We start from the raw sequence: 121942 nt of genomic DNA, 5'->3' as shown, positions 1-121942 counted from the left end.
GTCAAATTATTTTTTCCACAAGACGGAGCGATAATTTTACTGATTTCACGAACTGGAACGGCCCTCCGGTCATTTCGAGCCCTGTATATTATGAGAAATATTTATCTACATAATTATTATACCTGTGGAAACAGTGACGTTCCTAGACAAAATGCCGCCATATTTTTTTATACAGTACTTTTTATCATCGTTTCATGACTCCAATATCTAAGAATTGTGTTGTATGGATACATTACTAACAAGATATAGGTATCTATACTACTAAATCTAACTTAAATGCCATCTCTGCTTCAATAGACAATATTGCGAGTCTACGTATTCAGATAGGTACATTTAAAAATACAGCTGACAACTTCAATAACTCGCGAGTGACTGTGAAGAACGAGACGTCCAAGGACAACAAAAGTAAACTAGACATCGCAAACCCGACAAAAAAATAAAGTCCTGTTGAAAATTGTATAGTACTTATCTAATTAATAGATATATTTTGTTTCCAACCAGTGAGCTGATTTTTTTAATGGAAAGATATTTCCATTATTACTAAGTTTATGTAGCTTTCTATATATACCTAATGATTCTCCTCGATTTGCCGCCCTTTGAGTAACTGCCGCCCCCAAGCAACGCTCAATCAGCCTACCCCCACGGGACGACACTGTGTGGAAAACAACATAAAAAATATGTGCCGCTAAAAGATAAGATACTTAGCACTGGTTGTTTACCTTATTTTTATTTGATTTCTGCTTTATAATAATCAAAAATATGAATCAATCCAATTTCTATAATCCTTATCAGTAATCCACTGAGGGCCTCAAATGATAACATTTTATAATAATAATTATACTTGCTCAGTAAAAAGGTGTTGTACCCTTTAAACATAAATAATATAGATATGTATAAAGTTCATTTTTAAACAAGTTTCGCTAGATTATTATAAGTTATAAGGTATGTAAATTACATGTGTCTAAGATTTGATGATAACTTAGCAGAGAATAAAATAGCCCATTAATTTAAATTTAAATCAATCTTCATTTGTGGTACTGCAGTCTCCATTTTACTCTTTTCTTCTTTCCTCTCCTTTTTCTTCTCTATACCAACAAGCCATTGATGTCATGGACTTCTAGCAAAATTAAATTATTAAAACCCGTTACATTAAGAACCCGGCAGAAATGTAAAATGGCTATACATTTTGTAGATTGACACACAATTTAAGATATAAGTTTCTTCAAAAAGTCATAGAGACTAAGATTTGTGTAATACTTCGAAAAGCATATGTATGAAATATAATTTTCATGATTATAGTCAGGTCAGTAGCTCAGGGGATAGAGCAGTCATCCAGGCAGTGAAAAAATATGCGGTTCAACTCCTCACTTGGCTTAACTTTTTATCTATAATTTTTTTCTATTATGTATATTTTCCAAATTTCAAAATGTTTTATAATATTTCTTAACCTTTTCTATGCCTCACGATATTACTATGGCAGTATCTGACAGGCTGCAGATTTTTAACGACACACGTTAAATGTAGAGCGAAGCTCTTACTACAATCGCTGTAATACCCATAATTTGTGGTTTAGTATTTCATAATTATTATTCAAGCAGATGTCACTGTGTTTATTTTTTTACATTATGCAAATCAATCGACAATGGCTAGTAATTTGAGTTTAAAGTTGGACGAGATAACTCGCGAAATTTGTATGGGCGGCCTGTCGATCACGGCCTCATAGAGTTATCTTGAGATAATTTGCTGAAGGCATAGAACTGGTTAATTGATACACATTTATTTTCGGAGTTATGAGTATATACACACAATATGGTGGTAACAAAAATCTAGGTCAATCACAAGTTTTCTCTATTCTTTTCTGGTCATGTTACTCTACTTCCAAACTCCTCAATACTCAACTGCCAAACAAACAATTGTTTGGTAATAGCTCTCCGAGATGAATTAAGAGATCAGAGTCAGGGTATTGTTAGTATTTACTTTTTTGAGTCATCTGTAACACATGTTCGAATCAGACTCAACGTTACATCTTCCTTTTTGATGTGAAAATAGACTGCACATAGCTCCTTCTGCATTATCTTTTTCCATACAAACCCCATAACATTGTGATACTAATTCTTAAATATGGTTACTCTGAATATTTGTTTGCTGACATGATTCACTACTACATTTCTACTGATGAAATAAATTGTGGAACGTCATTCATTTTGTTACAGGAGACACTCACAAGATGGCTGTCTATGATATCAAAGCGGAGGAAGATTTCCAAACTCGGTTAACAGAGGCGGAGGGTATCCTAGTAGTTGTGGGGTTCTTTGCAAAATGGTGTCAGCCTTGCAACGTCGTCGCTCCCAGACTACGGCAATTGGCTCAGGAGCATTATGGAGAAGTAGTGGTGCTTAAGGTAACCTAAACATGAAACTTGATTACCTCATATATATCTGTCTTAATTTATCTGTAACGCATGAGAGAAAACATGAAAATGTGTAAAAGGGAGCGAGATAGGGAGAAGACGTATTAAACGTACATGTAAACATAATCGCAAATTCTAAATTTGAAATATAAACTGACACTCAAATTAAGGAATCTTTTATTTTAATCGGGTCGTAATTATATACCATTAGCCTGGATAATCGGGAGTCTACTGCATACTTTAACATAATTACATAATGATGACTTATTTGGATTTTTGTAGATGTAAGGGTAATTCTGCCTAAATATTGTGTTATACTTTTAAAATATTTATATTTATTAGTATTTTCTATTTAGAATAACCGTAGTAATTGTATACAACCAATTAAACCATCTTACAATCGATCTGTAATCCAAAAAGAACGCAAAAAACATAAACTTATAACACATCATAGTAAAAATAGACAGAATAATCTCATCGGCAGTATTGTTAATCTCTACAACTCGCAAGGGTGAAGTACAATTTTGATGATGATGAAGTGTGTTTTTTCAATGTAGATTGAAGCCGATTTTTGTCCCAGTCTCACCAAACGATTTCACATCACGACCGTGCCAACCTTCTTCATGATGAGAGACGGAGTAGAGTTGGAGTACATAAGCGGTTCCAATTATCAGGCCCTCAAGAAATGTATTCTCAGAAACATGTGAATATTATAACATTATTTTTCACCTTAAAAAAGATTTTAGGGAAAAAAATATTCATTTCTTATACATAATGTAAACAATACTCTTTTTATGTAGGTTGCATAGTTGTTATTCATTCTGTAGATTTTAGATCCTTATGATGAACTGAATGCTATTTATAAGAGCGTCTCAATGAACGCAGTGAAACAGTTCAAACCTCATTAGCTCAACCTCTATTCCTAGGTCTGCAAAAGATAACAGATTATAAACATGGCACGTGTTTCAATAAAATGTGTTTTTTGTTTCATTTCTGATTTAAATCAACCGCTTCAAATATACCAGTGATGACAATAAAAGCCCTGAATGTAAAGCCAATGATGATCTGTCAGATTTATCACAACAAATGTGAGTACGAACCCTCATCCTGTTATACAAATAGTTTGAAATATGAACAAATTATTGTCTTTTTATTTTCTTCTAGACTCTTAATTACGAACATTTCTTACTGATGGTAAAATTATAGTAGATATTATAAAGATAGCCCATAAAGGAAGACTTGTAGCTAGCATCCGTTGTTACACATGTTTATTTTACATTTCAGATCCGAGATACCAATCATTACTGATAATACAAAGAATAAAGAAAGGTAAATATTGAAAAAAAATATTGGTCCATAAGTTATTTATTATTTTCAGTTATAATAACATTTTTAACATAGTTGGACAGGGTGGGTGCCACGGACGAGTTAACTCGCCAAAACATGTATGTCGCGTCAGGCCACAGACGAGTTAACTCGCGGGTTCTTGTAAACATCATAACTTCTGAATAAACATTCTGTGTATATTTTCTAAACAATATTTATCATTTTAGTGTGAAAATATTCACGATAAACGCGAGAAACATGTTGTGTTGGTAAGTTTTCACAAATATTTATGATTCTGTTCCTATTTCATATTTTTACGGGATTTATTTTATTCCGAAAATAGCTGGCCTACAAGTGTCCACCTAGTTAAAATTGGCTGGCAGTGATAAGGTTAAAAAGGCACACTGGTTACTAAAATTGACATAACTCATTTTTAAATATTTATAATGGAGGTACTGCCAAAGGAAGAATAAGAAGTAATATTCAATTCACATTAATAACCTGTATTTTTTCATTCCTGGGGGACTCCGAACCAAACCCCCCCCCCCCCCCCCCCCTCGTGTACTCGCCTGGATGTTGACAATATATACATTACTTTTATTTTATTACTTATTGTATTATTAACCTTTTAGCAGCCCAGCTGATAATACTAGGTATAACTCCAGGGCCCAAGAATTAAATAATATATAAAAAAATAAATTACCAGTGGAAAATTTTATATCAAGCACTTACATATGATGAGACATCATTTGAAGTTCGTCGAAAGGATTTTTCATTCATAATTTCATGAAAATGTCGGAAAATTTGCACCAAGGTTAGGGTTATCACAACACTGTGAATTTACAAGAAATAGTTCAAAAATATTTTTAAAAAATTCAAAAAAAAAAATTATAAAATTTATAAATTTTACAAGTACACATTTTTTTGCAATATCGGTATTATTTTCGATATTATATTTTTGATAGACCAGTGTTCAGTAATTTTGTTGCGAGAATTACGTGACATGAGCATGCACACTCCCAAAAATGTGTATATATCATCGGTTGTGCAGTCTACCCACTCAGAACCGTGATATTTTTTGTAGCAAATTTAAATTGTTTATTTGTCTCTCGCACTATCATTTCAATAAAGGAAATGTGGATAAAACACTTGAAATAATCCATTTCAAGTGCATCCGAAGCTAAACTATCTGCTTTGCATCCCGATTCAGTATCATCGAATGAAAATGCGCGCGGGTCAAATAAATCCGATTTCCACTCAAATGTCGGCCTTTCAGTAGCTTCGGATGTAGTTGGTTCATTTTCTTCAACTTCCAAAGTATCGTCAACTTCATCAACTTCGGAATCATCACTATCGTCTTCAGATTCAATCGTTTCTAAAAGGTTGTCAATTTCACCATCTTCACAATATTCATCCATTTTGAATTGGAAAAATTGGTAAACTAAACTCGTAAATATAACACTTTTGTTTGTCCAAATTGAATGCAAAATATAAATAAAAATAGTCACAGTACTTAGTCACTCGACACAAATAAAATTTTCAATCTGAAAATATCGAAAATGTTTCAATTCAATCTAAAAGTAAACTCGTAAATATAACACTTGTATACGCAAATCATACGCAAAATATAAATATAAATACTCACAACACTTCGTAACTCAACACAAATTAAATTTCAATAAGAAAAAATGCAAAATCTTTCAATTAGAACGCAAATCAGACTATCATCCCGACGACCAAGTATTACGCGATCGCGGGGCGAACTAATGAGTCAACAATTTCTCAGTACATGGGAAGAAATCGGTAACCCTGAATGGGCCTCTCGGGAATCCCCTTTATTCTCGCGATGTATTTGACTTTTCAAACGTTTCTGCCTGCAGAGCTTGCCCATAGATGTCAATACACGTATTAAAATTGAAAAAATAAATATATGACTCATATTAGGCGCAAAAACGGCGCGACGAGTTTCGCTCGTCACGGGCGCACGAAAGTAGATGCCCATGACGAGAACCACTCGTCAGTGGCTGTTAAAGGGTTAACTCACACTTCTCTGTATTTTTATTTTTTTTAATTATTAACACTTATTTTTTTATGTCATGTTGTGAGCGCTTTGAATTTATAATTTGTTATGTTCATTATATGTAAAATAAATAAATTTGATTTGATAAAAAAAATACTTATCAACCATAGGAAATTTAAGGAATTTCACAAACTTAAAATAATTTATAAAATTCGGCATTATTGGAACCATCAAATAGGTCAACAACATATACATTATACAGAATAAGGTCTACCCTGTGACCAGGTACTTTAAAGACATTTCAAATGAGAAAGTCATATTGGTGGAAACATAAAAATTAATTTATAAATTGAGTCTATCACTATACTTATAACTTTCACTTTGGGCTCATCTTCACCTTAAGCCGCATTGACACGGTCCAAGTACGATCCATGTAGACTTGGATAGGAATAATTAGTATGAAGACGTCTCATCCAAGTGACAGCTTCATACTATTTATTCCTATCCAAGTTAACTTAGATGAGTAGGACGCGGTCCAAGTAGCTTGGATAGGAATAATTAGTATGTAGATGTCACATACGAGTGCACTTGGATAGGAATAAATAGTATGAACCTGTCACTTGGATGAGACATCTTCATACTAATTATTCCTATCCAAGTCTACTTGGATCGTAGTTGGACCGTGTCAACGCGGCTTTAGTGATATAAAATTTCATTGGCTACACGCTGTTCCGAGCCAATCAGCCAACACCTCATTGGCTGCATCCGCCTGATACTAATAGACTGACCAATGAATGACCCAGATTGTTTTACGAAATGTCAATAATCAATATATTATTGACCATATATAAAAATTGCTTTACGACCGTCAACTTTATCATGAATTACCATTAAGTAAATGCTGAACCTTTTGAAAAGGTAAACATTAATATTGTATTGTAGATAAATACAATTTTAATACGCTCTTTGTTCTTTCCAGACCCAAAACACCAGAAATTCAACAACTGCCAGAAGTGATAATTGTCAAAGAAATCAAAAAGTGAGTTATGGTTAGCATTCATTGCAATATTTTTTAGAATTACAAGAGCATTGTGTATACATTGATATATAAAGATTAATAAAGTAACCATTAAATATTGATTTTTTCTGTTAGCTGAGAATTATAGTGACTCATACTTATTATTTTTAGTTAGTGCCTTGAAAAAATATTGAAATTTTCTTCTTTTCTTTCTCGGTGCTACATCCTGGGGTGCGATTTCTTCCACTGGTTCATATCCCTTGCTAATCTTCTCCAGTGTTCAAACCTTCTCATCTTGCTCCACATATTCAATCAACCTCTTTCTTGGTCTCCTACTGGCCTTACAGAATTTATCAATGGTTTCATATTCTATTAGGATGTCAAGCTCATGGTGAATTTTTCTTTTGTGTAAAGTGTTGGTCTCATTCATCGGGATATTTTTTTTCAAAGACTGCTAACTAACTTGTTTTCTTCAGTCTGGGAATTAAGTCATTGAATTATTGTTCTTTTATTTCAGATCTGAGACACCTGAAATTCAACAGATGCCACCAATAATTGTGGAAGAATTGGAGAAGTGAGTGTTTTGATTTACTCCCTGCCTGTATTTGATTACTCTCCATCATGAGGATTTAATTTTAACACCCATACACAATGTGCTGCGCTGAAGTACTTTTGGCCGTTTGAATAATGTATTCAAAAGTGACCTTCCATTGTGCCTAAAACACAAGGTGTTCATCATCCATTGGATCAATGGGTTAGTTAAGTTTTAAGGAAGTACGTGACAACACAAATGAAGACGCCTCCATCCAGCAGTGGATTGATCCAGGCTGATAATGATGACATATTATGTGTCGCTGAGTTTCAAAACTCGCTATAATACTTTTTTGAAATAATTAAGATATATATAATATCGTTGGATTCGTTATTAAAATCTCTACATGAAAATTTTATCGCCTCTTTCAAAAGCCGCTACGATTAACTGTCATTTATGAAACAAATTCAATGTGTCTATCAAACCCCGCTATAACACTACTGAAACATTCAAAAACCTTTTTAGTTCAAAAAGTTTTCGTTGATTTTCTCAACATAATGAAAAAGTGTTATAGCGGGTTTTGAAACTCAGCGACACATATATTGTTAATAAAACAAACAATTCTGTTCCATTTCAGACTTAAAGAACCAACCACAGCGGCTATTTATATTGTAAAGAATACGACGGAGTTACATGAGCGGTTGGTTGCTGCCGGAGACACCCTTGTAATAATTGCCTGTACCACCAAGTGGTGTAATCCATGTAAAATGATCCGACCCGTATTGGACAAACTGGCTGAGGAAAACATTGGATCCCTCATCATTCTAAAAGTGAGTATTTTACATGAGCTGTATAGAATTAAACGAAGAACTATCCATTATTTTTAGATCAGGTATATTTTCAAAAAGTCTAAATTAGTAATACAGTTGAATCAGGATTTTATTTGCCCTGAATTCACATTTTTTCGCTACTTGCGTGTAGTTTACCAGTCCTGTTTCACTTTAATACGTTTAATACCGGGTTTTACACTTTTAATTACCACAATTTATGTATATTCAATTAAAATTATGTGTTAAAAATAAAAATCCAATTTATTTGAACACATTCAATTCGAGGCATGACATCATTGAAACGAATTCCGGACGGATGGGTGTATTCTATTTTAGACGTTATGTTTGCAGTGCAGGTTACAGAACACAATTCCAAATAATGTCTCAGTGAAGAAAAACATTCAGTTCACGAAGGAAAAGGAATATCCTCGAAATTGTGAAAGAACACATTTGCATATGCTCCAAACCAATTTACATTTTCCCTTTATTTTTTGTCAGTCCATTCAAAAACATAAAATACAGGGTTTTACTGTAGTTAATTTGTAAAAATATAAAAAATTCAACATACAAAGTGTTTTTTATCAACAGTTCTATTTATATTTTTATTATTTACAGAACAAATTAATCATGAATATGTTGCAGAGATGCGATTTCTTCTAATTCAGCAGGGTTAATATTGTTATGGTTGCTTTTGTATTTTATTTACATTATGTCTTTTACAATGCTTTTTCTCACTATGTCTTGTTTCAAGCTAAAACTATTGAAACCCCCCCCATGGATACTTGTGTTTTTGATTCTGGATAACTAACAAACAATAGAATCTCTAATATCCAGAATTGGCAGATATTTCAATATATTTTTAATGTAATCAGGTCGATATGGATGATTGCGTTGACGTGCGGAATCAATTCAACATTACATCATATCCCACCTTCATTATGATGAAGAAAGTGAACAGCGAATTGAACCGCTTCAGTGGAGGTGACGAGGGCAGGCTGAGGCATTGCGTGCAGCAATACAAATAATATTATTTTACTTAACTTGACTTGATTTTCAATATTCCTTTTTTGGGGTTTGTGTCTATGGACGTTTAATTTTAATGGTATTTATTTGGTTCCTAAATATTTCAAATGTTCAGTTTCGAGTTTGTTCTAATTTTTCCAAGATAATTAAGGGCGGACGTGCTCAGCGTAGGTCAAAATGGAACTTTTATTGCGCGCGCGTTAACATCATTTTACTCCCTACTTCAATTATAGTTTGTCAATTTCTGGCTACTACGGCTGTATGTTGTAGCTTAACCACTGGGGAATGCCAAAAGAAATGGCGTATTTCAAAAACACACTACTTTATTCTTAGGTCAATAATTATTATAAAGCAATCATTATTCGTAGAATGTTTGTCACACTTGAATGGTCAAAGACATTGCTTATAATTAGTATCTTTAGAATTATCTTCAAATGTGTTAATCTTGCCCATTTTTTGTATAATAAAATGCCTAATTCTTGCCAAATTTGGGATCATCATGACATTATCTTAATTGAATACAGTTTTTTCAAGTAGTTCCCCAAATTGTACTATGGTATCCATTTGCTTAAATAGATTCACTTGGAGTTACTAAATATTGGTGATCATTTGTAACTTTTTTCTTATGTATGTAAATTAAAAAAAATAAATATATTTAAAATGAACAGTTGGAATTATCATTTGATTAATTTTACACCTCACATAAATAACTAATGAGAAGATATTTGATAAAATAATACAATATAGTAGTACCACAGTAAGAATAAGGTGCACAGACAACGTATTACCTTCCCGTGCAAAAGTAGACGAGGTTATTGTCTATGGTCGCTATTGCCAACAGTGTTTATGTTGTATTTTGTCTCGTTGGCACCCCCTTCCATTCTTGTTTCTCGCCCAAACTACCAAAGATTACCTTCAATGTCATACATTTAGAATATTTTGTTTTACTGCGGTATTAAAACAATTAAGTACATACATAATATCGAGTGCTTAAAGTCAGACAACGTTATCTACAAAAAAGTGTTTTTTTTTTTTTTTGAGATAACGTTATTTAACATTTACGGCTACATGATAGTCAAACAACGTTATGTCAATCTTTTCTAATTTCTTATTAAATCGTCAGTAAAGTTTAACGCTAATTACATAAGTTACCCTTGTTTTCATATTTTTTTAAAACTATCCCTATAAATTTTAACGTCATCATAAGCAAGATAAATGTACAATAAAATTACATAAAATAAGTACATAAAATATTAACATTAGGTTTTAAATAAACATTTCCCTTGTTGAGTTACAAGAATCTAAAATAACGATTTTAGCTCTCCTGTAAAGTTGCACTTTTGTAGATAGTGTTGTTTGACACTAAGCCCTCGATATCTAAACTGTTGTTGCATCTTCAAAATTGGCTGTTTTTTTGAATTGAGAAAATACAGTTGAACTTGGTTATTACGATCATGGAAATAGCGAGGTCTCAGATGTAATGAGGAAACATTCGTTGACATTTTAGTTTATGATTTTCTCCATACATTTATAATGAGCTACTTCTCGGGTATACCGATCCTTTAAAAACAATAATACCAGCGCTTCATTACAATAAACAACTTCTTTTATAGTTTATGAATGCCATGCTTGTTTCAGGAATTTTTACGATGGTTTTCAGATTTTTTTTATGTTCTATGCTTAAATAGAATGTGGCACGAAAAATGTTATATAACGAGCAAATTCAGTCAGTCCCATTTTTCTCGTAGTAACCAAGTTCGACTGTATGTATGAAAAGATGTCAATTTCATGAATATTGACATACCTACCTACCTAACTTATCTTTCGATACATTATAAATATTAATACTTTAGATTCTTAACCCAATGCTTACGGGCCCTTTTAATTAATTTTGTAATTAACGTGTTAATTTGCATTTGAAAAGCAATTAGCAAAAACACAATTTTGTGCGGCCCGTAAGCATTGGGTTAATTATAATTTTTGTTAGGACCCAAAAAAATCTCTATACATACATAAATGTATATGATATTTATAAGTTTTTAATTTGAATGTACACAGTATGAATTAGGTATATAATATGTAGCTCTCTATGAGGTGATCTCTTTAGATTGTAATATGAGTAATTAAATAATACCAAGTTACTTACCACAATAGATAAATATTGTTTTTATTTCATCAAGCATGTTCGTAGTGAAATAACATAGTGATTATGAAAAAAATATTTCATAACTTAAAACTAGGAATATTGAATAAAATTAATTTCTTTTCCTTTTTCCGGCATGGCCACCCTGTGAAGCACCAGGGAACGGTCGTTTCCTATTATTTGCAGGACCTCCTTTATTACTTTTGCTAAAGTTGCCACCCTTTTTAAATTGTGGTTTTTTATCATTTCCTGGTGTTCTATGTTCGAATTTCCCACTGTTTTTTCTGTCATTTGAATTCTTGTTATTTTTGTAGCCTTTGACCCACCGATTCCGTTTGTCTTCCCAATTTAGTTGTTTTACATTGGCATTTTCAGTATTAGAAACAGCCTGACTTGTACCCTGGCCCTTGTTGGTACCGGTTTCTTCCAGAATTGTTGCGAATTCTTCAGCAGAAGCGAACATTGATTCAATTCCTGTAACCAAAAAATTACAATACACATAAATATATGAAGGACAGATTGCGTACATGCAGGTAAATTATACTTCAGTTTATTATTAAGACTATTTAAAAGTAATACAAAAAATGTCATACTATGTATGTACCAGTGGCATGTGGTCCATAGATGCTGTGAATACACACATCAATAAAATATTCCATGATTTAATATATCACCAAGATCACATATGAAGCATTAATATCAATTACACGCATCCATGCATTGTAATTGTACTAGTAGTCTTACGAAATATCTACTTTCCACATAAGAAGTAACATATATAGCAGTGGCAAGGGATGGAGGTAGGCTGTGGAGATCTGTCATAAATAGTGCAGACTAAACTTATTTGTTTTCATTGAACAAAGAATACAAACCGCAGATGATTTTTTTTTAAATTCGATTAAACCCTGTCTAAACAAACCATAATAAATTAAAAATATTTTTTTATCTATAAAATATCTAAAATGATTTTGATTTCATGGCATATTTTAGATAGACAGAAGAATATTTTTTTATTTAATATCTATTATGGTTAGGTTTTAATTGCAGGGTTAAATTGAATTTTAATAAACTAGTTAACCCTTTCGCTGCGAGCCATTTTCGCGGGAATTTATTTTCAGTCAAGTGATCTGTTAAAACGGTCACTACAGCTAAAACAGATCGATTCCAAAATTAAAAAATAGATTACTAGATGAACTATATATCAGTTATTCCAAATGCACCAAGAAATAAACTATATTCGTTACATTCTCACTAAAATAAATCGAAGAAAGTGAAGACGCTAAAAAATATCCAAGCTTTGACCGCGCGTTCAAAATGGCGGCTGTCCAGTCTTCACATACACAGTTTCAACACATACTACTGAGCAATTCGCCGCGTTTGTATTCGTTATACACAGGGCTGTGTTGAGTACATGCTGCCGTAGTTGATTACGGTCTATGACAGATATATTACTAAATCACTTGTGGAATAATCAGTGGGTTATCGCTTATCGCATTTAGTAAGTCGTAAACTCAAATTTTATTACCATTTCAAATTCTGAACCTATATTTATTTTCGTCGCCATAAAATAATGTCATCCACTTATTCATTAGGATGTTTTGGAGAATAAAACACTAAAAATAATTACCGCACTGCTAAAATACTATTATGATATAATTTATGAGGCGCCGTCGGCTTTTTCATTGTACAAAGGGCCCGTCGAATAATCGCCAGGCATAATATGAGCATGTGAACAGAGCTAACACAGTTTCGTGGCACATAAAAATAAAAATTATTACCCATTATAATAATGTAAATATCAAATATGGAACAATGAACAAAGCCAAACAAGTTTACTGGAGAGCTGTGCATCGATAAAATATTTTCCAGCATTATTTTTTCGATAATATTATGTGGTAGTGACATTTTGGCGGGTGAAATAATTATTTCACATATATTTATAATGACAAAAAATACTAAAAACAAATCTTCAAAATGTTTCTATCGAGATCACAGATCACTAAGAAAAAATACATAACACTAACGTAATCATAATAATTAATTAAAAGGTAAATAAAAATATTATCGATGCACACTTTTCGATGCATGACCAATGTTTTGTTTTGATAACCCTGGTGACGCATCTAGTACACCCGTCTTCGCAATGGCGCGCGATTCAAACGACTGAATAACGAGTGTTCTTTTCAAAAATATATTTCCTTGTGTTTTACTTGACATTTTTATGATCTGTTGCCTGATATGTCTACCTAAAGGTTTGAACTAATTTTTAAAGCATATTATCCACAAGTGTCTCTTCTAGTTTGGTCAAAAATACGAGATAAAGTCTATGGCATGTTTACATGCCATACGCAGGGATAGGGTTAACACCATCTGCAATTTGAATTCTTAATTCGATGAAAACAAAATAAGAATGACTGACAAAGTTAGTGTGCACTATGTATGTCGGATCTCAAGAGCCTACCTCCACCTTGCCACTGATATATAGTATATAATATACATAGATGGCAATGTCAAGTAAGTTTTTTTATAAATTATGTGCTTCTCGTATTACTAGGTGTTTTGATAAATAAAACCAGAAAGAAGAGCAGCCAATGCACAGAAAATAAATTTTTCTTTGCTCATTAATTTAACCACATTAAAAATGTTGAAGAATCACCATCATCAATTTTGTAATAAAAAATATTATAAGACATTCTTTCATCATCGCTGTTTGAGTTTATCACTTTTAAATCTTTAACTTCACTGATGGTTTACCTTTTTTCCCTTTCTTCTTTCCTGGGGTGAATTTAGTGGGTTTGATATCATCATCATCTTCTCCAAAGTCCAAATCAGAATCATCACCATCGTCATCTATAAATCACAATATCAACTCAATCAATTCATTTAGTAAAGAGCTATTCGATAATGTGGATTTTGTTTCACTAGCTCAGGGGACAGGATACATTTTTGGATACATGTTATCCAAAATCTATTTGAGTTAAATGATATTACCGCAGAGCACTTCAAAGTGATAAAGTAATGTCCACATTTACTAAACTAAATCGGGAGGCATAAAAGATAATCTAACACATCTGCAGTTGTTGTAAGTCTTGGAATGCCTCCGGAGAAACCAGCAAAGACTTAGTTTGCCACACATTCAATTGTGCTGATATAGATCATTAATATTCATCAAACAAACAAATATCTTAAATTTGTCATAAAATCATTATTTTGATTCTATACAGGAAATTTCTGGGTAAAATTTCATTGAGAAATGCCAAATTCACTTATTAGGATAACAATGAAAAATCGTAACATTGTCTTTAATTGTATAATATTATTCGACTATTATTAGAATTATCAAATGAAACATACCTTCTTTCTTTCCTTTCTTCTTTTTCTGTTTTGGGTGTGCGTCTTCAGTATCGGATAACTCAAGATCTGAATCATCATCTGCAGAAATGCATACATTTTTATATAACTAAATTTAAATGTCTACATTAATTAATTTACTTAACGGCCCACATGCTCAGCGTACGTCAAAATGGAGCTTTTATGCTATTTTCAAAGCATGATCCTGGACATTCCTTAAACGTTGTAGATAATCTATTTACATAATTTTGAAGCCTTATTATCCTTTATATTTATTTTAAACATTTGATGACTGCATAAGTATTTTTATTACATAAAATAGTATTCTTTTAAACCTCTCGCTCTAATGTTTTAGAATATAGTCATATTTCAGTACGTCCATGTGAAGTGGTATTAAGATTTTTTATATTTATTAATCTTTAAAAGCATTTATAAAACCATTAGTAAAATTTATGTCGACATTATTATAGTGAAATATTTACGATAAAAAATTATATTGATAATCTCTGTGATCCCAAATTTGACAAGAATTAGGCATTTTATTATTCAAAAAATGGGCCTAACCGTTTTTTTTTTTAAAACGGTACATGTTCAAACAAGCGCGTTACTATGATCTTACTCCCTACTTCATTTATCGTTTGTCAATTTATGGCTACGGCCGTATGTTGTAGCTTGGCCAATGGGAAATGCCAATAGAAATGGCGTATTTAAAAAAAATACTACCTTATTCTTAGGTCAATAATTATTATAAAGCAAACATTATTCGTAGGATGTTAATCACATTTGAATGGTCAAGACATAGCTTATAATCAGTATCTTTAAATGTGTAAATCTAGTCCATTTTTTGAATAATAAAATGCCTAATTCTTGTCAAATTTGGGATCATAGAGATTATCAATATATTTTTTTATTGTAAATATACTATAATATTGTCGACATAAATTTTACTAATAGTTTTATAAATGCTTTTAAAAATCAATAAATATAAAAAATCTTAACACCACTTCACATGGATGTACTGAAATATAACTATATTCTAAAACATTAGAGCGAAAGGTTTAAAAGAATACTATTTTATGTAATAAAAATACTTTATGCAGTCATCAAATGTTTAAAATAAATATAAAGGATAATAAGGCTTCAAAATAATGTAAATAGATTATCTACAACGTTTAAGGAATGTTCAGGATCATGCTTTGAACATAGCATAAAAGCTTCATTTTGACGTACGCTGAGCATGTCCCCCCTTAAGAAACTAAAAAGAATCCCACGGATTTAGATTAAGACGTTTCGTACATTCATTGTATCGCATGTAAAATTCATTTAGTTCAGTTTTACCTCAGTAGATTTATTCCAAAGTAACACTCAACTCTGAAATAATTAATTAAAAGAGTAGGTATAAATAAAAATGTTATGTTAATTATGTAGCCCAAGAAATATGCCATCTTAAAATCATATCAGTAACGCATTATCAATAAAAATATACTTTTAGAAAAATACTACAATCACATGTGAAAAGAATGTGTATTTGTTTTAAAATTTTTGTTTATCGGTATTTTAATGAATGAAACAAAAATCTAATTCAAAATATTACAGTGTGGTCATAGTCCAACAAGAATACCATAATCTAATGTAAACGAATGCCACAATCCATAACTGTAATCCAGCAAATGTTGCCTGTTCTTGGTTTCATAATTGTTTTTGCTGGATACTGTGTAATGAATTTGTAAACCAGCGGCAAGGCGTAGTTACTAGGTTTTTTAATGTTGAATATCCAAAAATTTGTGGTATTTTATAGGTTAAGTTTCGTACAATTTTAAACTGACAGGAGCATTTGCATGACTTCTCACAAATTTTGAAACATGGATACCTATTAAAAAATGTCATGCTACAGACCTACAAATTTATCTGAAGAATGGAATGGGGGAGCCACTGTCGAAAACTACCCAATCAAGACTCGTAACTGGACAAAATCTGACATTTGAATGACATTTTGAAAATGTCGTCCTATGGTAGTTCATTGTTTCATTTTTGGCCATTCTTTAGATAAGTTTGTAGGTCTGTACCTGTTACTTTAGATAACCATCTTGCAAACAGAATAAAACTGAAACACAGTACATATCCAGAAATATTATAACGAAACGGTGTTACGTAGTTAAAATTTATCTGCTGATGAGGATATGGTGTCGCTGTTTATGCACAAGTCACTGCAAAGTGATCGTTGAATTTTTGAAATGGCTCATGAATAAACCGCTGACATGAATGACAAAATGAGTTATCAATGACAAATAGTAAATTCAAAAAAAAAAAATCGCAAGAATGTAGATGATTGTAAAAATCAGTTCAAATGGCATAGACACAGAACTAAACAGAAAAGCACATAAATAGTAGTTTTCTTACCGATATCACTCATCATGCTCTCTCTGTCATCTTCTTCCCCATCAAAATCATCATCGTCCCCGCCGGACATACTCCAATCCGACATGTCTTCACCGTCATCACCATCATTTTCGAGGTCACTTTCTTGATCATCATCTGCCGCCTTTTTGGATTCCTTTGTCTTTTTGCCACCCTTCTTGTCCAATTTGGAGTGTTCCACCATTTCCTTCATGTAGTCAATGTCTTCTTCTTTATCTGAGCCATCAGAACCTATGATTGGTAATTGAATAAATAGTACAACATAAGAGACGTTTACAGATTTCAGATAATTTTGACATCAGAAATAATAGAAATATATAAAAAAATAAGCCACAAGTTGTTTTATTAGTCGATATCTATTTCAGTTGTAAGTCAGAGATATTATTGAAAATGCTAACTTGATTAATAATCAGGTAAAATTGACCATCTTTCAATATGGTGTGGTTTGACAGTGAGCGATGGAATTTATTAACAGCAGCCCGGTGTGGACCCCGGCCGTTTTCCAGATTGTTCTCTAGCATGACGTCGTCTCTCTTGCTCCTGAGCGCAAGTTGGATGCATCAAGAGTCTAGCTAGAGGTCCTACTTTGTTCAGCCACAGAAGTCGTGGTCTCCAGCACGTTGTCATCCCTCTGGATTTCAGTGCTTCGGTACTGATATGCTGCTTATTCTTTCTACAGTCTTTGGATTTTTATAAGTTACACAGTTTCTAGCTCATCGTTGACACCATACAGTTTGTGATAAAACTGTTGCTGCCAGTAGTCGAACTGTTTAAGTTATCATTGTTGGGCTCTTTTATCCAAAGTGAACTTAATCGGCCTTCCGAAGAGGTTTCTCTACAGATTGGTTGTTAATCACTTGGTCGACAAATTGACTCCATGCTCTGGATCCAAAGATAAATTGAACAAAACAACTTATAAATTTCAAAGATGTGAGAGAACACTTGTCCATTGAGCGGGCTGTGAAGTGTTAAATATTATCATGAGAAGATAGAAATATTTACCGTCATCATCATTCTTGGGAGCCCCAGCTAGACCGTCAAGATACTTTTCGAATTCAACACTGTCAACAGAGCCTGCATCCGATTCGGCATCAGAATTGTCATCATTCTTTTGGCGACGCATGTGAAGGTAACTGTCATAAAAAATGATATAGAAGTTGTTGATTATGTAAGTACCCACGAAAATTCATTCTAAAAAAAGCACCAGAGAAAGTGATCTGACATGTCAAGGTACAAATCACATTTTATGTATGAAAATTATCTACCAGGATTTTTTATTCAATACAATCATATTCAAACTGTATTTTATATTGTATTGTTTGTCTCTTAAAATAAATAACCTTAAATCCATATTAAATGAATAGAAGATAATATGGGTTTAGAGATAAAAATGCTTGTATTTCTGCAGATACGCAAAATAATCAAAGGAACAATAAACTGCATGAATTTAAAAAAAATACACAGTAAGTATATATTAGACAAAATTAATAACAATCTGATTATGGAACCAAAGAATTTCATTGAAAACATTTTGGAATGATGTGGTCGGAATCCTTACCCAATTGAAAATATTGAAAACAAAACAAAACATAGTCGGAGGGGCGCTGATTGGAAGGATGCGATGCAATATTATTGATGTAAATACAGTCGACGATAACAACCATAAGAATAATTACATTAGCCCTGCATAATACCTGTGCATTAGAAGAAATCACATGTTCAGGGTTAAATTGTTCCATTCAATTTCAAACGAACTTATGTTTCGATTAACCCCTCAAATTGTTCATAAGTCAAATTTTTCAATGAGAGATAATAAACATAACAACACATTATAAACACATTCGGTATACATACTCGTATAAAAATCTCTCATCGACAGGTATCTGGGCGGAACTCTCATTCAGATAAGCAGCCGAATTGACATTCAGACTCTTGATTCCGGAGGCAGTGTAATTCTTCCGCTGCGCAAACTTAGGATGGCTCCCCTTTACTGTTTTTATTTGACCCTGATCGGCCGACTGGACAACGTCTTTTTTGGGATTTTTGAAAGCGAAACGGTCCAGGAATCGAGCTATTGAGAAGTCTTTGAGTGGGTCTCCGCTGTATTGGATGAAGGCACCTGAAAATCATAAATTTTCACCATATTCTTTGGTTTTGTGTATATAGACAAGCTGCAACACTGCCCATTGATTTATATCATTGACAAATAAAATTAAAAAGTACGTTTGATCAAAACAACAACCAAAATACAAATGTATTCGGCCCCTTAAGCACCGGCTAGACGCTCATGCTATACGACAGGCTTACCTGCGCAAACCGGTTTGTATCGGGAAGCCCGTGTGTATGACTGGGAAAACTATGCGAAAACCGAAAAGCGCTGTAAAAGTGTTCCGTACTTTTATACCGCACAGGCAAGTCGCTGCCTGTCTAGCCGGCGCATTAGGGATAAGCCACACGCAAAGTCTTTGAAAATCATTAATAATAAATTAAAATAATTATTATGTGATTATAGAATTATGTGCCGCCAAAGAAATAATTCAGGTAGATAATAAAATATTGTATTATTCCGCTATGAATGGCGAGCGGTGAATATGGATTACGAGCCGACAGAGGGAATAAAATAATAATCACGCTCCTTCCGCCACCTGCGCCTATGCCAATAAACACTATTATAGGCGAAGAGGTTTTACGAGGGTCGCGGTGTATGATGTCTGGCAAGAATGCGCTGCTTAACGCACTTTGGCCACAAGCACCACGATCCGTTTCTTTTAATGGGCTTTGTCACTTAGGGTCAAAGAAACGTATCTCGATTTTTCGCAAATCTGAGTCCAATACGGACTTGACATACAATAACATACTACGTTGTGACAAAGAGATTTACGAGGGTGGGTCAATAAGTCCTTAGAAAAGCCGACAGGTGGCGCGACTAGTACTGTAAGCGGTTTGTTTTCATGCAGCGGCACTACCGATTCAGTATGCTGCGAAGTTTCAATCAGATTGGTCGGGTTGTTGTGTGTTTCTCGTACATTTAAAAAAAAAATTTGCTTGTAGAAAATGGAAAAATGGAAAATGGAGAAAATTGAGTTTAGAGCTGTTATTAAACATTTTAATATAAAAGGGTTAACAGCAAAGGAAATAAAAAATGAGTTGGATTTAGTTCACGGCATATCTGCTCCTTCACTTGCAACTATTTATAACTGGTTAAGGCGAAGTCTTCACTGAGCCTTTTTTAAAGAGGCACCTAGCAGAAAAATACGAAGCTTGCAATTTGAGACATTTTTTTGATAATTTACAATTTCAACTGTATTAATGAATAAATATGTATCTGAAAACATTAAAAATAAAAATATTTTTTATTTTAAGTCAAAGACAAACTTACAATTGTAAAAAATGTAATAAAATGTGAATTTGTTCTATCGGTCCGCACCCTATTATTACATATATTTTATGGTCATATTTATTATTAAAATTAGGTTTATTAAGTTTTCTAAGCATCACCTAAGCGATTTTTGGCAAATTCATAGTTTTAATATTTTTTATATCTATTTTAAAAAACATCGATTTTTATAAAAAATATAAATGTGTATAACTTGAAATCCTTTTTATTTATATTAATATAAATATTTTATTTATATTAATATAAATATTTTATTTATATTTATAAAAATAATTGATTTGATATAAATAAAAAGAATTTCAAGTTATACACATTTATATTTTTTTTAAAAATCGATGTTTTTTAAAATAGATATAAAAAATATTAAAACTATGAATTTGTCAAAAATCGCTTAAGTGATGCTTAGAAAACTTAATAAACTAAATTTTAATAATAAATATGACCATAAAATATATGTAATAATAGGGTGCGGACCGATAGAACAAATTCACATTTTATTACATTTTTTACAATTGTAAGTTTGTCTTTGACTTAAAATAAAAAATATTTTTTTCTTTAGTGTTTTCAGATACATATGTATTCATTAATACAGTTGAAATTGTAAATTATCAAAAAAATTTCTCAAATTGCAAGCTTCGTATATTTCCGCTAGGTGCCTCTTTAAAAAAGGCTCAGTGAAGACTTCGCCTTAAATGAATTTAAACGTGGTCGTACATCAACAAAGGATGAACCACGCTCAGGACGTCCTGTAGAGGTGACTACACCAGAAATGATCAATAAAATCCACGATATGGTGTTAAGTGACCGAAGATTAAAGTTGAGTGAGATAATTGAGGTTACAAGGATCTCAAAAGGTAGCGTCATTTCTATTTTACATGACAAATTGGGCATGAAAAAAATTTCTGCAAGATGGGTGCCGCGTTTGCTCACAGTCGACAATAAACGCAATAGGGTGGTGGCCTCTAAAGCCCTGTTGTCGCTCATGCAACGCAATCCGGATGAATTTTTTCGTCGCTTTGTGACTGTAGATGAAACATGGATACACCACTATACTCCCGAGACGAAAGAACAGTCAAAGCAGTGGATTGCGAAAGGCGAACCATGTCCAAAGAAGGCGAAAACCGTAAAATCAGCTGGTAAGGTTATGGCTACTGTATTTTGGGATGCACGTGGAATTATTTTCGTTGACTATTTGGAAAAAGGAAAAACAATAACAGGGGATTATTATGCATCTTTATTGGACCAGCTAAAAAACAAAATTGAAGGAAAACAGGAAAAAAATCCTCTTTCATCAGGACAATGCCCGTGTTCACACATGTTTACGATCAGTGGCTAAAATTGAAGAATTGAAGTTCGAATTGGTCGACCACCCACCGTATTCGCCAGATTTAGCCCCCAGTGACTTTTTCCTTTTCCCAAACTTAAAAAAATGGCTAAGTGGACAACGTTTTTTTTCAAATGAAGAAGTCATCGATCGAACAAATGCTTATTTTGAGGACCTTCCGAAAACTTATTTTTCTGACGCTTTAAAAAAAATTGAGAAACGTCTAACCAAGTGTATTGAGCTCCAAGGAGATTATGTTGAGAAATAAAAATAAAATACAAAAATAAAAACTGTTTTAATGCTTTTTTCTAAGGAATTATTGACCCACCCTCGTATCTATCATCAACAGATAAAATATAGTTCAATAGGTATCTCCTGAAAACACTTTATTGTTAATGTCAGCGGAATGTTAATTTACTTGTGTTTGGAATTCCCTGTAAAGTAGACAAAACCTTTAAAAAGTTGACCCCAAAGTTGTGATCAAACTGAAATGCATGTCACGTCACTGTCACGCTTTCACGGCAACAAATTTAGTCTATGGTTTCGTCAATTTGCAGAATATTTTGAACGATCACCACCTCTCTAAATTCAATTAGAAAGAATGCCAACTCTAATGTATTACATAGTATTTTGAATTATTATTAATTATTCAAGCTAATTTCAATTAATTTTAACAGTTTCTACGTGTGCGTACGTTAAAATTACATGCAATATTATATCCATAGATAATGTTTTGAACAGAACCCAACCTGCAGACCATAGATAATAAACAATATTTTTATAGAAAATATATAGTGCCAACCACTAAATACAAAAACATGATTCGAAAAATGTGTAGACATGTAAAATATGACAAAAACGGTCAAAACGTCATGCAGGTGTTGATGCAGTGCGGTTCAACGTGAGGTGACCTCATTGTTGTTTTGGTGATTTCGGCAGATTTTGCCAACTGACAATATTCGTTGACAGGTTCAAAATGTGCTACGGGATGGGAGCATCAGTCTGATAACATTTTAAAGCGGCAGCTGTGACGTCACGTGATAGTCCGCAACGTGCACCATAATATATTTTGCGTTTTATGGTCTTTATTATTATGTGCAATTATGAGTAAGGCAGTAAGTCAGTAATTGAGATTGAGCGATATGTCACTTAATAGACATGTGTACTGATATCTTTGCACATAAAAATATAATTCACCAATATAAGAACTTTCAAAAGAACCTCACGAAGTCAAAGACAAAGTAAATCTTCTTTCTTTTGTAATATTACATGTCAAATTCAAAACAGATTTCATTAGCAGATAAATCCTAAATTATAAAAAGATCAAAATAAATTGATTGGGCATTTTCTGTTGTTTTCTATGTTTTAAAGATTTTTTTGTATATTTTTGATGGTATAGAAGTGATAGGTGCCTAGTCATATTGTGATATACAAAGAATCAAAACGCGTCTTTTCTCATTTGTGAGTTTTAAGTCATTTATAGTCATAAAGATCAGTTTTAGTGACCGGGCTTCAGCTAGCAATATCTTCAGGTTCGATGTATGTATAACTACTTGAACGGCATGTATCTTTTATACATGGACTTTCATTTTCAAAACTAAACGACCGAATTATCTATAATGGTTTTGAAACAGTTATTTTTGTTAATTCTACTTAAATTGGGTAATTTTTGGGCTGTTTTTAGATATAAACCCATCTTCGGAGCGGTCGACCATAGGAAGATGAGATATTTCGAAGATAGGTTTATAGCCTGAAACAGCGGTCAATGTAAATCACTCAATTAAAGTAGAATTACTAACAAAAATAACCTTCTTTCAAAAATATTAAAATAAAGGTCTACCATGTAAAGGCCAGTTCAATTAACCAATTATTATTTATATTGTATAAAAAACATGACTATCAGAAGGTTAAAGACAGAAAATAAAAACCTTTTAAGATTTTGTCGGCAAAGAGTCTCACGGTGGGATGGAAATGATTGAGAAGGGGAAGCAGCTCAGTGAAGGCAGCCAATTCCGCTCCACAATATGCAGGATTTCTGTTAAAAGGGGAGTATTCTGTGATCACCTGAAAAAGACATCTTTTCACTAGATCAACGCATCCAAACATACAAATTTATATAGTAGTAAATTATGATGATTTTTTTTTCAAAAACGATTATCTTTAATTTAATTATTAAGAACATAATAGATACAGTCGAACTTGGTTATTACGAGGAAGATGGGACCGACTAAATTTGCTCGTTATAAGCAGTACTTGTTATATCAGAGAATAGGTATTTTTAAATGAGCGGTCACATAACAAAAAAAGTCGAAAATAAAAAATCTGAAAACCATCATAAAAATCCCCGAAACAAGCATGGCCTTCATAAAATACAAAAGAAGTTGTTAATTGTAATGAACGCTGGTAGGTACCTACGGACTTCACAAACCTTGGATTTTTCAAGCATATGCGTGATACTTTTTCACTATTGACTAGCAAAAGGGCATTTTTCATAGATGATTGCAAACAGAGTTATGATTTTCCAATTTGGGCATAAGTGATAACCCTACAGAAAGCTAATAAAAATTAACGTACCTACCAAAATTGAAATGTTTATAATACACAAAAATACAAACAAAAACATGAATAAAATAATGGAAGAAAAAAACAATTCGATGTTTTCTTTATGAACTTTGTATTTTTTCTTGGACAGCCAAAAAGGAATTAAGTGATTTAAAAATTCTAATTGCAAATAAATAAATAATTTATTACTACAGTCCAAAAAAATATTATTCTACCATAGATGGAAGAAAAAAAAACTCCAATACCAAGAAAGAAGTTGTAAAGTAACGAAGTCGTTCTCATTAACATGAAGTTTTTTCACACTTTCTGCTCTCCTGCATAGTAGCGATTTATCACTAACACCCTGCCCTTTTGGCTTGGAAGAGTTGATATGTAGAAACAACACTATCCGTACCTTATCCACATTCTTGCTTTTTCTTATCAGAATCTCCAATTCCTTATTCTTCCCTACATCTTTTTTTAAAAATTTCTCAACATTAGTTTGTTGGGGGGTCTGTTCAGTAGGTTCCTCCGGTGCAGTAACATCATCATTGTTAAATTCTTCTGTAGGAGCACAGTGGAGCCAACCTTTCGATGCACCCTTTTTGTTTTTTGCAAGTTTGTTGATTTTCTTTTTGTGGTCTTCTTCATCTTCTTCAAGAGGAATGTCATGGTACACTTCTTCGTCGTCTTGTTCTAAAAAAGAAATAATAATTTAAAATACAGTAAAACCTCGTTAGTAAAAACACTGATAATTCGAAATTCGCCGTAATTCGAAATTTTCCCGAAATAAAAGTCCCTTGAACATTATTTTCATATAAAACCATACCTTTAATTCGAATTTCGTAATTCGAAATGATTTCAGAGTCCCTGGCATACAAAAATAATCAATAAATCGTAATAAAGTATACTATTTCATGAGCCAGTCATTGAAAATTGTGACAGACTTTTCTTAAAAAATCAAAAATTACTTAATTTAAGAAGGTAATAAAAACAATCCTGACATTTTATGACTCAATTCGGTAGGCACATCTATGATTGGAAACAAAATTAATGAAAATCAAAATTTATTTTTTTTCAAAATTTTAACACTATACGGTCCGCGAATTTTCGCGAAGAACCTACGCCAATATCCGGTATTTTTTAATGAAAATCAACAAATTTCGATCGCGAAGTTAAAAATGATATAACTTTTGAACCTATTGATATATTTCAATAAAATTTTCAGAAAATACTTAAAATATATCAATGCATCAAATTGTGTCATTTATTTAACACTTGTCAACCTCTGGCCCGCGTTCCATAAAGGTAAAGTATATAATTTGTAAATTTTCGTAAATTGTTTATTATATGTTATTAGATTAGTTCAATTTGTTAAATATAATGTAAAGGAAACAGCCTATTGATATAAAGCAATCACAATATATTATTTTTTAATTAAAAAATGTAATAAAATATTCAAACACAAAATGTTTTACACCGCTATAGAATACGTATCAATTCATTTTTAGCGCTACTACTCATATCTCTGATTATCAAATATAATAAAATAACAAAGACTTCACACAAACTGTGAAGTGTTTAAAAATAAATGCACATTCATTCCCGAACGAACACTAATCTGATTTATTGGTTTTATGGCTGAGGCAGTGCAGTGGCGTGCATATTTTCGAGTAAATTCAAATAAATAAAATGCACGCATATACATTCCCACCGTTTATTACAATTTGGTATTATTGTAGGAATCGAGACAATCCAATAACAGTGCAGAGGCGTGCGTAAAAAATTCATATAACAAAATCTATGAGCAATAGAATTGTAAAACAAACATCTACATTCCACAAAAATATTTGAATCAACACTCAATCTTATGGATAATACCTTTAGATAACTGGCTAGGCACGAAATAATTATTATCACACTAAAGCTGAAATTATTTGAAATAGTTTATAAAACTATGAATGTAAAATGAACTAACAACTAATACACTTTTTTTTAAATTATACGAAGAAAACCAATTACCAATATGTAGATCTAGAGGTACTTTACACTCTTTGGACATGTAAATAGTTTCTTTTCGAAGTTTATGTGAGGAACACACTTTACACTTTCTTCTTAAACGTTTATTAGTTGCGGAAATCCACGGAAATATTTGATTGTGATTGAAAATTACACTAAAATCTCCGATATCTTCAGTCACTGGGAATATCTGACATACAATCCGCATAGTTTTCCTCTGTTTAAAAACGAATGGTCCTCCATTTTAAAAAGTTTTTTTGGAGATAAAACTAATAAAAAATATATATCCTAGCTGAAATATACTTAGATTAATTATTTTTTCAATGAAATTAGTGCAATATAAATAATAATAGCTATTATTTATGCAGTTACACAAGCAATAATCTCCCGAAAAAAGCGAACGAAAATGACAACGCGATACAAGTTCACATTTATAACTATTCTCATTTTCAAGTTAAGATTTCTATCATGGATGATGAAGCATGGTGGGTGGATGTTTCATGGGTAATAAACCATTAATGACAAATTATCAAATAGGATGCAATTTCATAGCGAAAAATCGCGTTCATTTAAAAAAAAAGAATGCAGGTTCATAAATGGGTGACTACCACTGAAAAGGGTCGACAATTAAATTTCGAAGTTGAAGTGACGACACTGGAATATAACATTGAGTGTTTATTACCGTTTTTGTTTACGTCTCGTGATTCAGCCGTCTAGAAATGGGCTTGTAACTAATAAAAAAAATGGTATAGGTACAAAAAAAATACTGAATGGTATTACGTCCGCCATCTCTGTAAAAACCCCGAAATATTTTTTTTCCATCATGCTTTTACTTCTTGCACATGTCATTCAACCATCTGTCGATAGATTTTGCAACCAAATACTAAATTTCATATTTATTTTTCACAGTAAAGATATGCCTATGTGAGGACGCCACGTAGGCGTCACCGGATCGTAACGTTCGGCTTGCAAAGGACGCCAATGTGGCGTGACCGGACCGTAAAGTGTTAATATTTTTCTCCTATACATTTCATAATTCGTAATTCGAATTTTTTTTCGATTTTCGGTCCCATGGAATTCGTATTAACGAGGTTTTACTGTAGTTAACTCCGAAATCATGAAAAATTGTGATAAATGTGACATGATGTATGTATTTCAATTATTAAGTATCCCGGGGATATGGAACATTAAAAGTAACGATAGTTAACATTGTTTCTTGTGGCCGAGTTGATCTGTTATTACACAAAATATTTTCAACAACTCCGCAGGCGAGAGTTCACACGGAGAAGGCCCGAGTATGCACTAAGGGTTATCATGTGTATCAATTTACAGTTATTTATCTAACACCATGCTATATGTAAATCAGTATGCAGTGGCACCATAGGCTATTCGCGGGTGCATTGGTATTGTTTGCTGCAATGCCTGTTTTAATGCTAGCAATAAATACCACTACAACTGCAAGCCGTTTTTATAGTGCATTTTAAATAATTATCTTGCATACAGATACATCTGTAAAACAATAGGGTTATCTCGGATCAAGAAACATAACGAAAAGGTGTTAATATTGTGTTACGTAGTTGGAATAGATCTGCAGAATGTCTACATATTTTTAAATTTAAATTTGGAATGATTTTCAATAATAATTATTATAAAAAGAAAGTTGCCATTATACGAATACATATAAAAATGTTTTCCTGACCAAGTATAAATTATTACTCTATTTACATTTTACAAATGAGAATAAAATAAATTAAAAATAATCAACAAACCATTCAAGAGATCCATTTTGTCTCCAACCCACAGGTTGACTTTAGATTTTTTAACCCTTTTTACATTCTCTTCATCGTTGAATTCAACAATTCCATTTTGAGATTGAATTTCTTTATTTTTCTTCTTCTTTTTGGATTCCTTATTGTCATCTGTTTGGTTTGTGGAATTTTCATCTAGATTGTTTGTTTCATTTTTCTTTGCTATCTCATCAGCGAAAGCTTTTGAAACCTCATTTACATTGATCTGAAACAAAATGGATTTATTTACATATTTTGTTTATTTTGGGTGACAGAACCATTATAATTTTAAAAAATGTGATTTCAGTGATCAATTGTGATTATAATTAAAAAAACACATTGTGATTTCAGGGTGAAATCTGTATCCATGATGTGTAATTAAATATGGTTCACCAAGGAAAGAGGAATGTAAAACTATTTTCTTCATTGAATTGCCTAATTGTACATTAAGTGATTCTATTAATTGTGAACTATTTGCTTTAATAACAAACTGATAATATGCATATGCATTCAAAACTTTGAGCAGTACTGTAAAGGAATTCCAAAAATGGAAAGGTACATGTACAAAATGTGGCAAGGCCATAAAAACCAAAGGATAAGTAAGTAGACAAGAATAAGTGATGTGATAGAGGATGCCAAACTAATTAAATGGCAAAGGGCTAGACTGTCACTCAGTGAGAGGATAACCACATGAGAAATAGTAGTACTTGGAGGCAATAAACAACTACCAAACCACCCTACAACCCACTGAATCGTCAAACTCATCATGTTCAGCAGTAGTAAGTGGCAGCAAAAGATATAGGAACTGACAAGAGCTGATGAAGCAATGGGGAGATTTTCATCCAGCGGTATATACACAGATAATGAAAAGTAAAAGTAATTTTATAACTCTACATCAATATTGATTTAAATACACAATAAATAAACTACCTCATCGTCATCTTCTTCCTCCTCTTTAATATCTTGAGTTTCTTCAGTTTTGATGGTGGCAATCAAGCTGAGATTTATTCTCTTATTCCTGGCGAGTCGAGCTACGACCAGCAACAGAGAGCAGGCCCTGGGTGCGTCAGCAAATGTAGCCATCTGCAGCAGACGCTTAAGAAAGGCCAGTACTCGGGATTCCGACTTGTCAACTTTTATCGATCGGTAGATAAGGTTCAACAGAAGAGATGGCAAAGTTGTAGTCAGTGCTTCGGGATCGGCCAGTTTTTTGTAAAGAGCACAATAGTACCTAAAATAATAAATAAAAAAAATATGATGTAAATAATTTTTTAATACTGTTACTTCAACTTCCCAGGCACTCCTTGAAGAAGGGAAAAGGACACCGACAGTTGAAAGAGACAGTAAGAAGATTATTGTTAAATAATAACACGGAAAGTGGCTGCGCACCACACATTTATCAAAAATTACAAAGTGTAACAGTTTTTATAGCGACAAATTATTAAATTATTTCGGCGGCCAGATAAGGGATGTGTTTCAATTAATCTAAAAACAATGCCAGTACAAACACAACAGCCCAGAGTATTCAGAGCGATAAAAATGAATTATTATAATGAAAAATAATGCACGAGGCTTCAGGCATCAGGTACCCTTTGAACACACTGAAACATGGTAATAACGCCGAAAATATACTGTTTTTAGGTTTATTCCATAAAATGCAAATTATTCAGGGCACTGATATTTTCATTTGGTGATAGTACCTAAATGACGTCATGCTCCATTTTCAAATATTTAGCATTTAAGTTGCATGTTTTTCTTAAATAATTTTACTATGGAGAATTTAACAGTACAGAAACAAACGAATGTGGCCTAATTCGTTAATCAATCAAGAGTATTTTTTTTAACACAAAGCCATTTCAATCATGGACTTTGTCCATCAAGATTGACGTTGAAATGATTAATTACACGTTTTCGACGTAAGGATCGGTAGTTGACATGTCTCGAGCCTTATCACCACGAAATGCATCTGTGTACTTCACTGTACAGTTTTGTGTGGTGTTACATCAGAAAATAATATTCTGACAAATCTGCTGTTGAAATGGTTAAAACAAGGTGGCGCATTTTGCGAACCATTTTTGAAGGGCAAATAATTTCAAGAAATTCATTGGCCACAACTTGAATTGAACGCAGCAGATATTGCTTTGGGGATATTTATATTTTAAGGAACGGTTTATACAAACAAGCTAGCAATAATACAACAAATTAAAAATACGATACAAGTGATGGGAAATGTAGTCGAAAGAGCATGTTCATATATAGTGGAAAACGGAGGTGACCTACGTAACACATTTAATATTTAATTTCAAAATCGACATTTAGCTTTCTTAAATAAGAATTTATAAGGTAAACAAACTGGAGCCACTGAACTTATGGGCCACTCTGTATATTAACATTAAAATAAACGGTTGATATAAAACAGCAATCTGGCTATAGACAGCTCAGGTGAATTATATGACCACTACATATACTGGAAATGGAAACGAATCTAGCACCATAAACACATGTATCCTAAATGGAATTTGTCATGTTACGCATGCTGATTCAATGGTCTACGCTAAAATTAGCAATGCCAATCATCACCAACCTGTCACCGAGAGGCTCATCCAAAGGAGCTATCTGCAATAGCAGAGCCAGGGCGTGTAGAGCCACGTTGAACTTGGCCAAGTGGACCAACGAGTGAAGAGCGTGAGCCTGTCTTCTTAATTCGGGTAACTGCTGTTCTCTTAAAAATGGCTGACACCGCCTAGCGCCGGTTAAAATACCTGACATCAGACGAGAGTCAATTTCACCCTGAAAATTTCACTTATAGTCAATACATCTCTAAGAGTAGAAGCACAAGTTGTAAAAAGTCAATGAATTACAAACTTTGGGCCAAATACATAGTCATACTTAGGTGCCATAAGTCGAGTTCGGCAACTTAGTGAAAGTGAGTAAAATAAGTGAATGTTTTATTTTTAAGTCATATTGGAAGAAAATGGGTTGAATAGTGTAGTCTAACCTTTTTAATGCAAGCCTTGAAGAATGAAAAGTAAACCCGGATGAGATTTTCAGCGATCTTCGAGTCATCCTTCGCCAAAAAAAATTGATTCAGGAAACAGACTCCGTAGTATTGAGCTTTTGGAGATATATTCGGCCTGAAATCAATAACCCAAAATAATTAGTCTAATATAGAATACCTACACCAAATTTTTTTTTTTTTTCGACCATGTCCGATCCTGATAGGATTATATGGGCCTCCACAGAGTGGAGGTTTGTATTAACAGATTTTTGTTTTATACGAGAAATGGATGTCAGCCACTTGCTCAACCTATTAGGTCCATACCCTGACACACACATTGAAAAACAATATGTGTACTTGCCAGACCCAGGATTCGAACCTGGGACCCACGGCTTTATAGTCCAACGCTTATGCCGCGCGGCCACCGTGGGCGTGCAAATTTTTTTAGTTTTAAAATAACATAGTGTAAGGTTAAGATTCAAATTTTAGATTATCTTCAAAAGGAGGAATGTTCAGTGTCTTTGGGTAGATTTTTAGATAAGAATCACACACACACTCTATTACATCCTAAGTATGGTCTTAGGAGAATGCTCATGGTACACTACTGCTAAAACTTTGAAAGGCATTTTACATTCATTATGCACGGTACATGTCCATACAACCGGTGTGGAAAAGCTTTGAGTGAGGGAAAAGCGAGATGTATCTTCTGTAACCTTGGTACTAAGGGTTGCTTTCCAATAGGCGGAGAGCCATAAAGCAAAATTTCATTTCGAGAGAATAGTCTGATCAATAAAAACGAACATTCATACATTGACGGGTTCCCAACGAACATATTTACTTTTACAAAAGATATATCATTGAGCAAAAACAAAATACATACAATACTTATTACATATTATGCATTATATTTAATTACAGCACGGGGCCTAGGAGTATGGCATATTCCTCATTTTCCCTAAACAAAAAATTAACGTAATATAAATTCTAAATTTTATTATATCTTCCACGAGTAAATATTCCGAGATCATTGTTACATCGGCGAGTAATGAGTCAAGTATTGTAAAAACCTTCGTAATTCTAATTTCTCACCCGATTTACCGATAGCTAATTGTGGGTCAGTATTCTGTAATAATAACCAACGCGAAATATGAATAAAAAAATCAAAGGGAATATTTTGGTAAAATTTAATTATTAGGTTTGATTCCCTAGCCTCACCAATGCACTATGTCGGTAACCAATGAAGTTTGATATTTTTGCTGCGCTCATAGACATTCTTACAAACGAAAATCGAACATTCAGTTTGGGCAAACCAATTTTTAACATGTTCTCACTTTCACCATATTTGGACATAACGTAGTTTACCTTTTGCATACATAATCATTGATTGAAACATAGATGTAATACCTGAAAAGCATCTTCTCAATTTCATCAAGCACGACACCTTTCATGTTTGGATGATTGTAGAGCACTTGGCAGAGATGATAGATGACCTTTGAAGCTACTTTTTGCGATGGATCTCCCAGTTTATTTATTATACTTGAGAGAAGAACCTGAAAAACAAAAGAAAAGAATAAATAGTCTAATCACAAATAGTCTAAAAAATTCAACCTATATTGTTCAATGATGTTAGGCATGTAGTCATCACTTCTTTACTGTAAAAAATTCATGCATCAAAATGTAAGTTTGGTTTATAAAATAAAGATGTCACCAATATCCCACGTACTTTCTCTTGTTCCGGGTTGTGCATTAAAAGTTTTGACATGGCGCTGACTGCTTTTTCTTTGTGTGCTTCGATAGTATCGTGAGCAAAGTTGTTCAAGCATTTTATAAACTCTGAAAAACGAAAAAAAAATTGGTAAAATAATAATTTGGTTAAAGCCACATTTAATTATTTTCATATTGAATATTGCGATAAAAGATATATGGCAACCTGTAAGCATCTCTTGCCAATACGTATCACATTTTTGTTCAGCCATTGTCAAATACTGTGTTGCGACACATTGGTGTGTCAGTTGCTAGATGTGTCGTAAAATATTTCAAAATGTTCTAAAACACTCAAATTAAATAACGCAATCCATGAATAATCTGATAATGCTAGTATTAATTAAACTAGTGTGCTATTTATAAAAGAAACAGTATGTACTTTTTGTTATTTAAATTTCAAGACGATCCAATAGATTTCTTCTAGATTTCTCTTAAAAATGTATATTCTGCAATTACAAATATGGTTTTGACTTCCATTTTCCATATAATGCTTAAATGTGAATCATATTTCTCAACATTAAAAACAATTAAGTTAAAAGATCAGATGGGACTTTATATGAGTTAGTTTGTTCACCATTCGCCTTCGCATTGATAAATTATATGAACTATATCAGTCTCAGGTTTCCGATTATTTACGGATACATAAAATTAACCAATTTCATTGATAAAGTTTGATATAATTTTCTTTACTGTTGCTTATGCACATGAGTCGCAATGGAAGATGTCATAATATATGTGGCGTGCCGCTATTGGAAAAGAGTTGACAACCCCTGTTGTAGTTGATTATTATTATCACTGAAATAACGCATAGTGAGAGGGATAATAATTACCAGCGTAGGTTTCTTTTAGCTGATCTTCAAATATCCAATTAAGCAATATTTTCTTTCGATGATCCTTATTTCCAGAGCTCATTTTCTCCAATTCAGACGCAGCGTGGGCATCGAAAGGTCTCAATTTGGCATCAGGCAGTAGGAGATCGAAGACAAACAACTCTGACAGTGTTTCTGAAAAGTAATTACAATTTCAAATTAATATTTGATGATGTTGATTTGTGATGGCGAGAAGTTGTATGAAAGACGAAGAAATCTCCTTCTTTTCTACCCCCTGGGGATATTAGTAGGTAAGACAATTTGAATACACTTGTCAAAAGAGATGAAACAAATAAAACATACCTATAACTGTCAAGCTGTCTTTTTTCTTAGCCGGTTTTACCATCGCAACCAAATTTTGTAGCGTCGAGAGGTGATGAATTGGACTGTCCTGTTAAGAAAACAAAATGTACTTTATAATCGATGTATTTTTAGTTATAAAAAATATATATACCTATACACTTTTAATGAAGAAATTATGCACAGAATTGGTTTTTTATTTTTAATAATAAAATGAGAGAAACATGCAAATGAAAAATTTTATTCTATAAGTTTATTTATATTTACAATTAGTATGATATTGAAATTTTCGAATAAAATATGTGAGCTGTTTTTATAACACATATTTTGGTTTTCATATTAGTATAAAGTCAAGCACAAACTATTTAGTCCAGTCCGGACAATGGAAATGCACACAATGACAACAAGACATCTCATAGACAAAATTGTCCAGCAGCCATGCGAACTGCTCTTAGGCGAGTCTGACTTACTGCTGTCTGCTTTCCTTTGAAATGTATGCGAGCGTGCATATTACCACAAAACAGTATAGCGCCTTACCCCGCCTCCTTACTGTCAAAATCGTCCGAGTATCCGCAGGGAAAGACATGTTTTGTCTTGCTCCATTTGTTAAACCATGTTTACGGAAAGCAAACAGAAAATAATCTTCATTTAGGTATTACTAGGATGCTCAAGGCAACCCCCCAGTATTGTCAATTTTCATACTGACGAAGAAATTCGATTTGACTGTGTGTGCGCTGTGCTAGTCAAAACTGTTTTGTCTCAATTTCAGACAAAAACAAGTCTGACTAAAGACTGTTGTGACTATAGGCTGCGCTAGGCCTAAATACATATTTTTCTCGCCTTGTACGGCTACACCGATAGTCTAGCGAATAGAGAGCCCAGATCCAGTCTGTAAATTGTGCTTTCTGAAAGCATGGTGTTGAACACCGGCATCTGCACCATTTTTTTTTAATTTCGTAAAATAGATGTTGACAAAAAATGTGACACTGCTGCCTTACGATGTTTCGAGGTAGGTCCTCCCAATAAACGCATTCTACATTAAAAGAAAAAGATACTTATATGATATTATGGTACTATACAGAAGTCATTACACCACGAAACTCAAATTTTGGAATTAGTTCTCTGCTTCACACGTTATTCTCAACCCAGCTAAAATTAATTAGCTTGCGCCCCTTCCCAAAAATATTCTATTGGTATACCTGGATCAGAACTGTAGCCGCAGCAACTCTGTCCGCCATTGCTCCTTTGGCCAGAAGAGACTTTGCCCATTTCTGGTCGGATGAACCACTTCTGTTCATTTCTATCAAAAAAGTATGTAGTTGTTAATCATTATAAGTACTAATAAATAACATTATAATGGGTACATAAATAAAAGTCATCAAAAATTTTAAATTGTAAAAATAAATTAGTTGCTAAATCAGTTTCAAGACTAAAGAATTTTGACTCTACGATATGCATATTAGGAATTTGGAAGGTAGTTTGATTTGTATTGGTAATAAGTTCAGCATATTCTTCTTTTATTGGCAGCTCTAAAAACGAAATGGGGGTTCACATTCAGGTTTGAAGTCTGTTGCTTTGTTTACATAACTAACGTGCACGTTTCTCAATGTTTTACGTGATTATTAATATTAAAATATGTAGTCAACGTATTACTTTTGGCTGCTTACATAAAATTGACAAGGGAGTATTTTTCCCTAGGTTAGAATAATCCATTAAAATCCGATTGAAATGTTCAAAATAACATTTACAATGTAGTGTGTACAATGACATTAATATGGACGAATCTGGGAAAAAAAATGACACTCACTTTATTGTCGGGTCTGCCGAATGGCATAATCTGTTCTAACGCCATTACAATAAAGGTGATATTGCTATAAATTCCTGATGCTTTTTGTTGGGTCTGCCGAATGGTTCGGTACGAACGGGTTCGCTCAAATGAACATTGACATTAGAAACACTGCTCTAACGCCATTACAATAAAGGTCATATTGCTATAAATTCCCGATGCGTGATATCGCATAATCTAAATTGCGTGACGTCTACCTATACATGCGAATTTACTTGCTAGCTACTGTATTGAGTGCATCGTCCATTAATAATGTCATTGAGTGTGTACCATGTGCAAAATAACATTTTCAATGTATAGTGCACCTTTTTGCAGTGTTTAAATATATTTTATACCCTATTTGTTTCAAAGTTGATTCTTTATCTTCTTTAATTGGACGATGTTACCATAGCATAAAGAATTGTTTTAGACATTTACCTATCTAGACAGTACCTATTTTAATAAATACAATATCATAAACTTACTTGTTTCATAAGCAAGTGATTCCCCGTGTAAGAGACTGTTGGCTTCCTTTTTGAGAGCGGCCATGACATCTGGACTTAGCGGTTTGAAATCACCTGGTTCTTCGGGAAGCTATTAGAAATAAAATTGTATGCTCAGCATAGATGTTGTGATATACATAGGTAGTGGTGTATTAAAATTACATAATGTTTTTGGATTATTATGGGTAAAGATAAGGTACTCGATCGATTTTGTGGTTGGGGTATTTTGATACCTAAAAACAATCTACTGTAACCAAAAAAGAAGTTGGTGGATTTTGGTTTATTCTTTTAATCTAATGGTTTCCGATCACAAAATGCACGATATCAAGTACTGCTTCTTTACATTATGTATCGCCCTATAAAACAAGTCTATAAAATATGAATTAGTAGAGACCTGCTGATGCCATTTCTTGGTTTCGGGTGCTTCAAAATCATCATCGTATCCACTGTCAGCAACTTTTTGGGCGAAATCCTTTTTTGGCTGTTTGTCACGCCGTGAATAGGTTTCGTCTGCGTTTATGTTCTCTTCAAACTTTATGTGCTTCATATTGAATTACTTATAGAAATGTCAAAATTAAAATTGACATGTCAAACACGCAGATTGAGGTTAGTTTATTTTGTTGACCATGTGCAATGACTTTTGACGTGGTATTGCCATTATGCCATTATTAACTAATATAAAAAAACAATTATTAATAGTTTCAATCAATCTCTTTGGTTTCAATGAAGCATTAAATTTAAAATTAAATGTTACTCCTAGGTGTGTAGATATAACATTTTATGACGTTAAATAATTACACAGAAAAGATTTATTATGCTGTAGTAGCGTAATAAACAGAATATTGTAAATAATGTACCTAACTAGCAAATCAGATACCCTTGCAATTCAAATATTATTTTGTCACAGTCATCGAAATATTATTATGAAATTCTAAATAAATGTGTTTATATCAAACCTATATAAACCTAAATATTATTGTATACTTTGTTTTAATTTAATATTCTGTGTCTATCGGTCATTTAAAATCATAGGTAAATTTATATTCTTATCTATTGGCGTTTGCTAGCGATTTTTGTGGGCAAAGAATGTACTAAAATTGTTCAATACGATACGATAGGCGTGTCAAATATAAAATACAAGCTAATATATATCTTATTAATATATGCTATAAAGGTTTTATTATTATAATAAAAAAAGGGTGCATAGGTTATTTCGGTTCTGAGCACCCGGTACGAATTTGTCATATCGCTGGTCAGTTGTCATTCGGTAAATGGCAATTTGTCATGTTAATACCCTCAAACGGCATAATAAACACAAATATGGATAGTCAAGGCAGAAAAGTAATCGTCTGCGACAATGGCACGGGGGTAAGATAACGTTCAAGTGTTAAAACCGATTAACTGGCGAAAAAATGCGACTTAAGACCACCACTGTCATTTTTTTGTGGTTATCGTAGGAAACATTTTAACCGCTCCTGCTTATCTAAAACTGTTTTTTTATGGCAATGCAGGGGGCCCTACCATAATATTTGAGATCTAAATAATTTACTTAAATACTGTATTTGGTTCACCACAATTTTTCATACACTCCATGGTACACATACCTAATCAATTATTTTATCCTAAGTCAGTTCAGTTTTCATAGATAAGCACGACTTTGATAATATGGATTGTGGGTATGGATATGACACATTCTATAAACATATTGGTAATTGTGCCACAGATGACCGGCATGACCTTTTATAACTTTCTTTTTGGACCAAACCTAACCTAACCTACCCCAACCTAATCTAACCTAACCTAACCTTAGTGTGTGATAATGATACATCGAAGTGTATGACAATATCAAACTTTAAATTAACAACTATTGGATCGAAAAGCATTTTTGCCGACGGAAAAGGTATTTAATATAATTCCCTAGATGGGATAAACTGTTTCCGTCAAAAAAATGATAAATGGCTAAGTTAGATTCTATTCTATCCACCATGTGCATGGAAAATTCCTTATTGAGGAATCAATAGACACTTCCTAAATAGATGATGTACTTATCTACTCTTTGACTGGTTTGGACCGAATTTGCTTTATTTGATTTATTCCTTCACACACTGTTCACAAAGGGTATATTTAATGAAACATATTTTTTTTGCAATAATACGTAGTATGGTGATTAGTGAAAATAAAAGGGGTACATACACAACTATGGTAACACTGGATATATTGAAATTTCCGCTCCAGTCGATCAACCACGCGGCCTTAAATAGATACAGGTAACCCACCATTCATTTTGGGGGACACGTTTTGGACATGGTTGCGATAAGCAAAATTTCATGATCATGGGCATATGAAAAACGCCTTTGTAATAAATTAAACTAAATTGATTACAAAATAAACATAATATATAAAACAAAAATATGTTAATTAACTATTTTTTTTATTCAAACGAATAATTAACAAGATTTAAGAATGTGTTAAGTGTTTTCAAATTATGTATGTTCAATAAAAAGAATTTTACATTCTTAAATCTTCTGAATTATTTGTTTGAATAAAAAAAATAGTTAATTTAAATTTATTAGCAAGTTCAAGTAAGTTACAACAAAATCTTGGAGTGATCTGTGAAGTCGGTTCGTAATTCAGGTAATTTAATACCTACCTTGATTTAAAATATCAAAGCCGATTGCCAATAGTAACACAATTTAGAAAGCGCTTAACAGAGTATTCTAAGAACCATTAGTTAAGATTCGTCGCAATTAGATAAGATTCCTATAGCATAGTGGGCAATGCACTTCGGCACGAATCCCGAGAGACGCAGCATCAAATCCTGCTGGGTGTTGTAATTTTTTAATAGATTAATATAATTTTGTAATAAACTGAAAAAAACACATTATTTTTGTTCCTCGTTGCAAAAGAGAATGTACTTAGTTTACTCTGCTTGGTCTGTCTGGACTTATGTGAAAATTGTCGATAACTGTCAAATAATCTGATCATATGTGCGTGATTCCACTCATGACTCCTAGCACGTGGTACAGGTCAAAATAAGTGTGGGACAAAAAGAATATTATTAAAAATCGATTGGGGTCGTAATTAACGAGGGGTTGCCTGTATTCGTAGCTACACAATATTTACCCATTGTTTTTTATTTCAGTTTGTTAAATGTGGATATGCTGGAAGCAACTTTCCGGCGCACGTGTTCCCTTCCATGGTGGGGAGGCCTATCCTCAGAGCGGAGAACAAAATCGGAGACATCGAAATCAAGGTATGCAATATTCATACGGATACAACAAACTTCAGAAGTATAACTATACTGCCCATATATCAAATAATTATGTTTAAAATATCTTATTTTCAACATGTCCAAAGGATCCACATTATCTATTGAATTTCCTTCAGTTATTCTTTTAAGACTTAAATGTTGCCGAAAATGAGAAGTATGTGTTCAAATCAAAGGCGCATTCGCACCACACTTCAACCCAAGTATCACAATTCATTATATATCTTCGGTGACATATTTTTAATCGTATCGCCAGCTAGCGTCAGCTATGTGTGTTTGCGTATCTTCTCGAAATCGTCAAATTTTTCTTGAATTTCTCGGCTACTTCTTATACATTAAAACACTTCAATTTTTCTGTTTATTGATTTCAGGACATATGCATAGGTGTAAGTTATTTCAAATCCTTGCCTGATTATCAAATATAACTTACCTATAATTGAATTTATTATACCCTTCTAAATTATTAACAATATCCTAACATCCTTAAAATATATTTTTGTAATGAAGAATGGATTTTTCAATTTGCTGACAAAAATGTTTTGAATGTTTATACTTGATCAGCGCTGTTGAATAGAAGTATAGAGAGACATACATATTTCTCTATTTTTTGTCCATTTGCTGTGTGATTAACAGCGATTTTTGTTTGGCCAACCATATAACCAAGATAATTATAATTTAATAACTAACTTGTATGAAATGATAAGGTTTTTAGTGTGCCTACTGGACTGATTTAATGCATAAATGTGTGATATTGTCTTTATAATTGTTTTTGCATGCAATCCTTTAAGGAGTGTTCATCTGAACACATTGCGGTAAGTGCTGCAGAATAGAGTATCTGATTGATAACCTGCCATAAAATTGGCAGCAGTGCATGCTGTTTGATTTGGTAATATTTAGAAACGTAAAGTTCACCAAAAGCAGTCTGTCTTTAAATGCATAAGCGTACATTTGATACTGACATGGTTGATATAAGTATATAAAAGAATTAATATAATTAAATTGTTATTATACATTAAAGGCGACTTTTATGCTATGTGAAATAATGTTAGGCTGCTAAATTATAAATACAGGTTTTTCTCTCTTAACCTCTACAAGCTCTTTGTTGAGCCTGATATCAACAGATCTGTCAACACGTATGAATGAACAGGCACTGATGAAACACCACACATTTATCTAGTAGGCCAAAAGGGAAACTTGCTAGCACTAGGAGTGAGTGACTGCAGAAAGAGTGTGTAGAACCGGACAAAGTGGAAGAATATGCCTGAGGCTATCAAGGTCCACCCCGGGCTGTAGCGCCAGAGAAGTAGAAGACAACTTTTCATGGAAATTTTAAGGAATGTTTAGTTTCGTATTATTACATATTATGTAATTATAGAAGAAAGACAGAATTTACTTGCCAGCAGAATCTGAAATTGTAGTCAATGATTTGGTTTTGGTGGTTTCAATGTGCCATCCTGATGTTCGGGAATTAATGCGACCGGCATTGAACAGGGAGATAGATTGCAATTTGGTTGCCAATAAAAATGTTGAGAAGTAAACTCCTGTGTAGATGAATGTATCTTTTAGATGAAAACGAAGGGGAAAAAGAGTTGCATTGTTTGGAATTAGCTACAAAATATTTTGCATTGTAGATTTATTTGTATATAAATTAAAACTTGAATAGTAAAGATTTTGATTAAATTATCTTGGAAGCAAGGTGACATTTTTTTCTGATGATACCAATTCCACCATAGTAAAAATCGTTTCAGAATCTCTATCAAGTGTTATTCTGTAGATTAGTTCAAGCACTTAAGTTGCTAACCTGCGACAGAAGAGTGCTCTACATTACTAATAAGAAGGTTGTTGATTTATGCTGCCTCTTTGAATTATTAATTCGTTTGTACTATAATACGATTAATATAATATTTGATTTCAGGATTTAATGGTGGGAGATGAAGCATCTAAGCTTCGCTCCATGTTGGAAGTAAACTACCCCATGGAGAATGGGGTAAATATTAATTGAATTCACAGTATTTTTGTTGAATTACGGTGACGGAAAATATCCCAGAGGCTGAAATTCCGAAAAATAAAATTTTTCGTACCTATCTAGGTAAAATGTACTCTATTACAATGTCAAATTGAGTAGGTAGTAGGGTAAATAAATTACTCATCCAATTATCTCTCCCTATCCTTTGCTTCACTACTGCGGACAGTAATCACTGAGTAAGATTTATTTATAATGCGTTCACACAATTTGACATGGTAGTTGGATGCAGTTTACTTATTTAAAGAGTCTATATCAAACTTTATTTTTTGGCATCTGGGATTTCGGTCATTTTGAATTTTGACCCAATCCTTGAATTACAAATGTTATTTTGCGCACAATAGACAAAGTTCAGGTGGCCTACCGGACAAGAAGCCCAGCTAACGAAATCGTAGACTTTTTAGCACAAGTTCATTTATAAAAAAGTAAAATATAATATTTTCTGTTCAGTAAAATACTAAAGATGAACCATAATTGAATTTCAAGTCCTGTAAATATGGCTGTCCTATGACATTACCACAGTTTACATTCCTTCAACAGGCACCCTTCGCCACTGGTGGCTACATGTGCATTGTTCTTTTCGGTTACCTTCCTCCAACAGGCAGTCTTTGTCACTGCCAAATTGAATTATAATATTATTTTTACAACAATATAAATCAAACTAATCAATTTCTTCTATAATTATTCAACTTGAATTAATAATATCACATTCGCATGTATTCTATACACAAGGCTGCTATCAAGGGTAGTGTATCGTATTTATGTATTGAGGTATTATAATTGTTACAATAAGTTAGCCATCAAAGCTGTCTATCTCGCTCTAAAAGTTAACACAGCCATGAAAGGTGCTATTAAAACATAGCACTTTTTGAAAGTTCAGACGGTTAACTTATTGTAACAATTAACCGCCTCAATAAATAAATCTGATAAACTACCCTCGATAGCAGCCTCGTGTATAGAAGAGATTCGTTGATATTATTCATTTAATTATATGGGTAATAATATAATTTATTATGTAACTAATAAAATAACTAATTTATTGTATGATTGTAGGTTGTGAGGAACTGGGATGATATGTGCCACGTGTGGGATTATACGTTTGGGCCTAGCAAGATGAACGTCAACCCTTCGGAGACCAAGATTCTTCTCACTGAACCCCCTATGAATCCCACCAAGAACAGGCAAAAGATGATAGAGGTATAAACATTTATGTTATCATTATCTCTTGATGGGAAATCGATCACTCTCATCTCAAACATCTTTCTCCTGCTGTCAATATTCTTCATATGCCTGTAAGATTTCTGGTATAGGTGATCATTATATCTACCCACTTTAATAACACATTCTTCTTACAACAGTATAATAAATTTTAAGCCTCATTCAGTCCATTACCAAGAATGGGCCCAAATCATGGACCAATATTAATGATAGAATTGGGGCTATTGAATTCCTTTTTCTTGATTCTAGTTCTCTTAAGTACTTTTTCATCATATGTAATAATATATGTATAATTAATAAACTATCAAATGCAGTTCTGCTTTTTGGTAAAATATTAAACAGGAGGTTGATCGTAAGTCAGTTATATTCATCAGCTACCATTTTTATTCCTTTCAATCAACTATAAACATGTTTTTTTTTATTAATTTCAATGTCTTACATATTGTCTGTAATTTTCTACAAACACGTATCTCAAAAATCACAACTTTTCAGGAGAGGCAAATAACAACTTTATTCTCTCAGTTTTTAATTTAAAAATAAAATTTCTTCTATGAAATATCCATTTAGTATAGTTACACATATTTTCATGAAAAAAATGTTATGTTTCTTCAATTTATCGCACTATACTTTCGACCGATCAGTCATATTGTCGGAGATACGAGAATGCGTTGCAACTTTACTGTGAATATTACTGCAGCAAACACGTATCTTGACTTACAAGAAAGAGCTTCAGTACAATTATCTGTTGGAGTTCAGTATTCTGTATACTTAAAAACACGTAACTCAAGATACGAGTTTATAATATTTATAAGTCTTTTATTGTGATACGAGTTTTTGTTATTGCTTAAATCTATTATGTTGTAAAGTATGTTTTGAGATACGTGTTAGTGGAATATGTGCGTATTCTAATTCTGAATTCATTACATCAAACAACTCAAAACTGACAAAAATTGAGATACGTGTTTGTAGAAAATTAGCGACGATATGTCATTTTATTTTACTATTTACTATTTTTCTATTTCTTTTATTCAACAAATAGAAATAGTTTATTGAAAAAATATAATAAGTGCAAGTAAGCTACAACTAAAATATGGAGTGATCCAGGTGACAGTTAGTAATTAGGGCACTCAATTGATACCTTGATTTAAGACACAAAAACCGATAGCCACCATTAACGCAATTTGATGAGCATTAAAAAAATTAAGTAGGATGCCCGTAGCTTAATTGGTAAAGCACATTGGCGTGAATCCAGTGGTTTCAGGTTCAAGTCCCGTCGGGTGCCGTATTTTTTCAAAAAAGTTCTTTTCTAGTTAGTAGGTATATAATATACCTACCACCTCAGATATTATCTGAGGTGTTTTCAAATTATCTATATTTACTAATATGTTTGCAAAAAGAAAATAATTTCTATTTGTAGTTGTAAATGTGCTTGATGGTTATTTGTGATTATCTCTAAATGACGGAATAATTCGAGGGCTTAGTGTCAAACAACACTATCTACAAAAGTGCAACTTTACAGGAGAGCCAAAAATCGTTATTTTAGATTCTTGTAACTCAACAAGGGAAATGTTTATTTAAAACCTAATGTTAATATTTTATAATTTATTGTGTATTATACATTTATCTTGCTTATGATGATGTTAAAATTTATAGGGATAGTTTTTAAAAAATATGAAAACAAGGGTAATTTATGTAGTTAGCGTTAAACTTTACTGACGATTTAATAAGAAATTAGAAACGATTGACATAACGTTGTTTGACTATCATGACCATAAATGTAAAATAACGTTATCTCAAAAAAAAAAAAAAAACACTTTTTTGTAGATAACGTTGTCTGACTTTAAGCACTCGAATTGAGACCCTTTAAATGTAAATTTGTAAGAAGAATTACGATAAAATGTTACTCCTTAAAACTTTAATAAAAACCTAGCATTAAATATGAACCCATTCCTATCTTGAAACCTATGTAACATTAAAAATAAGGCATTATCTGTTAAGTCAACTTTTCGGATGAATATTGAGGAAAGACTCCTGGACAAGTTCAAAGCCTTTGTTGAACCTTCTTTACACAATGGCCCAACTATAAGGTGTGAACGGTACGGAAAAGTACAAGAAGCCGATCTCTAAATTGATAGATTGTTGAACTTCAGTCTTGCATAAACCATAAACAAATAACAATTTTATTATAACATACATTTATTCTAAATCCATGACTTTTCTTTCCAGACTATGTTTGAAAAATATGGGTTTGACAGTGCGTATGTTGCCATACAAGCGGTTCTCACATTGTATGCACAGGGACTAATTTCCGGTGTTGTAGTAGATTCAGGTTAGTACTTTTTTTATTTAAACTTCTTAATTTCATTGATGGTAAGTAATTATTAATGGTACAGTTATTTTTGACATTGAATTATTATGATAGTTTTCAATATTGTCTGCATGTTTTCAGGCGATGGAGTGACGCACATCTGCCCCGTGTACGAAGAATTCTCTTTACCTCATTTGACACGGCGATTGGACATAGCAGGAAGGGATATTACACGTTATTTGATTAAGGTAATAAATTATCTTATCTAACTGTTTTCAATGTGTAATTGTCAGTCAGCGTTCAACTGAAATGAACAGTCAACAGGAATACTGATAATAATATTAATGATTATTTGCAAAACTATATCATTATTATTATTGATTAGAATATCTGGGATTAAAAGCTCCATTGGACCTAACTCCATGGAACCCTAAAGAGGCTGGAATCATTATCGGTAGACTCATAGAAATATGAACATCGTTGACTACGAGACAGCAATTTTCATACTTAAAATATAATTATTCATTGTTAATTTGTTTCGTATAAGCAGTGTTTTAAGACTTATTTTTTGACACTGATGTGCCACATGATCCGACTCGTTGTCGATTGGCTGCAGCGAGACGCTCTGTGTCACACTGAACACAGAGTTCGCGCGGATTTCAAGTAGGCCACAACCTTTTTGCGGCCACTCAGATCGCAGCCGTATATCTTTATAACACTCTAAAAATTCATAATGCCACCACAGTAATCTATATTCTGCAAATAAATCACGTCGTTTTCTCCACCATTTTTTTTTTATCTTCTTATCCGAAGTACACAAACAACAGATTATGCCACCCATCCTATACCAAACCAATCGAGAGTGAGTACCTTCAGCTCGCTCACCCCGCCTTCGAAGGTGATAATTAATAATGTGACATGACTCCGTCACTCTCCATTTATCTTGATCCAAAGTCTTCATTTACATTATACCTTATACAGAGATAATTTCGAATAGCAGATGTTACATACTCTTTTGATTTCAGTTGTTGCTGTTGAGAGGGTACGCATTCAATCACTCAGCTGACTTCGAGACGGTCCGCATGATGAAGGAGAAGCTTTGCTACATTGGGTACAATATCGAGCAAGAACAGAAACTGGCTCTGGAGACCACAGTACTAGTCGAACCATATGTGGTTAGTAAAAATGTCAAACATTATTCCTGCACTGTTTTCAAATTCGTATATTTCCATTATTGATGTATTATCAAAATTATCGTTATCGTAATCGATTTCACAAGGAAGGGTGAAAGCTGGTCTTCTCAAAGAGTAGATTTAACGTCTATATTATGCCTTTCTCGTATACCATCACTACATTACAGTGGTAAAACTCAATATAAAACGATTATTGAAAGTTGTTGCTCCTGGGACACTTTCGGCAGAAATTTGAAGAGCGCCTAACGTTCATTACGCCACGATATACGCCTGAATAATGGGTATGGCGGGTGGTGGAGGGAAAAGCAAGTTTACCTAACATGTGACAAATTTAATTAACAAGTAAATGTCATCATCATTATCTCAACCGCTCTCCATCTACTGCTAGATGATGGTCTCTTCTTGCTGTCTCCATTTTCTTCTCTGTCATCAGTCTTTTGTTGCCACATAATTTTTCCAATCTTGATTATCGTCACTGCCACATATTTACCAACAAGGATAGTTTGTTCAATATATGAAATTAATTTCCAGTTACCCGACGGACGCATCATAAAGGTGGGCGGGGAAAGATTCGAAGCTCCCGAAGTTCTCTTCCAGCCGCATCTCATCAACGTTGAGGGACAAGGAATTGCTGAACTCGTCTTCTCAACTATACAGGTATGGATATAAAATCTTAGATCTTCCTGTATAACTTGTCCTGTGAATGAGGGCGCTGCATGCCGACATTTGGCAATATCAATATTTTTTAAACAGTGAAGTCTCAGATTTTGCAGACTATGAATTTAATGAATAAAATTTTTGGTTGTAAACTTTTAGCACGTGATCCCACAGCATTGCATATGGTAGTAGCATGGCGTGACTTGCAATTTTATTTGCAGTTATACATCAACTTACAAAATATAATTTTTGTATGGCTACCAATTCTACCTCACTAATAATATTCTAGAAATGCCATCAATACATAATACTAATGGTTCATAAGACTATTTCTAGTTGGGTCTAAGCTATATGATTCCATCTGGAATTAACATTATGATGACTGATTCTTTTTACTTGCAGGCTGCCGACATAGATATCCGCAATGAACTGTACAAGCACATTGTCCTGTCAGGCGGTTCCACCATGTACCCAGGTCTGCCGTCCCGTCTCGAGCGAGAAATCAAACAGCTCTACCTTGAGAGGGTTCTCAAGAACGACACCGACAAGCTATCCAAGTTCAAGATCCGAATTGAAGATCCGCCGCTCCGGAAAGACATGGTCTTCATCGGTGGGGCGGTGTTGGCGGAAGTCATGAAAGACCGAGACACTTTCTGGATGTCCAAAGCTGAATACAATGAACAGGTAATGTTTATTTATTTGTTATTTGTATATTTCGTCAACATGGTGGTGAACTGACTTATTTTACGCATGTTGTTGTGCGTGCATTTGTTTATTGTATTTTTTGTTGTAATTTCTGACTAAATAGGTAGATAATGGAGTTTTTACCTACTTTATTGTATTGATTTATTATATAAGGTAGAGTTAAGGGTGTTCGTTGTCAGTGTGTGTTTGCCTTTGGTGAGTGTACACGACGCCTGAAGATGCCGAAAGGCGAAACCCGGGTCGCAAAAAACGACTTAAATGGAATAGTACAGAGCTTGAATCCATTAGAATTTAAATTCAAATTCCATCAAGTACCTTCGGTCGAAAGTATTAATATTACAAAATATGAATTTTGAAAAAAAAAAAAATTTTGGATTTTCATTAATTTCGTTTCTGATCATAGATGTGCCTACCGAATTGGGTCATAAAATTTCAGGATTATTTTTATTACCTTCATAAAATAAGTGTTTTAAGAAAAGTCTGTCACAATTTTCAATGACTGGGCTCATGAAATAATGTACTTTATTACATTTTATTGAACATTTTTATATGCCAGGACCCTGAAATCATTTCGTATTACGAATTTCGAATTAAATGTATGGTTTTTTATGAAAATGTTCAGGGGACTTTTTTTTCGGTAAAATTTCGAATTACGGCGAATTTCGAATTATCAGTGTTCTTACTAACGAGGTTTTACTGTACTATCAATCGTTAAACAGTTTGATCGATCAATATTTGAATGTTTGTTAAAATTATAAATTTATAGTTATAACATAAAATGCCTTTTTCAACATTTCAGGGTCTAAACTGTCTGCGGAAACTTGGTCCACGAGCCAGTTAATTATCAGCACGTCGATCGCCAGTGTAGAGTATTATAAATTTACAAAGACTTTTATTATATTTCAAATGAATTCTGTGAGCGAGAAAGAGAGCGTACCTATATATTACATAGCATTCAGAGTTTTACGCTTAAGTGATGATGTAATGAACGGAAAGCTGCAACCTTGTCCGTATCCTGTATTAATTATTTATTTTTGTGCTGAGTAATTTATTGATCAGTGCATTTTTATCAGGAAATCATTGGATTCAGATATCTATAATAATTATTAGTACATGTTTATGATATATAGTTTTAAATTATCAATACTATGTGTGTACCCTGCATGTCATGAAATTTTATCATCCCCACAAGACTATAATACGGTTTACTGTCGATTATCCGGACTGATGATAGGGAGAAAGCGCAGGATTAAATGGAAAACACAGATAATCCGAACCATCAATTTTTATTTCATCTTAAAATGGGTAACTATAATATATTTACCTAAAATCGGAAAAAATGTATGACAAAAAAAGAATAAAACTTTAAAAAAAAGGTTTTTTTTGTTGAAATTTTTTGTTTCTGTTTCAAATACAATTTATTTCAGATCAATATTAGTGGTGACTATTACATATATGGTTTATTCATCGAATTAGTGGAAATTGCTATAAATCGATTTTATAAATTTAACAAATATTTCGGATTATTATATTATTTTACATATAATATGTTTATTAGAAAATCTGTGATTTTCGTTTGTTTTTAGAATTTTTTAACGATTATCCAATATCAGTCTGAAATCTTGTTTATATGCGCAGATAATCTGCAAATCGGATAATCCAGAGTTTACTGTATTTTGTTGTTTCCTAAGTTACCATTCTAGATTACTATAATCAATGATGATGAGATGCTGATAAGAGATCCAAAAGTGACCAAGCCTTGAAAATGCATAATGGAATTTTTCAATCCGAATACTCGCTTGCAATGTATGCAATTGGAATCTTCAATGACAAGTAATGAGTCGCAGGACTAATGAATACAACAAAATATAAGTCTTTTGAATAAGATATATTTATGTGTATAGTTTATAGTAGAAATTAAATGTTTTTTTCAAATTTCCATATTTTAAAAGGGATATTGAAAATATAAAAGCAGTATTCATTTAGAAACTATATTACTGGGACATTATTAATTGAAACGAGATAGGAATATTTTCTCATTTGCAAAGTGATTGCGTGATTACGCAAAGCAAGCCTGCCAGAGTGGCAATACGTCTTTATGTCAATTTTAGCTTGATAAACAAGTACATTTTAAAACATCGTAAAGATTGCGTAAATTCTTACATGTGTGCATTTGCATAGGCTAGTGGACACTTTTAACTAGATATTCACAATGCAAATATTAGAGATAGCTTTCCGTCTCTTATGACCATCTGATCACCGTCGATGATGGATTTAGCTTCGGAAAACCTGGAATATGGTAAATAATTTATAGTTCAATGACACGTCAATAACCCAGTATATAAATATGACACAGAACGCTGGAAGTATAAATACCTTCACTTTGTATGTTTGTTGGAATCTAATGATTGTCTGAATATCTATTGTTTTGTTTGATGAAACCGTGCAATTCAATATTACTTATTAATTTTATAAAAATGCATTTATGACAAACAAAAATTATGCTTTTTTATTGAACAAATTTACATTTCGATATTTTACTCAATAATTTTAAAAGGCTATTTATGGAATATGAAATAACAATGTATCTACATATTTCAAATGAATCCTTCAAAACATTTAGTTGATAAATCTCTCCCAAATTTAATTAAAAACTAAATTATTCCATTTCGGGTATGTATGTATATCAACCTATTCTAAAATAAATATCTTTCTTCTAATATTATGTTGATGTAATTATTATTTAATTACAAAGTTAATATTTCTGTGGTCTATAGCAGATATCCCGGTTCTATACAGCCACTCCATAGTGGCGATTTTCTCGTGATACACAGTAAATCAACAAGAGTATGGAAATAGTTTTTTTTATATTTCGGTTGGCCAATTCTTCACCCCAACAAATTTAGTTTACCTACATCAATTTCCCATTCTGGAGTTTATACTTCTTTAATTTGTCACTATTTACTACTTACTACCAAAGGAATTCATTCCATATTTGGATTATTGCTGTAATAATTCTTGTATATTAGATAAGCTAATGAATTTGAAAGGTTGAAAGATAACTGTATAAAATAATAATTATTAATAAATACAATTATGTTTAAATAATATTGTGGATATTTATTTACTTCTTTATATCGCACTCGGGGAATAATAGTGGCACAACTCGAAATACTTGATTTTGCAGGAGAGCAGTTTTAATAATTTATTTTGGTGTGTTAAATCAGTTTTTTTTTTTAATTTAGGCCATCCTCCCACGGCGCAATTGAAGTCCGACGGAACTGAAACTAAAATTCCAGCCGGTATCTAGCTAATGTATTTCAATGGCAATTCGCTGACGGCGAGACTGGAATCTCTCAGCTTCAAAACGGTCGCGAAGAGACGCGACATGCTAGTCGCGCGGTCTCTGAAGTTTCCAGTCACCGTAAAACAGTGCTACCAACATCATTAGATTCGGTGAAAAATCATATTTTCTTACCAAAATTGGCCGCACTGCGAACATGTGTCATGCTATAAAAATCATTAACAACCCAAAACGTAAAAAGTACAAGATAAGCAAAATTGAAATAATTTAATTCTATTCGAATAAACACAGCAGCGTGCGTGTTGTCGGTTTTTGTACAAAACAGCTGATGGTTCAGTTTGACAGTTTGAGGTTATGTGATTATTATTTCAGTAGCGCCGTGTGCGAAGCATCACATTGGCCAGTTTATGAGTTCCTTCACAAACCAGTTCTGTCAGATTTCAGTTGCGCCGTGGGAGGAGGGCCTTACGTTATAACAGCGTGAAGTTGGCACACTTGAGTCATCTCATTTTGAATGTTATCCGCAATAACTATGGCACAATGATGATTGTACCACTTTTTCTGCTTGAATTCAAGTAAAATTTTATGCAATGATAATGACAAAAATACTTGTAAGGCCACCATTATACTTTTAAGAATTATGCCGCTATTCGTTCGGATAGAAATAGTATCTTGGAACATTTCTGTGTACTGAACTCAAAAATGACATATTTGGACTTGTGCCACTATTATTCCCCGTGTGCGATATTATGTCCCTTTATGAAAAGGAAATGGTTTCTTAATAATCAAGACCTCAACCTAGATCTAAGACTGTTGTATGGTTCGCTGCCATGTCCTCCCAATCCTTTTTATCCAACCAGGAGATATTAAGCCGGGTACTCATTAACGAGCCGTATCTGTGACCGTTGTTGATACTGTAACCAACTCTAGATGTGGACACGACGTCAATGAATTCCATGTAATAAAATGGCGAGTTGTCGTATCTTGAGCTGAATCATGTCAGAGTAATTTTTGTCTTTTGGGTCCCATAGCACTCTATTATTTTTGTAAACATCAATTAAAAGTAGGCATTTCTCCTCATCCCAGTCAGCAGCCATGTTTATACAAATAGATGTACAACAATACAATTGAAGTATTTTTTCACTGTTCGAGGCGAGCAACGGGTATCACATTCAACGTCCACGAGCCTCCCTTTGATTTGTGGCAAAAACTGACAAACGACCGATCGCTGCGAGCGCGCCTCAAGCTGGTCGCAGCGAGCTCGCGAGCTAATTATTTGGCATCCATACTGGTTACTGTATCTGCAACGGTCACAGTTACTGCTCGCTAATGAGTACACCGCTTTACAGAGAGTTAAGGTTTTCTAGATATGGCTGTATAAACATATCCTCAAAATTCCTTGGGACAAACAAAGTCACAGATAATGCTGATGTTCTCAAATGAATGAGAAAGTTCTGCATAGTATCAAAATCAGAAAACTTTAGTTCCTTATGTCGAGAGAACATAAGTACAACATTATCCAGGGAAAGGTCGACGGTAAACAATGGAGGACGATGCCACATTTCATCTTAAGAACCTCTCATTGGTTTGAGTGCAACTCCACTGAAGTGTTACAGGTAGCTGATGATAAAGCAAAGACCGCTCTGATGGGGATGTCGCGGGAGGAAGATATATTTCCCGTAATCACATTTATGTCATGGACCCTCAGTAAAAGAGAAATTCAGAGAAGCACAGCATGTTATGGAGAGGTGAATGGCAGGCATAACGTGTAAGGACAAAAGACAGAATGATTAGTAAAGGGTATACAATGTAAGATGGATGAGTTTGCTATAAATCTTAAGACGGTACTTCAGTAAAACGGCAAATAATTTTCAACTATAGGTGCGACGAAATTTCGGACTGGCTGGCAATCGGAGAGCGAAAGCGAGCTGTGAACACATCAATTTGTTTTGTGATGGCGACGGGGAAATTAATTCTTAAATCGTGAAAAGATGACTAAAAAACTTTAACCATTTACTTGAAAAAGAAAACATGTCAATAAATATATTATTATTATTAGTAATAGAACAATAAACATACCATTAAATGGTCACATGTTGACTTTTTATGACAAATTATGTTTTGTTCTGCACGTGTCATTTGCACAATCTTCGCGTCGCGTAGTCACGATCGTTTTAGACCGTGCCCCAGCTGAAGTATAGCCTTAAATGCAAATAGCTTAAAGAAAGGATAATTGCTGGACAAATCTAATCATCCAGTGGTACCCAAAAGATAAAAAACGTTTTAACGTAGATTTGACCGCCTGCCTCTTTCGAATGGCCACACGGGCGCCAAGAATTAATTTTACGTTTAACCTTTTTACTGCCGGTATGTGTATGTATGGCGGTACCTTTCACACCGCGAATTTTAATGCAAAAATAAAAAATAAAATCAATTTACGTTTCAAGTGGTAAAAACGAATTCTCTTACAATTCAGAGTATGTGACGACATTCCCAATATGTCGTGTTCAACATATTTGTATGTTTAAAATAATTGATTTACCCCCGTTTCCTATTTAAAAGGTTCGCTGCCTAGTATATAATATAGAATTGACCCCATTTGCCAATCCACGAAAACGTAAAAATTAGGTCAAGGTAGATGAAACCAAGTCGTCGTCGCGCTTGCAAAATCCGCTATGTAATAAAACACAACTTTCCAGGAGAAGGAAAAAACTGATTTACTCAACAAATGCCTCACGTTTTTTACAAAGCAAATAAACTGAAAATTAGATAATTACTTCGGATTCAGTAATGATATTTTATAATACAATATTTAACACTGTAGTCGTAATAATTTTTTTTTGTGGGTAAAAGGCACATAGCTTGTTTTATTTGGGTCTTTAAATCCGTTTTGTGGTTGAGGCAGCACATAGCGGATTTAAATTAACGCGTATTTTAGACAAAGCGGATTTTGCCACGGGTAAAAAATGATAATTGCATAATTTAATGATATTAATTCTATGCGTAAAACATCTTTAACCAAGCCAATAGTCTGTATTGAACAAACCTTTATCTTCCCAGCCAAATTTTGACACATAAATAAGTAATAATTATCGAGTGAAGGGGAAATAAAAATATCCAGAGTAGGATGGATAAATAATTAAACAATTTTTTTATAGCACATCAAGAAAGTTACATTAGATTATAATAAACAGTTGTATAACCTACCTACTTACCGGGCTTTTAAAATTAACACTCTTCTTTAAGTAAACACAAATAATTGTGCAATGTAATGTGATTTTACACTTTTTTATTGCTTAAATATTATTTGTAGACAAACTTAAATAATCCGCTATGTGCACTAGCGCTGATAGTAAAAGGCGCATTCTGAAGCAAAGGTCAGTGCAAAATCTGTCATGTGTCATTAACAAGCGCAATTAATAGTAACTTTTTTTTACTTTAAAATGCGATATGTGACCGGAATATTCATAGCGTATTTTGCAAGCCATTTTTAAGTGAAAATACATAGTTTATTTTGCATTTTTCTAAACAAGCGTTGATATTAGAAAACGGGTTTTACAGGCCCGTCCGTCACATAGCGTAAAAATGTAAAAATGCAAAAAAAATGTTTGTCTGATTTTGCAGGCGCAACGACGAAGTGATGACTATACTATATTCATAATATTTTTTTAGTAGATAAACATGTCAATACGGCAGTAAAATATAATGTCACCGCTCGGAGCCAGGCGGCACCGCTCTTGAACTTGAACTGTATTATTTGTTATAAATAAGTTATGTTATAACAGTCGTAAATTATAAAATATTTCACAGTACCTACTTACACATTGAAAACATTCAAGTGGGTTTTGTGAATGAAGGCCCTTGTAAAATGCTCTAAAATATTATTATGTTACGCAATTTATTTTATGGATTTTTTATGGCCTGAGATAACGAAATTTATGGTTCCCTAATTGCTTTTATGAGATTTGGTGCTCACCATGTTATGAAAAGTATCAAATTTCAAAGCAATCCACTTTATGGCTATGGCCGTATGTTGTAGCTTAACCACTGGGGAATGCCAAAAGAAATGGCGTATTTCAAAAAAACACTACCTTATTCTTAGGTCAATAATTATTATAAAGCAATCATTATTCGTAGGATGTTTATCACATTTGAATGGTCAAAGACACATTTATGTACTGAAATATGACTATATTCTAAAACATTAGAGCGAAAGGTTTAAAAGAATACTATGTTATGTAATAAAAATACTTTATGCAGTCATCAAATGTTTAAAATAAATATAAAGGATAATAAGGCTTCAAAATTATATAAATAGATTATCTACAACGTTTAAGGAATGTCCAGGATCATGCTTTGAAAATAGAATAAAAGCTCCATTTTGACCCACGCTGAGCACGTCCGCCCTTAAGACATCATTGGCAGCCATCCGGTTAAAATATATTTTTTTTAATTTTAAGTAGGTACGTGTTTTAAAAGTTGTGAGAAAGACATTTTGTGGCAGTCATTCATCATCGTATTCGCACACTGTTTTGTAACCTCTGCTGCGACATCACATAGTTATAATTCGGCTGTTTCTGGTGCCACGTCATGTATCGCTCTTCTGAGACAATTTGCTCTTGTTTTATTTCTGCATTTTCATTCACTGTCAAAACTAGTGTTTTTAAAACAGCCTAAATCTGAAATGGAATCAGCTAAAATGTTTCACAACTGATGTTAGTCAAATATGTGTGGAAAAGTAAAAAGCTTACTGGAAACCAATATTGTATTCTAGAACCATCATATCTTGGCTGTGATTTTATAGCGCTGTATAAAAACTTTGGCTGGGGTCGAAGGAATCAATATATACTTGAAAGTGCGGGGACACATAGTTCCGCTGGTCGCCACTAAGACATCAGTGGTCATGAAAATATAATTGTTATTACTAAGTTATACTTTGGTTAATAATTTGGTAAAAACTTAATATTAAATATGTCTTCTACATAAATATCCTTGAGTTTGCCTTTATTCCATTGTACCCACCGCAAGTGGAATGTATTATGCCTGGATTATTGAGTTATTACCTTGTTAATTGCTTAAGAGTAACCAAGATAATAATTCAATAAACGAGGCATGATACATTCTACATTCATATGGGTAAAATGGAATAAAGGCGTTAGATTGACCAAATAGTTGTGTAAGTACGTGGTAACACAATTTACAGGATATATTAGTGGTGAGGGGTGGAGGTAGGCTCTTAAGATTTAGCATAAATAGTGCACACTAAACTTTGTCAATTTGCAAATAGTACTGGTTAGTTTTTAAAATTCAATTAAACTTGGCTTCAATCAAACCATAATAGTTTGATGTGTTTGGGCGATCCGACAAAAATAATGCACACTTTTTCAGTCGTACTTATTTATTTTCGATAAATAATTGTTAAGAATACATATTATTACAGATGGTGTTACTCTACTGCAACATCTTCTTGGCTACGCTTCTAGGCACTGTTGTCGACTAAATGGGAGGAGCTTGTTAGTTTATAATGGAAAAATGGGAGGAGCATGTTAGTTCACAGTTTTAACACATAGCCAAGATGTTGCTGATGAGTAGTTGGTTTTTCATAAATAAATCATATCATAAAATTCATATCTACTATGGTTTAATTGAATTTTAAAAACCAACAAACACTATCTACACATTGTAGTCTTAATTCAATGAAAATAAATACGTTTGACTGACAAAGTTTAGTGTGCACTATTTTTGTTGGATCTTAACATCCTACCTTACCACTGGGATATAATATAATAATTATGGATGGAAGCAGCTTGGAGAGGTTCATCCAGCAGTAGATAGATTGATGATGTTTTATATTCACATTGTGTCCCAACTTTTTTCAAACACACTGGAAAATACTTATCGCCCAACACATTTTACATATTTCACTTGAAAAAAATAACCAGATGAAATTAATTTGTAATAAAGGTGTTTGCAATACCATCATAGGTAGGGGAAGGGAGGGAGACATGATCCCCTGGGAGACTTGTTCACCCACCAAGAACTCGTTATTGTGTAAAAAAATTCTTTCAATATTGGTAACACTGGCTGCCCGCCATATACCATAGACGTCAGAGTATATTCAGAGCTGAAATCAATGGAGTAAAGAACACGTCTGACCGAACTCTTTTTGACAATTTAGACAAGTTTTTTCTAAATCTTTGGACTTCAATATCTGCTTTTTACATAATGGTGAGTGATTGCTGTATTTATTCAGTCTATATGTATATATTCAAGATTTGTTTGCTGTTAGTAGTTGTTTTAATTTCGTTTGTAGTTACCGTTTTAAATAAATAATTTTGATTTTACTAGTATTGGGGACACTTGATCACGTTTACTATGAGATACTAGATCCCTAGGGATCACATCTCCCATAGTTAGTTTCTATAGGCTATTGAGGCAGAATATATGGCCAGGGAACATAAAGGGGACAAAGAAAATAGAATGGAAATCAGAAAAGCCAAAATATGTTAAAAAATTTCAAACAAATTCAAAATTCTTCGAGTTCATCGGAAGATGATGTTCCCGTTCCTCCATCGCCTGATTCTCTTTACAACCTAAGTGACGAGTCCTCGAAGCTGATTTTTTAACAGAGTGCGAATCAGACGGCGATGATGACTTTGAGGTTACGGTAGATGATTGGATAATTAATTGTCAACTTTATTTCACACAAAGTCTCCCTCCCTCCCTCCCTATTGTTTTAATTTAATAAAACGCATTTTTTTTGTAGTACTTATTCCACTTTTAATCAATAAATTAGGACCGGTTTCGTCCGCCTCAGAGGGACATTTTCAACAATCATAGGTATTATATAAAAACCATGAGCATGTGTGAAAATTGCATGTTGACGAGTATTTTATTCCATAACTATTAGTATTATGGTAATGGGTGGTGTTGTATAAAATTTTGTAATTGTGATTTTTGACGTCACAATTACAAAATAAATGGGTATCTATAAAATAGTTAAAGCATGACATGAGCATGAGACATGAAACCGGGTTGTGAAGTTACCTGATCTTTTCCAAGCCGAACTCCGCTATTCCTTCAGAAATCTCACAACCGATAACGGGAATTTGAATTATAAAAGGGGATTGCACGGCTGAAGGCTCGTGCAATCCAGGGTTTAGGATGTACATAATAATTTCTGTGCGCCACACGATCTTACGACCGTGAAAGATAACAAATCGTCGTTTCCATTGCAAAATTGTATATCTGCAAAATATGCGTTTTTGACATTTTTGTATAATTAAAACCGCAAAAATCACCTTTGCATACATGCAAAATAACACAATTTACAAAAATTGCATTATCGATTAAATTATGAAAACCTTTTTTGAATTGATTCAAGTGCCATACATTTTGTAAACTGTTTTTATGCTCCCCTGAAAACTTGAGATTTTGCAGATATTCAATTTTGCAATGGAAACGACGAAACAGTGTGGAATATGGGAACAAATAAAATAAAAGAGCGATTTATCCTTGACAGAAACTATATTATCGCAAAGACAAGAATTTAAAATACATTAAATGGATATTAAGCAGTTCGATACTGAAATTTGAAATACTAACTTTAAATACAAGCGGCTAAGTTTGAAAAGAAATAAAGCAAGAATGGTGAATCAAATAAATAGTTTTAAAATACCCAAATTGGAACGATAAGAGACTCTTGACATGACAGCTTCATCGTGCTCCGTTAGGTGACGTCCATGATTAATATTGGGTAGACTCAACCGGAGCACGACTGTTCTGGCCGGCAGACAAAATCAAAAAGCCCTGTATCTACCGTCACACCACGCAACCTAACATTGTCTCCGGAAATTCCAACAGCGCCAACTTTGTCCACACGACTCGCGAAGATAGCTCGACCAAAGACAAGTCGAATTAATGAATATTGTAGGTGATGTTTATTTTAAACATAACAGTGGCCATGGGATTTTCTAAAATTAGGAACAGCATTTTGTTCCTTCTAAAAAGCTTTCCAAACATTTTCCAATTCCATGCACAATCCAGGGGTCTAGGATGATTCGGCGTCGGACAAATGGGCGCTACGCAATCGAATGAAATTCTAAAATATGAATTATAAGTACTTTTAAAATATACATATAAATATATATTTAATACTTTGTGAGAATCAAAATATGAACACATAAAAAAAATGATTTAATAAGACGTGTCAGGCAATTCTTCATCCGCAATAAAAAACATGTCAAGAGAAAAATGAATTGAAAGTATTTAGCAGACGGCGCTCGGCTAAGAGTCGGCCTATAACATCGTGGGTCCCAGGTTTTTCAAATCCTAGGTCTGACAAGTACACATATCATTTTTCAATTTGTGTATTGAGTATGGACTTTATAGATTGAGCAAGTGGCCAACATCCATTTCTCATAAAAAATCTGTTAATACGAACATCCACTCTGTGGAGACCCATATGATCTTATTAGGATCGGACATGGTCAAAAGTAGATAGAAACTCATAAAACTTCCTTGTCTACTTTCTGTACCTACCAAAACGTAATGAATGTCTATTTATTTTTCATTAATGAAGGTTATTTCATTCGACAGTATGGTGCCTACTTGTCGTGGTGCGCCCAATCCAGCTTCTCTATCACCTAACTTTTTTCCTCTAACGGTATAATTTCCCGCATCATTAAATTCACCTTTCTTTTCCTTGATTTTGCCAGGTCCTTACCTCCTTCTTTTGGAAAAATCGGTTCGATGACTGAGACGATCCGAGCTAAACAGCAACAGTTGGAAACCATAGCTATGTATGGTCGATGCTGTTTAAAATTATGACATTAGGTTCTAGAATAATAACTGGTTTGGGAGACATACATACATAAATAAAACAGTCTTGTATACAAAAGGTAAATTTAATAAACAAGTTACAATGAAATAAATATAATATACACAAAATATATTTACAACATGACCAGAAATATTGTATTAATATTTAGGATAAATGTACTTCCTTTCCGACGTACCTTCATCTTCTTTGTACAGAAAAATTGAGGAGTGTAGGAATGGAGAGGCGTAAGTGCTAACCGTTAGTTTTGAGAAAGATACATTTTGATAGTTTCATCATTGTTGCACTTTTAAAATTGGCTATGTGCAAACTAATGATTTTGCACCAATTTTTTTTTTAATAATTTGAATTTGTCTCAATACAAAATAAATGTCCATGTTGATTTTTCCTCCTTTAAATCGGCTATATGCATACACAAAAATAAATGAAAATAACATCTTTGAAAAATAAATAATCAATTCAATTACGATATTCAAGACAATATTCTGATTTAACAAAATATACACTCCTGTAAAGTTTCGCAGAGCACATAGCCAATATTTAGAGTGCACTGACAACATACAGTAAAACCTCGTTAATACAAATTCCACGGGACCGAAAATCGAAAAAAAATTTGAATTACGAAATGTATGTATGATCATAGATGTGCCTACCAAATTTCAAATTAAAATCTGTGCAAATACCATGTGTCATTAATCCATTCATTGAAGTTATCAAGTGATGTATGTACGTATTTACCACATATAATATGTTAGGATTATAAAATGTCAGGATTATTTTTACTAACTTCATAAAATAAGTAATTTATGTTTTAAGAAAAGTCTGTCACAATTTTCAATGACTGGCTCATGAAATAGTGTACTTTATTATGATTTATTGTATGCCAGGACTTCATGAGGAAATTATTTTGAATTACGAAATTCGAATTAAAGGTATGGTTTTAAATGAAAATAATGTTCAAGGGACTATTTTTTTGCGAAAATTTTGAATTACGGCGAATTTCGAATTATCCGTGTTTTTATTAATGAGGTTTTACTGTAATACATAACTATCAGCGATGGCACTTGTAATCGTCAGATCGAAATGAATTATAATTATAATTGTCAATGTAATGTAAATTGTCAAGTATAATGTCAATCATGTTTTTTCATGTGGAATATCACTTTCAATGTCTACTTTAAAAAAAGTATATTAATGCTATTCATTAATTAATAAGTATAGTACCTAGCCCTACAGGGGAATATTGCTTTTAGGAACAGATGAATTTAAAATGAAATAGTCAATTAACAGATTGACAGATTTTGTTTTTTACGAGAAATGGATGTCAGCCACTTGCTCAACCTATTAGGTCCATACCATGACACACACAAATTGAAAAATATGTGTACTTGCCAGACCCAGGATTCGAACCTGGAACCCACGGGACACTCTGTGGAGGCCCATATGATCCTATCAGAATCGGACATGGTCGGAAGTCAATTAACAATAATTCACTACCTTAACGCAAACAGAACTCGCGCAAGCGTAATTTTAACCAAAAATGTATCTAGTTTGGGGATACGAAAAATGAAAATTACTTTGATAAAATCGTTTCCATACAGATATACGAACGATGGCTCAATTGAGCTTGATCTGCATTGAAATTAACATTTCTTCATGTAGGCGATATGTATGTAAGAAAAATATCTTCACCTTTTTATCGCGTTACGAATCACCGGTTTCATACAACTACAACTAATAAATACAAATATAGTAATAAAAAAAATGTTTATAATCTTAATATTTCTAACTTTAAAAATAAACGTTTTTTGCCTAACTGATAGCCATGATAGGCAGGAGTATGCGTCGGACAAGTGTCAACGACTGGTTTATTTCGATAACTTAACACAACACCATTCATTCAATAAACACAAAAAATACACATACATAACTCAAACATACATCAAATTTTATACGTCATAATAAAAAGCACTTTCAATGTTATACACATGTTACACTCGGTACATACATATAACAATAAAATTTATGGCGCGGAAGTCGTTGCCATTATGGCAAAAATACTTCATAGTTGAGGTGGGAACAATGTGAGATGCTTCCGAGAATGTTAAATGTTTTCGAGTAAACCATTCTTTCAGCACACTTCAGCCGTTCTAAAAGAAAAAAACTTTTAAAATGCTGTACTAAATAATTAGCGAAGTTATGTATTAAGGTAATGAATTACAAAATATTACCCAATTGACAATAGCAATCGAGAGGATTTATTGGAAATTAATATTGAAGTACTTTCTTCTCATTCTAAAATGAGATAACATTTTTCAGAGTGTGATGTACCTGTATGTTTGCTCAAATTCTTAAAGCGATTGATAACATGTTATTATCCGACTACATAAATGTACTATTATACTATATTATATTTCTATTCTTTTATATTATTCTAACGCTAACTCAATATACAAACTTATTACTAAATGTATACAATATTTACAATTTGCCTAATATTTACAATTTATTTTAGAATACTGCAATGCGAATCGTTCAGGAGAATTTTACAACCAATCGCCGATAAAATTTAATTTACTCATTATTGGTAATGTCATGAAAATTTAAAAAATAGCCGGTGCCAATGTCCAATACATTACGCTGTATGATAGAGCACATTCATCTAAATTCTAAGGGCCCTATGTATACTTATTTAAATATAAGTCGGCTTATGTACTAGTTAGTCGGTTTTCGGATAACTAAGAAATAAGAATCAACGCATAACGGTGACAAACGGGTGGCTGTGAAAGATTACGTTTTGTAACCAGAAATAGTAAATACAACACCAACCAAAAAGAAGAATTTTGTGAGAGCGTGTTGCCATTTAGTCAATAGTAAACAAAAATAATGCTGGGAATACTGCATCTACTGGAATCTGCAGTGCATGCATTTACAAGTTTTTATCACCGTTCATGATGATAAATTTATATTGCGCAGTTTTCATGATTTTATCATTGTATGAAATAAGTTTAATAATCAACACTTCCAATTGCAGAAAGCAGGTTATCTGTCATTCCCCTTTATCTATTTATTGTAAATAATCGCCTAACATATTATTACGTAGACAAATGTGTTAGTATAGGTAGCAATATCGCAGACATACTCCCCGTACTAGGGTGGATTAGTGGCCTGAATGGCCTGAAACTTGCCTGGGAAATTTTATCAAATACAATTCAGAATTAAATTATTAAAACAATCAATATAAATATAGTTAAAAAAAGGTATTTCTTTCTTCTCAGACCAAAATATCAGTGTAAATAAAGAAATTTCATTAGACATGGCAACACTCAATGAATATTAATGTTAGACGGCCGATAATAATGTACCCATAAAATAAAAATTTCACTACAAGGTGCCAGAAATTGTGTATGATCTTATTTTACAATTTTAAAAATGTGTGATCACATACATATTTGGAATCTATGCAAACGTTCATAAAATAAAAATATTTATATTTGGGTTCTGCCATTGGTCTATTCTGAACAATAATCACTTTAGCACGTTTCCGTTATTTTCATTGGTCCAAATTAACACGGAAGGCATTCTATACACAAGACTACTGCTACCCACAATTGGTAAATTCATAATACGGCAAAAATTTAGGTCAGTAGACATGTTGGTCAAATTCGGGTATGTTCGTGCTGGCCGTTACGGCTGAATCCAAGCAGATATGGCCGAATCCAAGAGGATAGGCCCGAAGACAAGAATTTTGTATTGACACGTCAGACATATCAACATAACCTACAATTTTATTAGTTATGCCATTGGGATTGCAGCACAAAATGTAATTGCAGTAAAAAAAAATATTATGTTGCTGGTATTAGCCACTTGATATTTGACAGCTCGCAGGGAACTATAACGCGACAGCGGCCGTGACATAGTCGTATTTCAAAATAGTCGGATCTTGCATCTCAATTCTCAATATATAAAATTGACGTGTACTCTGTCTCACTCTACAAGTTAACACAGCCAAGAGAGGGGCTGTTAAAAGATAGCACTTTTTGACAGTACAGACGGCTGGCTAAATTATTTACATAATTAACCACCAGAATACGTAAAGTGATAAATGTGATATATTTAACACAATTAGCTCTTTTTGGATGTTAAGTGATATGTTAGAAGAATAGGTCTGCAGGAAATCTCCCGGTGTCCGACTGAGTATAGTCTTAACATAAATTAATTTTTATTACACAAGTAAAATCGCTTGAAAGCATTCGACAGCTTTGTAAAAAAGAAACACATTATAAAACACAGTTGGCAGTGGTGCCAGGTACAAAAATGTGTATTGAAATATACGGAGATCTATATCGTTTCATAACAATTATTATTCCTACCTAAACTACGCATTCGATATACGCCCTATTAATTATATTAATTACATTCGATACGGCGATATGGTAAACCATGAACAAGTATAATAAAAGTGTTTCAGATGAGTCCGCGTTTCTTTTTGTAGTCTTCTAAATTGAGCGAGCGCTTTGGCCCCGTGTCTTTCACTTTGTTCATCATGGGTTTGGGTATCACGTTCACGGCATTCACTGTAATTGAAAAAAAAATATTTTATAGATCAGGGTTCCGGAAACTATGGACAAAACATTTAGTTCACTAGCCAAAATCATAAACGGATCGAAAGCCATGTATTCACTAGAGGACAAATGGAGCAACATGACGCGGGACATGATGCTCAACATCTACGTCGACGTCTCGGGAACAATATGCTTGTATACATCAAGACTCATATCAGTAGTTGCAGAAATATTCCCCAAGGAGGTTGTGTTGGTTAAAGGCTGCATACATATGCATTTATTCTAATGACTAGTTTATCGAAATGTAAAAGAATGAAAAGGTGGTCGGTGTGGAATTACTTACTACAATATACAATGAATATTCGAGTGACTCATGTTGAGTGACATGTTGCGCACCCGTCTACACTCGCCAACATTTGACGGTTGGTCCGTGCGCTCGCTTGCAAAGCATGCAACATGTCCCGGGTCACGTAGACTCTATGTTGCGCATGGTGTTGAGTATTCGTATTTTATCCCCTAGTGAATACAAGGCTTTATCCCATAAAGAATGTGGCTGCAATTTTGTTATTAATTATTGCTTAATGTTGTTTCCATGGCATAACATTTCAATAATGATCTTATTAAAACGAATTTATATAATCGAACATAAAAAATAAAAAGATGTCATGTTGCAAATAGAAAATGGAGATTCTATGGTGTCATTTTTGATATACAACAATGAGTTTCTTCTTCTCAGAACTTTACTCTCTTTACAGAGTTTGTGTGAGAATTAGTAGACCAGACTTGTTTTATAGTTAAAATTTCATATTTTTAGGTTCAATCTCTATGGAAGGTTTTCAGCAACGTCTTTGGAAATATATACAGAACTAAATATTTTACATATTATAAAAGAAACATATCAGAAAAAGGAATGAGTGAATTGTGAAATTATTTTGAAATCTAGATTTCTCATTACGGATTACTTTCATCCCCAATCAGTCTAGAAAATTTATATTCTACTGCATAAGCAAACATACTAAATAATAATAATAGAATAATTATTCTATAAACATATCTTGGCTGTAATTTTATGGCATTGTATGCAGTGGTAAAGACCTTAGCGGAGGTCGGGGGCGTATAAATATACCTGAAAGTACGCGGAGAATCGTAGTTCCACAGATCGCCGCTAAGACGTCTGCAGCCATGATATAATGGTAAGGCTATAGAGAAGAATTGAATTAGACATAAAAGAATAATCCCTGAACGACCACACTCCATAGAAGATAATATAATGTCATTGATTACTTACTTGGTTGTGGAACTTCTAGGTCGATGTTAATTTCAAAGTCATGGAGGGAATAGAGATTGTTTTCATGACATTTCTGTTCCTTTTGACTGTCTGTCTTTTGCTACAAAATAATATAACAGTATGGTTAACATTTATATTTAAAATAACAAATTCACATATAAATCATAAATTATTTATTATTGTTAGAAAAATAGGTAATTCAGATATATGGAAATTATTTATATTGACATGTGTACATTTGTGACAGTCCTGCAGAAGGATAAACATAGCATAAGACAAGAAAAGTGATGTCTGGTATATTACCTGCAACAGCGCCGCTTCCCGGGCTATCTCCTGAATAATATTAACCTCCGTATCTGGAGCAGTGGCGTTCGCATTCTCCATTGCAGCAAAGGACTTGAAATTCATCACAGGTTTCGTGGAACGACGCGTGAACGGATCCTCAAATTTCATTCCTTTGTTCGCTTTCAGCTGACAAATAACAAATATGATTATTTATGGAGGCTATATCAAAATGATTGAGAATTAGAAGAAAAGGTTTTTCATTTATATAATGATTTGTAGTGGAAGAGCAGTAATTTGCCTGCAGGCAGACTGATGACTACACAATCAAATGGAATGAGTTTAGTCAATTGAATTGTGTACCTTCTATGCACACTCCCTCAACGGGCATTGTGCGAATGCTTAGCAATTCAGTCGTTATAAATCTATTAAGACACTACTGAGGGGGGATTGTCTGTTAGCAATCTGGGAAAATTATAAAAACGTACCTCTTCCATGATAGCCTTCTCCGCACCTTCTACATTCAATTTCCTATTTCTATTATTGATGTATGATATACTCTGGATGGATGAGGTTCGCACTTTATCCAAGCGATTAGCTCTCTCTTCCAACTCCTGTATTTTAATAGTGAGATCCGAAGCAACCTCTTCTTCCCCACGGATGGCAGCCGCGTCCCGATCCTTCATGAGCTGAGTCTTCTTCATGGCATAGTTGGTGGGATAAGCTCGGAAACGATCCTTCTCTTGGATTATTTTCTCCACATCCTCCTCTTTGAACTCGTATGCGAGTGCCTCTTTGATGTCGCGTATTTTGGATTCGACGTGTTCCAGTGTGGGCAGGACGGAGTCGGCCTGTGCACAGGTATCTTTCCATTTGACGAATTCAGCCTCAGAAAAGTCCTGATTGGAGATGAACTCCAAGCGGAAGACCCTGTCCTGCGCCCCGTGGCGCAGCTTGAGGCCCTTGTTGGTCCTGGTGCCGCCCAGCTGATAAATCTTGGCTGTCTCGCACACGTCGATGATCTCGGCCACACGGTACACAGGCCGGTTGTTGTTGTTGCCGATGGCGATGCGCACAAAGCAGCCTTGCGCCACGCGCGTGAAGAAAGGTAGGTGGACAAAGCGTTCCATTTTATACCTGTCAAACAGAAAATGCATTTATAACACAGCGTAGTACAAACATTTTTTATCATATTCAAATAATCTATGGCATGGGTGGCCAACCCACTGCCCGCGGGCCGCAAGCGGTCCACTGGGTGTCAACTTGTAGCCCGTGGAGCAGTGAGAAAATAAAAATAATATCAAATGCTGCCGCTAATTGTGCTAATTTCGCAAATTGAGATTCGATATTGGCTCAAGATTTTAAAAAGCACCGTATGCTTTTTGCTGCATTTGCACCGCCATTCTCCGTAGTCGTGAATTTATTACCGGGAAATTTACAAATGGAATATTGTGAAATATGTTGCGATGAACAGTTAAAGGAGAAATTCCATCAGGTTGGTTTGGAAGAGTTTTACAAAACATATTTGGGGAAGGAGAAATATCCTGCATTTTACAAACATGCTCTAATAATGACTTCGCTATTTGGAAACACTTACACGTGTGAACAGCTTTTTAGCCGGATGAAGCATATCAAATCCTGAGTGAGAACACGAATCACTGATGTGCATTTGGAAAATGTTTGCGTGTAGGAACAACCTCACTCGATATCGATATTAATGCACTTAGTTCTGCCACACAAAATGAAACTTCTCACTTAAATTTATCATTTTTATATTATTTTGTTTATTTTTTATTATCTAATCTAAAGTCTAATCTAATAAATATGTTTGATTCTCATTTTTGTTTTATTTTTATTAATATATATAATATATAGGTATATTTCTTTTTTGTTTTGTATAATAAAAAAAATCAGTTGTGCGGCCTGGTAGGAAATCTCATTTTTAGAATCTGGCCCGGCTGCTGAAAAGGTTGGCCACCCATGATCTAAGGTCTTATCATCTAAAGCTCTGTAAAACTGTCCAAGCAAATAAAAAATAAGAAACAAGCATATTTTTCTTTTGAATTATGTTTGATTAGTCGTTGTCGGGTAGATAAGATCAGATCATCTGAAATTAATCTAAAAAAATATGGCCTACAGCATACATAAAGCAAGGGGCGTGTGCACTGACCTGCTGAGTCTGATTTTGCTGAGCTCTTCTTTAGTGGTGATGTTGGTGGGACGGTCACGGGCGGAGGTCGCTCGCGGGCGTGGCGGCCCGCTGGACTTAGCATCACTGTCCGAGTCGCTGGCAGAGCGAGCGCTCTCTGACGATCTACCGCCGCCTCCCGACCGCGCTGACTTGCCTGACTCAGAGTCCGATGCTGAGTCGTCTGAGTATATATCTGACGCTTTCAACTTCACGCTTTGTTTGTTTGTTATTCCGTCACCGTCCTGTAATGCAATATCATATTAGATACTCTTTTGATTTTAAGTAATCGAATTTAAACGTTTAAGTAATCTTTTATCGGATACTTTATTCGATGCATATGCAAAAATTGTTATCAAATTATGTGTAGTTTGGACGGTCCTCATCATAAAAAATTGGAATACTCAAAACAATGCTGCATGAAACTATGCATGACTATTTCAAATGAAGAGTAAAAAAAAAACCAGAAAATATGTCCACATTTGCTCATTTGCCACTGTATTTGCACACATTTGCCATCCACGGCAAAAAAAAAAGATGAACAGTTTTTGTACACTATTTGTTTGCAGGTCTGTACTAGGCTTGATATTTTGTGATGAATTTGTTTTGAAATTCACTTTCTTCAGGCTGCTAAAACAAGATATGCTTTGAAAACAGACACCGACCTGATTCTCTTCCTTCTTCTGCCTCTCCTCTTCCTTCCTCATTTGGTTATCCAAGTCCCTCCGCTGCTTTCCTTCTCGCCGAGCTTTCAAAGCGGCCATCGCATTCACTCGCTTGTCGTCCACGGTCCTCTTTCGCTCCTTGGGTCTCTCCTTGGCGTCCGATTCACCTGAACGATCCATACAGTTAATAAATTGCATCTGTCACTGCTTTTTCATCATGGTAAACTAATAACGCATCGGGTCATATCAAAGTTGTGCACATTCAATCGCATCTCAGTAACAAAAACAAAAAATGTCAAGAGAGCCAAATGAACAATTACATAATTTCAAAAACCACTATTTCCTCTCACAGAAAGATTTTGGTTCAACAGCTACAATGTCACGTAAACATAAACCAGTATTGTTAGCCCAAATTAATTATAATACACCAAAAATATGTAGAAAATTTATAATTGCATTAAATTACATCTGTATATCTAATGGCTTTTCTCTTAAATGAATAATATGAATCAGCGACCTATGCGTACCGATTAAAGAGATAGGTAAACTTCTAGGGATAAATCAGAGGTGCACTCGATTCACAATTCCATATACCGAAGCAGGGTAAACCTTCATGCAGCAGTGCATTAATTAATATTAACAGTGATGTGTTAAAAATTATTTTCTTACGAAAGAAAATAATGAGGAAGCATTATCGAGAATGATTTCATGTATCATAATTTATTTTATGCCATGAAAAATTCAGGTTTAGCTCTGTATCGAGGTAATTTATTGTTGTACATGTGACCGTTTTGTTTAAAATCCCATAACCATAGGAAGTATGACACACTGTGAAATAATTCCATCTTGAATCTGACAAAATCACAAGATACTAAATGCTATCTGAGATTAAGCGAAGCTATACAGTATTAAATATTTATACTCTATTGTTAGTGATGTTAAGATAGGTCATAATATGTGAAATTTTAGTCTTGTAAAATAAGTAACCTGTATTTTTTATGAATAAAAGAACCGACTAGGTGGCGACAACTTTAACTAGGAGGGAGTTTGGAGAACTAAAATCCCTTCTCACACTGTCCCAACAGTTCCTATCACCGTGAAATCATTTGTTTTGAAAAGTGGTAATAAGAGAGTCGTGTTATAAGTAACTGCAGAAAGATAGAAGGTAAAAACCATTTTGACATTTTAATGTTATCATATAAATAATATCTTAAGTTCATTGGAAAAATTTTATGGTCATATTTTGCATTTCTTCTCTTAACATTACAAACATACAAAATTCAGAAAAAAAACAATAATAATATGCATGAAATAGTCAACCAACTTGATAATACATCAGTATGACAAAATATAACCAACCATGTAACTAACAAGAGTGTTGCCCTCCTGGTTAAAGTTGTCACATTCTATTTTAGTATACATTTAAATAAAATGATCATGTGCAAATTATGTAAATGGAAATCCCTCAGTATTTGTAAAGATTTTTTTTTTTGATTCAACGTGAATAGCTAGTCGAATGTGACAGTGCCCGTATAAACAGCTGTTACAAGATATAAGTTGTTCAATTTTACAACCATATTTTTTATGCTGTTTGTTCAGATAAAAAAACATATATGTATAAAACTTGTACAAATAGAGAGGGGTCGTCGTAATCGAATATTAGTGGTGTATACGATAGAACAAAGCAAAACCAAAAATATAATTAACATTTTGCATGATATACCACATAAATGCAATAATTAAAGCCGGCCCACACCAAGAGATCATGAACGAATCAAGAACATCTTTGATCAGACATACTATTAGATAGTTTTGCACGGCTAGACTGCCATTCGTTTAAGATCGTTTTGTGTGGACGCACCATGACAAACCATAAATTGAGTTCAGCAGAAAGGTACTGAGTCACACATGAGGCACTCTAAATCGTTGAATTTCAAACAGTTGCACTCTCGTAAAATAATTATTGTACATGCATAACATTTTAAAATACTGCTCATCAAAACAACCAGAATTGAGTTATAGTGCGTAATTTTAATTGTATGGATATTGGAATAAACAGAAAAAGTTAAAATGGAGAATATTTGTGGTTGGTAAATACATTGAAGGTATGAATAATTTCATTTCAAGTTAAAGTATAATAAAACCACAGGACATTTTCATTTTCACACACTTAAGTGGCAACAGAAGTATGAGTTTAATATTTTAATCTCTTTTCAATCCTTGTTTTATATTTCCGATAAAGATGACAGTGTTTATTTAAACAGTCACTACCATGACAGAAACAATATATTCTGTAAATTTATAACTAAGCAAGCATGCGAGAGGTGCAAGACTGTTCATTCTGCGTTTTATAGTGACTCATGCTTTCAGACATTTTGCAGACCACAAAAGAAATGAAACTCCGGAAAGAATACCATAACAAAAAGGGTGCATTAATGAACACGGCAACTGAAAAGAAAGGAAAGAAATAAAAGATGGCGGATATGCGACAGCTGTGTTTGACGTTGGGTAGGTATAATGCATTACCGGTCGAGTCGTCCAAGTCCCTTTGAACGGCCGACATGTATCCGTGTTGCTTTTGATCGGCAGCATTCGATTTAGAATCTCGGCTGTCTTTAGAAGACATGTCGCCCTTGCCTAAAATTAACAACCACACAAAAATGACCCACAAACAAAAGTACAATGTACAAACAAACAAAGCTGAAAAACATTATGACTGTAAGGTAGGAAGTATATCTGTACCAATCTCTTAGGCTCTTACCAAAGTCTGTAGAAACTTGCAGTGAAAAATTTAAGCGTGGGAAATGTGTAGTGAAGAGAACCGTGTGCCATATTAAAATACACCAATACCGCACTTTATGGCCCAGATACATTCTGAGAAAATTGACCGCAAAGCGAAATGACATATTATGATGAATTATTTACTTCCATACAATAGCCATAGGAGCAGTTCTTCCAATTACATTTCCATTATAAAAATAAATGTGTTCAATATCAGGATCAATTTGAAGTAAGATGTTACACCTTGTTCGATATGAGAGAACACTGACGACAAATCCTTTGAGGTTAACTGTTGGTTAAATACTTGTCGTTTTTCAAATTTTATGATGCAGGTTTTTGTAATTTGTCATTTCATTGTTCTGCATCCAGCCAGATAATTCCATTTCCAATTGAAGCTATCAGAAAACAATTGGAAAAGGCGAATAGATATATCATATAATAAACCAAATTATTGAAATCATTGAAAAACCATGTTTAAAGTTGGTCAAGAAATATAAAAAATGGTAGCTCACGATTAAAACTGACTGTCATCTATCCACCTATGGTTTGATACTAATTTACCAACAATTCGATAGTTTATAAATACGGTGAAAAAGTGATTAGAGAACCAGTGGGTCTATTCTATACTTATCAAACACTAAATTGATAAATAGTATCAAATTTAGGGTAGGTTTGTATCAAAATATTAGCACTTATTGTAACAATTACACGAAGCTGGTTTTTATTGTTGCAATAAGTGCGATATTTAAACAGCAGCAAGATATGTGCTGTTAAAATATAGCACTTATTGCAACAATAAAAACCAACTTCGTGTAATTGTTACAATAAGTGCTAATATTTTGATACAAACCTACCCTAAGTTTGATAATATTTATCACTTTATCACTTTAGCGGTCGATAAGCATAGAATAGACCCACAGAATCAAGAAAATATATTTAAAAAAACGGAGGGAACTAACTTTCAAACTAATAGCTTCCTTCACTTATTTACCCAACATTCTCAATGCATATACATATATTTTTACAGGCACAATAGTTTTTTTCCGATGACGAAAATATAGTGAAGAGTATTTTTGGTTGTAAATCGAAATTGCACCTTAATTATTAAAAAAAACAACCATCATAATGAAAAGCCGTACAACAAACAGCGGCCCAGTGAGGTATAAGTATATGTAGCAAAAAATAAATGTTAAAAGTCTTAAATACGATGTGTAGTAAAAAATTCTGGCACTGACAACTGTGAATACCGATACATTCTAACATTACACATGTGCGATGCTCAAATTTTCTACCCAAGTCAAAAAGGTAACCACTAGAAGAAACAGTTTAGTTTACATGGGGCCGTAATTTGTGTAGGTTGTGAGTCGCCAATCAAAGTACACAGTAGATTAGCCTCATTACAGATTATGACACAGTTATATGTAATTCATATACATGCTTTGAAATGCCTGACAATTCTAAATGGGGCTAATCTACATGAGTTATACACACAAGATATTAACAAAACCGGTTCATTTTTAGAAACACTTTTTACATAATAGTATTAATATCACTATGACTTAACTCGGAACTTTTAAAAGTCATTTTATTCCAAGTCTCATTGGGAAGATGAACTTCAATATTAAAAATAAGCATCTACATTTGTGTCCCCCTGAGAGGAGGCAAGTGAAAGTTGGGTCGATCCCATAAATAAAATAACCCAAAGGTTGCATTAAAACGCATCCATGTTAATAATGGTTACAATTATAAATTCAACATAAAACATTTCACCGTAGCACAGTTCGCAGTGAGGTTTCTATCGGAAAGAGATGACCGTATACTATACGGTCTCCAATTTAATTAGATTCAATATGAACAATTAATTCAATTTTCATAGCCGATTTTAGCAAAATTCATGAATTCATGAATTCAAGAATGAAAACCTAACCTAACCAAACAAATAATCTAGTATATCGGCTTTTTTCAAATTTTTTTACCGCTGGCTTCCTGTAAACCAACAAGAACCGTGTTTTATTTAGAGATGAATTTTATACGACCTAAAGAGGTTGGACGGTCTTTAATATACGACCATATATTTCGGATCAACATTTCACGTTGAAGTGTGATACGGCGAACTGCATATGTACAAATTTCCGGACACGGTTAATATGTTTTGTACAATGTTATTGAAAGTTCCATTTAAAATGACTATATTTGTAGGTATAGAATTTTTATCGCGTGAAGGCAGTACCTATGTCCCAACTGAACCTACGTACTATGCAGACAAGTTTCTCATTTTAATTTTACTACATCCTGTTCAGCAGTGAGGGTAAGCCTTAGTGCGATAAATACACTGTACTATAAAAACATGTAATTACCAACATGTACTATAAAAACAGATAAAATCTAATACACACTGAGATTTCCTAGCCTCTATCAGGTCGGTATTACACCATAAAAGATCTTTTACGTAGACTATTTTATAAAATGTTTTACAATGTAATAATAGTTTTATATTTTATACAATGATTTTGACAGTTCATTAGTTTGTTTCAAAATGGAAGATCGCAAGTTTGCGTAGTTTGTTTTTTCAACAAATTATTGATATAAATTATAAACAATTATAAGCGTCGGAGCCATAGCATTTCCTTTCGAACATAATATGTCACAATTAGGAATTAAGTCTTCTCTAAGGCAATGCGTCAAATGACATGTTAAGGCAAGGCATACAAACGAAGTAACAAAAATATAGCCACATACCCAGTGGCGGCTCGTCTGTATGCACTGCGGTACTGCAGCACCCCCAAGCAAATTAAGACAAATGTAATATTATAATATCCATAAATTTATGTATATTATATGAAAATATCAATATTATTAAGCGTGTAATCGCCCGCGCATCGATACATCCAACGTCCAATAATATTAACATACACCGCGGTAAGTACATGATTTTGCACAGTACCGATTTCAATAGAATATTCTCAAGTGGGCGAAGGAGGCCGCGGGCAGCGGTGCTCGCAAATGGAAGCCTAATCGGAACTGCCGGTCAGACAGTCCGATTTCAGTATTTCTCCGTTTCTGCATCGCTCGTGAGCACGCGCGCCACAGCGAGGAAAGAAATATAGCTATAATGATTTACTAAGATTGTTAAAATTTATTTTTGCAAGCAATTTATGCAAAGTTCTTTATTTTAATTATTAAGGCTGTACCTCAGTTGAGGCACGGTCTTAAAATATCGTGGCTAGGCGATGCGCAGATTGCGGGTCCAAATGACGCATGCCAAACGAAATATAATGTGTCATATAAATCCAACATACATCCATTTTATATTCTGTTTATTGTTCTATTAGTAACAATAATAATATATTCATTGACATGTTTTCTTTTTAAAGTAAATGGGTAACGTTTTTAGTCATCTTTACACGATTTAAGAATTAATACACCCTTCGCCATCACGAAACAAAGTGAGGTGTTTCCAACTCGACGTTCTCTCTCAGAATGCGAGCGAGTCCAAAATTTCGTCGCGCCTATAGTTGAAAATTATTTCCCGTTTCACTGATTTATCACCATAATATAATTAATTATTTATATTTAATTTTGATGTTAATAGTAAAATATAATCCAAATAAACATTTATTTTTATTTTTAATCAATCGCAGCACCCCCAAATATCTTATCCACGCGCCACCACTGCACATACCTATACCTATTATGTACATGGAATTTTTCATAATAATTTATTTTCATATGTTGGTATATCCACGCTATAATTTAAATGCTAATAATTACATTTCAATTATTTCGCACTTGATAATTTACAATTATATGAAGGCATCATCGATGTAAAAAAGTATATACAAAAGTTTTCATAACTAGATATTAATTTAAACCACACAACTCCTTGTAATTTTGTTACAAAATCTCAAAGAATAATCATTGAATGTTGGAAAAATACTCTTTATAATGAGAATTGATCAATATTTTAAATGAGTTACACTGCCAAAAGTTGTTAAGCCTCGAAATCATGTTATGGAGTAATTGCAATTTGAGAGTTTGACATGGCCTCTAAAATCAGGCATATTGTTAATTTCATTGTGCTTTGTATAGTTCCACGATGGCTGCGCGGCTTAAATGTCGGCCTATAGCGTCGTGGGTCCCAGGTTTGAATCCTGGGTCTGGCAAGTACACATATTGTTTTTCAATTTATGGACCTAATAGGTTGGGCAAGTGGCCGACATCCATTTCTCTAAAAACAAAATCTGTTAATACAAACCTCCACTCTGTGGAGGCCCATTTTATGATCTTATTAGGATCAGAGATGGTCGAAGAAGTTTATTTTTATGTGCATGTTTTATATATATCGATACACCCACGGTGGCCGCGCGGCATAAGCGTTGGACTATCACGCCGTGGGTCTCAGGTTCGAATCCTGGGTCTGGCAAGTACACATATTGTTTTTCAATTTGTGTGTGAGTCAGGGTATGGACCTAATAGGTTGAGCAAGTGGCTGACATCCATTTCTCGTAAAAAAACAAAATCTGTTAATACAAACCTCTACTATGTGGAGGCCCATATGATCCTATTAGGATCAGACATGGTCGAAAAAAAAAAAAAAATATATCGAATGTTCTTGAATTTTTTTTCTAGCATACATATTTATATATAAATACATAATCCGTTGTTAACTTTAAATACCTAAACTATTGACTTACCAACTTTTGGTAGCAACCCACGATATTATTTTATTATAAAATATATTAGAGTAATGTTTCACAAGATTCTTCTGAAAAAGTTATAAAACATTTCATAAAAGATCTGTGTTAAATAAAGATCTTTGTAATGTAATACCGGCCTTAAATTCATTTGAATGAGTTTCAAAGCAAGAGCAAAAGAAGACCCTCGTTAGAATTATAACATAGTGAATGAAAGAAAGAGTAAAGAAAACTCACTTCCGCTGCGAGCATCAGAGTCATGGGAGTGTGTGTTAGCGGGGGTCTGGTGGTGGGCGGCAGGGCGGGGGGAAGCCGCAGAGTTGGCGCCGCCGGTGTGGGTCTGCGATGGCGCGGCAGCCGAGTTGGAAGAGGAGACAGGAGCCTGCGAGCCCCGCCCCTCTGCCTCTGACGTGCTGGGAGCAGTCTTACTGCGCTGCGAGGGCTGCGCATCTCCGCCCTTTTTGCGACGGGCCAGGCGGAGCTTACGTTCGATTTCCCATCTGTCGAATGATTACGTGGATCAAACTATTGTTGCAAACACATAAAGCACAAATTAATATTCCATATTATGTGATAGCTTCAATGGCTTAAATGGGGAAGTGTAATAATAGTTTTTTGACAGGTTTTTCAAAATTAAATGCATTTTGTGTTTATTTTGAAAATAACTAATCACTACACATTAAGGTTTTCGAACAATTTTCCAAAATTCTCTTCTAATTTCGTTTCCACCCTAATTGCTCTGAGACTATTACTCCCCTCCTGGATCACTCCAGCATCCCCAAGGGGTGTGATACACACACTTCAGAAACACTGTAATTTCAAATGATGCTTAATATCTAAAATATATTAATGCTTGTAACACCAATGCAAAGAGTTTTTATTTCAGTGAGGTACTGGCAAATAAATCTGAGAGCATGAGTGTGAAGTTTGCTACAATTAAATCTGCAATGCAAAATGACTTACAGCTAATTTGATTATCAGCCTTAGTATTCATTTTTTCAGTAGGTATGCAAACAATAAATGTAATAAAAATACCAGATTTTTTTTAGTGAATAGAAATTTAGTCACCTGGTCTTCATGAGCTCTCGCCTTTCGATTCTCTTGAAGATTTCCTGTTCCCTCTCTTTCTCGGATAGAGCGGCAAGTCTGGACCTGTCTTCGCTGTCACCCATTAGATTTTCATCATACCTGTTGCGGCAAAATAAACACATCACGTCACATGTGGCATCATAACATAAATAGTTAATATGTAATATCTTTGACTAACATTTTGTTCAAGTGAGTTTTGTAGGTTTTAATGGAAATCAAATTATAAAAATAGGTAGACATAACTTAATTATTTTTTTTATAGATTAATAATTGTATGAGATTTTATACTACTGCGAAGTCTAAACTTAAAGACGACGAGCCCTGTAATCTCAATATTCAATATAAGCACGCACTCTCGAGTTTCACAGTTTTAAAAACTAAGAGCCTCACATGAATAAACTAAAAGAAAAAATGAAAGATGATTATTTGGGATGAGTGATTATGCGTGCTGAAACAAACGGTATTTTACCAAACGATTTTCAACAGAAAAACATCCATATTACCAGGATTAAAACGCTTGACATGAAATGGAAGCAAATTTCATATGCCTAGCATAAATTGCAATACAAAATACTGTATCACATCTGGGAATATTATCGTAATGGGAAAACCCCTAAGTTTAATGCATTTTGTGATCCTACTAAATCTATAATTACATTATTATTACATCACTATTTGATGTTCCCAAGGTACAGAATGATTTTGTACTTTAGGACAGGGGATTCCGTATCATTCTGTGACACTATTAATCATAAATGTTTTCTGTAAAAATGCAGAATGCTAAATAATTGTCTATAAGCCAGTATGAGATTGTATAAAATCTTCCAAGAACGGATGGATACGGCACCCAGCCAGCCAGCTCAGTTTCAGCCGTCTATTGTTAAAGTAGAATGTTCAAATGTCACGATTGTTTGAATGCACTTATCGAATGATATATTTACCCGTCATTGAATTCGGAATCGTCTGTATCGAACCCGCTGCTGTCCGACAAGCTACCGGCAGAGCGCCGTCTCTTCGGAGAGGCCACTTTCTTCTTTTTGTCATCTTCATCCGAAGAGTTTGACGATACTTCACCTAAATAAAGATAAATTATATATATTCCACTGCAAATAAAAATTAATAGTCATCTAAAAAGTCAATCGTTTTATTCATTCACTACCTAATTTGAAATTACATAAAATCTTCAGTTACCTTCTTCAGGTTCTGAATTGTTTGCCTTCTCTCTGTTGTTTTTGGAAGATTTCTGACCGCCGGATCCCGTACTGTCAGTAGATTTTTTTCTTGGAATTTTATTAGACTTCGCTGGACCTGTAAGAGAATTATGATAAATTAAGCATTCACTTCTGCATTAGTGTCTAGAAAATATTGGTTACAATTATAATTTTGTAATCAAGACCTATCATCCGCCTGCGATTGCCAGTGTTGCCAATTTGGGGTTTTTTACGAAATGTACCATTTTAATAGGCACACCCCAAACAGCTAAAATTTTCTAATTTAATTTAATAATTTAAAGCGTTCCGTGATAATTTGATTGATATAATTTTTTTTCTTTTGCCATAAAATAAGCTGTAATGTGAAGTTATTCTATACTGAAAGATCATGTATCTGTGAGATCGAAAAGTAAATGAGGAGGTGACTTGCCGCTTTCATTATTGCTGTCGACATGATCCGAGTGACTGTTGGAGACGGTGGAGGCTTTCCGGAGGGGGCGCTTGGCCCTCTTGGGTGGGCCTTTGTCATCGGATCGCCTCCCGTCATCGTCTTCATCATCCCGATTGTCACTCTCCGAGCTGGAGCGGGAGGCGCTACCCCGTCTATCTCCTTCCGAACCCGAAGAGACGCTCCGTCGCGAGGGTTTCTTGGCAGGGGGTTTAGATTTTTTGTTCGCATGGGCGGGAGAGCGGCCCCAGTCTGAGTCACTATCGGAGCCAGAAGAGTCGCCTGCGGCAGGACGTTGCCGCCCTGGAGAGCTCTCGTTGCTGCTCTTCTTTTTCTTTTTCTTAGCCAGATTTAAGAATTGCTGCAAGATAGGAAAAAAAAATTCCTTAGTCATACACTTCTGTCTTTCCAAAAATGTTTGCTGAAGCCTAATTTAGATAACCGCAGATAACAGTAGGCACCTTCCATATTCTTTTTACCAGATACAGTTACAGAACTGTGACTAAACAAAAGAGATTGTCATTTTGCTTCAACATGTTGAAAGAGAAGGTTATTCCAATGGCATAAAATAAATCTGATATTCATAGATCGTAATAATGCTGTGCAACATCCCAGAGTATACAGATAGTATTATACCGCACAGATTTTTTACAAATACTTAAGTGAAGCTGTGGGTACAATTTTTTTGATAGTTGGATCCTAATGTCAGTCAACCTTTCTGACTTAAAACACAATAACGACCAAAACTATTTAGGCATTATAATTAGCATTCTACCTGTATTAGAATTACTCTGACAATAACCTAACCTGCTACATATATTATGTGGTCGGTGATGTGTTTATCTCGGGTCCAGTGTCACTGATGACAGAAACAGTTTATCACATGTAGACATTTATATTAAATATCTTTTTCTGTCGGGAGAGATGCGTTTCGATCCAATAATAAAATTGTTACGTAATTTGAAGTTTGATATTTTGATACATTTCGATACATCATTATCACACACTAAGGTTGTTAGGTTGGGTTTGGTCTAAAAAAAGTTATAAAAGGTCATACAGTCATCTGCGGCACCATTACCCACAAATGGTTGGGCTAATGTAGAAGACCAACAATTGGATTCATGGCCAGTAAGGAAGGAATGTAATATGCAATATTAGATAAACATACAGTAAGTATGTACTGCCTATCATATTGTCATAAAAAAAACTAGGAAAATATAATATGAAATTCACATTTTTAAATGTAGATAGGTATTATCTTACACTTAGTAGGTAGTTACCTAATATTGTCATTTTTACATTAATCAGTCATAGTCAGACATGGCCAGCTACCAGATGACAGAGATTGGCAATGTAGATTGTTTTTCGATTATAAAATTATGTTTGTTTCACTCAAAACATTGAGAATGACATTGATCGATATAATACATAATATTATAAACGATCAAATAAAAACTAAATTAACCAAGATTCCTACTTTTTACTACGTTTCTTATAAATTAACCTGAAAAAAATATTTGGCAATGTTTCATAAATCCAATCGCAGTGTTTAAAAAGAATAACGAATACTTTATTCAAAGTAATACTTTATTTATACGCATTTCAATAATATAATGCCGACACATCGAAGCAAGTACGAAATGATACCGCTTTTCTCATCTTTGAAGATGATGCTAATTTTAGCGAGAAATAAAACTCGGCTACGTCAATTGATCTGACATTAATTAAGGGAGGTATTTTATAAATTGTAGTGTTGCACTAGTTGCCAGAGTAAATACTGTAGATTGCGATGTGGAATAACGGCGAATTGGGTCGAGAAAATGTTGGGATACGTCCCATGACACAACGTCCTAACCTTCGCGAAGAAAACATGGCGAGCAATTAGTTTTTCTTACCGCGTCGTCTACATCTGAGCCTTCGCTGCTGGAGTTCAAGTCGATCAGAGTTTTCCTCTTCGCCATTTTGAGGCGTTGATTAAATTAATGCACAACGATCGTACAAAATACTATAGTAGAATGAAATCGCCCGATAATTTAGAACGAAAAAACTGTACTTCCTCGATGCCTTCCCGACCGAACATTAACAGATTGTCTATGATTCGAAGAAGCTGTATATTTATTAAGTCTATGGATAGTAGAAAAAGGCGTACTTTGTCAAATTGTACAAACTGATAGCTAATAATTAATAAATATTTTGGTCTTATATCTTGCAATTATTGCAATAATTAAAAAGATTGTTTTCGATGTATGAACGAGTATATTAGGTATGTTACCTAACGCCACGTACTAAATGTACAGGTTATTAATCAATTATACCTGGCTAGTTGTCTGTGTATTTAAAGCCATACATTCCTTCATCTTTTTGTTTTGACAGCTGCTGTCACGAAGTTAAAAATAGAGAACTGAACTAGGTACAACGCACAGCGTATGGTATAATATTGTATAGTTTGAAAATGGAATCGACAAGAAAACTTTCGATAAGAAGGGTTGAAATATCTCTGAATAATTTCAACGACATCGCAATACCTCACCATGTAGACCTGTTGAAGAAACACAAGGCCAATATAACGAAGGTAAAAACATGTCTTTGTCTTTCACTGTAATATTTTATATAATTTTTACACTAAGGCGTATATTATTTGTATCATATTATTATTGTGTATTATGTACGAATACAGTGATATAATTGCGACGAATTTTCGACTTCATTGTATTTAATTACAAATTATTAATAAACACTGAATGTTTTCGTAGATGCACTCCCAACCTCGTATGAAGTATGAATCTTATTTATGTATTCATTAATATCTCGCTTTACAGCTGAGATGCGGCATATTTACCATTATTATCTATAGATGCGTCCCTTAATGCGAAATACCATATTTTACTAATCATTTATTTCCATATAATTTATCTAGGATCAGTTTAAATTGAAAAAAAAATACAAAATACAAGTAGTTCAAAATCACATTTCCATTACAAAAATAAATGAATTCTTCATTGGGTTAATTTGAAGTATGATGTTCGAATTGCGAAGGTTTTAACAAATCCTTCGAGGTTAACTGTCGGCTGAGTACCTACCTAGTTCAAGTTGTGTGTCGTTTTTTGAATTTTATGATCCGTGTGTTCCTGTCTTGTTGTTTTGCATCCGGTTCACTCCGATCCGTTATTTGCACAAAATTATGTAATATGCATAGGTATAAAAATAATATATATTTTTAGACACTATTTTTTCTCCCAATGTTGTAATTATATTTAAAAGCGTTTTGATGAAAAACGGGTCCTATTTCGAAAGTGCCCCATAATTTGAGGACCCCTGTTGTCACATACTAAATAGGTAATTATAAAACTTTCTTTGACAGTTTCAAGGTACAGGCGATTTGGAGCGAATCAGAAATGAACAGATAAATGCAACGAGAATAATAATTCAACTGAAACATCTCTTGGAAGAAATGGAAGTCCTCAGGCAGCAGGTACTAGAGAAAGACATTCAAAAATTTGACAAGATGACGGAAAAATCTAGAAAAATTACAATGAGAGCTATTCAAGAATACATTGGTATGGAATTGTTATTGTTGTTTTACTACCTTTTTTAAATTTACACTGCTCGTTGTGGAGAAACGCTAGATAGGTCACGGGTTTAAAACTTACCACATGGATAAAATTCGCATGTTGTGTTTTTAATTTTTTCAATGGAATGATATTTGGGTTTTTTTGTAAAATTTGGGTAAACCCTTCTACCTGGCTGACACCTTCATACTTTTCAAGGATCTTACAAATCCCGATAGGTGCGTACTGACTGAGAGAGCAGCCTCGCGTGGTTGCGAGGCAGCATCACCATAGATAATATACGTAAAAGCCTTGCGAGGCAAAATGCTCAGTCAGTCAAATCGCGACTCGCCCGAGGCAAACGCACGCGCCGTCTTGCCCGAGTGTTGTTGCGACCGATCCAATCATTGTCGGTTTATCGATGCTCAAAGGTGCTGTGCGCGGCTGCCTCGCGCATCGATTTTTGCGAATCAAATGCCCGAGGCAGCCTCGCGAGGCTGCTCGCTCAGTCAGTACACGGCTAATAGCCATAAAATCTCATTGAGAACAAATTTGCATATAAAGACTGTATTTATTTTTATGGTTCAGGCAATGTTTTGTAAAGTATGTACTTGGTTATTCCGATCACGGAAATTCTATGCTTAAATAGAACGTGGCGTGAAAAATGTTATTTAACGATGTAACGAGTAATGCTTATAATGAGCAAATTCAGTCGGTCCCATCTTTCTCGCAATAACCAAGTTCGACTGTATAATATACACATATTATGTGGTATCATTATTTTTATAATTGCAGATATGCCAAATTGCTCAGAAAATACGCTCTCACCAAGCATATCGAGTGGCTACTCATCGACCGCACCATCATTATCACAAGATCAAGATTCGGAGCACCGAAAAACTCACACCACGCAATTTGGCAGCCAGCAATCACTAAAATTACAATCAGACAGTGACTTTGTAACTCAAGAACAACTCGCGCAAAAGGAATCTTACCTTAGAAGTTACGAAGCACTACAGGATGAAGTACAAGAGTTGCACGAATTGTTTGTCAAGTTTCAAGAGTTAATAGAAACACAGAAAGAACATGTTGACGTGGTTGAAGACAACGTTGAGACGACCGCTGTAAACGTTGAGCAAGGTACTAATATCTTGGCCAAGACTGAGAGACACCGAGTGGTGTGGTACCCTATTGCCGGAGCTGTCATCGGATGCTGTGTGGCGGGGCCCGTCGGCCTCATCGCCGGCCTTAAGGTCGGAGGTCTGGCGCTGCTCAGCGGTTCCGCCTTAGGATTCACTGGCGGCAGATACTTGAAGAAGAAGAAAGAAGAGTCATATGACACCTCGACTACAACAGTGCCCACTCTTGTAAAGACGGCTTGTGATAAAAAAGAAGATTAAATATGTATGATTCAAGAATAGTTTTTTTTATTAATATGAATAACATCGATGGTTGTGTGCTTGTAAATCCCAGTGAAAAATGCTGTGTTCCTTTATTGATATTTTTATTATAGTTAGTTACTTCCAGATTAAGGATCTGAAAATAATTTAGAAGATTTTTAAAAAACAATTGTCATAGTATTTGATATATTTATTAGGTATGGTATCAATAAAGAAGATATATTTTTACTCAATTGACATGATATTCCATTATGAATGGTGTGAAAAATAACTATTATGTTTTGAAATATCTTTATTTTTTGACTATGTATGCTATTCAGTGGACAGTCTGGCCACCACGAGACCGGAATGGGACAACTGGGCGCCGCACTATCGAATGAAGTAAACATACGTTCGTTACGATTTTGTAGAAAGTAGACAAGGTCATATCAGTTTATATCTACTACTTAGTAGTTTTAATTCATCTTGCTCTTCTTAACATAATGTTATTTATTGCGGATTGAGAATTATTATGCCTGAGGCTTTACATAAAAATAAAAGAACTCTTGGAACTGAAACATAATTAAAACATTATTTACTTGTGCAAATTTATATTCTCACCAATATTAAATATAATATAATAATTTAAATATTATTACCTATTACCTACTATAATTCACAAACGTTTATTTTCGAATTTCATTTGATTGCGTGGCGCCCAGTTGTCCTAGATCCCCATGAGACATATAGTCAAGACAGTCGGTTTGTCGCCAATTACAGGCCTTCCATGACACCGTTACGTAGTCTAACTTTACAAAATATCTGTTTTAGTACCTTACTAATGTTTTTAAAACAGTGTAAATGAGAAAAATAACAAACCATCTTTGTTGATCTATTGTGTTCTATCATACTTCTAACATAAACTCTTTTACACAGCTCATTATCAAGGAAATTTGATATGCACTTTACTAAATTTTATTTAAACAAGAATTTAGATATTACCCATACTTTTAAATAATTGTATTATTAAAAAAATATTGATCATACTGAGGAGGGTAAAGGTGACTGCTATCATTGATGTTGCTTAGAAAGGATTCAAAATATTTTTAGATTTTCAAAATTGTTTAAAAAAATTGTCAATCGTCTATTACGTCACCATTTTTCTCTTATTCCTATTTATCCCCCACTACAATTAATTTTTCCGTACCTCTATTTAAATATTATATTATTGAATCACTTTTTATTTATAATATTATATGTACGTATAGAAAATATTTTTATGAAGAATATAATACCTACTCTCTCTCTCGTAGTGGCTACAGTGAGTGAGGGCAAAGCCACACAAAAAAACCTATCCGTACAATTGATCACGCAGACAAATTCACAAACTTATTTAAAAACTATTACCTTTCACTCATCGCAATATCGATAAAATTACAATCAATATGACATTACAAAACAATAGGTATGTACGAAAAATTACGTTTAATAATAAAGATTCAAACGTTTACAACAAATTGGAAGAGTTATACTGGTGTATTTTTCTTTTTATCCATTCCTTAATAATGTAGCAATAATAAAGTGAAAAATAATCAACAGGTTTTATCATCTGTATTCAATTGTCTGCGGAGGTTAATTTTTCATCAACCAAAATAATACACATGCATACATAATTTGAAAACACCTCAGACTCGAACCTGCATCCACTGTATTCGCGTCAATGTGCTTTACCAATTGAGCCATATGCGTCCTATCTAATCATGATAAAATAACTAGTAGTTTTTACATCTTGAAGTGCTCGACATACTGCGTTAATTTTTGGCAATCGACTTTTGTCACTTAAATCAAGGTATCAAATTATGTATGTTCAATAAAAGAATGTAACATTCTAAAATCTTGTGAATTGTTCGTTGAATAAAAAAGCAGTTTATTAATTTAGTTTACTTAGGGCCTGTATTTATTAATTTATCAGGTTGCCGTAGTCAGTTACAGCAACTCTCGACTACTTTACAATTATAGTGTGGTGTGGCTTCAACGGTTACTTTGCATTCGCACTGCTTATAAATATAATGCTCAGCTGTCGCGCAGATGGTTGCAGCAATCTGGTGAATACAAGGCCTAAAGTGATTTAATTTTACAATTTGAATTACAAACTTGACGAAGATAACGGATAAAACACAATAGTAGGCTAATAATATTATAATATCGTACTTTTTTTATCTGAAGTTTTAATCAATAACGGTTTATTCTAGTCTTAGTTGATTGCTAATTGAAGCCAATTTGGCTATTGTGTATATTAACTTTACCTAGTCGTAACCAAAAGCAACTAAATTAAGAATTAAAAAAATACCTCGTTCATGTAATTTACACAATATACATGTATGTTATTACAAATTTAATAATATAACAATTATTACATTAAAATAGATTAGATTATACTAAATATTGTTAACGAAAACATATCAAAATTTATAATAATTATTAATAATATAATATAATCTTTCGAAATACGAGCAAGGAATCATTCAACGAGCTAACGTTTATACAATTTTATATTTGTTTTATTTAGTGACCTTATGTGACCTGATATGTATAGATAACTGTCAACAGAGGTTTCCACTTCAATGAAGTTATCAATATTGACTATACCAATGTTTGCATCAATTTTCTAATATTGATTAGATTGTATGCACCCATAGTAGAGATAAAATTATGGGAATATATTATATTATATACTACACATACTTATTAATAATTATAAGCATTAATATTATCTATTAGTGAGCCTCGATTTTACGTTTTCGAAGGGACCGACAAAAATATTGTAAATAGTGGTAAAATGTAAATGATTTTTTATTAAAAAATTTATACAAATTTGTTTGGTGCTTATTATGTCAATGTGTTCTTTTGCCTTTTGAAAATGGTCATTTTCTCTTGAACTGATTGTTTTTATTTGCTGAGATATTTGAATGTGTAAACAAAACAAATTTAACACGCATAAAATATATAAAAATGTCAGCAACAACTGACTGTAAAATTCAAGCCGAAATACAGAATAACAAACAATAAACATCCCCAATCGGTTAAAATAAAAAATCACCCACGAATTACGTTGTTGTAACCTTGGCCATGGACACTGCAGACATAACTATAAAAAGAAACGCACCCCTGCATCCTGAATTAATTTCAATGATTGCTGTGCATTTCATTGAATTTTGAATTTTTCAACTGTAACTTTATTGCGGAAAAGAAAAACATAAAACCGATAATTAAATGTAACGGGACTGCAGAAAATACATGCAAAAAGTGAGAAAATATGAATTTACATGGGAAGTATATAAAATCGGGGTTCCACTATATTTTTTTTTGAAATTTTAATTTTTGTACACGTTTTCTATAATGAGCTTATTTTCAAAGGTTGAATATTATAATATCATTAATGATGAATACACCTTTAAAGACGCTACTTACAGATTTTGATTCTAATTTCTTAATGTTTCATACTAATGAATAATACAAAGAAAAGATATTGAAGGATGAATATGTACCGTTTGTTTTATTTTAATTAAAGTTGTGTAGAATAAGAGTCTAGCCACACCGGGCGACTCTGGTCTCGAGACCAGTCGCCGAGACCAGACCGATGCATGCCACACCTGATCGCCCAGTAGGCGCGCAAGCAATAAAGTCGGGCGACCAGTAAAATCTCGTTCGTGCGCTCGGTCTGGTCTCCCGGTCTCTCTGGTCGGGCGATCGGTAGCGATGTATGAAAGCATATCACTATGTATTGAGCGCTGCCATACTGGGCGACCAGTCGCCGGCAGCCACGCCGCGGATAGAACATATTTTTGCATACTTGCGTGTACATTCATTATTATTATTATTGGCTGCCTCTCTGGTCGCCGGCAAGTCGCCCGAGTAAATCGCCCGAAGATACCAGTTGCGCGACTGGTCTCGCGACCAGAGTCGCCCGGTGTGGCTCGACACTTAGGTACATCTAAATTAATTATAATTGCGTTTATTTTAGGTTTTGTAAATTTTTACGCACAATATAAGAAGCTATGTGATCGATTTGCCTGTTTTGAATTTGAAAAGCAATGTTGTTTATAATCTAAGAAGGGTACGCTATGTTGAATGTAATTATTTTATTACTAAGATGGTTTTTATACATTTTATGAAAGATTTTATAATGAATAAATACAATATCCCAGATTATTTGGCAGTTTTTATTAATAATATGAACAAATAGTGCAACTCCTATTATCATTGTGACTGGCAAATCAAAGTGCTGTATGTGGTGTGAAATGACGGACATGGTTTGATGATGTTTCATCCACAACGTATAATAAGCCACACTGTTACTGATATTTTGATGCAAATCAGAACTCTTCTTCTTTTCTTGTCATACATTATTTTCGGTGGTGTTTGTTACACGCAGCACTTTTCCGGACACTTTCCATCAATATTATTTATATAAAAAAAAGACACATTGAGCACATGATTAAATTATGAATTCAAGACGTTCACAACATGACATTTAGAATAAAAAGTACAAGTAAAGTACAACTAGAGAAAAAAAACAAAGCAATAAATAATTTTATAGAAAAGAAATAAAATAAAAAAAAACGATAATTAAAAAAAATACATGTTAAACAATAAAATAAAATTTCAAAAACAAAATACATAATGCATCGCTAAAAATGTCTACATCTCTAGGAAGTGCATTGACCAGCGGCACAGCCCTCGTTGACATGAGGAAACAGCTTTCACCCAAAATAGGTCATGGCTGCGACCATTATTATTATGATTATGTTATATATTATAATATACAGTAGTTTTGAGTCATGTGGATAAAGAAAATTATGCCACTATTATTTTTAACTTGGAAACAACCAAGAACTAGAAAACTGAGCGCAAAAATGCGAGGGATGTGATTAGTCAGCTCAATTCCAAAGTGATTGTGGGAAAATGTATCAATCTTTAGCAACCCATCGCTTTGGTTTTTTTGTCTATCAATAATTGTCGTCATTGCTGTTACGAATTTTTCCATTTAATCAATGTATCCATTTAAATATTTTGTGCTTTAGAAGGAGGGGAGTAGGGTATTAGCATCTTTAATAACAGCGATCCAACACTATATTATTTACACCATCTACACCACTCTTTAAGTTCTCATTGCTGAGTGTCTTGATTTTGTTCTTCTCCTGTTATTTTATGAGGTTACGTTATCATTATTTTAGGTGTTCAATTATCTGGCATTCTTTTTACACTACCCGAACTTTGCTGTATTTGTGATTTGTATAATCTGATGACAGTTCACTGGTCAATTAAATGTTTGAGTGTCGCGTTACTTTTGATTCTGCACTCCTGTCCAGAGTGGGCTTTTTAATATATTAAAATAATAATTTAAGCAGGAATACTTAAAAATACACATTATTATCATGAGATTTTTCAACTGTCCATTCATACTACCAAATTTAATAGATTTTGATTTGAATTTCAATATCAATAAATATAATAAGTACTATTATAATTTTCGTTTTTCTCGTTTACGTTTTTCTTAGCTCGTATTCTTATTTGTCCGGTGGTTGTTTATCCGGTACAAATCTTGCAATCGATTTTTAACTAACTTCCCGACTAGCTAGACATTTGAAACTTTTAGAATATATCAGAACACGATGTCAATGCATTTTTTTAATACTGTTAGCCATGTTTAAGTAGAATTGATTTCATTTTCAGTTAATTCTGTTTTGTATGAAAGTTATTTCGGAAGAAATCCGTAAAAAGTAAAACTATTATTGGTTGCTAAGTGGTTCCTAGCAACTAAATTATTAATATTAACCCAATGCTTACGGGCCGCACAAAATTGTGTTTTTGCTAATTATTGGTTTTCAAATGCAAATTAACACGTTAATTACAAAATTAATTAAAAGGGCCCGTAAGCATTGGGTTAATATACATGTGCGTTACTATGGAAATCAATATGACATTTCAGTATTATTTCTATCAAGTACAAATTTTTTTGATCGTTTAAGCTAGTCAAGTCAAGCTTATATGATTCAACAGAAAATTTAAAAACGTTGTATATAAAAAGTTCTTTTTATCTTGTAATTATTTTAACTTGATCTTCTTCAAATGATGCTACAAAATGGAGCCATTGCACCCACAACTCTCATATTTAATTAAAAATTTAAATAAATAATTAATAGTAAAAAGAAAATGAAATTTTATGGTGAAAAAAAACCGTAAAATTCTATATCCACTGCTTTAAGGCTAGTAGATACTTATTAGGTTTTTCAATCTCAGGATCCTGTCCGATATTGTGATATCGAAATCCCGAGATTGGACATGGTAGTTTTCCTAGACGGCATAGACTTGCCTGCGTGGTATAGTTTGTGCACTTTTACAACGCTTTTCGGTTTGCGCGAGCTACAGTTTTCCTGTCCATACACACGGGCTTCCCGATACAAACCGGTTTGCGCAGGTAAGCTTGTGGTAAAGTATGAGCGTCTAGCCGGAGCTTCAAGTAGGTACCTAAGAGTTTTTTATAAATTTATTATATTAGCATTTTAAATAAAATTTGGAACATTGTCGCCTTTTCAGATTTACGTAATTTTTAAATTAATGTATTTTGCCGCCCCTTGAACCCCGCCGCTCAGACCGTAACGGTGAATGCAGAACTATTCTAACTCACATTTGAGATATTTTACAGAAGTGTTCTTTAAACAGTAGCGTCCCGTGGGGGTAGGCAGATTGACCGTCGCTTGGAGGCGGCCGTTACTCGAAGGGCGGCAAATCGAGGTGAAACGTTAAACCAAATTTTGGAATAGTATATAAAAATAGCTACATAAACTTAGTAATAACGAAAATATCTTTCCACTAAAAAAATCAGTTAGTGGTTGGTAAAAAAATATATTAATTAACATAAAAGTTTTAACAATTAATTGTCAGGTGTATTTTTTAATGTGCTTATCTGAAACCGTGTAGGTACTCGCAATATTGTCTATTAAAGCAGAGATGGCATTTAAAGATTTTTTAGATTTGGATGACATAGTTACTGTGAAAAAGACAATGAAAGTTTTTTATTTTAATAGTTGAGTGTTGAGACTATTAATTGTATTAATAGTGTATTTATAATTAAAAGTAGGTGTATATTAAATAAATACTAGGGAAAATTATTTTGTTTACATGTTGCGCAATAATAATTAATAGGTAAAACAATATAAGTAATTGATGTGAAAATAATAAATATGTGTATTGCTATATGGTAAAACCAAAAGCGTCAGAAATATGTAATGATGTGTGTAAGTGTCTAACTTAATTATATTATATTTATTCGCTTTTTATATCGAAAGTTAATTTTGTATGTTTTAGTGGTATATTATATTTTGTTAGTAATGTATCCATACAACACATTTCTTAGATATTGGAGTAATGAAAGGATGATAAAAAATACTGTATAAAAAAAAATGAGGCGGCATTTTGGCGCTGTCTAGGGGCGGCATTTTGTCTAGGGACGTCACTGTCTTTGAATCACCATATTTAAGTTATTTATAATGTACTAGCTGAGCCAGCTGGCTCTCGCCAGTCTTGGCGGTGTTGGATTTTAATATAATTGATAAGTATGCATAGATGGCGCCATAGTTTTCTCTTCGGGATGGGTTTTTTATTCACGTCAGACAGTTTGACATTTCGCTAATAATAGTAGAATGAGGTTGCGGAATCCTTCATCCAGCAGTGGATTGATCCTAGTTGATGATGATGATGATAACGATATGAGTATGTAGATAAATATAATATCACCAATTTTGATAAATACAGCAATTCAAATGACAGAAAGGAGTAGAATATGGGTAGGGAGGCCTTTATCCAGCAGTGGATTGGATCAGGTCGATGGTGATGATGACGATATTAATATGTAGATAAATATAATATCACCGATTTTGATAAATACAGCAATTCAAAAGACAGAAAGGAGTAGAATCAGGCTAGGGAGGGCTTTATCCAGCAGTGGATTGGTTCAGGTCGATGATGATAATGACAATATGAATATGTAGATAAATATAATATCACCGATTTTGATAAATACAGTAATTAAAATGCAGAAAAGTATAGAATCAGGCTAGGGAGGCCTTAATCCAGCAGTGGATTGGTTCAGGTCGATGTTGATAAGGATGATATAAATAGGTATAGTATCACAAATTTGTTTAACTGCTAGTAGTAGAATCAGGTTGCGGAACCCTTCATCCAGCAGTGGATTGATCCTAGTTGATGATGATGATGATAACGATACGAATATGTATATAAATATAATATCACCGATTTTGATAAATACAGCAATTCAAATGACAGAAAGGAGTAGAATCAGGGTAGGGAGGCCTTTATCCAGCAGTGGATTGGTTCAGGTCGATGATTATGATGACGATATGAATATGAGGATAAATATAATATCACCGATTTTGATAAATACAGGAATTCAAATGACAGAAAGGAATAGAATCAGGCTAGGGAGGCCTTTATCCAGCAGTGGATTGGTTCAGGTCGATGTTGATAAGGATGATATAAATAGGTATAGTATCACAAATTTGTTTAACTGCTAGTAGTAGAATCAGGTTGCGGAACCCTTCATCCAGCAGTGGATTGATCCTAGTTGATGATGATGATGATAACGATACGAATATGTATATAAATATAATATCACCGATTTTGATAAATACAGCAATTCAAATGACAGAAAGGAGTAGAATCAGGGTAGGGAGGCCTTTATCCAGCAGTGGATTGGTTCAGGTCGATGATTATGATGACGATATGAATATGAGGATAAATATAATATCACCGATTTTGATAAATACAGGAATTCAAATGACAGAAAGGAATAGAATCAGGCTAGGGAGGCCTTTATCCAGCAGTGGATTGGTTCAGGTCGATGTTGATAAGGATGATATAAATAGGTATAGTATCACAAATTTGTTTAACTGCTAGTAGTAGAATCAGGTTGCGGAACCCTTCATCCAGCAGTGGATTGATCCTAGTTGATGATGATGATGATAACGATACGAATATGTATATAAATATAATATCACCGATTTTGATAAATACAGCAATTCAAATCCAAATGACAGAAAGGAGTAGAATCAGGGTAGGGAGGCCTTTATCCAGCAGTGGATTGGTTCAGGTCGATGATTATGATGACGATATGAATATGAGGATAAATATAATATCACCGATTTTGATAAATACAGGAATTCAAATGACAGAAAGGAATAGAATCAGGCTAGGGAGGCCTTTATCCAGCAGTGGATTGATCCTGGTTGATAATGATTTAAATAATATGTATAACACCAATTATTGTTGAATACCTTTTAAATATTTTTGGGTTATATGAGCTAATTGAATGTATATAAGTTTCATTGGTTTAAAAAATTATCATTTAACAGCCATAAAAAAAATGTTACGTTATCAAATTTTGAAATAATATTCTATGGTTGATCCAGTGTTGCCATGTCTACTGAAATTTCAGTAGATCAACTGATATTTTTTTTCGAAATTCAAGAAATCTACTGATATTTGTGTTTCTCCATAATTGTAAATTAACTGATGTACTCTTGTAATGATTTACGCATGACCTTTTTTGATGTTATACACTTCTAAATTGACATAAAAAGCATTGTAACTCTATCCAAGAGCGCCATTTTACCCATTAATATCATCATTGCTTACAATAAATTAATATTATTAGTTATTGTTATTCTTTTTAGTTTTAAATCATATCTAATAAACCACATTTTTCAAAATCTACTGAAATTTTAAATTTTGACTTGGCAACACTGGGTTGATCGCATAGTCATTGTTGCCATGTCTATCTACTGAATTTTTAAATTTTGACTTGGCAACACTGCAACCCAGTGTTGCCAATTCAAAATTTTAAATTTCAGTAGATTTTGACAAAAAAATTCAGTAGATTTCATAAAATATCAGTAGATTTTGAAAAATGTGGTTTATTAGATATGATTTAAAAATAATAAGAATATCAATAACTAATAATATTAATTAACTGTAAACAATGATGATATTAATGGGTAAAATGGCGCTCTTGGGTAGAGTTACAATGCTTTTTATGTTAATTTAGAAGTGTATAATATCAAATAAGGTCATTCGTAAATCATTTCAAGTTTATTATTAAAAGAATCATCAGTTAATTTACAATTACGGAGAAACACAAATATCAGTAGATTTCTTGAATTTCGAAAAAAAATCAAAAATTCAGTATATTGGCAAAAAATATCAGTGGATCTACTGAAATTTCAGTAGACATGGCAACACTGCTGGGTTGATCGCATAGCCAGTGTTGCCATGTCTGTCTACTGAATTTTTAAATTTTGACTTGGCAACACTGGGTTGATCGCATAGTCAGTGTTGCCATGTCTACTGGAATTTCATTAGATCTACTGAAATTTTTGTCAGGAAAAGAAGAAATGATGATATTTGGGATGAATAAAAGTCACTTTTTACATGATTTTTTTTAAAGACACTTGTGAGATTATGTCAATATGCACGCTTTCACCAAACACAATCGTTGAATTGTATACATTTTTGTATCTACTGATATTTTGAAGAAAAAATCAAAAAATCTACTGAACTTTGAAAATTTTAGTTGGCAACACTGGTTGATACCTTTTAAATATTTTTGGGTTAATATAATGAGCTAATTAAATGTATATAAGTTTCATTGGTTCAAAAAAAAATTCATTCAACAGCCTTACAAAAAAAAAAGTGACATTACATTTTGAAATATTATTCCTTGGTAATGTTAAAACGCCGATATTTCGTGCGCCCGCGTTTCAATGAAATGATCAGTTTTAATCGGAATACGTATAAATGTTATTATTTATTTAAATAATTATAGTTATCTATAGGTACTTGTTATGAATGTGAGTTATTATATAGTGCTGTGCATTTTTAAATCATTATGAGACGTAAATAATATCACCTGTCGTTTTTTACATAAACAACAAATGACGGATGGTACCTAGTTTTTGTGACTGTGTTAAGTTTAATAAAATTGTGCTCACTTCAAATTATAGTCACTCGAATGCATCTGATAAGTAAATATGTGGTGAGTCAATTGAAACACCGTAGTTTAGTATACATAGCGTGATAAATACGCGCAGTGTCAAAAGACTTCCTTTCCGTCAGAGGTGTAGAAACTTAACTTAAACAAAGAACTTAATTCATAAAAATTTAATTAAATCAGTTCTAATATGTTTATCGGTTAATCTTATTATGATTAGTTTGTGAAAATTGATTGTATATATCGGTTAAAACGCATTTTAAATTTAAAGCGGCCATCTTTGTTTAGTTGGTATGAGTGTTGCAAACATTGTGAAAAAATAAATTCCCATATTGTCGTATAAGTGACGTTCGTGCCGGAAAGCTTTAGAGAAACATCAATATTATATCGCAAGATAACTTAAATTCGGAAAACCCTTTCTTTCACACTCTATTCGACCGTTTTGAATTAAGAACATTTAATTAGTGTGTTTGACGTTTGAACCCATCGGACATAACGAATAAGGCACACAATCGCTCGCAAAAACGGGCAAAGCTGTAGGATAATAATATATAGGAGATAATAGACAGTAGACCAGTGGTCTCCAACCTTTATGTTACTACGCCTCCCTTTAAAAAAAATCTAATCTTGGCGCCTCCCCCCCTTTATTTCATTAAATAATACAGACACTTTTTTAACACACAAGTTTTTACTACTTACTTATATTAAATTCATTTTTTAATTAATTTTTTTTTCATGCGACGAATGAGCTTGTTTATTACCACAATCAATTTTAATAGAAGTCAACCAAATTCATCATCGTTCATTGACAAAAATTAATGGATTCTATCATGAGCTCCACATACTGAATAGGGCCCACATGCCAGGATCTTTCACCCATATATTTAAAATATTTAATAGCCCTGAAACAAAGCAGCGCCACAGGCGACTTTTTTACTATTAATAAAATAATATGAAAAATGCATTAGCAAACTAACCAAGAACTCAGGAAATAGATTTTTGTTTGCTTCAATATATCTGGCGTAGAAATCATTTAAAAGTGAAGACATGTATTATTGTTATATTATATTAAAGAAATCACGTCAAAAACAATTTAAAAAAAACAATATCATACCCTGCCTACACGCTTCAGTTGACACTTTAGCTACGAGTGACATTTAAATTTGAGGTTATTGTTTTCATGCAACCAGCGGTCGTTTTGTGCATTACCGAAACAGAGCGTTTGCAAAAGCGCCATTTTTAAATTTCTCCGCTCCAAATATTTTATTTGTAGATATTATGGTATAAAAATTAATTTATTAAAAAATTTTGGCGCCTCCCCTGGCAATAGATCGCGCCTCCCCTGTAGACACAATAATATATTGTATGCATCATTATTTTCATCAATAATAGTCCTACTAAAATATGATGTATCATCATCATCAGTCTGAATCTATCCACTGCTGGATGAAGGCCTCTTCAAGCTGCTTCCACTTCTCTCGGTCCTGTGTATTGCGCTGCCACGTACTTCCGCAGAACTTTATCATTTCATCGATCCAGAGGCGTCTAGGTCCACCTTGCGGACGTTTTGTACCTCTTGGATACCACTGGATGACTAGATTTGTCCAGCGATTGTCTTTTCTTCGAGCTATGTGTCCAGCCCATCTCCATTTGAGGTTTTTAATGAACTCTATTACATTGCAAACCCTTGTCTGCTTCCTTATCCACTCATTCCTCTTTTTGTCCTTTCGCGTTATGCCTAGCATGCACCTCTCCAATATGATGTACCTATATATTAATTTATCTATACAAATGATAAATAATTGAAGTAAGTTGTTTCAAAAAACTCCCTTCTGAAATATTTCAAATGTGAATTAGAATAGTTCTGCATTCACCTGACGTCCTTGCTAATGTCGCTTGATCTACGAAAAGCAAACGTCGTTCAAATTGTTGCTAATTTTAGGGTAATAATTTCACTTCCCGTAGTTCCCAGATTCGCGTATTTCCACTTTGTACGCGAAGCATTGCCAGTATTGCCACGTCTGCACTACATATAACTATGTACTAATGTACTGTAGTAGATAGGTGTAATAAAATAGTGTTATAATTGTTTTACTTCTAATAACAAAAAATATCGAAAAAAATCAATATAGGTAGGTAGTGTGTAAACATTTTTGTTAAAGGTGGGCTCCGCTCGACAATAAATCTCGATTTGATAAAAAGGCATGTCAGATTTAAATTCTCAGATCTTATCGATCGTTTGAGAAATGCTTTTAACTATAGTGCGTTCCAGCGCAGATAACGGAGGTATCGGTTGAGGTAACGAAAATAATCAATGGATTCTAAATAAATGAATAATTTAGATCAGGCACACTGCACACACACAAAGAGAGAGGGTTTTCGGGTCTCGATCCATAAGTGGTAAAAATACAAATTATTGAGGTTAATGGAATATTACTTCATCTTTTTCATCAGGACCTCATGACTGAAGATCGGGACGGTTACGTGCAAACTGTACGTAAAACATTTCACCGTGGCATAGTTCGCCGTGAGCTTTCTTATCGAAAATAGATAACGGTATACCATACGGTCTCCAATTTTATTATGAACATTAATTCAATTTCCATAGCTGATTTTGATAAAATTCATGAATTCAAGAATGAAAACCTAACCTAACCTAACAAATAATCTAGTAGGTAGGTGTATCGGCTATTTTCAAAATTTGTTTGCTGCTGGCTTCCTGTAAAATGTAAACCGACAAGAACCGTGTTTTATTTAGACATGAATTTTACGTCACGGCCCAAAGAGGTTGGACGGTCTTTAATATACGGCCATATATTTCCGATACAACATTTCACGGTGAAGTGTGATACGGCGAACTGCATACCTACAAGTTTCCGAACACAACGATGATTTTCTGTCGAACAGACTTCTCAAAAGACTGGCTCCTCTCGCTATAAATTATTATGACATGCATGCCTTGTGGCCACTGGAAGAACCGTGGCACTCATAAATTGGTGCAATTGTCTGGGGCATTCAATATTTGGTTTAATATTGCGATGCGGCGTATCTAAAAGACAAGACAGCGTGGACGACACAAACGGACGCCAATAATCCTAATGAGTATGACTGCTAAGCCACGCGCAATTGATTTGTGGATGCGACCGATGCACACGCAGTGTGAAGTATCTGGGTATGAGGGACTGTACCTGGAAAAGTGCGGTCTAACGCACACTGCAGGGATAAAAGCGTACGGAATGCTTTCTCACTCGCACTTATGGTTCGTTTTTGTTCAGGCCATGATAATATAGTGTATAATACTATCGACCACTAAATAAAAAAAATACATTCATGAGACATTGTTTTTTATGGATTCATAAATGTTAAATTGAGCACACTTTGGTATCCTTAAACGCGATGGGCGCGGTCACGGGCAATATATTAACACCTGGCTATCGAGCTGCGAGCTGTGAAACCAAAAGAGAATAAATTACATTTAATTGCATGCCTGAGTGAAAATTAAAAGTGTTAACATGATTTAATAACACCACGGCAAGAAATCTATACCTAACAACTTGTATATAAATTACAAAATATATCTACCTTTATTTATTATATTATTACATTCTCACTTACAGGTACGTAGGTACATATCTTGAGAGTTTTATAAATAGAGCTCCTAGATTTTATAAAATAATATATGTCTGATTTAAAGGCATAATTTTAGATATTTTATTGGTAGGAGAATATTTTTTATCGATTACGGTTTGTTCTAGGCAGGGGTTAATTGAATTTTAAAAACTAACCAACACCATCTGCAATTTGTATTTTTAATTCAATTGTAACAAGTGAGGTGAGTATGAATGACAATCTCGACAGCCTACCTCCATTGTTACATATTATTATGGTTTGAAAATACAAATTGCAGATGCTATTAGTTAGATCTTAAAATTTAATTAAATTATTAAACTCTGCCTAAAGCAAACCATATTAGATAAAAAATATTCTTCTATCTATAAAATATCTGAAAGTATGCCATTATATCCATATAATTTTATATATTTTAGGTATAGATAGAAGAACATTTTTTTATCTATTTTGGTTTGGTTTTGGCAAAGTTTAATTGAATTTTAAAAAGTATCAAGAGTTTGTATTCATGGCTGAATGAAAACAAATAATTATGACGTCATAACAAAGTTTGTACTATATCTACCTATTTTTCAAATCTCCACAGCTTACCTCCATTAATTATTGTTTGGCTTAAGCAGAGTTTAATTAAATTTAAAAAACTAACTAACACATTTTTAGATCAATGAAAATAAATGAGTATGACTGACAAAGTTTAGTATGCACTATTTATGTCGGATCTCTACTGCTTACCTCCACTCTACGCACTGTAAAATAAATACCTACAATAATATAAAATTATAGACATTTCTGAGAGTCGGATTTTCTCTAGACGTCTCGATCCGGTCCATTGCATTGCTACCTAGGTATGTTGGTGTAATTTATTGTTATTAAATAATTGAATCTCGATTTTTTATTTTGTATTCGTTTTGTATACGCACCGTAACCAAATACGACATTAAACCAGGTAGTTCATACCTCAGCACATACCTACCTAAAATTGTATTCAGTTTGTAGTGTATTTATGTATGTCGCCTGGTAGTGACTCTAAACTCTAAATTATTATGCAGTGTGTGGGAAATTTATCCGATGGGTCTCACGGGCTACAGCCCAGACCAGCTTCATCATCAGCGTTTAAATTAAAAACAACGCGTACTGCCTGCAACCTGCAAGACGTAGGCAACCAGGACGGGTCAGGTGTGGTGACCAGAAATCAAAATCTCGGGGCTTGGTAGGGAACAACGGAAGCTGTTGAAAACCTCATTCTATATAGATGGAGCATATATGAAAATAAAGTACAAAAAGGAATCGCTGGTCCACCGATTAAGTTAGCTACAAGTAACTTTGCATTGCATGGTCATTTGCAGAGAACTTCACTCTACTGCGATGGAATTTAACTTGCTAACTTGCAGGGCGAATAAAAGCTAAAAAGACAAATCGTCCCGATGAGAACATAAGCAGCCAATAATACAACATTTCGGCATTATTATTTAGTTGAAAAATTCTGTAAAATTTGAGTAAAACCGTTTGACTGCAATCGAGTAAATACTCAAAATGAATATTAAAATGGCCGCCAAATTCTTAGAATAAGAAAATCGGAATGGCAAATGAATGATGTTATTATTTGTGAAGTTTACCAACGTAACCACGCCTCACGCGCTCGATAAATAATGTCAAAAATATCATAACAGAAAATAATATATAAGGTTCCTTCTATGTATACCTACCTAGTCCAAATTTGTTTGGGCACACTGATGTTCCTCCTGCAGTAGATACTAATAGACTTAATATGATTATAAAAAACCAATCAAATCATAAAAATCATGACCATGTACCTAACTATTGATCAATATGAAATGAATTCCAATTAATGTTACCCAGTTTATAAATGATCATAAATTACCACCAAATTGACGCTGGATGTTTTGCAGAAGTATACCATCATGCGTAGACGATTTAGCGAAGTTGAGTGAAACGTGTCAATGGTTCCCTCCTGGCTCCCATTATATGGTATTGTACCGAAATACTATTGCTTATTTTAAAACTCAATTATGGTTTATCGTATAGACAAAATTTGTCAGCGCCTCAGGCTTCAGGCCTCCACGCACATTAAACACTGATGAAAAGATTAAGCCGCAAGGAAAAACACGCTAGAACTATCTTTTTCTTCATAACATGAAACACGAAAGTACACTGGTAGGTATGATGTGGGAATATGTAAAATACGTAACAGGAGATTCATGTCATCTTTACCAAGTAAATTTGGTAACAACACATTAAAAAGATGGTATTTGATAAATTTATAAAAAATACAAATATCCAATTTAACAATTATTTAAGTATAGAAATCTACTAATTAGGTTGACATACTACCTAATATGATTATTCTAATAAAATAAATTATTCAAAACGATCACTTTCGCAAAGCTCCAAAATGTAAATTGAAGACAAAAAGTTATCACCAATTAATTATTTCCCTTCAGCTGTCAACTTGGTCACCCTACAAAAGGTATAGGGCTGGTGTTAAAAAAAGAGAAATATTCCGTAAGTTTACAAGCTTTATGATTCATAAAATTAATAGACAGTGGGTCTAACAAGACTTTCATGATAGGTGGAACCCCCGCAGTATTCGATTCAGGGTTGTGCCAAATAATCATTATACAAATATTATATTATTATATATTATAAATATTTTTGGAAAGCGAAATTGAAGCTTGAGTAAAGCTAAGATAACATAAACTAATAATATTTTTTGTTTTTTTTTTCTAACCATGTCCGGTCCTAACAATATCATATGGGCCTCCACAGAGTAGACGTTTGTGTTAACAGATGTTGTTTTTACGAGAAATGGATGTCAGCCACTTGCTCAACCTATCATACACAAATTGAAAAACAATTTGTGTACTTGCCCACGAAGCCATCGTGGGTTTATTCTATAGCTTTTAATATAGACAACCCAGTTAAAATAAAGAACATTTAATTAGTGCAACCTATTTGCCTTCAAATAAAGAATATTGTCTTAAATACTTAATTTTACTGTTGGAATAGGTATTGGGTAGACAAATTAATATATTTTTCCACATATATTGCAATTAAAAATGCACTTTTACCTTTACCGACGGTAATTTGATTTACCTATACCTAAGCCTTTTTGTGTAGGTATATCTGATCATTATTGATCGATATCATGAAATGGCAGTTTATGGTGTTAGGAATTAAGAATAATAATTTAAGTGTTCAATAATGATTTAAGCTCCAAATAATAAAGACAAAAAAACGTGTTACATGCAAATTCTACGTAATATATATCACCGTGGCACAGTTGACCATGAACTGTCGTACAAAAAAAAGATAAACGTTGCATTGAGGTCAAATAATGATATTATGAAGCATTGCAGACAATAATGATCCAATCTTATGAGATTCAAAAGAACATTACCTAATGTGATATTTATGAACAAAAACGCTATTCTATAATCATTCAGAATTATATGTCTATAAATATATACGATATGATTGTATATCTAATTTGCTTGCCTGTCTTTTTACTTCTGTCGTTCCCTTATATTCCGCAAGTGTTTCTTTAGTGTTTTATTTTTACATGAATTTTATCTCATTACTATATGGCCATCTATTTCTGAAACAAACGCTCACCGTGAAGTGTGATACGTACAAATTTCGGGACACGCTGCCAATGTCCAGCAGCTATGAGCTGGATGAATGAATGTGTCATTCGCAACTAAAGATCGTTAATACTCTTTTATCTTAAAGACAGCATCTCAAGATTTGGCACAATAATAATAAATTAAAACGACTAATTCAACAAAGGGAAAATTCAATAATATAGTGTCACAATTTAAATAACAATATTTATGCGACAGCAGAAGTTGAATAAAATATAAATATGCAGATTAAAAAAAAGTATTCGTTTAATTAACAGTGATGGCTACTGTACTGCTTAGCCAAATAAATATTAACATAATATTATTATACGATCATAAAAATCGACAACCTTGTTTGCACATGACCGATGCAACGCAACGCGATCGGCCAGCAGATAAATTCACCCGGCAAAGTGTTTTTTTTCTTTTTTATTGTAATATTATTATTTTTTATTAATTTTATTTTCTTTTCTTTTCCCCATTGCACTGAAGAGGTGATAATTTACAATAAGACAAAACTGTGCGCGCCACGGGCGGCATTTTTAAGTGTTGGCGTCTGGTTTGGTATGCCCAGTATTATCATCATCAGCAACATTCTCCATCTGCTGCAAGGTAATAGATTTACAGAATTTTTTAACTGCCGAGAATGGGAATAGGTAAAATTTTAGGTAAATTGATGAAATTCTAGAATTTACATAGCCGCCTAAATTTCCGATTGCCATGCAGTAGATGCTAATGTTCTGCGGTACGAACCCCATTGCTGTATAAATAAAGGACATATGTTGTTATTACAACGTTTTTATTAGCTCGTATTCTTGTTTGTCCGGTGGTTGTTTGTCCAGTACAAATCTTGCAATCGATTTTTAACTAACTTCCCGACTAGCTAGACATTTGAAAATTTAAAATATATCAGAACACGATGCCAATGCATTCTTTTAATACTTTTAGCCATTTTTAAGCAGTATTGAAATCGTTTTCAGTTAATTCTGTTTTGTATAGAAAGTTATTTCAGAAAAATCCGTAAAAAGTAAAACACTATTATTGGTTGCTAAGGGGGTGGTCCTAGCAACTTAATTAATAATATATACGTGCGTTACTATGGAAATCAAAATGACATTTCAGTATTCTATATTCGTTGGTTTGTTTGTTTTTTATTTACTTCATATCAAGTAGGTTTAGGTACAAGTTTGAGCATATTGAGCATAATAATTCAACAGAAAATATAAATACGTTGTAAGTATATACAAAGTTCTTTTTATCTTGTACTTAATTATTTTTGTATTTTGTACGAATCATCACGTATTTATTTATGCGTGAAAAAAGATTCATCCATGTAACCGCTTTGAACGAAAAGTAAATATTATATCCCGTTTACACGTGCATGGATTTACTGCTGACAGTACGTATTAACGGGACCATAACAAGAAAATGCACGTGTTAACAAGTCTTATCGTGCAACTTGCAAGATTCATGAATGCATAGATCAAAAAAGTTCGGCAACTCCTGAATTTTCACGCGATAGCTGGAACTTCTGCGATATCTGCGCCTGCGCAGTACATCGATAGTAGCGAACCTGCCGGAAAAAATACGAACTACACCGCTCAGAGCATTTTGACGTTTACCAATTTTTCTTCTTCTTTCGACCATGTCCGATTCTAATAGGATCATATGGGCCTCCACAGGGTCGAGGTTTGTATTAACAGATTTTTGTTTTTACGAGTAATGGATGTCAGCCACTTGCTCAACTTATTAGGTCCATACTCTGACTCATACACAAATTGAAAAACAATATGTGTACTTGCCAGGCCCAGGATTCGAACCTGGGACCCACGACGCTATAGGCCGACTCAAATACAGCCTATCAAATAGCACCATACAATGACAACTAACAACGCGCGTCGTTTCGCATGAAGAATGACATTGGCGAGACAGTCAGCACTTTTGTGTGTAAACAGACAGTTATTAGGTACATATCGTGACAGTTTAATTTACACACTATTGGTGCCAGTAAATACATGCACGTGTACAGGCGCTATTAAAGTACATTATGTAAACACCTTACGTTCAATAACTAATTTCTGAATCGATATTATTTCTCTAAATTTCCATACAAATTTTAGTTAGGATTACAGATCGATATTATATAGAAATTATAAAGAGATTATAGAAAATTCACGATGGACGAGTGGTGAAGTGTCCTCTGTTTTGCGTGCTTGGACTCAGATTATGGACCTAATAGTACAAGCGGTCGACATCCATTTATCGTAAAAAAAAAACTTTTTGAAAACCTTTTCATGAGCCGGCCAAACCCACATCTGATTCGAGGCCGGCTATAATCAGGCCGGGGCACTGAATAGCGAGTTAACGATGGTAGTGCTAGTTATTGATTATTTTCGAATACAATGTAGTAACACGTTCTTGATTTTGGATCGAATATTATTTCGTTCAAATTAACTAATGCATTACTATTGCCATCTTACAACAGTTTCCCATATTATTTCATTCAAAGAATGAGCACCAACCAGTACTATGATAGAAATTAGCAGCATCGTGCTCCGGCCTGAATATTATAAATATATAAAATCTATTTAAATTATAATGGATTTGCGAACCACTTATTAAATGAAAATCAAACGATTGACTTTGGAAACGGTGCAAAACTACTTCACAGTCATACGGGTGATTATAAATTATTCTACCAAGAAATATTAGAAATAAATAGAGCACAGGTACAGAGCTTACCTATCTTGAATTATCAACTTAGCGTTCCTAGTATCCCATTGCTATATCCTATAAATGATGTTTTACATGTGAGACTATATTAATATTACCTAAAGTAGGTATGACAAAATGCCTGCCACTAAAATCAAAGGAGTCTGTGTCATAGATCTTGTACACAAAAGATATACTTACCACCAATGTTATTTTAGGTATAGGTATTGTGCCATCATATTATTATTATTTATTTAGAAAAGAGTATTATGGCATTACAGTGATTGTCCAATGCGCCATAATACATAATTAATACAAATTATAAAAACGACTTAATTACAAAATAAATAACAACCAATTCCCACTCTTCGGGTGGACAAGGATTGCATTGAGAGCATACCCAGACGAAAACTAGTCGGAAAATTCATTTTATTATCATTATCATAAGGAAATAATCCGTAATAAATCAAAAAATCTAAGAAATCTATTGTGGACTCGATCCAACTTAATTGTGTGGATGGACCAGTACTCCAAATAATGCTGGCATATTCAAGAAAGAATATTCAACACAAATGATACGTATAATGTACGTCAGTGGTCTCCAACCTTTATGTTACTACGCCTCCCTAAAAATCTAATCTTGGCGCCTCCCCCCCTTTATTTCATTAAATAATACAGACACTTTTTTAACACACAAGTTTTTACTACTTACTTATATTAAATTCATTTTTTAATTAATTTTTTTTTCATGCGACGAATGAGCTTGTTTATTACCACAATCAATTTTAATAGAAGTCAACCAAATTCATCATCGTTCATTGACAAAAATTAATGGATTCTATCATGGGCTCCACATACTGAATAGGGCCCACAGGCCAGGATCTTTCACCCATATATTTAAAATATTTAATAGCCCTGAAACAAAGCAGCGCCGCAGGCGACTATTTTACTATTAATAAAATAATATGAAAAATGCATTAGCAAACTAACCAAGAACTCAGGAAATAGATTTTTGTTTGCTTCAATATATCTGGCGTAGAAATCATTTAAAAGTGGAGACATGTATTATTGTTATATTATATTAAAGAAATCACGTCAAAAACAATTAAAAAAAACAATATCACACCCTGCCTACACGCTTCAGTTGACACTTTAGCTACGAGTGACATTTAAATTTGAGGTTATTGTTTTCATGCAACCAGCGGTCGTTTTGTGCATTACCGAAACAGAGCGTTTGCAAAAGCGGCATTTTTAAATTTCTCCGCTCCAAATATTTTTTAATAGGATTTAAATATATGTATTATATTTTAAAATAAACATTCATGCACTGAATTTTCACTGTTACGTTAAGATATGAAGTTTTATTTATTTGTAGATATTATGGTATACAAATTAATTTATTAAAAAATTTTGGCGCCTCCCAAGTTGGAAACCGCTGATGTACGAAGCACTCGGACGTTTTCAAATGATAACTCTGAAGTAATTAATATCACTGTCATCTTCAATGTAACAGGATGTGATTCTAGGAAAGAGGTACCTAGGTACATTGATATTTTTGCTGCGTATGTTGGTATTTGGATTTTAACGGTTTTTGATTCATTGTTTTAGCATGGGGCCTCAAAATCAGCCAGTGACTCCCTAAGCTCGCCACTACGTTTAGTATCGACTCCTCGCCCACTGCCTGATAGTGATTCGAGCCGAGGTCTGTGTTACACTCCCAGTCAATAAACGTGTAAACATTTATGCAATCAATAATTAATTAGACATTAATTAGACGGTCGTAAATTAGTTGTGCAGTGACGGGGGCTATAAATCTGGAGGTGTCCGAGAAGTGGCCGGCGGGCGCGTCCAGTCCAAATGGCGTCCGCTTGGCCATACTCATGGGCGGGTGCCCGACGCCTGCAGCGTGAACCTCTCGCCGAGCGTCTTCTCGCAACAAGTTTCGTATTAAACGGACAGACCTCCGAGGAGTTGGGTTAACAAGGTATTGACGGTGACCAAGCTTCAAGAATTATTTTATTTTGTGTTCCGCATCGTCATCTCAATACTGCAACTAGACAACTAAGCTTTTGGTGAACTATTGGGAAATTTCATTTTAAACTTAGTCTGCCCCGATTGTCCCCACAATCGTGAAAAATGTCACTTTTTATGTATTTAAGAAAACAAAACATTGTGGACATAACAAAATTCAGGACGTTCACAACAAGATTTTTTTTTACCATGCCCGATCCTAATAGGATCATATGGGCATCCTCAGAGTGGAGGTTTGTATTAACAGATTTTTGTTACGAGAAATTGATGTTAGTTAGGTACTTACTTACTAAACCTATAAGGTCCATCATGGCCCCCATACCCTGAAGCGGGCCCCCAGGCCAGGATCTTTGATAGGCTCCTATACCCATCACTAAGATTAAAGGCAGTAACGGTTTAAAAATGGTGTTCGAGGTAAAATTAAGAGTATTTAGTATATTTTTTAATATTTTTTAATACCTACATCAACTTGAATTACTTATTGAATTGTCGAGTATCGACACACATCAAAAATTGAATCGCATGACTATATTTTAAAACCATAAGCAACATTGACATTTGAAGCAAATTAGCATCGCAGGAGACTTTTTTTTCTAGATGTTAGGGTAAATTTGTGATGTGTGTACATCTTACTTATCTGGTTGACCCAGGCTAGAGCCCTGTTAGCCCCTCCCCCAGCCCTGTGGGGGCCATGAGGTCCATACTCTGACTCATACACGAATTGAAAAACAAGATGCGTACTTGCCAGATACAGGATTCGAGCCTGGGACTCACGATGTTATAGCCCGGCGCTTAAGCCACGCGGCCATCGTGAGCTAAACAGATAATAAAAGACGAATATATTTATAAGGTAATAAAAAAGCTAATCCGTGGTCACCCCGAGTAGCAGGTAATTTATAGGTTGTATCTGGTGTCAGAAAAAACAATGTTAGAGGTGATTTACATGCAATGATGCTGTATCAAATTTGTCGAAGACTTTATTTAAACTTTTTTAATGCCATATAATATACTCACATACTATTTTCATATTATTAATTTTATTATTTCAGGTCGGTTTTGAATAAATTATTGCCAGCGATTTTATAATATTTTATGATGGCGTTTTGGCGAATAGGTAATAATAATAAATTATTGAAGTGGATTGATTATAATCGTTATAATACGCAATGATTTTTTTTTCGTTGAATCTTGTGTGGGCTTTGAATATTCAATAAACTAAAAAAATGATTTTATTATAATCAAATTAACATTATTTTCAATATTTATGAGTACCTATACCAAAACACAAAGATGTTGAATAATAGATCCATTTTTATTTTAATAATATAGATCCAAAATATATGAGAGTGAAACCGAACAGAGTTTACTAAGGCTAATGATCAAATCAACTGAAAGTCATTTTGAACTGCTAATATTTTATCTGTTGCGGGTTCACACTTCATTGCACTGAAATTTATTTACCGATGCCGCACTGATATTATAGGCATGTCCAAGAGGTGCCATGTCCACCCGTTTGGACAAATTTGATGTGCTATATATTTTGTATGCTATGTATGTTTGCTATGTACATATTTTAAAAAAATCACCCGATAACCGATTCCTCCCCCGTGCAATACACATTTCGTGCTTATGGGGCTGGCCACCTTTGCTTGTTTGTTAGTACATTAATTTGCTCATATTTTCCATATACCTACCTGTATATTTTCTGTAACGGCCATTGTCATTTGTATAAATATAAAAAAAAATCCTTTACAATATTTTTATACAATGTTCATAGACTAGGCATATGGATTGCTTTGATGATTGTGATGGTTACATGTACATTTTGCCGTATCACAGGTCACCGTGGGCTGGCTGTCGTACCGAAAAGAGATGACCGTGCGTTCAAAAAATGACGCGTTGATCATGGAGCATCGCAGACAGTAGTGTTCCAATTTGATTAGATTCAATAAGAACATTAATTTAATATTGATTGGTATCAAATTCAAATAGCACTGTCGTTATTATCAGATATTTCGCACACCTAGTACCTACAAGACTATCGTAAGACCAAATAGTTGATTGTTGGGATATAGACTTTTAAAATTGCACATTTTTAGTATTGCGTGTGAACATTAGAAAATCCATAAAATTATGTTTTATTTTTTCTCATTCAATCGGGTGTAGTTGAATTTATGATATTTGATAAATATTTTTTAAATAAATACTTTGTTTTATGGTAATATTTTAACTTTTAAGACATACGATAGTCTTCCAATGGTTTGTAATAATTTTGTATGAAAAATGTATTCAAGTTTCAACAGTTAAAAGTAATATAGTAGGTATACACATTTTTACTCAGAATAAGAAATTGTCCTTTATTAAGGGCCCACATGCGCCACGCCGAGATCAAAATGGTGATTTTATGGTATTATTAGAGCATAAACCTGGACGTTCCTTAAACGTTGTAGATTATTCATAAAATGGGCACGATTACCACATTTGAAGATAATTTTAAAGAGCTATTCTTTGAACATTCAAATGTTATAAAACATCCTACGAATAATGATTGTTTTATAATGATTATTGACCTAAGAATAAGGTAGTATTTTTTTGGAATACGCCATTTCTATTGGCATTTCCCAGTGGTTAAGCTACAATATACGGCCGTAGCCATAAATTGACAAACAATAACTGAAGTAAGGAGTAAGATCATGTTAACGCGCGTGTTTGAACATCTACCTAACCGAAAAAACGATTTTTTTTTCGTAAGTGATAGTCTTGCACTGAAAAGATTTGAAAAAATGCAGGATTAGACTATTGTAACTTAAATATCTACGCCTATAGGCCACCTAGAGTTACGATTGTCTTTGCACAATAAAGATATTCAAATTGTTCATGTTGCTGTGTAATAATCTCATTTTTGACGTTTTTTGACTTTGGACGATAGTCTTGTACTAGGTGTGCGATTTGATAGGTAAGTTTGACGTGATAGGTACTTCGGACATTTACTTTCTAACCTACTTTTGAATCATTTAAAATTGTATAGGTAGGTATACGATATGATTGTATTTCTAATTTACCCACATATTTGCTTTTGTATTTCCCATGTATTCCGGTGGTTTTTATTAATAAGTCTAACTAAATAACATATGAATACGTGTATTAAATAAGGCTCTAAGTACCAACAAGTAGTATTGCCTGTAGTTGCAAAATACCGAGTCATTGCAGTAAAATTTCATGAAGCAGACCTTTTGAAAAATGTAGTTTTACAGTGTGAAGCAATCACGGCAGCTTCTATAATTTTAGGTATTAAGAACTCGCAAGTGTCAACACACCATCATCAGCTATTTTATATTGAATGCCGTTGACCACTGCAATGCTACTTACACCATTATAAATAAAACACGCCAACGGACTTACAACGTCGACAGGTTTAATTATTTTGCTGTATTTTTTTGACTTGCTTGAGGCACTTAGACTATAGTTGAAGTTATTGGCGTTGGTATGTAGAACATTTTTCTATAAAAATGTCAGTTTTTATTTTTTTGGTACTTAGCGCCTTAATTAATACACGTATTCATATGTTAATGTGTTTTTATGGATTTGATCTCAATAACCATCGGCCAACTGCATACGTACAAATTCCCGGACACACATGACGATAAATCAACGATTTAATCTACTTCTGACCTTCTAATGTTGTGATACAGTGAAGAAATGTAAAAAAAACGATTCCCACAGTCATTAGGTATTATCTATGAACTGTCTTTGTGGATGGAGCTAATAATAAATGTATAGTTACAGATAAATCCAGTACCAGTAACATAATAATAAAAAAGACGAAGTGCTTCTAACGATTTTACGTTATTTATTTCTTTTTCTTCTGACCCTGTTGACCCGCCTAACGATTGATCTATTCATTTGACATCCTTTTCAAATCTATCAACTCTGTTAACAATGCAAACATAATTGGGGCAATTTTGTTATACCATCACACAAAAGGAAAAATTGACAAATTCGCGGCTATTCATGTATTCGCCCTCCATTATTCTATTCAGACCAATGACATTTTTTCGTCTATGGATTTATCTATTCTAAATTCGAAGAAAGCGAATGATATTGTTCAATTAAAAGTTTTAACGAGATCATCATTGTAGGTTAGATACACGTGATTTTTCTGTTTGAAAGTGGGTAGGTATTCTTTATTTTTTTCTTACTATAGACTATATCTGAATTGAATTGCCCGTAATGAATGTGAATCTTATAATGACAGTTTAAATCGGTTATAAATATTGCAAAAAACCGTCTGCGAAGTCGTTACAATAGATCAGTACATAAAACTTTCCCATGAATTTTTTTCTTCTCTCCTCATTGTCAGTGTCAAACTTGCATAGGTTATTAAATCAGGGAACTGAAATACCTAACTGGTGTGGAATAACTGGCAACCGATCTAGAGCGTGGAGAAATATGGGATAATCTTAAACATGTGTCAAGAATACGTTCTTCCTTCGTTCTGACAACTGCTCTCGGCTTATGGACTGACGCTCATTCAATATTGGTATATTTGAAGGTTGCAACACACACACACACTATTGCACGTTTATAATGTGTGTTTCATTTTCTTTATACATTCACACATTCAAAACCCTGCTTCAAAATGTAGTGTATTTGGGATATAGCCCATCTGAATTAGAATTTATTAATCTGCTCTGTGTTATTTATGTATACCTATACTCAAACGAAATATAGGTATAATTAATGTAATTAAGCACGCATATAGATAAATGGAACCCCTTCTTTCTATCCGTTTCTAAAAAATATCCATTCCTAAGTAATATTTTTTTTATTGATTTTTTACGTCTGTGGAAAGGTGGGGGTGGTTAACCAAATCTAGGCGTTTTCACTGATGTTGTGGTCACTGAAAATGGTGTTGATTGTAATATGTGTTAATATTGATGATGATATCTGTACTTTCTACCACGGGGTGTACAACCTTTTATATGTCTCGCACACCTAGGAAATATTTGGTTAATTTTCGCACCCTCTACGAAGATAATATCACATTTGAAAAAAAATAAATCAAATTTTATTTTTTACCACAAAGTAGTGAACAAAAAATTACTAAAAAAAATAGCTTTTAACTTTATGCGTAAAATATTTTAATATAAATTGAGCAATTAGTCAATCCCAAACATCGATCACTTTTTTATTCCTGCTTCCCATTCATCATTTTGGCAAAATGTAGAATTTTCTTGCTAGTCAAGATTTCTAGATTTTGAAAGGACTAAATCAAGATTCACACAAGGATGTCGATGGAAATGGAATGATGATACGGAATGTTTTTCCACCTTGACCACTAGTCTTGGGAGCTCATCCCTCACCAAAGCTCCCGCAAAATCTTGCTTTCAAATTCCAATTTTCAATAGCTCGAGTTGTCCTCAAATCAGATGTACAAGTATTGAGCTCTTGTCCTAGCAATTACTCAACAAATTAATCACTTTGAAGGACCTACCCCAGGCGTGATTTTAGTCCCACTGTTCCGCACAATGCATGGCGCATTTATTTAATGTTTATCGCAATAAAAGGGGCTGGTTTTTATTATCTTCTGATTTATATCAACTGTCATCGTTACTGCGCAGTTTCCTGTAATATCTATTGAATCATTGCAACCGCAGGGATTCTAATCTATACTGTACCTATATCAGTGATGCACAACCTGCGCCCCAAAATGACAAAATCACCAAGTGTTCCATGGAATATGAAAAAAAACATGCGTAAGAAGACTTGCGCTTTGTGCAAGTCTTTTCGGAAGTACTTACAATTTATATTTACGAGCAAGCGTGTTCCTTATTTAAAAAATAATTACAAGATAAAAAGAACTTTTTATATATTAAATTTTCTGTTGAATTATTATGCTCAATATGGTCAAACTTGTACTTGATATGAAGTAAATAAAAAAACAAACAAACAAACAAATATAGAATACTGAAATGTCATTTTGATTTCCATAGTAATGCGCGTACCTACATATTAATAATTTAGTTGCTACAACCACCCCCTTAGCAACCAATAATAGTCTTTTACTGTTTACGGATTTTTCTGAAATAACTTTCCATACAAGACAGAATTAACTGAAAATGAATTAAATTCTCATTAAAGATGGCTAAAAGTATTAAAAGAATACATTGGCATCGTCTTCTGATATATTCTAAAAGTTTCAAATGTCTAGCTAGTCGGGAAATTAGTTAAAAATCGATTGCAAGATTTGTACTGGACAATCAACCACCGGACAAGCAAAAATACGAGCTAATAAAAATGTTGTAAAATTGGTTTCAATTTAGGGGCGGCAGGTTATATGAAAGTATGGTGAAGCAGGCTGGTATGGTGAAAAAATATGGTGAGGCGGGCTGGTAATCAAGTTGCGGCAAAATTTCCTCGTTAACATTATATTATATGGGTAGGTACCTACTTTATAATGACCAAAGTAAATCCTCCGTGATGCCCTGCATTTTTTTTTATCGCGTCGCTATTTTCTCGTAAGTTGTCGGCTATTAATTATTGGCCTGCTTCATTCAGTTGTCTGAGAAAGTCGATTACTTGCCCCTCTTTTTATTTAATACCTCTATGGGTCCGACGCACTGACTAATTTTGATTTAATTCATTTAAATTTAGAAATGTCGACTGTAAACAAAGCAGTTCAGTGCAATGGTGAAGATCTCGTGTCTGCTGCACCAAATCGTGTCTTAGTGATTGTGGAGTTATTGCTAAAAAAAGTTGAAAAATTAGAAGAACGGTTGAATAAAACGTGTACCTGTCAAATGGTGTGCCCCCCTCCGGCCCCGCGCGATGCACCGCTCGCCGCTTTACCGAGCAAGCCAAAATCCAAATTGGTAATTAGCGGTAATGCGCCAATTAAGGAATCGAGTGTCAAACAGAAATCAACAACAACAACTGCGACTCTATCTAATACGATGACGTCCCGAATAACCAGGTCACAGAAGGTTTTGGATAACACCAATAAAAAGTCTACGACCGAGATCCCAAAAACGCGGGAAAGTACTTCTAATCCAGAGCGTGACGTCATAGACATTTCGGCTGTTGGACAATCTACTGAAGACGGAAAATGGTCTACAGTAGCGAAGAAGAAGCGACCAGCGGCTGTCCGTGGCATCTTAGGCGGAGGAGTGAAGGGGAGCGATGTAGTTAAAAACTACCACTTCTACCCATTTCACCCAGAGACGTCTGCTGCGGATATGTCTAATTATTTAAAAAAAACTTGCAAATTGTAACGCCGAATTTACAATTGCAAAGCTAAAGTCAAAAGGGGACTACGCATCTTTTAAGATAGGGATCCCTGTTAAACTGAGTACGTTGATTCTAAAGCCCGATAATTGGCCACGTTACTCATTCATTAAAGAATGGGTGTCAAAAATTGAAACACCACGGCTGCCAACCAGCTGACTTAACAATGAAAATAATAATTGCCCAAGGCAATTATTGTTCTACTACCAAAATGTACGTGGCTTAAAGACAAAAGCTGTCGATTTTTTGAGAAATGTTTTGGCTGACGACTATGATGTCATAGGGTTAACTGAAACATGGCTTAATGACAGTGTTTTTAATCGCGAATATTTTGGAAGTGAGTACTTAGTCTTTAGGAGGGATCGAGATTCCGGCGCAGGCCACAGGCAGGGTGGAGGCTGTCTTTTGGGGGTTAGAAGCATGGAGGGGTTGAAGGCCGAACGTGTCCATGCTTTAGAGACTCCAAATGAGGACCTTTGGGTGAAACTAACCTGTGATGGAGTCACTATTTACGTTTGTGTTGTATATTTTCCTCCAGCCAGTGACGTGGAGGTGTATAAATGTTTTGTTGAGAATATGCTATCTAGTGTCAACTTGATTGGAGACAGAAGTATTATTGTGTTGGGAGACTTTAATTTAACCTCAGCGCGCAACGGTGAAAGGGTCAATAGTGACCTGGAATTTATGTGCGCTGTTTTTGGATTTTTTCAGTACAATGATATTTCTAACTCTAGTAATGGGCTTCTGGATAGGGTATTCAGCAACATCAATTTGTCAGTTTCCCGATGCATGTCCCCTCTTGTACGGGAGGATGACTATCATCCTACTTTGGTTTTTGTGCTCAGGTTTCGGTCGATTCGCCCGCTGCGAACTGACATACCCTCACATGAAACCGATCGGTGCAGGGGATGGAAGTTTGAAGGTGGAAACTTCGAGCTACTTTACTCATTAATGAGTGAAGTAGATTGGAGTGAGTTGCTCGGGATTTGTGATGTAAATGAGGCGGTACAATTCTTTTATAATACTGTATATAATGTGTTTGATGAATGTTTTTCAAGGAAGTCGCCATGTCGTGGTGGAAGGCGATACCCGAGGTGGTTTTCTCGAGAGATTATTGGGGACATTCAGATCAAGCATTGCTATCACAAAGCTTGGAAGGCTGAGCATGGTCAACGCGACTATGAAATGTTTAGCCTTTATCGCTTGAGAGTGAGGCAAGCTGTTCGAGTGGCCTATCGAACATATATGGAATCGGTAGAAGATTGCATTCGTGAAAATCCCAAATCGTTTTGGGATTATATTAAATCATTAAGAAGGGATGGCGGGTATGCCGATTCGATGAGTTGGAAAGGCGAAAAGGTGACCGGACAATGGACATGGAGTGGCAGAAGCATTTGCTGGTCACTTCAGGTCTGTCTACGCAAGTAGTATTCCTTATTTGGATGTTGCCTCTGCGTCAAGACAGCCATCATGCGGTGCCCAGTCCATTGATATTTTTCCAGTTGATGAGAGTGATGTGTTAAAATTTATTAAAAAACTAAAAAATACTCACTCTTTGGGACCTGATAACGTCCCTACATTTTTTTTAAAGGGGTGTGTTGATTTTGTCAAAGGCCCACTTGCATATATTTATAATCTTACAATGGAGACAGGTATCTTTCCGGAAACGTGGAAGATGTCGAAGGTTACTCCAATCCATAAGAGTGGTACAGAGTCATCAGTGGAAAATTACAGGCCGGTAGCTGTTCTCTCTGCACCAGCAAAAGTTCTTGAGATGATCATGCACAACATGATTTCTCCAAAAATTGAGTCATTTATAATAAATGAACAGCATGGATTTAGAGCAGGCCGATCAACGGAAACTAACCTGATGGTATTTACCAATTATGTGTCATCGGCCCTGGATAGAGGTCACCAGGTTGACTGTTCTTACAATGACTTCTCGAAAGCATTTGACAAAGTCGATCATGATGTCCTGATGGAAAAACTCCAACTTATTGGATTGTCTGATCGATTTTTGAAGCTATTCGGGAGTTATTTTAGGAACCGTCAACAATACGTATCGTACGGCCTTTATCAGTCACAGACCTTTAACACATTTTCTGGTGTCCCTCAGGGCTCAAACTGAGGGCCGTTGCTGTTCACGATTTTTATAAATGACATAGCATTGGTAATAAAAAATGCTATGTTTTTGTTGTTCGGTGATGACTTGAAACTCTTTTTGGAAGTTGTCACCTTGGACGATTGTCGTCAGCTCCAACTTGATATAGATAATATATTAGATTGGGGCAGGCGTAACAAACTAGAATTCAATATTGATAAATGCAATCTTTTGTCGTTTACCAGAGCCTCAAAAGTGTTGTTTTTCCAATACTCGATGCATGGCAGAGTTCTGTCACGAATATCATCTGTAAGGGATCTTGGCATTACGTTTGAGAGTAAAATGACATTTATTAGCCATATAGTTACCATTTGTAACAAGGCGCTTAAAATGTTGGGCTTCGTCATGCGTACTTCCCGGGTCTTTTCGGATGTTACGGTATTAAAACTTTTATTTAATTCTTTAGTTCGAAGCAGACTTGAGAGTGGGTCTATTGTTTGGGCACCGCATCAGTTGAAGTATGGCCTTATGGTGGAGAGGGTTCAGAAGAAATTCTTGAGACTCCTTTATTTGAGGTTGTACGGATACTATCCGTGGCTTTATCCAACTGACTTTCTCTTAGGCATGCTTACATACTGCAGTTTGCAATTTAGAAGAAATCTTTATTTAGCTATGTATTTTTTTCGACTTATACGAGGTATAAATGAGAACTCTGCCATTCTGGGCAGTGTTGACCTGTGTGTCCCTGATAACTATCTTAGAAATAGAGAACATCAGTTGTTTATTCTCCCAAGGTGCAGAACCAACCTGCCACTGGTAATGCCAATTGGGAGGGCGATAACTATGTTCAACGAAATTGCTTCGGGTGTTGATATATTCCGCCTACGTGAGGATGAGTATAGGTGGACGTTATTTTATAAATTTTTAAAATAGGGTCTGCTTAACTCATCCGGTGTATTTCCATGTACCTATATAATTAATATTTTTCTATGTACATATTTGTTTAATAACATATTATCTATCTCTTTTTTATGTCATGTTGTGAACGTCTTAAACTTATAATTTGTAATGTCCACAATATGTAAAAATAAATAAATTGAAAATTGAAAATGAATAATATTATCAGTCTTAATTTGATGTCTCTCAGCAATGCATGATCAGTCCAGCGTCAATTCTATGGAAAATCATCGATTATATTATAAAAAAATACAATCACCGATGTGTGAGAATTATGCATATTTTATAGATTTTGGTATAATTAAATAATTTATGAACTGTTTGGAGGTCCCTATTAAATTTTCTGAGTCAATTGGGTCATTTGCGTCAAAGATAATTGTCATATAGCAACCACAAACACTGTCAGTATGTAGTTGTAGTGCCAATCTGACTATGGTGATAGTTCCATCGTGCAGTAATGCAGTAATGCAGAGTGACTGAAATACATGTTAATTGAATTAAAAATAATAAAATGTCTAGTCTAGTATAATACCTATATCATTATTTTTCAATACTTTTACCCGACCCATGAGTAATTATAAAATGACCATTTTGTTGTTTTTATTTAATAAAACGCAATTTTTTGTAGTACTTATTCCACTTTTAATCAATAGATTAGGACCGGTTTCGTCCACCTCAGAGGGACATTTTCAACTTTTCAACAATCCAATGTCTTAACGCATTATACCTACAAGGAAATATTATAAGACGATATTCGTTATATCTTTTGTGGTACATTTTTAAAATGACACTTGTATGGGAACTGCTCATCTAGTAGTATATCAATGGTTGTGCGCCACTGGTGTAAATAGTTTCGTACTCAGTAGAACGAAAATGCACCGTAAGTTTAATAGATAATAATAATCTGTCAACAGCTATTACTTTAACCATCAACCTATTTCAGTGGCGGTTTTCCTTGCAACACAAAAAGCGCTCTGTCCATAATGCTTTGCCAAGATATTTTATATCTGTTCCGGGCGCGCACTCGGAAAATGGGTCCATTTTGAAAAAAAATATCCATAATATTTTTTTATAGATTTAGGTGGTGGGAGGTAGTGGGGTTAAAAAAAATTAGGTGCCAGTGACTTCTACGTTCACTCCGCCTACTAGATACTTTGACGCCCACGATGGCTGAGCAGTTTCCGCGTCGGCTTATTATAATTTAGAATGCCCCAGGTTCGACCGGGTCTTGAAAAATTCACATATTGTTTTTCAATGTGTGTTTGGACTGTGAGTATGGATTTTATAAGTTGAGCAAGTAGCTAACATCCATTTCTCGTAAATAAAAATCTGTTAATACAACCTCCACTCCATATATATTCATCGCAGAGCCTTGGACTTGTCCAGGTATATTTACGATACCCAGCAGTGACGTCCCGTGGGGGTAGGCAGATTGAGCGTCGCTTGGGGGCGGCAGTTACTTGAAGGGCGGCAAATCGAGGAGAATCATTTGATATATATAGAAATAGGTACCTAAACTCAATAATAACAGAAATATCTTTCCATGAAAAAATCAGCTCACTGGTTAGAAACAAAATGTATTAATTAACATAAAAGGTGTAACATGACTGTGATTTTTTTGTCGGGTTCGCGATGTCTAGTTGACTTCCGTTGTCACGTGCAAATTTGCGAATTATATTTGAATTATAGGTAGGTACATAAATACTCAAGCACTTAATTAATTTATCCAAATATTCTTGCCAGTCATTCGCGAGTTTTGAATTTTGTCAGGTGTATTTTTAAATGTATCTGAAACCGTGGATGGCATTTAAATTAGATTTAGTGGTATATATTTTGTCAGTAATGTATCCGTTCAACACATTTCTTAGATATTGAAGTCATGAAAGGATGATAAAAAATACTGTATAAAAATGTGTAGTGCAGTTTTGGTGCAGCCTAGGAGCGGTATTTTGTCGTCTAGGGACGTCACTGATACCTAGACACTCCGCACGCTGAGTCTGGATATAAACACCTGTCCTGTAGGTATAAATAAGGCTATAGCTAACTTCCGGATTCGAACCCCCCCCCCCCCCCCCCTCCTTGTGTGGATGCCAGATTTGTTCCTAAACAAACCATCCAAAAAATATGTGTTAACTCTGTTCCAACAAAAATTCTAATAAAAATTCACTTTTTGGTTGTTTGTCATCCTTCACAAACATTTGTTTAGAATCAAGAAATGCAATAATTCGCTGCTACAAGGGGAACAGTATTTGCCCGCAACTCTACCACAGTGTCACAGAACTTCGTCAATCCAAATTAAAAAATAATCGACCCGGCACTATTGTAATAAATTTAGCTTTTTACAACTGCAGGCATCTCATGAAAGGTTACATGTAAATTGTAAGTATTACATTATTTCACCGTATCATAGTTCGCCGTGAGCTTTCTTATCGGAAAGAGAGGACCGTATTCTATACGGTCATCTCTATAGCACCGAGATGAAAAAATACGCGTTGTTCGTGGAGCATTTTCATGGCCGATTTTGGCAAAATTCATAAATTCATGAATGAAAACCTAACCTAACTTAATTTAACCTAACCTAACCTAACAACTAATCCAGTATATCGACTTTTTTAAAAAAATGTTTGCCGCTGGCTTCCTGTAAATCGACAAGAACCGTACGAACAAGAACAGACATGAATTTTATCTAAGTAAAGACCCAAAGAAGTTGGACGGTTTTTCATATACGACCATATATTACCGATACAACATTTCACGGTAAAGTGTGATACGGCAAACTATATACGTACAAATTTCCGAAAACGCTCATGAAAACGGTAGAACAACTACCGGCCAATTTTTTCACCAACGATAGCAACCAAATGAATAAAAAAAATACGTTTTTCTTATATTCATATCTACAAACAAGACACCAGTTTGAAATTCCAGTAAAATGTTGATAGTTTAATGTCAGGTGTGTGCAATTTTCACCATATTATTTATTACAAAAGCATCAATTTGAATTTAATAGGTATTTCACACGTTTATCTATGCTCTGTAAGATTATACCGGCCATAATGGCGAAATGTGAAAATTAAATTAAATTACTAACTAAATTGCCACCCATAAAACATAAAACACTTCGTCGCCTGCTAGCCTGTTATTACAGAGAGTAGACAGAGGATAGAGATGATGGGCTGGCAAGAGTGGCAAGTTATTTCGTATAAACTGCTATCATCATATCATATTTTATCAGTATCAAGCATCTTGGCTGAAAGCTATGCCGATACGATATAGGTACCTACCTACAATCGCCGAGGAGTGGTTTCTATATTGTATAAAAAATATACGTAGTTGGACATTTTAAAATGGTTTACACGTAATTATTGTAAATATACATTAACGAATAAAATAATAACATGAAAAGGTACATAATATGATATCATCATGAGCCAGGGTCGATCTACTGCTGGATAAATCCCTCCACTAGGTCCTTCAACTGTCATGGGCATGGCCCCTACATGCTGTAGTGGTCCCCTTACATATCGCTAAGTGTACGTCCTGAGTGGCAGCGTTCGGCGCAGCGTTGAGCGTTTTGCGCAACTCAAACGTATAACCGTGTGTGAAAATGTTCGTAGACAATGTCTTTTTTTGGTTATACATTTATACGGTTATATATTATTTAAGTTGCGCACAACGCTCAACGCTGCGCCGAACGCTGGCACTGAGGGCACTGAGGCCTCACACTAAGGATAAAGGCAGTGTGACGCTCTACAGTAGCGTTTTCCAAATGGTGTACGTATATTTAGTTAATATCTACATTCATTTGAACTATGGAGTTGTCGAGTATCGATACACAATTAAAAATTGTATAGTACAACCACATAGTTTTAAATAATAACATTGTGACTTTGTTTACTATTAGAGTAAAAAGTGTTTATCTATCTTATCTGTTCGACTCGCCACTCCCGGCCCCCAGGCTAAAGGCCTGCCAGCCCCCCCTTGTGGGGGCCATGGTCTTGGATACATAATAGGTATTGTGTGACTCCAAGGTGTTTAAACAAAACAAAACAGAGAACTTCACATTACTGCAGTGACATTTATTTGCCAATTTGTAAGATGTATTACAATCCATCACAATGAGTAGATAAGCAGCATTATTATTTAGTTGACAAATCCTGTAAAATGTCTGTAAAATTGATTATAACTGCACTCGAGTAAGTAATCACTAATCACAATGAAGATTGAAGATGAAGAATTACAAGATAAAAAGAACTTTTTATATACCTACCACGTTTTTAAATTTTCTGTTGAATCATATAAACATGACAATTCTATGTATTAATAAATACTTTTTTTTGTACTTGATAGAAATACTGAATAAATATAGAATACTGAAATGTCATTTTGACATTTCATATTGATTTCCATAGTAACTCACGTATATATAATTTAGTTGCTAGGACCCCCTTAGCAACCAACAATAATAAC

At 33.9% G+C, this 121942-nt stretch overlaps 6 protein-coding genes across 8 annotated transcripts; 4 read left to right on the top strand and 2 right to left on the bottom strand.

Moving 5' to 3' along the window:
- Nucleotides 1-2177: 2177 nt before the first annotated feature.
- Nucleotides 2178-3027, top strand: LOC147066973 (thioredoxin-2-like; the record flags this gene model as incomplete). The annotated part of the gene is made up of 2 exons (XM_085954557.1): nt 2178-2401; nt 2968-3027. Coding segments are annotated over exons 1-2 (234 nt in total), but the record flags the coding sequence as incomplete, so codon positions are not given.
- A 4497-nt stretch (nt 3028-7524) lies between these two features.
- On the top strand, nt 7525-9258 carry LOC147066972 (thioredoxin-2-like). Its single transcript, XM_085954556.1, has 3 exons — nt 7525-7528; nt 7898-8136; nt 9009-9258. Exons 1-3 carry the CDS (start codon nt 7525-7527, stop codon nt 9159-9161), a joined length of 396 nt encoding a protein of 131 aa, XP_085810682.1. The 3' UTR covers nt 9162-9258.
- Nucleotides 9259-10197: 939 nt separating this feature from the next.
- On the bottom strand, nt 10198-37033 carry LOC147066971 (CCAAT/enhancer-binding protein zeta-like). Its single transcript, XM_085954564.1, has 19 exons — nt 36793-37033; nt 36381-36489; nt 35270-35370; nt 34074-34161; nt 33732-33905; nt 32861-32970; nt 32542-32687; nt 31138-31273; nt 30724-30929; nt 29070-29370; nt 28122-28365; nt 24749-25029; nt 23721-23856; nt 18926-19190; nt 18074-18204; nt 17054-17302; nt 14657-14734; nt 14057-14152; nt 10198-11776 (listed from the first exon to the last, which is right to left on the bottom strand). Exons 1-19 carry the CDS (start codon nt 36943-36945, stop codon nt 11415-11417), a joined length of 3366 nt encoding a protein of 1121 aa, XP_085810690.1. The 5' UTR covers nt 36946-37033; the 3' UTR covers nt 10198-11414.
- A 608-nt stretch (nt 37034-37641) lies between these two features.
- Arp2 (Actin-related protein 2) lies at nt 37642-49157 on the top strand. Of its 2 annotated transcripts, XM_085953859.1 has the most exons (11): nt 37642-37766; nt 39541-39651; nt 40455-40478; nt 41582-41653; nt 42743-42886; nt 45134-45236; nt 45357-45463; nt 46241-46390; nt 46940-47065; nt 47468-47749; nt 48570-49118. In XM_085953859.1, the coding sequence occupies exons 1-11, from the start codon at nt 37683-37685 to the stop codon at nt 48609-48611; spliced, it is 1245 nt and encodes a 414-aa protein (XP_085809985.1). In that variant the 5' UTR covers nt 37642-37682; the 3' UTR covers nt 48612-49118. The 2 variants fall into 2 exon arrangements, with proteins under 2 accessions (XP_085809985.1, XP_085809986.1); XM_085953860.1 differs by lacking the exon at nt 40455-40478 and having other exon boundaries at nt 48570-49157.
- A 14252-nt stretch (nt 49158-63409) lies between these two features.
- Nucleotides 63410-81205, bottom strand: Rtf1 (RNA polymerase-associated protein Rtf1). 2 transcript variants are annotated; one of them, XM_085953691.1, is made up of 13 exons: nt 81020-81205; nt 79107-79485; nt 78657-78773; nt 78407-78539; nt 77445-77564; nt 76614-76876; nt 71428-71538; nt 68902-69068; nt 68219-68481; nt 66537-67185; nt 66070-66237; nt 65767-65866; nt 63410-64490 (listed from the first exon to the last, which is right to left on the bottom strand). In XM_085953691.1, the coding sequence occupies exons 1-13, from the start codon at nt 81083-81085 to the stop codon at nt 64381-64383; spliced, it is 2646 nt and encodes an 881-aa protein (XP_085809817.1). In that variant the 5' UTR covers nt 81086-81205; the 3' UTR covers nt 63410-64380. The 2 variants fall into 2 exon arrangements, with proteins under 2 accessions (XP_085809817.1, XP_085809818.1); XM_085953692.1 differs by lacking the exon at nt 71428-71538.
- A 302-nt stretch (nt 81206-81507) lies between these two features.
- Nucleotides 81508-84601, top strand: Syx17 (syntaxin 17). Its single transcript, XM_085953693.1, has 3 exons — nt 81508-81696; nt 82486-82681; nt 83468-84601. Exons 1-3 carry the CDS (start codon nt 81577-81579, stop codon nt 84070-84072), a joined length of 921 nt encoding a protein of 306 aa, XP_085809819.1. The 5' UTR covers nt 81508-81576; the 3' UTR covers nt 84073-84601.
- Nucleotides 84602-121942: the final 37341 nt, after the last annotated feature.

This window comes from Rhyacophila brunnea, unplaced genomic scaffold (genome assembly GCF_057557595.1).
Source record: "Rhyacophila brunnea isolate RB1 unplaced genomic scaffold, BYU_Rbru_1.0 scaffold_4, whole genome shotgun sequence".
Taxonomy (NCBI): domain Eukaryota; kingdom Metazoa; phylum Arthropoda; class Insecta; order Trichoptera; family Rhyacophilidae; genus Rhyacophila; species Rhyacophila brunnea.
Note: the sequence above shows the minus strand (reverse complement) of the source record. Positions and strands in the feature narration are given on the sequence as shown.

Excerpts from the sequence above, each read along its gene's own strand:
- LOC147066972 (XM_085954556.1), top strand. Across the intron at positions 8,137-9,008 it reads GATCCCTCATCATTCTAAAA|GTCGATATGGATGATTGCGT; the intron begins GTGAGTATTTTA and ends TAATGTAATCAG.
- LOC147066971 (XM_085954564.1), bottom strand. The coding sequence starts at position 36,945 with ATGAAGCACATAAAGTTTGAAGAGAACATAAACGCAGACGAAACCTAT. Across the intron at positions 34,162-35,269 it reads CGGCTACAGTTCTGATCCAG|GACAGTCCAATTCATCACCT; the intron begins GTATACCAATAG and ends TTTTCTTAACAG. Across the intron at positions 33,906-34,073 it reads AGACAGCTTGACAGTTATAG|AAACACTGTCAGAGTTGTTT; the intron begins GTATGTTTTATT and ends ATTACTTTTCAG.
- Arp2 (XM_085953859.1), top strand. The coding sequence starts at position 37,683 with ATGTTAATACCCTCAAACGGCATAATAAACACAAATATGGATAGTCAA. Across the intron at positions 47,066-47,467 it reads TCGTCTTCTCAACTATACAG|GCTGCCGACATAGATATCCG; the intron begins GTATGGATATAA and ends TTTTACTTGCAG. Across the intron at positions 47,750-48,569 it reads AAGCTGAATACAATGAACAG|GGTCTAAACTGTCTGCGGAA; the intron begins GTAATGTTTATT and ends TCAACATTTCAG.
- Rtf1 (XM_085953691.1), bottom strand. The coding sequence starts at position 81,085 with ATGGCGAAGAGGAAAACTCTGATCGACTTGAACTCCAGCAGCGAAGGC. Across the intron at positions 77,565-78,406 it reads GATTCCGAATTCAATGACGG|GTATGATGAAAATCTAATGG; the intron begins GTAAATATATCA and ends TTGCCGCAACAG. Across the intron at positions 64,491-65,766 it reads CCTAGAAGTTCCACAACCAA|TGAATGCCGTGAACGTGATA; the intron begins GTAAGTAATCAA and ends TTTCAATTACAG.
- Syx17 (XM_085953693.1), top strand. The coding sequence starts at position 81,577 with ATGGAATCGACAAGAAAACTTTCGATAAGAAGGGTTGAAATATCTCTG. Across the intron at positions 81,697-82,485 it reads ACAAGGCCAATATAACGAAG|TTTCAAGGTACAGGCGATTT; the intron begins GTAAAAACATGT and ends TTTCTTTGACAG. Across the intron at positions 82,682-83,467 it reads AGCTATTCAAGAATACATTG|ATATGCCAAATTGCTCAGAA; the intron begins GTATGGAATTGT and ends TTATAATTGCAG.